At 30.7% G+C, this 144179-nt stretch overlaps 1 protein-coding gene across 1 annotated transcript; it reads left to right on the top strand.

Annotated features, from left to right (window-relative positions):
- Nucleotides 1-48320: 48320 nt before the first annotated feature.
- flz (transmembrane serine protease filzig) lies at nucleotides 48321-107149 on the top strand. The gene is made up of 7 exons (XM_075361733.1): nucleotides 48321-48408; nucleotides 52593-53608; nucleotides 53756-55091; nucleotides 55337-55523; nucleotides 57762-58027; nucleotides 92641-92795; nucleotides 106979-107149. Exons 1-7 carry the CDS (start codon nucleotides 48321-48323, stop codon nucleotides 107147-107149), a joined length of 3219 nt encoding a protein of 1072 aa, XP_075217848.1.
- The last annotated feature ends 37030 nt before the right edge of the window (nucleotides 107150-144179 follow it).

Here is a 144179-nt window from a genome sequence, read left to right as displayed (position 1 = left end):
TTTCTTTTAAATTCTAATACTACGTATTCTAAATTCACATTCAAATTAACGTAGAATACAAAATGCAATTAATAAAGGAAATATTTATAGATGGATTGATAAAGTGATTTTTTTGTTTATTCCAATGGCACAATTTTGAAACAATTTTAAATAAAATAAATACTAGAATAGCATATAAATCGTTTTTATACTTGTCTAATAACGATTAAGTATTATAATCTAAGTATACATAAAATAAAATCGACTGTACTACTCTTTAAAACATTATCGTTCGTAAAAAAAAAAAAAAAATTATCTATATAACTTACACAAAATTTTCGCTCACTCAGATTTTACACACTAAATTATGTTTATAAAAGGGTTTTTAAACTCTTCGGAATATCAATATTAGTATAGTTCTATCTTTACTGATAAGTTTTTTAACTTATTTCATAATTACGGTAAAAAACTTTTCTATATTATGGCTGCATCCCGTAGCTGAAAACTGTCGTTCAATTTTGGCACACAAGCAAAAATCCGAATTAATTAAAATATTTGACCTACTTATAATGTTTTAATATTGTTTATAAAATAATTATACGTAAGATAATTAAAAAAATATATAAAACCGAAATATAAATAAAAATGTATAAGTTGTACACATATGTTTGTATATATATATATATATATATATATATATATATATATATACACATAAGAAGATCCAGTAAAGACTTAGAGAAATGAAGTTATAGTTGTCAGCATTCCAAAACCCAACCGTAATCGATATCCGTTAATCACTTTCCAGGCTTTTGGATACAGTCCTGATGATTGTCACTTTTAATTTACGATTTAGATCTCTAACGAGTTATTTATCTTTCATGACTTGTTTGATTTAATTATTCTTAATTTCCTAGTGTTTTTCCTAATATTTTTGCTTAGTTCAAGTTAAGAAACAAAATTATAGAGGCAGTAGACCTACAAAAGATATGTATCTTTTAAACAATAAATATAACTGAAATGAAAGAAAGAATCTTTTCATACCTTAACTTTCTTTTCTCGCTTTAATTTAATCTCCTCTTTTCCATATTCTATTAAAAGCATTACCTCTCCGGTTTTCAAAAATATTTTAAGAAACTTTCAGTATTTAAAAAAAATTTTTGGCTTCTATTTGACTTTATGTCGTCAGGAACGGTAAAATATACAATTTATTAAATAATGATGTGATAACTTGTGTATTGGAGGATTGATTATGTTATAATTTTGAAAAAAATAGAATCAAGGGTGAAGGAAATATTATGTTGACAATTCGGTTCAAAATGGATTTTACGAATATTTTACTAGATCGTATTTTCCTTTAAATACAATAAAAATACAGGTATCGGAAATACATCTAAAAATTATACCAGAAAGATTTTTGTTTGTTGAAAAGTAATAAAAAAAAGCCACCCCAAAAAAGAATTTTTTAAACGTTTTACTACTTGTATCCTGACTATTATGATTTTTTGTGACTAAATTAAATAATGTTTTTAAAGAGAAAGTTGTTTCAAATTTTAGTGTAGAAGCAGAAATAATTCTTAAAACTGCTTTAAAAGATAAGTTTTTGTTTAGCGGTTTAAAATATTGTTATTGTGTTTTTAACTGTTCTATGATAGATTAAAACAAAGTACATCATATACTGTGAATTAGTTTATGGTTTTTATTGATTTAATAACTCGATCTAGAATATTTAAAAAACAAGTATTTTTCTTTAGATAAGAAAACAAGAATATAAATAAGAAAACAAAAATGAGTTATTAAGGATTATGATAATTTTTAAATATATCTCTGGGGATAGTATTAAATTTTAAGCTTTATGCAAGAGCTAGAAAAGTTAAGCGAAATCGTTGCAAATATTTTAATCAATAAGAAACCTTTATAAATTTTCCATTAACTTATTAAAGTAACAACATAAATTTGTAAAGTGAACGTTTTGAACTAGCGTAGATGGATGAACCGGAATTTTTAATAATGTATAAAAGCGTAAACAAAGAACACAGAGTAAAACTATAAAGGAAGAGAAAAATGTGGCTTCAAATAAATTTACTTAAAAAAAAGTTGATTAAATAGCACTTACGTATCAGATTTCCATCGTCGGAATGGAACGGAACGTAAGGATAGCGGGAGTTTATTATCTCCCTACTAATCGCAGAGCCTGGACGATGCCCCTTGCTGCTGTGTCTTTCGTTTATCGGGCGGGTCATTATTTATTTAGTGGCGGTTATAGATTTTTGTGTTTTATTTGTGGACGGAGTTGGTATTTGCGTTAAGGTCCTTTAGACCGATGAGAAATAATTGACTGGGACTGATCGTGGGAGACTAGGCGCATATGAGTTTCGTACTCCCGGTTTGATTCCCCTTCAGTTCGTCCCCTGAAGTCCTTTCGGTGCTAGCGCCTTTCGGCCTAACAGGAATACGCCTTCCGGGGGCCCTAATGTTTGGAGGAAGCAATGCGCTCCCCTTTCCGGAGGGAGTTGCATGTGCTGGCTTTTGGGACATAATTGTAAGAATTAGGCAAAGAGGATGGTGGTTAATCGGTGAGGTGAAGTTGAAGTTTGTAGTCTTCCTTCAGTCGTGCTTTCTTCGCTGCTGGGCTCTGTCATGCCGGATTCCACTTCGTGTTGGTGGGCCGATTTTCATTCTTTTTTCTTCTATATCCTGTTTTTCCGTAAACCAGCTGTAAAATATTTACAAACCGTAAAACCTTGAATAATCCCGCGGCTCGGAAAGGGCAGCACGAGGGAAAGAGCAGGACTCCTCTCTTCCGTCGGATGGCTGCTGGGTTTTTCTTCTGCAATCTTCGCTGTCCGCCGGCGATGTTCTTCTTCTTGGATTAGGAAATGGGATGGTTGGGTGTCTAACAAATTTTAATTAAAAAATTTCGCGTTCGCGAGTGTTGGTGAGAAAGTCGATTGAATCGTTTTATTTGATCAAATGAAGATTTCTTTTTAGAAAAATATTTCCATCTTCATATCGTAATCAAAGAGGAGCTTCATTTATTTCTGCGTTTTAATTTTGTTCTGATAAATATCAGATAAAAGCCATAAAAAAAAAAGAAAAACATAAATGCACCCCACTCATAAAAAAAGCTTTTTTCAAACGGTTTTTTTTTTGTTTTTTACATTGACTTGAAATTTTTATTATTATTTTTTAATTAAATATTTTTGAGGTGAATATATGAAAATATCTAACATCCATTCGAGATTTGTGTTCGTAATAGTCTATTAAAAAAACAGTTTCGGTTTTTTTTGTTTTTTTTCCATCTGACCTCCTAAGGATCACGGCATCTAAATATCATACCGCTAAATATCTTTCTTTTACTCTTTTCTTTAACTTTACGCTCTATCTTCGACCTATTCACTGTGTTTCCTTTTCTGTTTCTCTGGAAATTTTATATTAATTCACTAATTTTCTGAAAGATTTTCGGTCAAAAATTAATTCTTTGAAAATATTTAATAATTTTAGATCGTTTTCAATTTATTTTAACAGACTTATTTTTCGCTTTCCTTTTTCAAAATAGTTAATTATTTGTTTTGTCGGTCTATTTTTATCCATTCTATATAAGTGACTGAGCCTTCTTTTTCTCATTATATAGTTTATCTTTCAAAATTTTGGTAAACTTCTCTTAATTTTCTAATTTATAAAAATTATCTTCAAGTTTTGGGCTCTGGATTTTAATTATAATTATTTTTCCAACTTTTAATTTTTTCCCGAGAAGTTTAAGGATTTTTTATTGTAATTTTTTCTCGTAAGATGGTTAAGCCAATTTAATTTTTTGTGTTTTGGCTTTTATTTCTTCTTCTTATAAAACATTTGGGGTAATTATTTACCTAAATATTTAAATTTTTGGACTCTTCTGACCGATTCTTTTTCTGAAATTTTCATCGGTAGAATTCTACTACATCCAGTAGGAAAGATATATTAAAATTAAATTTACTTCCACTTGTTCTAAAATGAATGTTTACTTTTCTGACAAGTTATTACGTGCAAAATACACACTTAAACATACGAAAGAAATTTATCCTGTAAAGTTTAGCCTATTTATTTTTGGAATGGAAAACGGGATTTATGGAAATTTTAAACATAGTTGGTTAGATATGTGAAAGTTTTTAAGGAAATATTTTAAAGCAAGATGTTGAAATTGAAACCGCTTAGACTATTTCAAACCCGATACAAGTTTTATTCCAAATTGAATAAATTAAACAAAATTTGTGGTAAATGCTGTTTAGTTTCGTAGTAGTTGTGTAATCTTTACCAAAGATATTTTATTACAAGGGATTGAGAAGCCTAGGCTAATCCGATATGTATTTGAATCATTAAGTTTATTTTGCGGCAGCAAGCAGGAATAGCTAGGAACTGATTTAACAAAGAACACGATCGGTAGCCGCCTACTCTCATATCATACAGTAAGACTCTCTACATGCCTGAATTGCTCAAAATAAATAACATTAACCCTATATCCACATATGTCTGTTCAGCTCAACCTCCTTCGCGAAATTAAGATATTTTTACTCAAATTAAGATGGAAATGTTACTAACAAACGATGTTAGGTTGACAGATCTTTTCTTTTAATAGAAAACATTACTGAATCTTCATAAAATGTAAAAAATTTCCTATTAAACAACTCATTCATTAGAAGCACTACTACTCCCTCTCTACTGTAAATTTATTTTACTCCAACAAATCTTAAGTCACATTTAAATAAAATAATTTTGTATGTAATACAGTACAAAAGAGTAAACAACGACAATCGATTGATTCCTACCAGATTGAATTTAAGTAGAAACAACCACACTATAATGTTAATCTTTTTGATATAATAATACATTATATTTCAGAATTTCTGCTACCTAAGAGAATTAATACATATGAGATTAAGTAGTTAGTAACCCAGTAAATTAATCGTGTAAATTTTTATAAAATTAAAAAGATTAAAAAAAAGTAAAATAAAAAATAGGTAAATAAAGTTAAAAACAAAAAGTAAATTAGAAAATTGAGCTGATGACTGCACTGTTGACTTACAATTTTTAAAATTCCGATTACAGTCGCGCTTAGACCTTTAGTAATTGGAAAGGCCATCCACAATTAATGGAAAAGACACACATTGACTAGCTTACGCATATGTTACAACTAAAGCTGCTTTTTTACAGGAATTATAGAGCTACAAGAACAAAATATTATACCTCAAAATTCTTGTTTTTACGAAGAAAATGTGTCTTAAACTATTTTACGGAATAATCTCCTTTAAAATCTAGTCATTTTAAAATCGAGAGACGAGATTGAAAAACTCATTGAAGAATTCTGCTTCCTGTTCATTGAACAGTTTGGTGTACATTTTTATCGATCCGTGTGGTTTTTCCACTCGAAGATAAATTTAATTTTAAAAAAGATGTAAGTCTGATAGCGCCAGATTCAGATTGTATAGAGGATAGCCCAGTATTTCTTATCGAAACTTTTTCAATTGTTCACTAGCGTTTTGAGCAAAGTGAGGACAGATGTGGAGGAGAAATATTTTTAGTGAGCGGACCATGCCAATGGTTTTGTATAGCGCTACGTATATATTTTAAGATTTTGCAACATCTTTGTTTGTTGATGGTTTCTTTATGAGGCAGATAATCGATCAAAAAATGCCTTTCCGATCCCGAAAAAAAAATTCCTGCAATGATTTTAACGTTTGATGATTTCTATTTGAATATTTTTGTTTGGTCAAAGAATATGAGTGTACAAGGAATGATTCACTAAAAAAAAAAAATAATTATAAATTCAACGTAAACTGTTATTAATTGAGCAAAATAAATAAATGGCATGTTATTAATGATTTTACGCAGCGGTAATAATAGAGAAACATTCCGGATAGTTATATCAATTAAGTCACTATGGAACGCTATATCATTAATTTACATTCAGTTATGATGTATTTTAAGATAATAAACTTCACCATTATTTATAAGTATGAAACTAAACTTGACATTGTCATTCTTTGTTCGTTGTTATTATTATTATTATCTTTTAACGTTTCAGGATGTACGATGCCTGATCGGCTCGTTGCACTACATCTTTTAATCTGCTATTGGTTAGCAACTGTAGTACCCCCTCCTGAAATTGAAGCTTTCACTGCCATCTATCGAGATAATGAACAACCACAAGGTGAGGTAAAATAATAAAATATTCAATACATTAATTACATGTGTAAGTACAGGTATATGTGTAATAATTAATTGACCTAATGAATAAAGGTCTTCGACCCGACCAAAATCCTTCTCCGGATTTTAACTCTGCCGTTACGTATAGATTAATTTTTACTATGTATTTCTTTTTGAAAGCTCGGTAAATTACTCGCATTTGATTTGCGGTAAATATCTATTAAAAATCGTTGTGTTTTATGAAAGAGTAAATCAATGGCGCTATCGTTTATTATTCTATGAATAGATTGATTTTATAATGGTATTTTGTGGATTTAAACTATAGGATTGACTGTTGATTGACAAAAATTATGTTAACGACTACAAATAATAGGAACGGGGAAAACCTAAATAATGATAATGGAAAGGGAAATTAAAAATGCATAACATTTTGAGACATGTAAAATTTTATACAATTTTTTTTTATTTACAGAGATTTTTATTGAGGATGCGTATAGTTCTTATTTTTAACTACAAAGAGGAATCTCTGAACAAAATTATACAATTTTACCTTCCAATATTTTAAAAATTTGATTTACTTTAATATAAAATGCTTTATAAAAATTAATTGATAAAATCCTTTCCAAATGTTGTCCGAAAACTTTAATTACTGTTTCTGTTTTTATTAAAATCCATTATTAGCCTATAAATCACAAGGGACATTTTTGGAATTTATTTACACCTAAAAAAAAAAATCAATATTCTAAGCCATGTGGTGATTTGAAAAATAACTATTTGATAGTCTACAAGATACATTGATAGTCTAGAAGATACCATATTTAATTAAATTTTACGCAGAAATAATTCACCTACAGAGCACAGGTATTGTATGTAATGGAATGTTTCCTAAATTAAGGGGTACAATAATTTTTCATTTTACCCTACTTATCTTATACTTTCTTATTATTGTAAATCACTTAAGATACAAGTAACATCATAATATTCAACATAGAATTAAGTATATATTTTAAAAGAATTAAATCTTTCAAATCAATCGATAAAAAAAGTTGAATTTTCTACGTCATTAATTTAACACTTAACATAAAACATAACATAATTTTCCAATACTCTTTTGTGCAGTAGTGCAATTTAAACGTTCCATATTTTTTTATTATTTATATTAAACAAATCTTTCCAGGTGTTAGTTTCAATATGATGAATTGAATATTTAAAAAAATGCTATTTTGGCTGCCAGTAAAGATGATTGTTAAGTAAAATTTCATTCATCACTTTCTCAAATAAGCCTGATATGCGTTCTTGTTATTCTTGAAAATTTGGGTGCTATTTTTAGAAATTATTAGTAAATGACAGATCGGCGACAAATATTTAGTTACGGTATTTAATGTACAGGCTATAATAAAAATATTCTCTTACATTTCAATTATCTGGTACGTGAAGGTAAGTTAATTTTATACGAACTGGAATCATCGAATTATTCGCATTAAGTAAAATTTAATAAATTGTAAAATTAATAAAGTTAAATGGAGATAAATGGAAACTCAGGAAAAACAACGTAGTGTTCAAGAAAACAGAAAAAATATCAGATGTACGAGTAACTTATGTTTCTAGGGAAAAATAATGAGAATGAATCCAGAAATATTGATAAAATGGTTTTTTATTATTTCTGCAAAAACAGACAACGCCAAAATGAATAACAGAAAGGTTAAACAAAACCTGGAAGAAATGAAAAAAAGTCGAAGAAATACTGGATAAGGAAACTTTAAAAAAACCATCAACAAAATTGTAATACTTTCCTGGCATTGATTTATTCTTATAAAATAGGAAAATAATGATAATGGAAATAAACAAAGAAAGTTTTAAGAAATAAAAAAAAAATCATATTTTTCAACTTTCATCAACTCCAGCACACTCCCAATATTGCCTCCAAAGTATTTTTTGGGGGTCAATTGCACCATTATGCCTAGGAAGACATAAAAAATTCTAGAAACATAAAAAAAACTAGAAAGACATAAAAAAAAAACGTAGAAATAAATAAAAAAATTGCTTTTTTCGATTTTTGGGGAAGGGTAATTTTGAGTTAAATTAAAAAAAAATATATAAGAAAGGATACACGCACATATATTGAGCTTAATATGAAGTGGGGTTATGTTACAAAACTTTGAGAAGATTGAACCCCAAAAAACTATCTATCCCCAAGAAATATTGACCCCAAAATTTTACCAAAAAACTGCCCCATTGTATGAGTATTTTTATAAAATTTCATCAAAATTGGTTTGCCCAGTGAAAAGTTATTAAGCCTCAAAAAGGCCAAAACACGTACATACGTACGTAAGCACATGTGAACGTTGTCCCCCATATTTATTTTATATTTTGGGGTCCCTGGGTCATAAAATGTCGAGAAATGCAAAAATCCTATACCCCATTTTTTGACTGATAACCATACTTTCCTTCTTGCAGCATAGATCTAGAACTATGATGTCAGGAAAATAAGAAAATTAACACATTATGTGAGGCATTCCAGGAGAAACCCGGAAGAAATCAGGATCTGTTGGAGCCAAGGAAGACGGAAGAAAAAGACTGAGATAATGACCAGTTTCTGGAAGAAAATGAAACAACAAACGGAGATGTGAAAAGTTTTTTCTTGTGGTCAACAGTTGACCAATTTCGAAAATAAATTACAATATTTTCAATAGATATAGAGAATGATTTAATTTTTAATCTCTTTTAGCAGTTAATTTTCTCTTATAAATCCGCGTACAATCATATAAAAAAAAATAATAAATAAATAAAAAAAATAACTTTCATATAAATATATAAATTTTCTTGATTTCTTAAATTACATTCCAATTTCATTAATTTTATAATTAACAGTTTTAATTTAAATTTATTAATTTAATAAAAAAAAATCAATAAAAAAAAATATACAAAAATAAAAAGATTAATACAATATTAACGTGCTGAAAATAGGGTTTGGTGTTAAATTTAAGCTGGGTTGAAAGTCTAAAAATGTTAGTTAACTTAACGGAAAAGTAAAATCAGGTATAGGAAGACAAGCGGATTACTCTGCGGTAATACTTGCAAGCTTTTCTGTAATCCGTATATCAATATTGTTCCTTACCGGAAATAAGCACATTAATACGCGTAGTTTATTCTTCGCAGACAGCGATTTAAGGCGTTGCAGACTACCTTATTTATTTATATTCCGACTAAATGCTATTAATTTTTCAGTTAAAATATTTCTTCTTAAGAAATTTCCTTATTTATATTTAAATTTTATCTCTCTCTTATACGTATATCGGAATATGTGTATATATATACACACACACACAGAAGAGAGAGAGAGAGAGAGTGAGTGAGAGAGAGAATATATATATATATAGAGCTAAATAAGTCTGAAAAAAATTAGCAATTTTTTTAAAAAGATTTAATGAGTTCGTTCATAATTTATTACTAAAATACGGTACTTTGTTTTTATTCATTTTTTCACTATTGATCTGTTTTTATTATAAACTTCACTAAATGAAAAATCATTTCCGACCTTAAATGTAAAAGGATCCAAACAATTACAAAGTATAAACAATCTCTTGCCCTCTTTTTTCTTTTGTCCTGCTTTATTAGCATAAAATACAAAATAAAAGAATTGCAAAGTAATTAAAAAAAACGTTCGCGCTATAAAAAGCAAGTCAGATCGTTAAAATATCAAATTGTCATCTTTAAGCAAACGGTTTGATACTGTTAATTAAAAATCAAATACCAAATAGCGTCATCGTTTTTTCCATACATTCCCATTTTTATATTTTTTAAAGAAATTTTTAGTTATTATTAAACCACAAACAAAACTTAAAATTAATTAATTTTGACTAATAAATTACCTATAAAACACAAATAGGCTATTATTTTAGATAGATTTTTTTTGTATCCCTGGAGGAATATTCTGAATCATGCTTTTTTCTAAACGGAATAATATTCTTGACCGAGTTTTTTCTTATAGAAGGACAGATTATATATATATATTTTTTTTTTGTTTAAAATTATTAAATCGTTTTATTAATGTGAAGTAAATCCTTCCTTTAATTAATTAAATATTATCTCTATTCACAATTGACAATAGATATAAAATTCTTGTGAAAACAGACGCACATCAGATTTTAACGATATTTTCTTTTTATTAGTCATTGATTTAGGAATAGTTAGGACTAGTTACATACGGTTAATAAGGATGAGAGAAATTCAGAAGAGGTAACTGAATGAGTCAATAAAAACAGTATGCTCGTCACCAGATTAATGAACTAAGTACTTTAAAACAGAAGAATTGATGAGGCTTCTGCCACAATTAATGTATTGTTTGAATTATCGAGATTTTTGGATTTTAATACGGTAAGTACTTGTATATTGCGATTTAGAAGTTCCACATACACAGGATTGACGAAGATAAAATATTTTGGGTTTATAGTTTTTTATAGTGTTTGCAAATTTTAGAAAAAAAATTGATCTTACGGACAAAAATGTTGCCGGATGTACTGTTGTAATGTTCATTACGCATGTTTAAGCGTAGTGAAAGATAAGGAGGAGGAGATCATTTGTTAGTCATGCATTTTAGAGTGTTGGTCTCCCTTCCTGATAGTAGGCACGCATTCATGTACTCACACGCACGCGTATTATAGCCAGCAGCCGACATGTTTCGTATGTATGGTGCATTACTACTTTAATTAACTGTGTCACAGAGGCATTCACAGAATATAAAGGGGTATATTTTGGAAATGAGATTAGATTAAGTTTGGCAACACCGCCTCACACACACAATAAAAATATATAAAACCATATATATATATATATATATATATATATATATATATAGAGAGAGAGAGAGAGAGAGAGAGAGAGAAAGAGTGTGTTAGTAATACCTAATAAGCTTTGCGCACACACTATAGACAACAGAATCAAACCAAACAAAAAGAGTTGTAGTGTAATTGCAAATCAGACTTTCGCGATGTCTCTTCTATGCTATGCACGTCGCTCCAGCAAACGGGCATACCTATCTTATTATTACTGTTATTATTAATTTTTCTTTAAAATGAATTGTTTAAAAATATACATCTTTTTTCAACGGTTAAAACATTTGTTACTACATAAAACTTTCTTCTATTTTTAAATGAATTTGCAAGATGGAATTATGTGCGAGGTTACGCCTACAATTTTTTTAATGTAGATATAGTTAATCTCTGTATATGATAAAAATAAGTCATTTTTAATTTTTATATATTGCTCAAATATTTTTCATACCGGTATTCATGATTTTATTATTTCTTATTTTAAACTAAACGTGTCAGCTTAAAGTCTTGTTTTTTTAGCCTCCTTAGTAACTCAAAGCTCTTCGTTTATGAAATGTAGTAAAGCATTTTTTTGTTACCTGTACACGCAAATAAAGATATATTTCATGAAAACGTTTCCACTGATTCTTTGAGATCAGTATATGACTTTTTGATATTTTACGAATAAAACCGGAATTCGATTCATTGGATCGTGTGAATAACCTAAAAATCTGTATTTTTAAACAATCGTTAGATAGATTCTATTATTACCAAAACGTATAAAAAATTATAAGTATTATATGAATAAAATACAGCTATTTGACGTCATTAGAGTTTTTTTTATTATTAAACTGGATGCAACTATAAATTGCATAATATGTTCATTGATAAAATCAGCTTGTTTGTCATTTTCTTTGGCTACGTTTCCAATGTATGATGTAAATAAATATTGTTTCCAGTAAATAATTATTAAGTTTAATCTTACATTACACATAATAAAATGTTATGAAATTTTTTCACGAATAACCGATTAATCAATTAGAAAATACGTTTTTCATCATAGCTTTAATAGTAGCTAGTAATTAGGAAATAAAACATCAATTTTTTATATTTCTCACTAAACCTTCAGATATCAGTCTAAAACAACTTTACATTCCCGTCTAGATAAGGCTATGACAGAGCTATGCTCTAGAAGGGAAAGTATTGCAATCGGTCTAATTTGGGCATATGCGGTTTTCACCCGATTTTGACGTTTTCACACCTAAGGAACCCAAAAACCGGATGGAAATTTTCCGGATGTTAATGTTCATATGTACATGTGTGTTTTCGGTATTGCTCTCTAAATCCCTTTATATCTCCAGAACTATTGGACCGATTTGGACCAAACTTGGTCAGATTACGTCTATGTATTGATGCCATTAAACTTAAAAGGTCAAGGGGGTGAGGCTGTAGAGCAAGGTCACCCTCAGTATCTCGAGATTTCGCCTAATTAAGATCATATTTTTCTTAGGAACATTTGTTAACAATTAAAAAATAACAATATTTTCAAAAAAGGTTTTTGCATTAACGCATCCCCACCCAAAAATATGTTCAAAACTAATGGCTAAGTTACCATACTGACTCTGTACTACCTGTCACCACAAGGAATGCTAGTGTAGCAGTCTGCCAACTTGGAATTTCCCTTTTTCAGTTGGAAAATTCCCTTTTCCTTCTTCCTCTTAGACCGGGAAATTTGAAATTTCGCAGGGTTGCCAACAAAATTATATTTTACACTTTAAATATTAATTATTTTATTTTATTTAATAATTATCTCAAAGGTGGTAGCACTGACGTTCAGCTGTTGTAGTCGTCTGCTATGTTATGATGTCAAAGTGAACGGTAGAATTAAATAAATGAAAAATATTTATTTATTTCGCCCGGTTGACTCGGTACCTAGTGCGTTAAGCCTCACGGCTACACCAGTCTGCCGACCGTACAAACGAAATTTGTTCTATGTAAGTTGTGAAATTACATTAGTTTAGTTAGTGCCGACCGTCACCACTAGTACCGCCACACCCCGGCGAATTAAATACGGTTTGCGCGCGCGCTTTAGTTAGAATCATTGAATTATTTATACGAAAAAAAATTATGTCTAAATAAAATGATAAATATTTTAAATTAAGTTGTGTGTGTAAGCCGTGCATCAGAAACAACTTTGTTGTCAGCTTTTTTTTTTCATTAAAAAGATTTCTGATAAAACTTATTTGCTGTTAAAAATACACTGTATAACTAGTTTTTACAAAATACATATTTATTTTTTTTTGTTGTAAAAATGTGTTTGTAAATAATACAGATTCATATAGATATGAACATTAAAAAAAATCCTTTATGAATTTAAATGATAATAAAATAAATTCTTTTTTATTTTTGTGCTAGATCATTATAGAATGCATTTTATTTTTTCTAAATCACATTAGAACCTAATTAAAATAAAATGAATAAATGAACTTCCCACAATATTTAAAACATTGAATCGCGTCACGGCTGATCTGTTTGTAGCCTAAAGTAATCACAACGAGAGAGACGCCACGCTTTCACGCTCAGCCGATTATGAACATTCATGAACCTGTGACGACCTTCTCCATTATAATAGAATTCTATTTCTTCTCTTCTGCCTTCAAGAGAAAGGATCATCCAGTAGGTCAGAGAAAAAGATAGTTAAAAGTAGATTCTCCCTGCAATTTTAATGGACAGAGGAGAAAGGTTGGTCGCACAATGAGTTCACTAGGATACTGTGACTCATAAACAAACGAGAGTAGAATGTTAACTTATCACTTTTTTCCTTTAATCGTTCATTAAATCTTTTTATGTCAAAAAAACATCTAAAACTAAAACTATTTTATTTTTTTAAAATCAAATAATAGCTGATTTACATTATTTAAAAAAAAGTAATCCACCTGCTTCTTATCCAATTATTCATATTGGTACTTAAACGTAAACGAGCGGGGTACTTATGCCCTTCCCCCGTACACCCCGTTACGAGATCTGATTGATTTCTTCACGAATTTTATTTGCCTTTGATTCAAACTTAAAAAATCTGCATTCGCAACCGAATCCCATACCGAACAAAATTATTGCGGTATTGCGGATAAGTTATGTTAATAATATACTAGGCGAATTGTATCATTGCTGATGAGATTGAAACTTAATAACTCTCTTCATAATTACTGTAAAAAGAAATCAAAGTTGGTTTGTAATTTTATTTCACAATAATTTTTCTTTTTACAATCAAGAAGTTCGTTAGAACTTCGCCAGTAAGAGTCCGCAGAACTGGACGCCACAGTGAAGGCAACTAACTACGTTTACAGTTCTAAACATCAACTACCCAAAAGTGAAAAGAAAATGGGGAAAAAATTAGAAAATAAGCACGAGAAAAATATATTTCAGTTCAATTAAATTTGTAATAAAGAATAATTGCAAAAAATACCTAAAATTTTGTTAGACAATGTTTTTTTCTTCCATTTGATGACTCGAATATGTCACCTTTTTCCTAAAAAAAGGTGGGTTTACGAATCGCGTCGCTAGGTAGCAGTACTTGATAGTACTATGTAGCCTACAAAAACTTGATAATATACTTGAAATAATAAAATTTTAAAGAAAATATGCTACAGCTCGTTTTAATATAAATGCTCTAATGTAAATGAAAGTACTAAAGATGAAACGATTTTTTTAATTCTCCTCACTTCATTAAAATAAATAAAAGTATTAGTTTACAAGAGATTATAGCTGCTAATAGAACACGAAGTAGGAAAGTGTTGCAGATGTGGCAACAAAGATTTGTTAGATATAACAGAAATAAATTCGATTCGTAAAATTTTTATTCTACAATTAGAACTAATTGATGAAGAAATAAAAAAATTTAATTTAATAATTAAAGTGTGTTCACGGATACGATAAAAATCGAGGTTACACTTACAAAGTAATAAGTGCAATATTATGTCACGGATCTACGATTAGTAAAGATCATTATTCTAGTTTTATTAAAAAAGGAAAAATATGGCATGAAGTGAATGATATGACCTATCAAAAAAAAAAAAAAAAAAAAAAAATGGGTGAGAAATTAAAAAACAAATATATATATATTTGTTTGTTTCAATCAATGAACGACAATCAATTTTAATAATAAATCCATAAGATAACAATCAGTAATTCATAAAAAAAAAAATAAAAGAATAATCTAACAAAACGCAGTGATACCCAAAAAAATTACAATCAATTGTAAACTGTACGGAGAGTTTCGCAGATGACATTTCTTAAAGTTAGTTATTTTTACACGGATTTGAATACTACATCGTGGATTCTTTGGTGGTAGGGTTTCAATTAACCACACATCTCAGGAATGGTCGAACTGAGACTGTACAAGACTACACTTCATTTACACTCATACATATCATCCTCATTCATCCTCTGAAGTAATACCTGAACGGCAATTCCCGGAGGCTAAACAGGAAAAGAAAGATGTCATTTCTTCCGTTAAAAAAATAAAAATTTCTGTTACATAAATAAAACTGCAAGTAAAGTTTGTATTTAAAAAGTTACGGTGTATACGAAGACATGTTAGGGTGTATAAGATGTTAGGAAACATCCAATATAATATCGTAATAAACTTTGCCGATATTTTTGAAATTTAATTAATTTAAAGTAAACTTGTACGATAAATTGCCCGTAAAAATTATCCCATTTTAACCAATTTTTTTTTTACTGAGGCGTAAATTTTTATTAAAACTGTCAATCTCAACTTTCTGTTAGTGAAGAATATACCATCATATAGTACGCTATAAGAAAACAGCTGTTCAGATATGGCCAATTCTATACTATTTCTTAATAATCGAAAAGGTTTCTTTCCATTTAAATGGAAATTCACTTTCTTTCACAACCCTTTTTCAATTCCGATGCAATCCTGTTGTTGCAAAAACACCTTCCTTTCATGAACCGAAATAACTTAAAAAAAAGGGCCGAATATTGAACTTAATTTACGATTTGAGCAATTTTTTAAAAAAGATTTCAAAAGATGTACAAACTCTACAAACAGATAAATAAAAATTTAACTCTATTTTATTCCAGTTTTTAATAAAGTTGTGGAATACTGGATTGCATTACCGGGAAAAGAGGAAAACTTGGACATGTTTCAAGTGTAACTCACCACAACTCCTACAGCCTTTCTTCAAATTTTAATCGTCAAGAATAACGCAGAAAATGACACGGTTTAACATTACTTAAGATCAATTTTTTTCTATTAAGTTATTGATAAGGTAAAACGCTTCAAAGCAAGGCTTACTTTTCGTGAAAACTACTGTTGATAATTTATCATTTCTTAAAATTGTTCTTTAAAAAATTAAAAATGGTTTTTAAAAGTAACCTAAAATAAAATTAAAAGTAACATAAAATATCATTTTATGATAAAATGTTTAATTGAGTTTAATGTGTTTAAAATGACAACGGAAGCAAAATATGTTCCTCTTTCTCGTACGCCAAAGTATTGCACTGAATTACATGAAAAGAGTTCTGTTGTTTGGTTTGATTAGTGGTTCTATTTTAACTTATTCTTTTCTTTAGGAACATATGGATTTTTTTCATAGCGAATTTGTAAATGAACTACATGGATAAATAAGAATTTTTAATAAGTAAAAATCAGTCAGTATGATTCTTATTTACGGGCATGAGGGATAACTATCTGACAGGTGATTTATGCGATTGTATCGTTCAAAAACAGTAGTTCGATTTAGCTTGTTTTATTGGAATTTTGCACATTCCTTATTTTTCGTATAAAACATTTATAGAAATAATATCAAATGATTATGATTTGGAAACTGCATGATACCATTTTTTTATCCAACTATCAGTCATAATATTAATATTATATTTAATGGAACCTTACGGCTTAATCAGATTTAATGTGTTTATTAACTGTGAACCGCATGAGTTAAATAGAATTATAATGTTTAACGTATGGTGTACACCAAGAAGCTTTACAACACCACACCAGTTCCAACTTAGTTAAATACCACTTGACACCAAACCAAGCACGCATATATAATAATAATAATAATAATTGAACCTTTCCTACTCTCTCGGCACATAAACTACTGACCCCATTTTGATTCTTGTTTTTTTCTTTGGAGTGTTTTATTATATACACAGCATTATGGTATACAATTATTACTTTCTCTGGGAGCTCCATCATTCCTTTATGAAAATTACTTTTCGATCATTTTCTCGATGAGAATATATTTTTACCTTTAATTATTAAAATCTTAAATCAAATGAATAAAATGTTTGATAAATTTTGCCCAAAACATGTTTAACATGAACATGCTTATGATATGTTAACCCAAAATATTATTATTATATCTTAAAGAAAGTTTAACCTGAACCCTTACCCTTCCTTCATGATTTTATGTTTCTTTTGTACGTTTTATTCAGAAACAATTTCGGAAATTTTTCAAAAATTGTTATTAATACTTACATTAAGATTCGATTAATACCGAAACAGTTTATCCACAGGAAATATATTTATTTAATAATAATTCAAACCCCTTATATAGTGTATGTTGTTCAATTTTTCATTTTGCTTTACATTTTCTGGTTGCATTCTTTCTTGTAATTATGACGTATATAATAAAGCAACTGAGGTACAAGAAATCACTTGTAACTCTTGTACCTAAGATGCTTAGGTACAACAGTTAAACAGAGAGTCTGCTTTCTCTTGAGTGTAGTGGTGTTTAATATATAGTGAAGATGTAACTTGTAGCGCTGAATACAGCCTTTATTTTGGTGGGCTTGCCGTGCTGATTTACCAAACTGCATACGGCTTACTGAAGAAGGTAAAGGAAAATCCTTCTTTTTTTGTTTTAAGGTGGGTATGTCATTTTCGGTTATGATTTTTGAGTAATATCGGATGGTACACGGCCGTTATAATTACATCATTTAACAAACAGTATGCGTATAGCCCAATAAATTTGGAAAGTAACAATTTACTAATTTTACAGCTTTAATAACAAGCGATACTGTATAATCGTGGCTACGCTGAAGATGTCTAATTAGCTACGTTTAAATATAAAAATTCAATCAGAAATCGTTCAGGAAAGTTCACTTCATCGTTATCATTGTTTTACAGAATACAGAATCGTGAAAGTTATGTAGATATTTCAACCGATATGATTTTTTAAGCGACAATATTTTACGCTTTCAAGAGATTCTAACAATATTCTGTATAAATGATGTGTGGATTCTCCATGATAAAACTCCTCGCTTCAAAGCGAATAAAACGAAAAACACTTTGTATTAAAATTGAATTCACTTTATTCAATATGGGATAAAAAAATTTTATTTATTAAATTAGTTTATTAAATCTAATTTTAAGTTTTATTATACATTTTTTTGTAGTTTTTTAGATCACTGGAGCATTATTGTTTTCTATTCTTTACTTATAAATTCTTATTGTATTCAAATGACTTCAAATGTTCAGGCGGGATCGATCGTACGAATTTTTTCATAACTTTGTAATTCACAGAGGTCAATAGTGAAAATATTTATTTGATATTTATAATTTCAGCACGTGACTCACAGGACCTGTATCAATTTCCCGTCTCTTATACTACTAATAAAAAATCTGATATTCTTAACGTAGACCTGTTTAGAAATATATCCGATCAGTCGATCAATTTTTTCAGCGATCTCTATTAAGTTATAAGTTAATTTCTCAAACAAGGTTATTGCTGATATATTTAATAAATTATAAAAAATTATTAAAAAATGAAAAATCCACATTACCAGAAAAATTAAGTGTGACTCAAGATTTTTCGGTTTATTTTATAACTATCATCAGGAGTTAAAAATATTATTAAGTTAAAAAATTTAAAAAATGTCAAAAATTAAAATATTTACACAGTTATGACTGTATGCATTCTAACAGTATATTGAAAGAATATAAAGATACTCTGGTGGATTGAAATGTAATTGAAAGGGAAAATCATGTTATCAGAAATCATACTTTACTCGATTAAATTATTATTTCTTTATATCTATATTTACGGCGAGTTTAAACAATTTATCTTTTTTTTTTAATGTTTGCTCTTAATTAGATTTTTATTATTACTGTAAATGTGATATTTTTCTAAATTGGATGTATAGTAATTGTAAGAAATGTCTAAGATTTTCATAAAAGTATTAGGATTGTATGTATCGCCATTAAATGCACTCTTACATAGAGCCATACATTACCTCAAACATGATAAAGGTTCTTTAAACAAAAAAATAGATATAATTAAAAACATTGGTATTACTAATGGTTATAATATTAAAATTATAAATAAATTAAGTAATAATAAAATTAATATGTCTAACAATATAAAATTATTACCAGATAGAAAGGAGAAAATAAACATAAAAAATGAATACACTCCCTTTAGTCGAAAAATGTACAAAAAATATATCATAACACCTGCATATACTACAAATAATAAATTAATTAAATACATTAATAATAATTGTAACAAAATATCACATAATAATGATGCCAAGTTTGATAAACAAGGGGTATATAGTCTGGGATGTGAGGCTTGTGATAAGATATATGTCGTAATGGCCAATCGTAAATTCTCTAAACGTGCAAAAGAATACATGGACAGTATTAAAAACAATAAATCAGAAAATTCCAACTTTGCTAATGGTCATACATACATTCCTAATCATTTTATGAAAATCTTAGACATTTCTTACAATTGTTATAATACATCCAATTTAGAAAAATATCAATTTACAGTAATAGAAAATCTAATTAAGAGCAAACATTTTTTAAAGATAATAAATTGTTTAAAAACGCCCTAAAGATAGATATAAAGAAATAATTTAATCAAATAAAATATCATTTCTGATAATATGGTTTTCCTTTTAATTACATTTCTATCCACCAGGTATATATTTTCAGTATACTGTTAGAATGCATACAGTTATGACTGTATAAGTATTTTTAATTTTGACATTATTTTAATTTTTTAAATTATTAATAATATTTAACTCCTGATGGTTTTGAAATAAACCGAAAGATCTTGAGTCACACATAATTTGCTGGTAAGATGGATTTTTCATTATTTAATAATTTAAAAAAAAATTATAATTTAATTTAAACCGGATGATTTCTTTAAATAAAAATGTTTTATTTTCGTACTTTTCTTTCATTAAACGGTATTTATATCAAATTTAATGGTTAAATTCAACGAACAAAAAAGAAGACGCTACGGTTAGTTCAACCGCTTTTATACGTAGTATGTGGATTAAATATTAAAAGCGAGTGTAAGTTTATTGTAATGGTTTAGAAAGCGCTGTCACAGTTTAAGGATCCCATTAATAAATCTATTGTTGTATATTAGTGACAGTGACTATCATTATTTTTCAATATCTCTCAACATCAGACTTAAAACGAGATTATTTCTCTTAGCGTAAATAAAAATGTTGTTAGTCTAATAAAGAAAGTATGAAAGTAAGAGAAGCGTTACAAAGTATTATAAAAAAAAGCGACTCGTTAAATACAATAATCGTGAAGGATTGTTCGTTCATTTCGGTACAGTGTATTATACGGTATATCTAGGTTCAACGAAGAAACACAGTATGTTGCTTGTTTCTTTATAACCGGTAGCGCGTCGCCTGTGGCCATGCGGCCGTCCATGCCGTGATGACGGTCAAGGTCACACCGTTACTGACCTACATTCCAGCTCCGCGTGACGTCATCCGTCTTCAATTGTAAAAATTAGCCTGTATGTTTTCGAGACAGGTCACTGATGAGAGAGAACAGCGGCGGGATATACGCATTTTCTAAAAACAAATAGCATCATCAGGTGATTAATATTAGCGTGTATCATTTAATTATTTTAGAGATTATATGACCTTTTCATTTATTTGAAAATATTTTTCAGTAAATCCTCTGAATTAATTTATTCACAACGAAATATGTATCGTTAATATAATACACAATCAAGCAAATAACCATTTGTAAGGTATTAATAAAACTCATTTCATATAATTTTTTTATATGAAATAGTTGTGTAGTAGACATCATACGTTAGTTTATACCGTTTTTAAAAGAAGAAAAATTCATTAAAAAATTGTATTATTACTAGAACTATTAGGTCAAAATCCCTTACATTCCCACAACGGTTCCGTTATATGCCCATAATGCTTAAACATTTTTCTATAGACTTTTATTGTTAAGGAACAATTGCAAAAGATTTTAAATGACTAAAAGAAACAGTTTTGGTTAGTTTTTGTTTTTGTACATTATAAAAATTTACCAAAAACACATAAATACAATACTGGAATATTTAGGTGGTCAATAACCAGCAATATCCTGAAGGATTTTCTCAAATGGGTTTGCTCCTGCTGGAAGTCGTTTACGCCACATAAATTCACACAGATAACTATCCAGCATCTGTGAATGATTATCAAAATGGCGCCTAAAACTTGATTTAGCCACACCCCACATCCTATCGGCTTACTTACTGGTGTGTACGCCTGTTACCGGATCAATAAAAGTTTGACTAACCTAACCTAACATAACCTAACCGAAATAGCTTAAAATGTTTACTCTAAAGTCGATTATTAGAACAGTAACTAAAAAACATTGTTTAACAAACTAAAGTATCTAGTCTATAGAAAAATGTTTAAGCGTTGACGGCATAACGGATTTTGATCCGAGCTATTATATACGAGGCTCGGCTAATAAATTTTGCACATATATGAGTAGCATGGGAATTAAAAGAGACATCGGAATGAAATAAAAAAATAATAGTATAATACCTTAGTTACAAAATGCAGTAATTATTTTTCAATATAATCCCCTGTTTACACTGATACACTTTTCCCAACGTGTGACAAGTTTTTGCCTTCTGTCACTCAAAAATTCTAGCGGTCTTTCTCATCAGATTCAAGTGGCCACAGTTTCCTTCACCTTATCTTTGGTTGTGTAATGATTACCTTTGAGATCCTTCTTGAGATGAGAGTAGAAGTGGAAGTCGCACGGAGCCAAATCCGGTGAGTATGGCGGATGCGGAATAGATTCAAACTTCAGCTTGCGGAGAATCGCTGTAGTGATGTGCGATGTGTGAGACTGCGCATTGTCGTAATGCAAGATTATGGGCATAGTGGTCTTTCGAACGCGACATACTTGTCATCTGAGTGCCTTGACGTCTCAATATACGGTTCGGAGTTCACAGTCGTCCCATGTTCTAGATACTCAGTCACATAAACGTGTTTGGCGTCCCAAAACACTGTCAAAAGTAGTTTCTTCGCCGAGGCTTGAGTTTTGAATTTGTTGGGTTTTGGCGATTCGTAATGTCTGTATTCCATGCTTTCCCTTTTTCTTCCGGGTCGTAATGATGTGCCCAACTCTCATCTCCGGTCAAAATATTGAAAACGAAGTCGTTTCCTTCGGCATGATAGCGCTGTAAAAGTTCTTCGCAACATTCGACATGACGCTGCTTGTGTTCGTCCGTCAGTTTGCGTGGTACCCATTGTGCATAGATTTGACGGTAACTCAATTGCTCTATAATATGGCCTACTCGTTCTTTACATATGCCTAACTGAATAGCGATGCGTTGCTGGGTGATTCACCGGTCACTTTGAAGTAAATCGTCCACTTCCTTTCGATGTTTCTCGTCAGTCACAGAAACTGGACGTCTGCTGCGAGGTGCGTCCTCAATTGTCGCTTTACCAGCTTCACATTCGCGAAATTTCAACGCCCACCTATTCACAGTACTCCTGTCAACAGTTTCACTACCGTAAACCGCTATTAAACGATGAAAAATATTCGTAGGATTCACATTTTCTACTGTTAAAAATTCGATCACTGCGCGCTGTTTTAACCGTGTTGACATGCTGACCGTACTCGACTCAATTTTAACTGCTACTGGAAACAAACCGGTGAACAGATTTCAACTCAATATCGCAGGTTTATGTAGAGGGATTTTAGCTATTATGAGCTACCAAGCCAAACTCGATAATACCTTTTGTCTCCATGTAGCACGCTAGTGTACAACATTTATCAGCCGAGCCTCGTTTAATGGAATACATGTGACATCGTTTGATATATTCAATAACTAATGCTTTTCAACGGTGTTTATATGTCAATATCTAATTAAGAAAAAACATTAATTCACCGATCTATCGGATCTAGTTTCTTACAAGTCGTTTTCGATCATTGCCACTTTATGCTCGTTTCATATTATTTATTTAAAAATTCAAAAGTTTTGTAACAACAAACTGAACCAAGGTTTTTGGACGTGACGTTTTTGATAATTTAAGAATGTTTTCGTCGTCTTTGCAGCCGTCAAAAGACGACTGAAAAGTTTGAAGCATGTTTAAAAAATGTTTTTTTATAAAATGAGGTTAAAAAAGTTCAAAATTTTTAAAACAATTTTCCGTCATAAAGAAAATCATACACCTTTATATGTTTCGTAAGAAGTTATTGTGAAATGTCAGGTAAATTCTGCGTCTTTCTCAGAATCCAAACATTATCATTTTGTGCATTCAAAATATACTCTGGAATCGATATTATGACTGCTTCATTGCATGTGTAATAATTTCTGGTAATTTCTCATTATCAAGTAATTTAAATTACTATTTATTACATACCATTATCTAATCAATATTTTGGTTGAGTTTGAAAATGAGCCAAATTAGCTTAGAAATTCCCAAATTTCAGCACGTCCTAGTTTTCGATACGATTTTATAATCATTATAAATATTTTTTGAAATTTAAATTTTTTCCATAGTTAGAATGAATCCAATATTACAATCTAATGATGATCTGCAAATTATAAAAAAAAAAAAAAAATACACATTTACCAACGGTTAAACTCCTTACTTTTACATTTTTAATTTATTCCTGACAATCTGATCATGTATATTTTAGATAAAGTTAATGAGAGACACGCCTATATAGTATACATTAAATATTATGTGCGATTGAGGTTGAGGATAGATATCTCAGAAATTGACTATTATACATTTAAAAAATGGATAAAGTATACATAAAAATGTAGTGTTTTCAGCAGTGGCGGCTCGTAGCTAAAATTAGTGGAAATGCTGCTCCAGAAAATTTTTTTCAGCGTCTTTTCAAGGCTATGGTTAACGTTTTCTGTAAAATAAAAGAACCGAAAAAATGAATCAATAGAATACCTGGAAGCAGGATAATAATTTAATTCTATACTTTATCACATTCAAGAATATGGTACACGATTTTTAAGCACATTGTGCTTACAAAACGTATTCGGTTTAACCGAATAAATAATAAAATATCAATAGAGATAATCTTTTTTTAGTGTTATTAGGTAACTTAATAAAATGTCCGCTTAAAAACAGTATAGTTCAATGATGCTTAATTTAAATTTATATACACACAGAAACAGATACATTACTACTTTCTACTAATTGCCTTCTCTTTCGCCTTTCCAGCGTGTTTTTGGACAGATTTGGCAATCAAAGAGGCCCTTGCGTTCCGCTATCTTCTGATCACTACTGAAAAAACAACTAAACTACTTTCATATTCCTTCCACCGACTAAACTAGAAAATGGAACGAACAAGGAACGTTCCATACACACGCGTAGTAAAAAAAAAAACTACCATCCACCAGCATGCCAGGGTCGGCACTGCGGAAGCGACAATGCTATCTCTCTCTTCCGCAGCCTCGCTTACAGCTTTCTATATGCGCATGCGCGAAACAGCCAAACACCACGCTGCTGGAACTGTGAAGCGCACAGTTCCATGCAAAGACTTTTGTATATTTTTCATAAACCGGGGGATGGCTACTGATATTAAGCTTAAGGATTATATACTGTACAAGTATAAAGAAAGAATTAAAGAAAAGAGGACTCGTTACATTAAATTTTATCAATAATATCAAGTGGAAATAGGGGTGCTGCAGTTCTACAGTACCTATACGCGAGCCGCCACTGGTTTTCAGTATTATTTTTAAATAAAATTTTTCGTTCAGTACTTTTAAATATTTTTGAGGCACTTTTTTTTAGAAGATTTATATACGTGAATCCGAACACGAGCCTGTTTTAAGAGAAGTGAATTTTAAGATCTTAATTCAGTGACTTATAAACTGCAAAATCTATAAACAGATTGTTTAAAACATTAAAAAAATCCATCGTGGTGTTTTAGATGAATCAAGAATAAAAAAAAATAAATTCTTTTCAGATACAGTTTGTTACTCAAAAGTAATCCGGCAAAATTGAGCCTCTTCCATGCCACGTCCATCATACAATTATAAAATAATCTCCTCATGAAAAATTAAAACCTGACCAACAACTCTTTAGTTGTAAACCTGAATAACAACTCATCTCTGCGAGTTGTAGTTGCAGAGACATTACGACCAAATAAAAAAAAAAAAAAAATGGGGACATACTGAAGTTAGAGATTTTTAGATTTGAAAAAGCCATTTAAAACGTTAATTAAAAAAAAAATAAATACAATCTGCTAATGATTTTGGGAGCTATAATCATCCAAATTAAGGCCTTCGAATTCAGAGATCTAAAAATAGTAAGTATTTCACGTTTACCTAAAACACCTTTCACAAAATGTTATTAAAGACAATAAACAAAAGCAAAACACAATAGGCTAAATTTTTATGTATACTTCATAAAAACTTTAAATTTTTAAGACAAAATTTGGAATATGTAAAATAAATAATTGAGGATGAAGGATGTGTTGCAGTTATATTGAGGTTAAAAAATTAGTGCAGAACAAAAAGCAATGGAGAGTAAGATCAAATCAGTCGACCGACTAATATTTGGAAAAAATCTTTTCTTAAAATTTTATCCCGAGTAGATTAAAAGCACTCCATTCTTAATCTATTTGAGGGTTCCTTACACGATTGGTAAATAATACTGAACAATAATACCAATAGTATGTGTGGTATACTGAAATTTTACGCGATATTTATTGAAGAATGTAAGCATTTATCGATTTCAATTAAAAATTTGAACTTTATATTGCAACGTTTCAGGGATATAATACTGCACCGCACTGGAAGAACTTACGAAAAATTAATAAATGCGATAATATTAATCGGTTATAAGTAATAGAATGTGTACAATAAGGTTATTAAAAGTACTGTAAGAAATAATACTTTATTTAATTCTGCTAAATATTTTTAAACCATTGATCATAATATAAATAATAATATTTTTTTTCATTTTTACTTAATTATATCAAATTTCTCTTAAAGAGGATTCTGCTTAATAATACTCTCAAGTATTGAAGATTTTATTTTAATAAATTTTGTCGATTAATAATAATTTCAATAAATTATAAAATTATTTTTATAAAAGCAATATTTTAACTTTATGATACAGAGCGTTTCATAATTTTCTTGGGAGTTACAAAAATTCAGTAAAAAAACGTATCTCACCTACCTAAATGAAAGTTGTACGAGGTGATGCAGGGACTCAAACAGTTTTTGTTAAAATCTATAAATGTTCAATATAGATCCGCTGGTGACACGGCACACATCAACACGAAAGTCTAGCCTTGCCAAACTCGTTCTAACATGTCATTTTCGATAGAGTTGATTGCATTGATTATGCGATCCTTTAGCTCAGGGATATCGTGCGGCATTGGTGGGATAAACACCGTATCTTTCACGTAACCCCAGAGAAAGAAATCACATGGCGTGAGGTCTGGTGATCTTGGTGACCACAGCATAATGTGTTGGTCTTCTTCAGACGCACGTCTTATCCAGCGCCGAGGTAATGTTGTGTTAAGGTACTGTCGAACCTCGTTATGAAAATGGGCAGGACAACCATCTTGCTGGAAAATGAAGTCGTTGAGTAGTTGAGGCATAAGCCATAATTGTAACATATCCAGGTATATCATGCCGGTTACTGTCGTTTCCATAAAAACGAACGAAGGCCCATACACTGCCTCACAAGAGATCGCACAAAAAACGTTTACTTTCGGAGAATCCCGAATGTGTTCCACATAAGCGTGTGGGTTTTCAGTTCTCCAAACTCGCACGTTTTGACGGTTTACTTTGCCGCTAATATGGAAAGTAGCTTCATCGCTGAAAATTATCTTGTTTAGAAAACCTTCATCTAACAACATCTTTTCCTGTAACTGTAAACAAAAATCGAGCCTACGTGTTTTATCTTCATCAGAAAGACGCGGATTAATTGAAGATGGTACCTTTTGCATAATAAACGTTTACGGAGAACTCTCCACACTGTTGTTTTCGGAATTCCTAATTCTCTGCCTGCAGCCGCAGTCGATTTTGACGGGCTGCGAATGAAACTTGCACGCACACGTTCGACATTGACTTCTGAGGTTGATGGACGACCAGTTGATTTTCTCTTGCACAAGCTACCGGCTTCACTGAATTGTTTATACCATGCACGAATTGAATTGTCACTTGGTGGCTCCTTATGAAATTTCAACCGAAACGCACGTTGCACAGAAATTACTGACTTTGACAAGTGAAATTCTAACACACAAAACGACTTCTCGCTTCCCGTGGCAGGCATTTTCTCTACTGTCGACGCCTAGCAAGCAAATGGTTTACTAACTGCCTAGTATATATGAAAAAACTATTTGAAGTACTCTTTCGTACAGTACTTGTTTTATTCTTATGAGTGAAATAGTTTTTTGTTAATGAATTTTCGAAACTCCGAAGAACATTATGAAACCACCTGTATTCTCATTTCAGTGCCATTATTATTAACAAGAATTATAATATAACAGTTATTGAAAGCTTTACTTCCAGAATCACGTAAATAAGGCTGATTTATAAAGCAATAATACAATCAATTATTATTAGATATGAAGTTATATTGGTGTTATTGATATAAAGTTCTTTGAAAACTACCGATTTATATCGTATTGAACCAACGTCATATTTATACTCGTACGGGTACAATTTAAGTTGTTTAATGTATTCCATATTAATCCTTGGGGTTGTTTCTGACATTTTAATTTCGTACTTGTGGTACGATATGATTTTGCATCAAACTTCTCTAACGAAAATGAAACCACAGTTCAAAAACTGTGTCTAACACCACTAAATTAACAAAATTTACCATATTTCAAACTTTTGAAGTATGACTAAATATCACTTTTGTATATATATATATATATGTAAGTGATTTACTATTTATATAGAATAAGATATAAAATTTCTTTGTAATTCATAAATACCCTTAAAATGACAGTCTAAGCTTATGTTATTTATCTTTTAATTTTTTCCTTGTTTTGACAATCAATGCTAAAAATTGCAATTAATTCCCTTTTTATCCCGTTTATCCCAATTGAGTAGAGAAACTTTTTACCATAAAAAGGGTTACATTAATTATACTATTTTACTCAATTTTTTCCCGCTTTGTTGCGTTTTAGATACACTGAAAATAATCATGCTGTATTTTTTTAAATTCATATATTTTTACATTAAATCTATTTTTAGATAGGAGAATCGTTTTTTCCTGACATAATACACAATTAAACAAATTAATCTTACAAAAGCGCGCGCGAAAACTCACACACACACACACACACACACACACACACACACACACACACACACACATACACACATATATATATATATATATATATATATATATATATATATATATCGCAGATTATTATTGAAAATTATCACAGTAATTTTCAACCTTTAATATGAGTGTATATTCCAGCTTGCTAAATTATCGATCTATTATCCCCTCCGGATATTATTATATTCTGTATGCAGTAGTATACTTTGAATCAAAATACATCTATCAGCCATTAATTTTAATGATTGTTTAAAACCTTTCCCGAGGGTATAAATTTCTACTGGTGCCGATAATTTATTATAAATTCTTATTGATGCATAATATGGAGAAATTTTTTTTAAAACGTCTCTCGGATATTGTGCATATTGCACTCACAATTTAAAAAAAGTATATTTGTTTGGTCTTCACACTGGAAAAATATAAATTCACAAATAAAGTGGGAGGAAAGAGGATAAAATCTAAGGTTTATAAAAAATTCGCCCACATGCATCCCAACTTGATGCATCTATCATAACGCTTAATATTTTTGTCTGAAATCGGAGTACTCTGGTGTTGTTGATTGAGTTTTCTGCGAGAATTATTTTGTACAATATATGCGAATGCACGTGTAGGAAATACATCTCTTAAAATATTTTAAATTCAATCGTATTCGAAAACGTTAACATCACACAGTTTGTTTAATTTAATTTATCTAAAGTGTAATTATTTGATTTTTCCCAGGTGCACCTATTTCCCATTTTAGTATCTCAAAATCTAATTATTGAAAATAATTTTACCGATTTAAAATCACTGTACAAACATGCAAAATATTATTATACAAGCAGTTACTTAAATGAAAAGAATAAAGGCGTTACGATTAAGGATGAATATCAGCTGCATTATATTAAAGTGAAGGAAACAGGAGATCATTTCATTCAGCTTACTGAGAAGACTGAGGAGTGAAAATTTACTACTTCTTTTTCGGTTTTCAAGAATAATAATATATATTTTTCTTGAAAACAGTCATATCTCATTTTAGGGAGTGACTTGTTACATTACAGTTCGCTTACAAGTATAAATTTACGGTATCTAACGTACAATTGATAAATTTTATGCGATCAATGTTTTTAAAGCTAGAGTCGTTAATCTTTTTTAACAGAAACCATTGTTTTATTATTTTTTTAAAAACTGCCAAAATTATGAAAAAGAATATAGTACTACTGTAATATAATCTGATATCTATGTATAAATGTTTTCCTTAGCGTGACCAACTTGCATGTCATTAGCTTCAATACAGGCCTGTAATTGCAAAAACAAATTTTTTCACGATATTGCACACAGTTCATGAGGAAGAGCAGTAAATTCCTCAGCAATCACATCCTTCAGGTCCTGCATGGCGTTGATGTTACGGGAATAAATTTTGCCCTATAAATAACCACGGGGTGATAGGAAATAAATAGGAAAACGTCTGGTGGGGTGAGGTCAGGAGAGCGGGCCGGCCATTCGATTGGCCAGCGACGTCTGATCCAACGTCCAGGGAATGCTTCGTCCAACTAATTCCATACTGTAGTGCTATAAAGAGGGGAGGTCCATCTTGCTGCCACCACAACTGATAAAAAACGTCTCTCTATTGGAGTAAAGGATAAACAGTGCCTAGTGAGCTTCAGATAATTCGTAACACTATGTAATACCTCCCCAGACCATGATGCCGGGACTTTTATCTTCGTACTCGACTACCGCATTTGGATTCAACGTACGCCAGTAAACACAATTGTCTGTTTACACTACCGGACATTGGTTTGTTTGGCAACCAAGACAGCCACTGCCACTGTTACTGTGCGTGCGACGCGATGCGCCGATAGGCTGCACCTGACTCCGATTACTTGACTATAAAGATATAAAAAAATTAAAATTGGAAAAAAAGGGTCAACTCCTTGTGGTGTTTGTCGAGTAACTCTAAGCACTGTGCGAAATATCTTTTTACATTTACTAAAAACCGGTATCTCTTATCTCTTACGTAGCTATAACTACTATTTTTAAGATGGTGGCCGACTACTCTGAAACCCGTATACCTCAGATTACTCAAAGTTTCCAGTCCTGTGATGATCAAATTGTTGCTCTGAAGAAATTACAATTAATAGTTTTTATAAATTGAAAATGCTTCAATTGTTATTTATCAGTATTATTCTCTCAAGCGTGAGGTCAGTGAACACATTGGGGATCCAGGGATCGGAGTTCCCTGGCTAGACGTGAAGGGAACCTTTCACGAACCCTTCGCTCTCCCTGACCGGCTAGTAAACAACAATAATAATAATAAGCGTGTTTTATGTAATCAAATATTGTATAAAACATTTAAAAAAAATCAGTTTAGAACTTGTAAAAACAGGTCGTGTTTATATTAAAAAAAGCTCGAAATGTATAATGAAAATCATTTATTGAAAAGAAAGAAATTATTTAAGAGAATAATGTCCCTTGTATCTCAGTTACGGTGTTGTCTTGTTTCTTGTTTAGATAATCCTTACATAGACATCTCAGGTGTATCGCAACGTATTTAGATAGCACCTTGCATGTTTGAATGGTGTTCCCAAACGAGATTCAGGATTAACCTAAAGTAATTTTTTTCTTTTAAATAGAAAATTTTAAAAATAATTCAATTTTTTATTATCTTAATATTACAATATAATCTTGTATTCATCACATTCGTGTCTATAAACTGAAATACGTGTTGTAAAATTATAAAACCAATCAGTTTTAAATGCAAATTGAAAAATTTCACTATAATTATATATATATATATATATATATATATATATATATATATATATATATATATATATATTTGCAAACAATTTTAGAAAAATATTTATTTTATTAAAATCATGATATTATTTTTCAGAATTGGTATGCACAGTTTTGGTAAAATTTTAGTAAGTTTATTTTTTGTCACGTACATAATAATTTTACGAATTTTAGCTTTTTCTAAAAAAAACAATGCCGAGGGTAATGTTTTTAAAACACTTTTCTAATGCGTTCAATCTAGGAAGAAGTGTTGTCTAGATGATACCAAAGAGATTTTTCAACTACTCGGTATCAACTTTTATAGAAGTATTGATCGTCAGAAGCTAGTCAACAAGTTTTGCTCAAGTTTTATTTTTAAAATTGCCGATCCTGTGGAATTTACAAAATTCTTACCCGTCCTATAATGAATGCGGCTAATTTATAAAGTTAAAGATAGATAAATAAAAGTATATTTTTAATCTTTAAACATTGTTCAAGTAATTATAATCGATGAAAAAAATTGAATTTATTTTATATTTGAAAAAACAAACACTGTGTTGTTGATGTATACTATACATAAACATCAGAATTAAGTAAAAACATAGCGTTTCCCGCTATTAACTTCTTTATAACACTTGCTATGTAATTATTAAGATTATGATGGGGTACTCCGCTTCTGTATCCCGGGTATGGATTTTTTTATACGGGAGCTCCCTACTCTACTACTTCAGGCCAAGTTAAGTCCTCTCATCGATCGTCGCTCCCCGCGCTTTTCCCCACCTAATTCAGTATACTCTGAGCTAAGTTCGCATACACAGACCGTATATATCGTCCTAATAACACCACTACTACTTTAATTATATTAAACTGAATAGTAAAGCAAGAAGGCATCCTTACTTTGTTCAAAGAGAAAATTTAGTTTCTCTTCTCTACACAAGTACACACACAAACACATTAAACATCTCTTACGTAAGAAATTTTATCTGAGTACTACGGGTCATTTGTTTTACCTATATTAGTGTTCTAAAAAGAGTGGGTCGATGAAAAATGTTAAAATACAAAAAAAAAAAAATGTTGATAATGTACAGTCAATCTGTAAAAATTGAACGATTATCCTTAATTGAATTCCTTAAAAATGGTATCAAAAAGTAAAAAAAACTCAATTAATCGGTTTAAGTGACCGGAATCACATCTTAAATTAAAGAAAAATTAATTTTATCGAAGTTTAAATAAGAAAAATTTTATGAAAACAAAAAATTTTAAATATGAATTTTTTCGTATCTAATTATAACAAGGGCGATCAGTTAAAGAAAGAAACAGGTAGCTGTTTAAGATTAAAAAAAAGGAAGAAAAGTAAAATGAAATCCGGTTACTATTTGATGTATATGCACTCGTAAAATGACAGAAATTAAAAGGGAAAAATTTGAAGTGGCGTAACTACCCGATGAAAGAAAATAAAGATATTAAGTTGATGTGGCGTGCTTCTGATGAAAATTAGAAATTAGTTATAAAAATATTGAACGGTATGAATTCATTGTAAGGAGAGAAATTGTTTCAAAATAAAAAATTTCTTTTGGTACGCCGGAAGGCGGAGGTAGATTTTACCGGTGCTAAGTAGGGGATAAAAAGATTTCCTCCACCTTAAAGTTAAGAAAAACTTCAAATTTACTCAATACGACAACGGCTGCATGTGAAAAAAGTTTCATATGTTTACCATACGACAAGCCCCATCTTCTTACAATTCTAACAACATTTTGCCGTAAAGGCTGGTCATTTCAAAAATTGTTTCAGAAAAACGTCTTAGGTAATATTTAGAGAACCAATGACCACTTTAAACCGATTCGGTACTGTGCCTATTAAGGGAGTTATGTTTTTTCTTCAAAAACCCATTTTTTCACCTCCTTGGACAATGGTTGGTAATATTAAAAAAAATTTACTTGTATAGGTTTTAGGCCTTATCCAAAAAATAGTAGGAACTTTAAACGAATTCGACATTTTACTTAATAAGAAAGTTATAGCGATATTTTGTTTTTTTTTCGAAAAAAGCTCCCCCATTTCCACCCCCATGGTCCGATTTTGGCCGTTAACGAACTCGGCCGAGATTTTGGGACGAGTTATTTTTAAGAAAGAATTTGAAAGTGATTGGCACAACATTACGGCAGTTTAAATATATATATATATGTATATATTGTTACAACATATATGTCTAATTTAATATCGGCGGACGACAACGGTAGCAGCTCAGATTTCATTTGAAGCATAGTATTCGTACGCGCTGGTACAAGCGTCAGTCATAACGACTGTGTGCCAATTATTAAGTCATTAATTTGGTTATAAAGTGTGACAAGATAAAAATTAACCCTTCAATTGACTACTGGTGCTACAGATGATCAATGTATTGGAATAAATAAAATAAATAAGCTACGTTGCAGGAAAGATGTATAAGATAAAATGTTAGGAGAAAACAGAAAGGAATGTTGATCAGTGTCAAACCAGGGAAATAACTGATTTCCGCCTTCCTAAAAAGTCATAGATTCGTCTGGAATATTTATCTTTTTTTTAGTTATTTTATTTAAGATATTTTGCAATTTTTTATTCTAAATTATTTTTTTTTCCTACTTTTCAGTAATTTCAGTTTCTAATTCTGGCTACCCATGAACAGAAAACCTGTCAGAAAAATATGTTTAGAAAAAGACATGGGTATTTTTTTCCCTTTTATGAATTTAGGTGGTAAAATTTTTTAGTATTTTCTTTAACCGTATGTTTCTACACCAAAACATAGTAGTATTCCAAATTTTAAAATTACTCTGTATGAAAAGGAGAGTCATTTTTGTTCTTTTTATAGAGTTGGGGTAAAACATAATCACCACAAAAATTCTATATAAACAGATATTTTTCATAAGCTATAAAAGTACTGATTTGAAATTTTCAGGTTTACAAGCACGTACCGTATTTCAAATGCCCACAAGATGGTGTATTTTTTTTGTGCAGTCATAGAAATAATTATTCAGAATTGTTTTTCCTCAAAATATTTCCAGAGCAGAAAAAAATTAATTTTATGTAGAGAAAAAACTCTTTTATTACAATACGTGAAAAAAAATTTCAAACAAATAACAAATGGTAAATTTTTATATAGGTTGAGAAAAGATCCAACACGTTAACATGGTAAAATAAGGTCGTAGTAATTTCCTTAAGCCGGTATGCATAAACAAGCATTAAATGGCCCGGTTTTAGGCGATTGAACTTCACCCGCAGATCGGCCGGAATTTTTAATAACAGAAAAAGAAAACGAGTTTTCTGGAACATCCGCAGATAGAGGTGTCCCACCAAACTAAAATACTAAATACCAAAGAAGCGGGGTAATTCTCAAGGTACTCCCCGACCACACTCGCAGATGAGATGTGTGTCTAGCCAATACTTGTTCTATTGGGGAGGAATATATATTGAATAATTGTAAAGGATAGATGGTGAGAAAGAAACATCTACCCAAAGGGGGACCACAGGACGAGACTAACTACTTTACCAAAAGGAGTGCTTCAAGAAGTTCTTCCAAATACCATTCACCTATCATACTCGCATTTCCTCGTAAAAAATTGAGGTATTTTTATCGAAGATGGATACACTACTTTATCGATTAACGTTTTTAAGTTGACCGGCACAAATATATTCAACGAAAAATCAAGCAATACTATTTTTCTCAAGATACTAAAGTCACCTTAGAATAAGCTCAGGTTTCCTTAAAGAAAATCTTTCACATTTTTAGAATTCTGTGGGCTAGGTGGATATATCCATCAGAACTATAAACTGTGGTGCCAGATCACTAATGTAAGTTATCCCGTAAATATTATAACTACGCAATTTATAACCTTTGCCGCATCATAATAGAAACAATTTATTTATTATTATGTGTTCCCATTATGCATTACATTGAATAAAAAAAATTGCAAAATATTATGAAAAAATCTAATATTTTATTTATGGCTACTAAATAAAAGATACAAATACTAATTACGAGACAAATATATCCAGGTTCATTAACTATTATACATTTGTAAAAATGCGTAATCTATGTTATACGAAACAGTTAACAATAAAAAATATCTATCTTTAAAAAAAAGTTAAAACAAATTGTTATAATTAAAATGGAGTTAATTAAGAGAAAATAACCGAGATTAAAACCATTTCAAAGGATCCTAACATATAAGATCTAAGTTACAACAGAAACTTCCAAATATAATAAAATAAAATAACTACGTAAATCATATTTCGTTAAAACAACCTACAATTAAAATATAAAGTACGCATCTACAAGATCCGACTTTATTTAACATCTGAAAACAACAAAATAAAGGTTAAAATACAAACTGAGAAACCCTACACATTATAAAATAAACATAGCTACAAATTAACACAGATAAATACTAAATGGTTTAAAATTATGATATTCAAAAACACGTGGGTATAACCAGCTTTATAACAGAAAAATTTCCACTACTGGAAGGCTTTATTTATAATGTCTTTATTAAATTGAAACGGGGGCGTTTTCTGAACAGAGAAAATGCTAGTTATAGTCTTTTTTCACAGTGTTAACAAAGTATAATGTGTTATTTAAATGCGGCTGATTATAAACAATTGCAGCTGACGAAAAATATTTACTATGAAAATTATTTTCAACTTTATAAGCTTCAATTTTTTTTCTTTAGAATCTATTTTGTTTAAAACACATCTATAATTAGTTAATAAAAAAAAAAAAACAGTTTTATTCTAAACACAGTTCTAGCTTTAGATCTCCCGTGTAAAAATTAAATTAGATGGAGCCGATTGTAGAAGCTACTAGTTATTACATTAACAGAAATATTTTTTTTTTAGTTGTTAATATGATATTCAAAAAGTCCTCGTTTATTTAGTGCAGGTTTTTTTTTTAGGGTTCGTAGACTATCTACGTCCCTTGTTCATGTAGTGCGTACCTGTAGCTTGTTACATTTCTGGATCGCTAGGGCAGGATGTATTAATTAGAACACAAAAGAATACTGGCCAGAGGAACTCTTAGTACAAATTGGGTGCATCATGAAGTTCTTCTGGAAATTTCATAACCTGTTCTGATCGTGGAAATAATGTAAAAAGTTCATACAAATATATCTTTTAAAATGCTTCGTTTGCGACAAGTTTAGGTTAAAAATTTGATCTGTTTATTACCCATTTAACAAAGTTATTGTACGTCAAATATAAAAAAAACAGGATTTTTTACCCCAATTTATTGGATTTCACTTCAGATTTTTTAAAAACTACTGCAGATACGGTTCTGGGACCTATTTTATTCGATTTTTCAGGTCAATAACCAATAAGAAATCACTAATTATGTTCCTTAATTAACGTCCTAAAAATTTCAGTACGACCACATTTCACCGGGGTAGCTGAAATCCGAGCGAAATATTTCACTTGGCGTAACTAGTAAACGAAGCGTTTTAGGACATATGTTTATATGAACTTTTTCCATTTTCCACGAGTAAAATAGGTTATGAAAGTTCCGGGAGAACTTCGTGATAAACTATGTATAATCAGTGCGGCTTGGCGTCGAACTGCCTACCTCCCTCACAGGAAGGAAGCACTTCGCATCACTATGACATATTTTCTGATGTCACTATGACATAATTTTCCTGAAACATACCTTAAATATTGTTTTACGTACATTCAGTATACTAAGTTAATGAAATTCTTAAGTATTGAAAGTTAAAACTTATTTAATGAAAAACGATTTATACGATTTCAATATACGATTTAACAGTTTGTACTATTTCAATATATTTACAACCGAATACAATTTTTGTTTTGTTTATTTTAAGCCCGTACGAATTATGGTAAAAACTTTCAGAAGAAAACGGTTCAGATTACTGGGATAACATTTAGAATCGGGTGGTGGTCCATAACACGGGTTTTTAAGTTGTTTGAAGTAAAAAAAAAGAAAAAAATACGTTTCGTTGATGCAGAATGCAATTCATTTTATTTTTTTAATATCAAAATAAAACTAATTTAATCCCTGTAAATCTGGATGCATGCAGTTTTTTATCTAAGAATATTCGTATATGCGTAATAGGTATCGATGCAGAAATATCTTTGAAATATCTAAAAAGCGTTCCGAAATATCCGAACAAGTTTTGTTTTTTTGAAAACACTTATTTTAAAAAAGTTCAAATGTTGTTAATAAAATTATAAAGAACGATTCTTACATGTGGATACTATAGCCATCGTTAAAAATGTTTCCTATATAAGTTTGAAAATACTTTGGCCTTTAATTTTTGTCTATTTATTATATGATTTATTCTATATTTAAGCACACACTAAATAAATGATAATACATAAAATGTCCGAGGAAAAGATGTGGTCAATCATATGATTAATTTAAGTTAAAGAACTTAATCAAGATTTCAACTAGGTTTAAAATAAATTCATCCTTTATTTTTTTATTTATTTTTCCATTCCAGTGACTGGTTTGATGTTAATCTGTACTTCTTTCTGTTCTGTGCTAATTTTTTAGCCTCAACATATTTACTACGTTCTTTCAATCTTTGCTTGTCTATAAAAATGACCTTCCACGATCCCCTTTTACCAAATTAACTCAATCACGATTTTTTATTGCACGGGCCACCAACTTAGTTCGTCTTTTTATAAAATTCTGCCAAAAATTCCTGAAGAAGCCAAAGAAGATGAAGAAGATCGCAGATGGACAGCGACCAACGAGGAAGAAAAGACCAGCAGTCGCCCGACGGAAGAGAGAAGAGGCCTGCACTTTCCCCTGTGTCGCCCTTTTCAAGGCCACGGAACAATTCAAGGTTTACGGTTTGTAAATTTTTTATAGCCGGTTTACGGAAAGGCAGGCTAAAGAAGAAAAGAAGAAAGAAAAATGAAGATCGGCCCGCTACCACGGACCGAGATCCGAATCCACCAAATCCAGCCGAGATGCGGTAATGAAGGCAGCCCGAGTGAAGAAAGTTCCCAAATTTATCTTCCCGACCACTCATCATCCTTTCCTAATTCTTGCAATTATGTCCCAGCTAGCACATGCGACTTCCTCCGGAAAGGGGAGCGCAATGCATCCTCCAAACACTAGGCGCATTCCGAAAGGCGCATTCCTGCTAGGCCGGAAAGCGTTAGCACCGAAAGGAGATCAAGGGACGGACTGAAGTGAAATCACGCCGGGAGAACGAAGCGCATTCACGGCTAGTTTCTCACGGTCAGCCCCGGTCAACAAATTCTCCCCAGTCTAAAGGATCTGAACGCAGCTAATAATTCAATCCGTAAATAAAACGAAATAATTGTAACCGCCACTAAATAAATAATTACCCGCCCGATAAATGAACGATACTGCAGCAAGGGAGAATTGTCCAGGTTCTGCGATTAGTAGGGAGATACAAATTCTCTCACTATCCTTGCTTTCCGTTCCATAAAGTCCTTTTTTCTTTTATTCGTTAAGACGAACTTATCCTTTAACACCACATTTTAAAGAATAAATATATATATTCTAATTATATTATTTTCCTCTGTATTTTTCCTGTTTTCCATGTTTCATTACCATCTGTCGCTACGCTTTACATTATTTTAGAATATTTAGTACGGAAATTTAAAAAAAAAAAAAATTCTCCAAGATTTTCTTTTCGATTCTTAGATATCTGTGTTGATATTTGTCGTCTTTTTAGCACGTTAGCTCCTTTGTTTGTGTCAGCAGTCTGATTTTTATGTCTACTTCATGCTTCGTCCGTATTTTATAATTTTACAGTCTAAATACAAGATTCTTCTTCATCTTCTTCTATGTATATTGTGATCCCTTATTTTAATATTTATTTTCTCATTATCCTCCTTTCTATACATTTCATTACCTTTATTTTAATTTAATTATTTTTTTGGACCAAATTCCTTTCCCTAATAATAAATTCTTTTAGCTCACTTTTGATTTCGTTGATTATCGGTTTAACTTCTTTTTTTATTCTTTTGTGGACAATGTATCCTCCTCTAAATGTTTCTTCCAATTCCGGAATTTCTTCTTCTACGTACAAGTTGAAAAGCAAGTGGTGACACACCATATTTTTATCTTGCTCCTTTCTTTACCAGAGCCTGTCCTCTTTCTACCTCCAGTTTAAATGCTACCCGATTCTTATATAAAGATTTTATAAAGGCTTCTTTTATAAATTTAAGAAAAATCTTCATTAACTTAAAAATATTTTTAAATTATATTTTCTAGCATTTGAATAATAGATTAACAGAAATTCAACGAACATCGTAAATCACTCGCTTTTTGCTTTTTCTGGTGTTGTTTTTTTGAATACGAAAATTTCTAATGAATTTATAAATATATAAATTTCCATTGCTTAAATAGGAAAAGTTAAGCAAATAGAAAGATATTTCAATATTCAAATAATACAGAAAACAGCATCAACCTGAACTAAATATCAAAATAATACTAATTTGTAAATGTTATATTTTGCTTCAAAACTAATTCAGTCCCAGTTATTTATGAGATTTTGTAGCAGTAACCATTTAGATAAAAATAATCTAACAGCTTTCACAAATCATAAAATAATATGTTATAAATTATTATTTAATAATATGAATAAAATATAACATATTTCAAACTCAATTAAGAGATTCCGTAGTGTACGTAACTTAAGATTTTATACGTAAAACGTCAGGGGAAAAAATAGATAGGTCCCATACTGCGCATTAATGCTAACTGTAGCAGCTTTATGGAATTTAATGTTTTTATGAAAACACATGATATTGCTACATAAATTCTCTAGTCGCTTTTAACATTAGTTCACCAATAAATCTCACTCGCGATAGTCTACGGTGACCTACATAAAGCGGCAAAGGCCTAACGCTTACTTCATTTTTGTAATTTTTTTATACAGGCTAAATGTGAATTACCTTTCATCAATTCGATTTCACAAAAGCCATTATTTTCTTAAATTTACATGAAAAAAATAAAAATGAACAAATTATGAAAATGAACTTAATTCATATTATTGACTCATACATTTTCCTGTCCGCGTTCAACTACGGAATGTTGTCGGAAATCTTGATACTTTTTTTTTATAAAATGTTTTATGTATTTATTATAACGTGCAGAGTACTTTTATTCATCTTTCACAGAATTAAAAATGTAATATAGGTAGAACGAATTTACTTCCAAAAGGTATTTGCGATTTCTTTTTAAGTTATAAATAATTAACCGATTTTTTCCGACGATTTAGAGGCATACACATATTGCGTTGCTTTCTGTAATAGTAATGATATTTTATTTTACGACCGATTTCTAATGTATACAGAATGAAGCTATCAGTTATAGAACCGAACACCACCTGTATCGAGTGTCCGAAAAAGAACTCCGGTTTCAAGAACGAATATAGTCATTTTTAGCCTTCAATAATATTTTGTGCATTATCTTGAAGCAACAACAATTACATTTTAGTTTACACATTCTCCGTCAGATAGTAGCTGCGTTAGACTGTTGTGCAAGTCAAGCTGTTATGGCCGGGCTTCTTTACCATTGCATCGCCACAAGATAAAGGACTGTGGGTGAATTGGTTCGTAGAAACAAAATCAGCGACTATCCTATAAAGAAATAATACGAGAATTATTGTAGAAATTATCCCAGTGACAAACACATACGTAACAGTGTGAACAGTTTCTGGAAATCGCAAGCGTTTTGAAAGAACACTCCTCAAGTAGACCTAAAACAAGTGCCGAAAACAGAAAGAATTCGACTGTCTTTCTTATGTTCAATTCGTAGTGTTAGTCGTCGAATAAAAATTCCTAAAAGCACTGCCTGTGATATGTTCGCAAACGACCGAAACTTTATATTTGTGAACTGCAGCTACTCCATGAAATCAGACCTAACAATAACGACAAAAGAGTTCAACTTGTAACAAACAAGTTAGATTTCATTTCTACTGAAGAAAATATCTTGCAATGCATTTTATTTTCTGATGAAGCAACATTTCATTTAAATGGGCTCATGAATCGCGATAATTATTGAGTATGAGGCACAGAAAATCCACACGAGTCGGTGCGCAACTGTTCGAAAGTGAATGTCTTATGTGGTACCATGCACGATCGAATTTTTGGGCAAATTTTCTACGAGTAGACTATTACGGGCATAATGTACTCGGACATGTTAAAGAAATTTGTATTTCTGCAGACGGAAAATGTGGAGTACTTAATTTTCCAACAGGATTGAACTCCTCCACATCGTGCAGAAGTTATGCTGACTGCGCTCAACGACAGGTTCCCACAAGGCTGGATAGGGAGATAAGCTCCCATCACTTAGCCAAAGCGAAGTCCCGATTTGTCGCCGTGTTGGATTTCTTCTTCTGGGCCCTATGTAAAAACATTGTGTACCGATAAACAATCCAGTCACTTGACTATCCGCTTCAAAGAATAACAGCAGGTGTAAATGTGATTCTTGCAGGCATGCTGTCTAGACTATGGAATGAGGTGGATTATCGGCTTAACGTCTGCAGGGCTGTACGGTGATCATATTGAGTTATGTTAGTAGATAAAAAAAAGCCTTAGTCTTTGTAATTTCATGTAATAATACATTTACATTTGTAATTCAAAATGTACTAAATTAAATTTAATCTAAATCCACGAAGTTTTTTTGGACATCCGGTATTTCGATGGGCTTGGAATATCTTTATTCAACAGTACATTTGTCTTAGTAAAGAAAGCAGACTTTATATTTTAGTGAAAGGTTTACCGATTTTTAACGATTTACACTAAAAACACATATTTTTCTTCAAACGATGTTATTTCAGTGATGAAATCATTATTAGTCGATTAAGAACAAAAAGTAATTTTATGTAATAAAATAAACTGTAGCATCATTTTTAGCCGTTAATGATGACAATAAGTCCTATCAAAATTAAGCCGATTCAATTGCCGATCCGATATGATTCAAATGAACAATAAATTACTGATATTATGCATTATCAACTTCTCTCATTATCTAAAATAACACAGCCAATCAAGTCATGACATTACATGTTTAAACGTAACACAAAACAAATCATTGATATACGGTCGCCTACACACAGATCCACAGATGAGATGAATGTGTATATTTAGGATAACAGATATAAGCATTCAAAATTAGAGCTTCTAATTTTAGGGCTCTCTAATTCTCAGAAAACATTCACACTGTTCGTGTAAAGGTAGAATTTTGTTTGAATCTCATTATGGTATTTAATTATACGATGAGAGGAAGCGGGTATTTATATTCTACAGAAGGAAGGAAATATCTTGTTCTTGATGAACGCTGATCTAAGAAAAATTCTTAGATCATTGAAAGCAAAGATTCCTTTTATAATAAAAAACAATAAAAATTGAAGTTACGAAGATGCGCCTTTTTCTCTTTTTTGTATTTGAAAATATGTTAAAAAGACTTTTAGGTAGCGGGTTATTTTTATTATCACTTTTTTCACGACTGCCCAAAAAGGAGTGTAATGTATTTTGGGTGTATGTGTGTATGTTTGTTCCACCGTAGCAGTTCAACGGCCGAACGACTGAGATGTATGACTCGGCGTTGGAATGTTACCGGGAGTGTCGTAGGATATAAATAAATTTGTCAGTAGGTTGAAGGCTAACTTTTGCATGCATCAGGTACACTCTCAATCTAACAGATCACGGTTATTCGGAAATTTTGTTATATCTTCGCAACCAATCTTCCGATTTTGAAAATTCAAACCCGATATTTGATAGTATAACACAAAATCACTGTGGAACCGAACCAGAACAAAAATTAACATACTCAGAAAAGTCGAGTGGCCTGCGCTATACCAAGACCAGTTTGTGCTTGGCGAGCTCCTACAAATGGTCTTTGTAGAGTTTGATGACAGTATGATAAGATGTAATACTGTTAGCACCGTATTGAGGATCGAGCCCACTGTTGTTGAATTTGATGCTTTAGGGGGACAGGGAAAAGTAGAACGGCGTATGCTGCCACTAATATTGTGGTGGGCTGTGACGGTGCATAAACTACGAGGGATTACCTTAGATAGAACTGTCGTAGATCTGAGAACTCACATCTTTGGTAAGGATCAGGCTTACCGAGTCGCGTGAGATAATTAGAGAGTTTAGTCATTAGTTGTTTGGATCCCAGAAAATCACTGTATGATCCGCACAATAAACGTTCAGATTGATATTCGTCAATTAAATTGAAATGTTCAAAGGTTCCTCATTTGGCTCAATACGTTAAATACGTTATAGCCATAAGTTTTCGAATCATGAATTTTTGTCGATGATCAAAAACTATTAAATAATAAAAACAATTATACAAATTAAAAAAACCACTGCCAAAAAAAAAAAAAAATAGAATTAAAAACACCACAATAAATCGAACTAAAAAAAAAAGAAAACAAGGTATGGGAATAAAGGTCTAAGCATCGTTATGAATTACTTAATAAAATAAAATAATGGGTGACCAATCAACTTTCAGAGAGTTTTAATTTGTTTAAATATATTTTTCCTGTAGTAGAAATAGCAGGCATTTAAGGTTGTATGATTAAATTTTTGACCAGGTCTTACATCGATAAGAGAATTTTGTCCTTCAACGAAAATATTTAAATTCAGGAGGGCTCTTTAATATAGAATAATTACTATTCAGAACTCTTTAATATAAGAAAATTACTATTCAGTGGCGTAGTGCAGGCCACACGATTTCTCTGAGTATTTCAGTTAATTATTGTTCTGATTTGGTTCCATCTGATTTTGTCAAATCGAGTGGCCTGCGCTACGTCACTGAGTAGTAATTGCCCTTTAATTTAAGAGCTGTGAACAGTAATTATTCTATATTAAAGAGCCCCACAACTGTATTTAAGTATTTTTGTTGAAGGACAAAATTTTCTTATCGGTATAAGACCTGGTAAGAACTTAATCATTAGACAGCCTTGAGTGTCTGATATTTCTACAAAAAAAAAAAATATATTTAAACAAATTTAAATTGTCTGAAAGTTGAATGGTCACCCATTATTTTATTTAATTAAATACTGCAAAACGATGTTTAGTCATTTATTTCTACACCTTGTTTTCTTTTTTGTAATTCAATTTATTGTTTTTTTTTTTAGCTCAATTTATTTATTAAATTTTTTTTATCTTTTGAGAGTTGTTTTTTAATTTTTATAATTGTTTTTATTATTTCGTGAAACATTAGTAGAAATATTTGTATAAACTATTTCAACACATTATTTGTTCTTATTTTTTAATTAATTTTTGTTTTGCTTATTTATTTAATTATTCTAAGTTTCATTCTTTTTATATATATATATGTACTAGTCGGTTGGAGCTCCACTCTCTGGACCTCCGAGTCCCAGGAGAACTCCAGAGCCGTCTGGGACCTACCCCACGGCCGCAGAGCTTGCTTCGTTCACCATTCCCGTATAGCCAGAGGGCTCCGCCCCCTGATCCCCACAGCATTCGTTACCCTAATGTTTGAGAATAATACTGATGAATAATAATTAAAGTTGTCAGGCTTTACAGAGACCTGAAAAAAGACTAAATTACAAAATTCAGAATAGTAACTAACGTGTACACGGCTTTGACGACGAAAGATTTATAACTTACTTGTTATGGTAACAGTAATATAATAATGAAGTAAAAGGATTAAGCTTTTGTTTTCTTTAATGAATATCTTTAATTCATAACATCACCTCCAAGAGGTATAGGGCCTCGGTCTATGGCTTAAAACCTTCCCTAGGATAACACGAATTCAGAAACTTTGAAAGCGATCGGTTGCTTGGTTTTTGCGTGATGCGAGTACAAACAGACAAACATTCGGTTTTGTATATAAAATAATGTAATTATAAATTAATCGAAATTTATATCTACTGTCAGAGTTTTTTTTTTAACAGTAATTAAGCATTTCTCTTTTTGTGATTCTATTTCAGTATCCGCTTAACATAGCCCATTCTTTAGACACAAACAAACAAACAAACAAAAAAACACACACACACACACACACATTCACATAATCAGAATAAATATAAATATAAATAAATTATCATAGATTTTGATAATGTGTATTGTTATTATTATTAAAAACAAGCTCAGTCGAGAGCCAACTGATTCATTTCGACCTAAATCTACCGCTCACAGAAAGTGGTTCATGGAGGTCCACTTAATGAAAATTTAACCTCTTCAAGAAAACAGTTAAATCCTAATTTTATAAAATGTCCTAACAAATCTTCATCAGGATATTCTAGTTGATATTCTGTTTACATTTTTTTAATTCCTTTTTTATTTTTAACACCAGTATCCGTAGGCAAGAAGAGTGCCATAAAGGCACGAGTATATCGAATCACTAAAAATGAAAGTTTCTTGAACTATCAATTTAAAAAACTAAAAAAGAAGTGATTTCAATAATTTAAAACCTCGTTTTAATATTATTAGGGAGTTAATAAACGACCAGCAAAAGTGTAAAAGGTTTTTTGGTCTACATATGCAGCTTTTTCCCTTGAATGACGAAAAAAATTCTTGATTATAATTATGAAATTTCTCTAATATATCAAAAATTTCATCTGATAGGAGAATTTATTTTACAAGAATACGCTATTATTAATAAATCTTTGAAAACTGTCTATGTAGGAAAAAAATATATATAAAATGTTAGTAGTTCACAAAAAAATAACTAGTTAAAAATGCTATCAAAATTATATTGACTCTTCTAGATAATTTTTATTTATAAAAACGAAATATACAAAAAAATAAGATTATTTTTGGATATTTTTATGAAAAATCTTATGAAAAATATAGAAGCTAATATTGTAGTTAAAACTAAACATATTAAACATTTATTACAATATTAAAACCTGGTTTTCAGAACTTAAAATTTTAAATTCTGTAAATTACTGGTGTTAATAAAATCGTTAGAAAAGGGCTACTTCATCAAATTAAACGTAGTAGTTCGAAAACTACTAAGATCTTATTACGCATTTATATTTGTACTAAACAAAATTTGATTAAAACAAGCAAGTTTTTAATTAAATCGTAAATTTTACGAGAACAAACATTTAAATTTTGGTGAATTCAAAATTACGACTTTTGTACTGAACGTGATTTTGGCAGTACAGAGTAAATTATTTTCCATACTTGAATAATCCGATGTATTAAATATTTTATAACATTAAAATAGAGTTTGATAAATGACAAAAATACTGCTTTGATTTACAATATATTGATATCAATAAAATATATTGAATATATTTAATAAGTAATTAAAAATCTATTAATTTATTTTTAGAGCCCAATAATAAACATTTTTTAGATGTACATTTATTATATTTTGAACATGAGTCCGACAAAAAGATTAAAATGTTGATAAACAAAGGACAAAACTTTTAACAGCCACGTTTCACGTTTTCGATGAGTATTGAAGCTTAATAAATCGAATAATAATAATAATAAGAAGAAGAATAATAGTAAACAAAATCGAGGGTTTTCTAATTAATCAGTTTATGTTAGTTTCTGTCATTTAAGTCATAACTTAAATTCACAAAAAAAAAGTTCGAAAATCAGATGTCTTGCAATCATTTTATATTTATATTTGTTTTTTTTAAGCACTTTCAACCGATATTTTCTTATTTTCCTCACCCATTGTGGAAATTTCGGCCTAATTGTTACAGACTGTCGGCTATTATTTCAATTTTTTTTAAACAATACCAATTTGAGCCAGGAATGGGTGTTTGGATATTTTAAAAAATTACATTATTACGTTTATTTTGAATTGTCGAAAAAAATTATAGTAATTAAAAGTAACCGTTTTGAAATGGGAACTAAGTTGTATTTGAAAAAAAATAATTGTTATAATTACTTCTGCAGACAAAAAGAAACTGCTGTTACGATCACATGTATAATAGACTATACAGTTGCATTTTATGGATTGCTGATAATAAGACAATACGTCGGCTAACATTTTTTACGTGACATTAAGCATATACCACATGCACTGACACGAGATATCTAATTTAATTTTTATTTACTAATATCAATTCATGAAAAATTTAAGAATGACTGTATTTCATTATTAAACACATTTTCCTATTCTGATTATCAAAACAAACATACGACTTTTTTAATTTTTTAAAATAATCGGATTCCTGGCTAAATAATTATTACTTAAAAAAACCAATTGAAAAAAAATTATTTGAAAGTTACTATATACAGACTATTAATGCACAATAATCAGATTTTTATTTACAAACATCACTTCATCTGTGATCTAATAATTGATATTTTTCATTACTAAACGCAATTTTTTATTCAGGTTATTAATAAAGAGGTGTCCGTTTTTTTTTGAATATTGAAAAAATCACTTGAAGAATAATAAAGTAACTGGAAAATCGTTGGTCTACTATAAACGATAAAATTGAGTGTCCTGTTAAGCAATTAATAGGACATAATGCCCGTCTTTTTTTCCTGTTTAGCCTCCAGTAATTACCGTTCAGATATTACTTCAGAGGATGAATGAGGATGATATGTATGAGTGTAAATGAAGTGTAGTCTTGTACATCCTCAGTTCGACCATTCCTGAGATGTGTGGTTAACTGAAACTCAACCACCAAACAACTTCGATATCCACGATCTGGTATTCAAATCCGTATAAAAATAACTGACTTTACTAGGACTTAAACGCTGAAAATCTCGACTTCCAAGTTGATTTGGGAAGACGCGTTCACCACTAGACCAACCCTGGACAAATCCTACCCCACATCTGCGTAGGGCGGGCAACGACATAGTACTTCGGTACTTCCACTTGTGTCGGCCAACGGGGCAACGGTCTTGCTCAGGAGCTCCCTTCTGGAGTACGGGATTGGCAGTTCCGAGCGGATTACGGTTGTGTTTCTTCTTTTCGCTGCTTTCAGCGGGGGCGGGAGGTATGACCGTGATCTGTTTTGTCGTTGCTGGGCGGAGTGCGGATGGGGAGTGCTCATATCTTTTCCCGGTTGTGGAGCAGTTTTTAGGATGGGCTGCTGTGAGCTTGCTCTGCTAATGTTTTGCGCCGTCCAGTGTGAGTCAGTCACTTTGGCCCTTGGAAGGGATTGTCCCATTGGTAAGGGTATCGGAGCCTTTACTGCTATGTGCGACCCCTGGAATGTCGGTATCGTGGATCATGTAGTACGTGACCCCCCAAGGTTCGGGTTAAATTTGTGAGAGGTATTTGACTGGGGGAACCCAGGCAAGATCAATGATCTGGGGCACGCCCAACCGTCTTTCCGCCCGCACCTTGCGACTGACTGGGGGAACATAGGATTTGGAACTTTCAACTTCCACAAATTCCGTGGCAGAGGGTCTACGTAAAAACCCTTGTCCTGGAGACCCTTTGTCTTCGCAAGCGTAGAGGAATTTGTAGTATCGAATTTAGCGATAAAGAACAATGCATAGATTTTTGAAAAGAAGGATCGAATCAAGTTTCGTCCTAAGACGAAATTCCCAAGTATTTGGTTATTAAGAAGAAAAAAGGAGATTTTACATAAGACCGTGCTTTCATGATTGTTCGTGGGATCACGTAAGTTGCTGGAAGATCTGTTAAAGAAACTAGGAAGACGGCTATGAAGCCGTTTGTAGATATTGTACACGACCTACAGGCATCACAGCTTTTGAAAGCCACGAATATTGGTTTATTTGATATTGAAGTTGTTCCACATGGCAAGCTTAATACGTCCAAAGGTGTTGTAGTAACCAGAGATTTGCTAAATTGCACTTAAGAAGAAATCGTTGTGGAGCTTCATGCACAAGGAGTTGTTGCATGTCGACGATTGAACACGCGACGCAGCGGAGAAATTTTATCCTCCGTGCCCCATGTTCTGATGTTTAATAGATCTAAGCGCCCGGAAAAAATAAAGGCTGTATTTCATAGTTTGTGTGTTCATCTTTTACCCTTACCCCACTGTGGTGTTTTGGATGCCAGAGGTTCAGACCTGCAGCTGCGCGATGTACAAGGAAACAAGTGTGTGCTTGCGGGGACACATTACATCCGGATGACCTCTGTAGAGATTCACCAGTTTGTGTGGACTGTAACGGACATCACTCAGCGAGATCAAAGAATTATCCAAAATACAGGGAAGAATTGGTAATACAGGAGCTAAACATCATTAAAAAATTAATTACTTTGAGGCCGTGAAAATCGTCCACAGCAAATCGCCAAAGGTCACCTCCTCTGCACAGGTTGCTGCCGCCCCTGTTGCCATCTTAACCAGATGATCAAGAATCGTCATAGTAGAGAAAGTAGCCCAAGTCGTCATAGACGAAAACTGACGCTATTGAACGAAAGAGTTCATCTCCACCAAGGAATGAGCCTTCGACAAGTTTCAAGGCGAAGGAGAGTGAAGGGATAATGGACAAGAAGCCTATAACTAAGGTAAGGTGTTTTTTTGAGGACTTCTAATAAATCTTGACAATGCTATTTCTGAATGATCTGTTATGACAAGACTAGTCTACTGACTATGTCGTTAGTGCTGTTAACAGGGAGGAAAAAGGAATTTTTTTCTTTTTGATGTGGAAGGGGCTAATGACCACAGATGTCGATGCCCCTAAAACTTAAAAAAAAAGTAGGACATAGTATTTTAATTTGATTTTGTGCGTTTCACTCGGTTCTAAGTAGGTGTAAGTTTAAAAAGTAGTCATAAAAGGCAGGTGTATTTTTCTTTGGTTTTTAATTATATTTTTATACGTTTTCCCTCTCTTGATCTGATTTATTTCTCCACTGATAATTTACAATAGTTACAGTAAATTAAACATAAAATGACTGCTTTTCAGCTGTAATAAACTATTTACTTGAAAAACTATTGAAGTTCCTGTAACCTAGTATATTATTTTTTCAGTTATTTTCATTTACGTTTATTTCCTCACTTACGTTTGTTTCTTTTCTTCAGTTTCTTTTCATAATTTTTTAATATTATGATTTACTTTTGTGGAGAAATCAAAGCTGGCTCAAAAAAATCTCTTCAAAAATTGACCGTAGAATAACAATTTCCACCAATTCGATTAGTTGAAATTTTGTTCTAAAAAAAGAAATGTCATTTTATTCATAATAAAATGTATGAAATTTATAGAACAAAAACTTATTTTTTAAAAAGAAAATGACTGCTAAATTGTTAACAACTGATACGAATACAGAATGAAGGAGAAGCGAAGGCGAAAATTACATTAAAAACGTCTAATAATATGCTTCAATGGAGATAAATAAATCATAATGTGGAAGTATAATTTTACATCCATATGTATGGTGATACCAGGCCTTAAAAAAGGTTTTGGTGTTCAGTTTGAGAATTGTTAGCCAAGAATATAAATATAATTCACTTTTAAAGGTTTTTAAAATGAGCTACACTCGAACCTCATTAACATTTAAAAATCTTTATCTATAAGCTGATGAATGTTTTTAAAATTTTCAGAAAGAGTTAAAAAAACTTCATCGATTGGTATGACGATTAACGCATAATTTACGTTGCGTGACATTTGATAAAAAAAAAAAAAAATGAATAACTCAAAGCTATTTCTATTTTTTAATAATTGAATAACAAAATAATAACTTTCATCCTTAATTTCAATCCACTTTTTTGAAGTGGCTAAAAATAAATTGTCTATGAAAAATCTTATTTTGGAAAATAATTAAAAATAATGTATTACTCGATCATTTTTTTTAATATTCTAAAAAACAATCTATTAAAATTGTGAACTTCATTCAGTATCATCTTAAAATTTTATTTAAAAAAAAATTGGGCATAAACAATTAAACGCCCAGTTCTTAAAATTTGGTACGTAATTTATCATAAATTCCTAATTATAATATTAATTTTAATAGAGATGTCATAAAAACTAACGAAAGATTTTATGCAATCTGAATAAATTTTGTAACTGAAAGACCCAGATTCAAGATCTTTTTACAAGATTTGACACCTCACGTCACCTCCTCTATTTACTCTTGTACATTCACGAAAAATTAATAAAGATCTGGGATTGTTTTCAGTTGGATAAGGACGTTCTTTGTAAGCTCCATGGAACAGAAAAAAAAGGTTTTAAATAATGTGAAAAATTTAGAAATTAGAAAGACCGTAAAAAGGTCTATCAAACACTTCCAAAAAAAAAAAATCGCTCACATTTTCCACGTAATGTAAACGTTTATTAATTTAACCAACAGTAATCACAATTACCACTTTCCCAATCTCCATGGTTGTTATCAATAATTACCGACGTGGTTAATAATGTCAATTACAGATACTGTAAACAATACATGTAAATACGAAAACAACATTCAATCTGTTCAATGCGATGCATTTGACAGATTACCTATTCGATTATGAGATGTTAATTAACATTGACGTCATAATGAAATCCTGTACCGAAAATCCATATTCTCTCTCAATGCATTTTCTGTTAAACTCGCTCGAAATTCAAAGCGTTTCTTGTATCGATTTGTAAGCTACTTTTGCTATTAACCTTCTAATTAGCTCTCTTCCTCATAGAATATTTCTGTATTATCGTACGGCGCTCGGAGAGGATTTGTCTATAATCTGATTAAAATTTCTCTACCACCGTATAAAAATTCATTTAGGTTACGGAGTGCCCTATTTTAATTATAATACTTGATAATTCTACAGAACACTTTTATTGATCGGGTTTATTATTATAAACCTTTAATAATAAATTTAATATACGCAGTTGCAATTATTTTTAATATGATCGTACGTTTCCAAATTTTTCTCATTTGATTTTACTAAAATATTAATTAATTAGAAAAATAATAATAACATTAATAAATTATTATACATAAGTATATAATTTAAATGAAATAAAAATAGATATGTTATTAAACATATTCGTTTTCGAGGTACCTTCATCTTCACTTAGAAGTGATTATACATATCTGAGATTCTTTCTAAATTAAAAGGTTAGTTCATCAATCAATGGTAACAAGTTTTACTATTTGATTTGCATCCTTATTTTTAAAAAAATATAGGTAATAATTGGTAGCCTAATTTTTCGGTCTTTAATGTGTCGCATAAAAAATAACTACCAGATTGTGCTCCAGCTAGTTTCGTTCTAATTTGATTTCACTGTCGCAATTAAATACGAATAAACGATATTTAATTGCTTAATTAAAAGTGAGTAAAATCAGAAAGCTATTTTTTTTGTCGGATATAAAAAAATGAGTATAACTTTTAATAATTAAACTTTTAAGTTTAACTGTAAAAAGATGTAAATAATTTTCTTAAATTATTCTTTACTTTGTTTCAGAGAGGAGATTTGGTGGGTACAGAATCGTACCAAAATCCTGTAAAGACATGACATCAAACGGAAAATCCAAGGGTGTCTGCATGTTCAACTATGAATGTAGCCAGCGCGAGGGTACAGTCGTAGGTTCTTGCATGGACGGATTTCTTTTCGGCGCTTGTTGTCGACTTCCGCCTGGTTCTGCCTTTACACCCGTGGACCATCTTATTTCTTCACCTTCTACTCATTCGACCACATCTATGAGCGTACCTATAGAGACCGCTAGCAATTCGGTTCGACCTATGACGTACAAACCTGCACCTGATACTATTCTAGTACACAAAAACGGAACGGTCGTCCAAGATACAAACAGTCCTGAAGAATTTGAAATGCTTTCGTCGAAACCGGAGTTGAGTACTTTCAGTTACGTATCGGGACTAGATCATCAAAAAGATGAAACTACGGATATAAAATGGACGACGTGGACTACGGGTACTGAATCGTCTAAGAAACCTTCGGATACTGATCTCAACTCGATTAAAGATGACGGATTAGCTCACACGACATTAAGGTACTCACCTAAACCCGGAATGTACAGTACAAACAAGGCGCAAGATGAATACTGGACTCAAAGTAACTTCCATTCGACGGTTCAAACGAGCTACTACTCTTTCAATAAAGAACCGATAAAACACAGGCCGGATAAAGTTACTACTTCACCTATGCCTCCTGTTTTCTCCACAGATAATAATGAAGATAATATGGTAAAAGTTCCGACGTTAACGGTAGAAGATTTAAGCGAACAAGATGTTGAAGATGCCACCAATGCGGCATCGATAAATCACATTCTAAATATTTTAAACGACACTACTCCCATAAAAACCAATTCATCACCGTCGTTATCGACATGGGTAGCCGTAAGCGGGAAGCCGGAAAAATCGTCTACTTCAGTTTATTATTCCTCGACTAATCAGTATATAACAAATCCTTCCACCGAAAAATATCACTATTCTACCGACCAAACGCATTCTTCTCTCGGTGTAAGTTCAACGTTGTACCAAGAAAAACCTGTAAGTTCAACCACTATGATCTATAATAATCCATCTACGTCCGTTTACAAGAAACCTTCTCCTAGCAATTCAGTTTATTACACCTCTTCGACTTCATCCGATTCTTACCCTTACCAGCATCATAAGCCGTCTACCCTTTCTTCTCATTTCAACTCCTCCCATTATTACACTCAAACTCCTCCAACAACGAATTATTACTACTATGATTCCACCAAACCGGTAAGGCCTACTCAAGCCAGTACGACGACACAGAATATAGCAGGCCCCTCGTTTCAAGTTACACCGCAAGTAAATATTACACCGAAACCGCAGTCCGGAGTCACTAGTCAAGAACCGGCTCCGACCGTAATAGTTTTAGGACCTTTACATCCGGTTTCTACCAAAAAACCTGTAACTACCACGACCTCCACTACTTATCGTCCGCCGACAACGGAAGCGCCGCAGAAACACGGAACTATCGTTACTATTAAACCGCAACAAACCACTATAATTACCCTAAAACCAGGTAATCGACCGCAAAAACCGTCTGTAGATCCACATAAACCGCAGTATACACAAATAATAATTCCTAATAAACCGTCTAATTCGCAGCCGGACGTAATTATAACGACATCTTCAGGACAATACAAGCCACCTGTAAATCAAGTTCACTACGAACCGGTAAGACCGCCTATTTCGGAAGCAGGTACTTATATAACAGCGAAGCCTCAGCTTCCAGTAGCCCAGAAACCTCCCTACGGTACGATAAAACCTTTATTTCAAAGTCCAGAGGTCGACATAATACCGGAAAGTAACAATTCGACAGAGCTTTTCGCATTTCCACCCGTACGCGATCCGAATGTTAATCTGACCGCTACCCAACAAGAAATAGACCAAACTACTTTAATCGATGAAAATTCGACACCTCATTTTACAGTGGATGAAAACTTAGATAATAAAGTCCACGGTTTCGTAGAGAAAATAGTCCAGTCTTTAGAGGGAAATTTTGTAGATTTAGAAAACGTTCTTCTAGACGGTGGAACGCAGACAAGACCGAACGTTACTGTAAATCAAGTTCCCGTGAAACGGCCGACGACGACCGTCAAACCGCAGCAAAGTAGTACAACAAAAAGACCGATTAAACGACCGTCATCTCCATCGCCTAGTTCTCCAAGACCTACTACTGCAAAACCTACAAAACTGTCTACATCGGCGTTGATAACAAGACCGCCACCCACATCTACTACCGCATCTACGACAACAAGGAGGCCTCCAACATCGACTACAGTGGTTCTTTTCCAACCGATACCGTCGGCCACAGTCAGTACAACTACAACAACGAAAAAACCAAAGATAACAAAAAGACCGACATCGACGACACAAGCAATAGAACCGGACGTATCGCCGACAGAATCCTCGACTGCTGATACGACTACTGAGGAAATAAAACCGACAGAAATAGACTACAGAAAAGGTAATTTTATTTTACAGACTCGTTTCGTTACTTTTATCGTAGATCTAATTTTCAATTAGAAACTGAAAAATAGTACAAAGTAATTATAATTAACTATTAATTCGTTCTAAATTTACACAGTTCAATGAATCCTTTAATATACTTAAGACTTGCATAATCTTTTTGAAATATTAGACTTTATAAGACGGATTTTAATAATAATTAAATTTTTTTGGTTGTTTTTTGTTTTACCTGAATGTAAACAGAATGCGGTGTTCGACCGTTAATGAAGAACGGAAGGATTGTTGGAGGTAAAGGAGCGACTTTTGGTGAATGGCCATGGCAGGTACTGGTTAGAGAAGCTACATGGTTGGGACTTTTCACCAAGAATAAATGTGGAGGGGTGTTGATCACAAACAGATATGTAATAACAGCAGCTCATTGTCAACCAGGGTACGTATAATAACAAAAATTTACTAAAGAGGGATTTTTTTTTCATAACTTATAGTTATTAAAATCGACAAATAAATAAATTTTATGGAGCAGCCTAAACTTTATTTTTGTAATTTTTAAAGTTAATCTAAAAAAATACTTCTTGTAGCAGTCATGATTTTATGAATATTGAAGAATCTTTTTCAGTTAATTAGTTCAAGCAGTAATTAATACGACGCTGGCCTGATTTTATATTTTTATCAGAATATTTAATTTCTTGAAGTCGATTAAAAGAAGTATTCTGTGAAATAATATTCTTCTAGGTTGTATGTTTCGACTTGGGAGACAAGATCAGTGACTTTACAACTTTTGTACAGGAAGTCTTCTCGAATATATCGTAACTATTTTTACTGCATGTTGTTGTGCGTTCTTGTTTTAAAATGCCAAAAAATTAAAAAAGAATTTAAATTTAAAAAGTTTAAAATTTAAAATGCCGAAAACATTTATTATAATGTACGGTAAACATGAAATAGATATCTACGGTAGTCGATTTCTGTATCGGTAGTAAAACTATGACGTAAATTCTTTACTTTAAAAAAAAAATGACAAAGTTTATGATTATAATACAAGGAATAAAAGAAATATTTTTATTTAAAAAAAGAAAAGATAATTTACAAAATTATTTCTTACATGGGAATTCAATTACGAACAAAAACTTAAAGATAATGTAAAACTGGAAATACATACAATAAATTAAAAGTTGTGAAAATTAAATATTGAATTTTATTTAGATAATAAAGACCTTTCCATATAAACTTTTGATTCATTGATTTGTATATTATTCTGGAAGTCCCAAGGTATGTTGTGCTATTCTGTTGAATCAGTGCCCGCACTCAGATTCAACAAATCCCTTTTGTTTGAGAGGTCTGCAGCATGTTACATCCCTAGACCACCAGGCAGAATGTGATCTTAATTAAACCCGATATCAGAATAGTGACCGGGAGACAGTTTCGAGTAGCCGATAGGGCTGAAATACCCCATCGTATAATTTGTTCTGCTTGACCTGGAACTGTCAACCTTCCCGTAGCACTGTAAGGCAGGTGCTAACCCTCAGCGCCAGCTCGAAACATTTCTAGAACCTGGATGATAATAATATTATTTGTAATTATATAACTGGGTAGACGTAAAAATAAATAAATTAAAAATTACACGCAATACATAATTTATTTATGATAAGAGTAGGGTTCAAAAGCGGACATTCCAAAATCAAATAACTGAAATCAGGTCGGTAAAGTTTTTTACAAGTTTTACAGTTCATATGCGTGGCATACCTTTCTTCTGAATTTAATTATTGTTTTATTATTAATATTTTAAATGATAAAAGTAACTTTCGATAACAATATAACCACTTTTTCCTTGTTAGCGATATTTCCTTACAAAAAAAATTTTAAATTTACTTTCAACGATTGGCTGTCACATTTCAGTATGATCACATTTTTTCATCATACACTGCAATATAAATAATGCATTCTAGTACAGAAAAATAGACCAATGAAAGAATCTAAGAAGAGAATAATTAGGGGTCACTGAATTATTTGTTTGACATGTACAATTTTATTCACTTACTAAGATTCTAGAATCATGAGGAATAGAGTGGTCTATAAAAAGGCGGTATAAAGAATTTTTTTAAAAATATCTCCAAAACTATTGATTTTAGCAGAAAAAAATGGACACGAGCGTTTTTAAATTTCAAAAAATTCCCTACGATTAGGTGTTTCGTTTTATTTCGTAGGTAAAAGGAAAACCTACTTATGACACTAAACATTTTTAGACCTCTTTCGAGAAAGAATACTTTTTATGCTCGTCTTTTGTAGTAAATTGAAAACTTAAAGACCTAATTTAAATAAAATCTTAATTACCAAACTATAGACGAAATATGTAAGAAATCGAAATTTTTTTAAAAATAATTAGGCTTTGGTGAATTAAAAATTAATTCACCAAAGCGTTTTTAAAAAGAAGTTTAAAGTTATAGTTTTTAAAAAAAAAGTATTATATATCACCAATGTTTTCAGCTCTTTTATTATGCTTCTAACTCAAAAAAAAAACCCAAAAATTCAATAATGTGTAACTTTATTCAACTTGTAATAATATTATTGTAGTATAAAATAAATTTTATGTATATGTATAACAAGTTTTTATTTACTTCTATAAGTAAGCAAATAAAAGAACACTTTTAATTATAATATCTCTACGTTACAGCTTTTTAGCATCACTAGTGGCAGTATTCGGTGAATACGATATCAGCGGCGAACTAGAATCAAAGAGATCGGTGAGCAAAAATGTAAGACGAGTAATCGTTCACCGGCAATACGATGCAGCAACATTTGAAAACGATATAGCATTACTAGAATTGGATGCGCCGATACAGTTTGATACACATATAGTACCGATATGTATGCCACGTGATGATGAAGATTTCACTGGTAGGATGGCGACTGTTACCGGTTGGGGACGACTAAAATACGGTCAGTACATACAGTAATAATATAATGATGTCAAGAGATATAATATTATAATACCGTAAAAAGTGTAAAACATATGGACCACCATATTAAACTTAAACCATTATAAAAGAAAAAAAATTACTAAATAAAATCGAAATGTATGTCGCTAATTCTGTATCAATGAAATACTAAAGATAACTTATGTGTTACACTTATAAGTAAGTCTATAATTTTGTTAAAAAATAAAAATAAATTTTATATTCTGTCATACTTTCCTAACAAAATCAAGTAATTTCCATTCGGTTGAATTATACGTTTTACGTTCAGCATGACCTATAATAAAAATAAATTACTGTCTTAATAACATAAACAAATAAAAAATTAATTTATTTGTATTTTCTACACAAAAAATCTATATACTGAACAACTTTTAAATTCTAATAATAATAAATTACCTTTAATAAAACTCGACCTCTAAAAATTAACCGACCGTACAAGAACACGATTTTCTCAGGTTTCTTGAACCAAAGACGAAGTCTACAAAGAGAACTGTTCATGACCGAGTACGAACAGACATTGTTCATTACTTCTTTGGAATGTTATCTAAGAAAAGGGTTTGTACAAAATAAACTTTGAGTGCTATCTATAGATTACCAACAGGTTTTACCAGCCGACCCTTACAACAGCAGCGTTCTTTGACTGGTACGATGTAAAACCCGTACCGCATCAATCAGTACACGCTTCATCGTACGTTATCTGCAGACTATCTAAACATTTAGCTACTATATATTTGTAAACGTTTTATTACACCGATTGTTACTTAAGTCTTTTTTAATTTTAATCGATACAATAATTATACTTAAATCTATTTTTCATTTATTTTAATTCAATTGAATCAAATAATATGGTGTCACTCGATTTGAGTAAACGTCTTAATAAAATTTATAAACAATTTTTCGGCAGGAAAGGAAGTGAAAAGAACGTAAAATAATTGAATATTTTAAATTTCAATTATAGTCAATATAGCTTTGCCTATGAGATCTTAGTTTAATAACTCGGTTCATAAAAACAGTAAAAAATTTTTCGGGAGATCTTATTTTATACTCCAATTATTTTTCTGTTAACTTTTCCGTAAGAAATAATAGGTCGGTATTAGTTTTAAGGAGAGGGAACCACAATGTAGTCTTATAATCTACGTGATTATATGATGTTTTAGTAATTTTTCACATGATAGTATTTTGTGTTTTTTTAATTTTAAAGAAATTTAAAAATAAAATACCGTTATATCCCCGTTAAAATTAAAGATTAATTTTATTTTTTATCTGAAATGGACATGGGAAATTTATTGATTTTTAAAAATAACTATTCCGATATAACGTAAGAAATATATTTTAAAATAGTCAATTTGTGGAAAGCTGTTGATCGAATTAAGTTCAAACCTTTATTAATAGACAGTTAAGATATGTTTTTAGAATTCTTTTACGCGATTCTCACAAGTGTAAATTCGTATAAGGGTTATATCTAATGAAATATAACGCGAATAGGATGGAAAATTAATATTTAAAAAGAATTAGAAGTAATGATCTATTTGATTTTATTAACCTATTTTAAAAGCATAAATTATTTATTGGTAGTTGTAAAACAATAATTTATCTCTTATTGCACCTTAATAATCTTATTTTGCCATACAAATTTTTATAACAGCCGTAATTTTAAACCTTATTATTCTACATATAAAGATTAAACATAAATTATGTAATTAAAAAAGTAGGTAAAAAATATTGCTGATCTTTCCTGCATTTGTGTAGAGCTTAAAATTAAATCCTTCCCCACTGTAAAAATACAATTATGATCTTTTATTTGCACGACTGCCCAAAAAGGAGTGTAATGTACTTATAGTGTATGTATGTTTCTTTATTCGTAGCAACTTAACGGCTGAACCGATTATGATATATGACTCCGCGTTGGAATCTTTACGTTACCGGGAGTGTCATAGGCTATATAAATACATACATATATATATATTTCATACCTATTTAATTTCCTAACTACGAAAATTAATAAAATAATGGGAGACCAATCAACTTTCAGATAGTTTTAATTTGTTTAAATATATTTTTCCTGTCGTAGAAATAGCAGGAATTTAAAGTTGTCTAATGATTAAGATCTCACTATGACTTACATCGATAAGAAAATTTTTCTCGTTAACGAAAATATTTAAATGCAGTCGGGGGCCTCTTTAATATAGAATAATTTCTATTCAGAGCTCTTTATTATAAGAGAATTACTATTCAGTGGCGTAGAGCAGGTCACACTATTTCTCTTGAATATCTCAGCTTAATTTTTGTTCTGGTTTGGTTACATCATAATTTTGTATTATACTAACAAATATCCTATTTGAATTTTGAAAATCGGAAGATCGGTTGCGAAGATATAACATTGTGAATAACCCTGATCTGTTAGGTCGAGAGTATACATGATGCACGCAAAAGTTAGCCTTTAACAAACACTCCGTTTGAATTTTTAATATCGGACAGATCATCTCAGATATTATAACAGCACCCCACTGCACCACCCAAAACAGCGCCCCAGGGCCACTCCGTTTGTTACCAGTTAATGGTGATGATTGGTTTAGCCTCGCACGAGGTGCTCGCATTATCTCGCCACAGTAATCCCCACAGGAAGCCCATTATTATTAAATAGACATTTTTATTAAACGGAGATTTAAAAAATTTTTTTAATATTATTCTATTTTATTTAAAGTAAATTTAATTCTATGTTTTCTTAATATTATTCAATCGATTGATTTGAATCATTCAGTTTAAACCCAACTAACACATAGATAGGGGCTCCCAGTTTACAGTTCATTAATTCAATTTATTAAAGTTTGGCTTCAACCAGCAAATTTACACTACTACTACTACGGTTATACACATACACAAATATATATATATATATATTTACATATTTATATTGCCAGTGACACTCCCGGTAACGTAAGGAATCCAACACGGGGCCATACATCTAAATCGGTTCGGCCGTTGAGTTGTTAAGGTGAAACAAATATAAATATACATAGATATATGCCCTAAATATATTACATTTCTTTTCAGGCTGTCGTGTAAAAATAAGTTACAGAATAATTTTTTAATCGGGAAAATTTATATTAAGATCTTTGGTAACATATTCTGTTTTAAGTTATTCAAGCTTTGATTAAAAAACACCCATCTTTTCATACAGCATGACCAAAAAATTTTTTTAAACTTATCAATAATATTTGTGATAAAATATGAAGATTATTTCCACCCGTGATAACCGTTTATTTAGAAAATTAAATTACTTAATAAACATCAAGTGGGTTGGTTGAAAAATTAACCCTGAAAGATTTATAGATACAATTTTTCGAAGCGGAAGGATTTTAACATATTTTCTTCAAATTTGTTGAATGGTATTAATTTAAATTGCATTATTTTTGGTATATGAAAAACAAGCTGGAGTAAAATCCTCGATAAAAAAATAAAAATATCCTCGATAAAATTGGTTAAATAAATTTAACCAATTTTTAAAACTTAATAATACCAGTCCTCTAACACACAGCTACGCGCGCGCACACACACATTTTAGTAATTCTGATTTCACAATCCTCAAAACGTTGAGAAATACTGAAATCGTTTTCAGTTTTCTATCATACAAGTTTTCTATAAATACTTTCCTTTTATCTATTTATCATTATTTTATTTTTTTTGACGAATTCGTTTAATAGCCAGTAAGTCACCAGACATCTGAAGTATAATCCAGCGAGTTCGTCTAGAGGTGAACTCGTCATCGCAGATCAGCTGATTTCGAAGTCGAGAGTTCAAAACCTAGTAAGGGCAGTTATTTTTATACAGATTTGAATACTTGAATACTAGATCGTGGATACCGGTGTTCTTTGGTGGTTGGGTTTAACCTAAGTACTGAAGACGTGTAAGAAAAAATAATTCACAAAACGTCAAGAAACAACAGTTAACCAAATAACTGTTAAAATTATTATTATAAAATTATTTTTTGAAATTTAAAATTAGCAAGGAAAATAATTGGTAGATTAAAAAAATAATTGCAACAGACTATCCCATTAAATCCCTTTCTAAACTGGAAGGAATTTTCTTTTTTTTAAATAAAATCCACAAAAAAACAATTAGCGATAAAATATTTAGCGGGTTAAAAAAAAAATTAGTTAATATATAATATATATAATATAATAGGTATATATAACAATATGAAAAGTACATTAAGAAATTAAAATAAAATTTAAAAATCATAAAACCGATTTTAAAACGTAGTTAAAAGTTAGAAAATATTTTTCAATTTATTCATTAAATTTCTATTGTTTGAAGTCTCGCCAGATCAAAAATAACCAACTACTAAAAAAAAAATAACTGAATGATCCTAAATTTGCAGCCTGTAGAGAAAATTGAAAAAAAAAAATTTTTAGTCGACTTTATTTATATTTTTAAAATGTTATCCTGTTTCACATTTTTTAGTTTCTTTTTAAACTTAAAAATATGGATAACACACTAGAAACTTTTCTGTATTAAATAAAGCCGTTTACACGAAAGATAAAGGCGAAAAACTGCATATTGTTAAAAATAGAGAAAAAACGCAGAAAAAAACATAATTATTTTATTGTGATCGGCATATCACAATAAATTTTATGTATATTATCACGTTAAGAATGATTAGACGTATGCTACTGGACGGATAAAAAGAGAGAACTACCCAGAATTTGCCTGGATGGATCAAGGGTAACCTTGAGCAAACCAATATCGTAAAATAAATAATTAATTTAAAAAAAAGTGATTCAAAAACCGTTAATGCAAAAAATTTGAACTAATATTTACGTTTACGTTCAATGAAAATACCGAAAATTTAGGTTTTTGTAAAATTAGTATTACTTAAAAATTCATTGACAGAGTAACAGTAATTCTGTAAAAGAAAACCTTTTCATTTTATTTAAAATATATTTGTGGAAAATCGTTGGTGAGAAATTTATTAAAAGTGGAAGAAGGGACTTTCAATTGGAAACCGAAGTATTTTGTTGAGTTACATGAACACAGTTTTGTTGTACGGTTTGATAGAGGTAGATATTGTTATTTTTCACGAGTAAGTGACTATTATTTTAACAAAGGTTGTACATTTGTAAATATAAAAACATGGATATCCTAATATTTTAATTTACTAAATATCGATCGATAAGATTCATATTTATGAGTGACAATGAATGAAGAATGAGCATGAGTTACATTCCCTCGAATTTGGAAATACGTAATACTTTTTATTCTAAATTTTCCAAATATTTTTTTTTTATTTTCGTCCAAAACTATTTTGAATATAAGGATAGGATTAAGGCATATATTGTGATGCTACAACAAATACAATACTAAACAATGATGATGACAACATGAAAAGTATCTTCAAATCGTCTACAATATTTTTTTCAATTAAAATATCTTTCACTTGTTGGAAAAACTTAAAATCGTACCATTTTCCTCAAAAACATAAAAATCGTTTCGTTTGGTGAAGAGGAAGGTTTGAACATAAATTATAAAATAGTAATAAAACAAATAGATAGGTAGAACAAAATATGATTTGGATTAATTTATTTTTGTCGCTTATACACGCATCTAAAAATGAATTAAGTATTAATTTCGGTGGTATATGGGAACCCGTTTATTAAATGCCGGTATCTCATCCTTAATTAATAATTATATTTTGAGTAAAATCTTTGAAATTTAATAGGAAAGAAATAAGAATAAAGACCAACGGCCAAAGACGTTTTTATTAACCGGTTACAATTAATAATTTAAGTTTAAAAATCTGGTTTTTTGATTTGCTTGCTGTTAAAAATTTATATTAAAAAAGTAACCTTTCTTAAGATAGTTTACTACTTTCAAAGATTAAAAAAAAGTGTACAGAGGTTATGGAAGAAATTAATAGCGAAAATATAATTTTGGTAGGGTTAACGTTTTATAATGTACAATACTTTAAGATAAACCTTTTTAAGTTTCTAATTTTAACTTAGCGTAAAATTTTATCTTTCAGATTATAATTTTTGTAGTTACTTAACTTTTGCTAAACAGAAACAACAGTAACAGGAATGTTGGTCGGAAATAATTGTTGCGGTGTACTAAACCAGATGTATATTAAAGAAGAAAGTAATTAAAAAAGTTTCTATCTTAATAAAAGTTAAAGCAATAACAAAAGCTTTTTTTCCTTAATTAGATAAGGTTACGATGCAAGAATAGCTGTTGATATTTTATAGTCGTGTTTACTTACGGAGGTTATGTGGCTATTATCAACCAGATAACCGATTATAGTCTGCATAAATAAGAAACATTCTCTTTTACAAAATGTACTCTAAAAAAACTCTGCTAGATTTTTAGATTTTTATGTTATAAAAGGATTGAAAACTGTTATCTTGAATTTAAAAACAACCCCAGTGGTGCTATATTACTATTCGCTATAATAAAAACATTTTTTCAGTATAACAAACAATTATTTGGCAAAAATTCATCATTTGTGTTACCTTCATAAAAAAAATTATAGGAAGGAAATACAAAATTCAATTTTTTCCCTTGTGATTTTAAAATCTTGAGAAGTTTTAATTTTTATTTTTCCTACAGTGTAAGGAACCGAGACTGAAAAAATAACTAAAATATGGAAAAACGTCTAATATAGATTACAATATTTGAATCCAATTTTTGTTCGGATATCATTAATAAACGTACGGGTAAAACGTAGTTGTTTTAAAATGTTTAAACTATTCGAAAATAAAAATAGTTTATTGTAAAGAGTTTTACATTTTAGAAAAGAAAAAGAAAAAATACAGTGTGCATTTTACACAACAGAATGGGATATATTAATTTTATTCTCAGTCTTTGTTATAGCTATGACCCTTGTAAAATATTTGAGTTACAGAAAACAGAAGTGAGAATTTTTTCTTACATTATACGGAGAAATACAATCTTATAAATGGGTTTTTGATTTCAATAACTGGAAAAAAGTTAAGGTTGTTTTGTTTAATTTACCTAATTCGGAAAAAGAATTACTCCAAAAACAGTTTACAGAATATCTGAACCTAGATGACAGTCATCATCAGTAGACATAATAACGGAAAAAGTTTTATATAAAAATGTAAATAAACAAAAATCTAAGAAATAATTATAAAAATTATTAATTGACAAGTTAACAGTGCTTGCGAATCACTATAAAACAAATATTTTGCTCGATATTAAAATGAGAATAGAAAACAAAAGTAATAAAATGTAAATAACTTATCGTTCTAGGAAATCTTAAAAAGAGGTGTGAATTTAGTTTAAAAACATACAAATAATCTAACACTACACTCTCCAATCTAGACTCCCCACCACAATTTTGCGCACACTTACTTTATTGGTTGGTTAGATAAAACCTATTTTAAGAAAGATAAAGGACAGCATGAGTTTTAAATCAATCAAATAAATATTACACCCATGAATAACATTTTAAGGGCGCGGATAACTATTTAATATCATTATTATTACTGAAAACGTTCACCAAAGGATTTTTAACAAGTATAAAATTCAAACAGGTTCTTAGATATTGGTCCAGTATCGATATTCACCAATGAAGTTTCTGCTACTATTGATGAATTAAGTTTTCCAACTGTTTAATTACGCACATTAAAATTTTCATTTCTAAAAAAATAATTTTGTGACTAGTTTCCAAGCAATGCTGAGCAAAAGACGATTACCTTGCCTTTCTATGTAAACAATGAGCTAAAGACTAAAGTATAAACTTTTATTTTAGTTTCTCCTGCGTAACCTAAACTGCAATAATTATTTTTATAAATTAATCTAAACCTATAATTAAATTATTAAGTTTTTTAACAAATTAATTATTTATGAAATTAAAGACATAATCAAACAATGGACTTTTCTATAGACTATCTAGAGGAACATATTCTATTTGAACATATCTATTGATAGGAAGAAAATATTAGATAAGATGAATATTAGTTAGGAAAATATTATTTACCAGATTTTAGCATATTAAAATTGTACGATAGTGTCTATCAGTAATGCTGTAATAATAATAATAATAATAATAATGCCCTGAGGTAGGTAATCCCCACGTCCGGAACACGACATCTATGTTCCACGTCCAGGGCGGTAACAGCTGTACTTATGTGCAATACTTATAACTGGCTAACGGGGCTCCGAATAAATTCCTCGGATTTAGTACTCTTTTTGACCTGTTTCCACCTTCAGGTCCTCACATGGATTGGATTTTTCGGTTACCTGCAGGATATGAAAAATTTAATGATTAGGAAGCGGACACATGCCAAACTTAGAGCTGGCAATGTGGCGGCCAGGGTCAATGTTATTGCAGGTGTAACGGAGACCCTTCCGTTGTCCACATTCCCCCTGCGATAGCAAGCATGTAGCAATGGTGCCCATGTATGTCGGTGCATGGGAGCTCTGAAAGCTTCGGTGAGTAGGAGCCTGGAGTCAGTGCAGAGACTGCGTATCCGCTCTCTGCCAGGACATATGCCGGTTCCACCGGAGTACCGGATCGGACCTCCAAGGTTAGTAGCCCTGGAGTGGGGGTGTACCCCGGCGACTAGCCTTGCTACAGAAGAGATAAACGTTCATGAATATTGAACAAACAAACGTGGCAGAGGGTGCACGTAAACACCCTCGTTTAGAAACCTCCGATTCGCCACAAGCGAAGAGGAAAAAGAGCAAGGAGTCAGATAAAATTAAGAGAGATGCTGACAAAATCAGTAGGAATTGAGAAAGTCTTTGTTTGGAAACATTCCTCCCAAACCAAGATTTTTAATTATTACAAAGGAGAATGGAAACTTTCAAAAAGTTAGTCCATTTTTAATCGCAAGAGAAATAACAAATTGTGCTGGTGGTCCTGTCAAGGAAATTCGTAAAACTTTTAATTGATTGCATGTCGAAACCATCAACGACATGCAAAGCCAGAAAGTTCAGGCGTTGAAGAAGATCGGTGAATTTGCGGTTTCTGTTCAACCGCATAGCACACTTAACTCATCCAGAGGAGTTGTTGTTTGTCGCGATCTTCTTAATTGTACAGAAGAAGAAATTGTACAAGAAATGTCGAGTCAGGGAGTGACTCAAGTGTCGCAGACTAACCATGCGAAGAAATGGTGAAGTTGTTCCTTCGGCCTCGCATGTTTTAACATTTAATAGGCCGAACCTTCCTGAAAAGGTACGAGCTGGCATCCATCGGCTTGATGTACGAGCATTTATTCCGCAGCCGATGAGATGTTTTAAGTGTCAACGATTCGGACACACAGCAGCTAGATGTGAAGCGCAGGAAATATGTATATGTGGAGAGAAAACACATGAGGGTGACCCATGTAAAGACCCTCCAATCTGCGTTAACTGTAAAGGGCATCACAACTGTCGTTCAAGGAACTGCCCTACATATAAATTAGAAACAGCCATTCAGGAAGTTAAAACGCTTCAGAAGGTCAGTTATCCTGAAGCGAAGAAAATTGTTAATCAGCGTACACCACGACCATCGACTTCTTATGCAGAAGCAGCGGCTGCCTCTTCCACATTTAAAATTAATGTGAGCAGTTGCTTAACACGATGGCACCAAGTCTTGCGACAATGATTGAAAGAATCATTGATTCAAAGATTGAGTCGACTCATCAGAGAAAACAAAGTAAAGATGAGACGGCTCATCCCCGAACTGACGCCGTTGACATGAAAGACGCACCAGCGCCGTTTAAAAAACCAGCTAAATTTGCGATTGTAAAGCCACCAACTAACGTAAAAATTAAAAATCTTGACTTATCTGACAAAGAGAAACAGATCACTCCGTCGTGTAGTCACAAACCAAAAGAAATTGTGACAAGGAAATGCGAGTCTACCGAAATGGAGGTGCAAGTTATTATTGAAAAAGCACCAGATAAAGATGATATAAAAATTGCAACAATGGAGCCTCCAAAAGCTCAAAGAACAGCTTTAGCGAGAGCATCTATTTCAGCTGGACCCAGCACTGCAGTAGAGATAGAATCCAGTTCAGTCCAGCAGAATCCAGTTCATTATCCGCGGAAAGTGCATCGCTTGCTAGTTTAGATTCAATAGCAACAATGCTTACTGCACCAACGATGTTTTTGTCTCCTGACGTCAGCCGCAGAACGTCACTGGCATCGGAAAGAGAGGAAGACGATGCCATCTCTGAGGCCTCAGATACGCTGTCATCAGAGGTTGAGGCCGTTAGAAGAATGGAGAAACGGTGCAAGAAAGGATGGCCGAAAGGAAAGCCTAGGAAGTAATATTCTGGATTCGAAGTTATAGAAGAATGTACATTTTTGAACATTTTTGATTCATAAGAATGTGAATCATTGAACCTTTTTTTTATTTTTTTTTTGAAGTGTGATGGGGCTAATGACCAAAGTAGTCGATGCCCCTAAAAACCTCAACAAAAAAAATAAATAAATAAAAATAATAATAATAAACATTTACTAAAGGCTATACTTATGCATTTAAAGTTGATTTTGTACAAAAGTGACAATATCTATAAAAAGAATGGTTATTGAAATTAATAAAAATAATTAATATAATTCATTACACACATACGGGCGAGCGCGCGCGTCAATTAAATAGATATGCTAATTAAATTATTTTGTTTGTACTATTTTAAATTGAAGGTATAAACGAACTTATCAAACATAAATAGATAATCACTTTTTTAAAATTATATTAATGGAGGAGCATTCATTGGTAAATTGTTTTGAAAATACATTAGCGTTTTTAATTAATAAAAACATAATTAAATTTAAAAAAGATACTTACAAAGTGAAAAAAACAACTTTTACAAGTTTATTTCTTTTAATATAAAACACATCATTGATTAAAAAAAGTTACACAAAATTGTAATAAAAAAAAAAAAAAAATGTTACTTTAATTTATGTTAAGTTATTTTGAGTAAGGTAATAACATTTCAGAGAAAACCGATTGGGAAATAAAATAAGATTATTTTCAATATTTTATTTTATTATGAAGCGAATTATTAATCTTCAAACTCATCGGTAAAATATAGCGCTCAAAGTATTACTATGACACATGTAGTACATTAATATGTTTCTATGTTTAGTACTTCCTACTTTTCTTAGCTTCATTGTTTTATCTCTAGTTGATGCGCTTCGGATGCGTGTCAAATCGTATTGTACTCCAATTCCAACTTAGAGTACAATAAGTTTTGATAATGGAGTGATTCCGAAACGCATATACTAGAGATAAAAGAATGAAGCTAAGAAAGATAGGAAGTACTAAACATAGAAATTATCTTAGCAAAAATGATAATAGTAAATATTATCATAAGAACATTATCATGTTATAAATCAATGGAAAAATATTAACCAATAAAAATGTATTATATGTAAAAAACGATTACATTAGTGACTACAATGAACACCCAATACACTCGCATCATTAGCATAATATCGTCATACTAACACACATATTATGCTAGGCTTATGTAATAAAATAGTAGTACATACAACTGTTATATTTTGATTTAAGTGCTAACAAATACGATATATATTTAGAATTATTCACACATTACCCACACAACTAATAAACTTACCAGAGTTGGTCGCTAAGAGAGTAGGAAGGGTACGCCAAATACATAATATTTATTTTCACTGACTCTCTCAAAGCAGCGTATGGGTCTCATACAAGCACCTGAATTATTGAAAATAACAACTCCTCCGGAAAGACGATTTTGCACTGTTGTATCCGGTTGGTGGTAAAAATATTTTGTTACAACCAATGCCTATGAGAAAGCTAGGTTCCCTCCCGTCAAAATCATGCGTTCAACTCTGAAAAACAGGGGAGCAATGAGAGTCGATTAATACTACAGATTACGCTCATCTGAGAATACGATAAACATTTTTAACAATAAAAAAAGTAAATAAACTACAAATATCATACATGATCACGCATATTCGCGCAGGTATATTATCGAAATATAAAATCATAGAAAAATAAGTAATACAAAATTTAATACTTATGTGTACCATGTAATACCGAATGTATTATGTATATCAAATTGTTGAAATAACATTTTTCAGAATTATTTTTTAAAAACGAAAGAAAGAAAAGTTGACAACTATTGGAAAGACAATGATTATAATATATAAAGCAAGCATTTATTGAAAATATATAAAAAATATGTTGGAGATAAAAAAATTTAGTACAGTATAGAAACAATAACGTGAATTATTGAATAAAACAAAATTGGGAAAGTGTTTCTATTCATGTATGAAACGTAAACATCGATAACAAAAATAAGCTGCTTTAATAATATATTTAGCTTTAAAAATTCATGAGGAAAATTTAAAGCAAAATAAAAAGTTGCTGACAAATAAAATTACTTAACAATAATAATTTTACGTTCTATCTCAATAATTTATATATTTTTTTAAAATAATTAAGTTAGAACTTTATAACTTCTTCAAAAATACGACTAAAAAATGAAATAATCTCATACATATCTATTAATTTTACGATTAAAATATTAGGTAAAAAATAAATTCCAAACCAGTTATTACGAGGAGATAAAATAATTAAAAATTAAATTAATTAAAAAAGCTTTCCAGTGAAATATTAATTTTGTTAACGTTTATAACTCTTACCACAGCTGGATTAATCCTTAAAACAGTAATACAATATTCAAAGTTATCTTATCGTAGTTAACATAACTTTTATTATTACAAGCTGGAAGTCGGATTTCTGAAACTGTTTTCAAAGCCAAAAACTTCTAGCGGATTGTAGATTTATACAAGTAAAATGTTTACCCTCGAACATTATACTACTAAAGTCCGATGATTAATGTTATTAGTTATACAATAATAATAGTACCGGTATTAATTTCTAATAAATACGGGATCCAGTCATAAAAAAATATACATTTACTCCATTATGTGTAATAGTAGAAGTCTAGAAAGACACAATATACATTTGACTACTTTTTCAGTCAGATTCCATCGGTTTAATATCCATAACAATTTATTCAGAATTTTATTATACAGGTTTTCAATTTGAAATACGCGATAAAAGGTGTGGTTAATTGAGACCTGTATGAGACCAATATTCTATTGGTCTCATACAGGACTCATTTAAAATCTACGGGTCTTAATAGAAAAAAAAAATATATATATAGATTATATATTTCAAAAGTCCAATGAAACTGGGAAACATATTTGTGAAATATAAGGTCTATCTTTGCAGAAATCGTTCTGATAGTAGATTAGATTCTGTGTATTATTAAAAACGTAGAGCTAACCTAGAAGAATCAGAAAATTAGGAGTGTATAAAAAACCTTTTGGACTGAGTTGCATTGGTTTAGACCAGGTCGCTCTTAAATATAAATCTACATCAGTGGTTAATTTTAAATGATAAATTACTAAAGCTTTGTGAATTTTAAGATATTTTGCAATTGGTGTTCTTAAAATATCAAGAATATTTGTTTTTATTTTAACAGGTTTTTTTTTATTTAACCCTCTTCTTTATATTTTATGAAATTATTTGAAAATGTATCAAACGTAGATAAGCAAGTCAAATATTTCTTCTTTTAGGTAGATTTAATAAGAAAGCTACCTATTGTAATGGGTACCATGATTCGACTTCCGGAAAATTTCGACATATCTTCGCGTTTCACATCCCCCAGACCCCAAAACCACCGTCAGTTAAAAAGTTTATATATATATATATATATATATATTTCACTTTCTTGTGGACACTATAACTGCCGTAATTTTGCGCCAATCACTTTCAAATTGATACATAAAATATAACGATCCAAAATCTCGGTCGAGTTAGTTAACAGCAAAAATCGGAGCGTGGGGGTGGAAATGGGGGAGTTTCCTAAAAAAACAAAAAAAAAAAAGAAGCAAAATATCGCTATAACTTTCTTATTAAGTAAAATATCGAATTCGTTTGAAGTTCCTACTACTCTTTGAATAAGGGCCTAAAACCTATCTAAGAGTTTTTTGATTTCACCAACCACTGGCCCAGGGGGTGGAAAAAATAGGGTTTCGAAGACAAAAACATACCTCCATTAATAGGCATAGTTTCAAATCGGTTTAAAGTGGTCCTTAGTCATCTAAACATTACCTAAGACGTTTGGGTGAAACAATCTTTGATAAGACTAACCCTTACGGGAAAAGATGACCAAAATGTTGTTGGAATTGTAAGAAGAAGGGGCTTGTCGTATGCTAAATATGTGATACTTTTTTCACATGCAGCTACTGTCAAATTAAGTAATTTTGAAGTTTTTCTTAACTTTAAGGTGAAAATCTTTTTTATTCCCTACTTAGCACCGGTAAAATCTACCTCCGCCTTCCGGCGTGCCGAAAAGTATTTTTTTTATTTATGTTACTGTATAATGCTTTAATAGTTTACTAAGTCAAAAATACAAATTGAGTAACGAACTCGTAACCATTAGAAGAATGCACCACTCAAATATTTTCAAAACGCATATATATATATAATTAAGATAAAACTGATGAGTAGTTAAATACTATAACATACATCGGAATAGAAAGTAGATCCGATATAAAAATTATCAAAAATAAATCTATGAATAATCAAGACTTAACGGAGAAGATGACTGGTCGAGGCTTCTTCGATATATTATGATATAATTTCTTTAGAAATTTTTATCGTAATTAATTGTATATAAGGGGTATGATTTTAGGGCTAATTCGAATTTGGGTTGTGAGTAATTTATGCCGTTTTTTAAAGTTAACATTCGTTTATATTTGGTAATTTTTGTTTTATAAATGTAAGCAGAATTACATTTTTTTTTTGTTTTTCATATTTTTTTAAACAAAAATATTTGATTATTATTATTATTACTATGAGTATATCACTACCATTTTTACTTTCCCGGATATAGAACTATTGCTGCTGCAGTGACATAGCTATAAAGAAAAAGCATAGCGATCGGCCAAAAGTTTGGGTATCGGGGTTTTTGCAAATGTCGAAGTTTCAAAACCTTCTTAATTAAAAAAAAAAAAATATATAAAAAAAAATAAGAAAGATGTAAAAATTTTCGGAAAATGTATGTACATTAGAGTGTTGCCGGTAATTTGATTAATCTTCGGACTAGTTCAACATAAATTCTTCGAAAATGGCTCAAAAAACCTCTACATACATTACATACATACATTGATCGCATTTGGACAAAATTAAAAAAAAGAGATAAAATACTATTTTTAGTAAACTATAATTTTTTTTAGCATTTTGAATAACACTGCATCGAATTGGCTCATACTGAAGTAAATAACTACTATAAACAAACTTTTAGGTCTAAAAAACACAAGTGGCCGAACGGGATCTGTACTTAAAATATCAATTTTTATTTTTAGATTTCTATTTCAAAATTAAAAAACCAAGTTTTTCTAGTTTTAATGCAATGAGATGGAAACCTTTTTAAAAAGGATCCATGGGACCCAAATTAAGAATTTAAAACTTTTTTTAATTTCTGATTTCTGTTTTTCAAGTTGTGGCTCTTATCAAAAATATGAGTGAGCTGTCGAGAAAGGGTATCAGATCGGACCCAAATATCCTTATTGAGCTTTTTTTATCTTTTTCGTAATATTGTACTGTAAATATAACATAATTAAGGCATATTTAAAAATCCTGTGGCGTATTTCAAATAAAAATCTGTCAAATGCGAAGCTGAGAAAGATATGCAATCTTTTACCGGCTTCATTATTTTATTTATATTGTTTTTTTTCTTATACTAGTTCCTCATTGTCTACTTTTGATGATTGTTTAATAATCAAAATGGTCACTAGCTTTAAAATTAATATTTTTTTGTAAAAGATTTTTGAGCATTTCATATTTTCGAATTTATTTATTCTTTGTACACGAAAAAGGAAAAAATGTACGAGTATATACTACGTATGAAAATACGTTTATTTGTCAATATTATAAAGCGAGAATAATTGTCGCCAGAAGTAATGGTTAATTTTTATAATAATTATCTATCTAAAACTACAGTTTAAATCCTTTTAAATCTTGACTCAATAAAACTAGCACTGTTTACTTTTATTATTTTTAACTGATTAATATTCGCCTAAAATATGTTAATATACAAAGGAATGTGTTTGGGTTAAGTAGGTACAGAATATTTATTACATGTATAATTAAAATTTGATAATTTTATTTTTTATCACTAAATTACAAACGCAATATGTAAACAAAAAAGCAACAAATCAATATTACGAAATAATTATAAATATCTAATATTTATTAAATACTAAAAAATACATTGAGAGGATGTATTGAGAATTGAGAGGAGAGTGGAAGAAGTGTTAGGAGAAGACCAATTTGGTTTCAGGAAAAGTATAGGGACAAGGGAAGCAATTTTAGGCCTCAGATTAATAGTAGAAGGAAGATTAAAGAAAAACAAACCAACATACTTGGCGTTTATAGACCTAGAAAAGGCTTTCGATAACGTAGATTGGAATAAAATGTTCAGCATTTTAAAAAAATTAGGGTTCAAACACAGAGATAGAAGAACAATTGCTAACATGTACAGGAACCAAACAGCAACAATAACAATTGAAGAACATAAGAAAGAAGCCCTAATAAGAAAGGGAGTCCGACAAGGATGTTCCCTATCTCCGTTACTTTTTAATCTTTACATGGAACTAGCAGTTAATGATATTAAAGAACAATTTAGATTCGGAGTAACAGTACAAGGTGAAAAGATAAAGATGCTACGATTTGCTGATGATATAGTAATTCTAGCCGAGAGTAAAAAGGATTTAGAAGAAACAATGAATGGCATAGATGAAGTCCTACGCAAGAACTGTCGCATGAAAATAAACAAGAACAAAACAAAAGTAATGAAATGTAGTAGAAATAACAAAGATGGACCCCTGAATGTGAAAATAGGAGGAGAAAAGATTATGGAGGTAGAAGAATTTTGTTATTTGGGAAGTAAAATTACTAAAGATGGACGAAGCAGGAGCGATATAAAATGCCGAATAGCACAAGCTAAACGAGCCTTCAGTAAGAAATATAATTTGTTTACATCAAAAATGAATTTAAATGTCAGGAAAAGATTTTTGAAAGTGTATGTTTGGAGTGTCGCTTTATATGGAAGTGAAACTTGGACAATCGGAGTATCTGAGAAGAAAAGATTAGAAGCTTTTGAAATGTGGTGCTATAGGAGAATGTTAAAAATCAGATGGGTGGATAAAGTGACAAATGAAGAGGTATTGCGGCAAATAGATGAAGAAAGAAGCATTTGGAAGAATATAGTTAAAAGAAGAGACAGACTTATAGGCCACATACTAAGGCATCCTGGAATAGTCGCTTTAATATTGGAAGGACAGGTAGAAGGGAAAAATTGTGTAGGCAGGCCACGTTTGGAGTATGTAAAACAAATTGTTGGGGATGTAGGATGTAGAGGGTATACTGAAATGAAACGACTAGCACTAGATAGGGAATCTTGGAGAGCTGCATCAAACCAGTCAAATGACTGAAGACAAAAAAAAAAAAAAAAAAAAAATACATATTCAATAAAAATTTACTGCAAACCAGTCCAAGGCAGAATGCTAGCTTTTTAAGAAAATTAAACTACTGAAACTTTTAACTCAGGTCGGCCATTATAACTTAAAGTACTCCTTTATATACGTATAGTTCAGTAAGAAAAATATTTATCTTATAAAAGACTGAGATAGCATGAACTTTCAATCAATAAAGCAACTGCCCCACCAATAAACAAATTTTAAGGGAGCGGATAACGATTTAATGTTTTTATGACAAAACATTTCACAAAAGAGCTTTTTATGTATTTAAAAATTAAAAAAGCCTCATTAGATATTGTTCCCCTAACGTTGTTCAACAATGCAATTTTTCTTTTGATGTAGTATACGTTAAATTTTTTTTTCATCCTAATTCCTCAAAATCTATTGGTGATGATTGTTTAACAACAATATGGACTTTAGTTTAAGATTTTAATTAAATTTCTTTGTAATTGGTTTATGTGTTTCTTATATTTCCCACTTTTTTTAACAATTATTTATCGTAAAGTTATACATAATTTGATTATATTTAGTATACTTTTTTTTTAAAACGGTCAAATAAATTGCTTGGTGAGAATCAACAATTAATATTTCAGATTTGAACAACTTTTTCGGGACTAGGTAGAACATTACACATAAATAAGCAGTAAATACATAAATATAAATATATATTTACAGAGTGTATGAGAAATTTAGGGTAAACCCCTTATTTTTATGTTTGCGTACAATAGCTTCGTTAAATGGGTAATAATTACATAAAAATTTTAAACAAATCTTGTAGAAAATCTAATTATGAACAAAATGGCGTAAGATAAGTTGAATAAAATAAAGAAAAGTTACAAAAAATAGAATTTTATTTTTAAAACAGCACACTAGACCAAAGTGTATTATACGTATCGGTTTATAATAAATGTTCATAAATGAGCTCGCCATTTTCAACACATTTCTTAGCACGCTTCCGTATTCCTTTTGTTGCTTCGATTCCTTTTTGTTGCATGTTTCCTTTTGTTTTTAGTACGGATGGGGATGCGGCTGAACAACTTTAGGAAAGCCCTGAAGAACCTGATACACTCTGTCTATAGAATATCAACTCAACACGGCCACCATTGTTATCTCAGAAACTATAGGTTTTATGAGAACATTTAAATGGAAAACCTTCCCGAGATTTCTCCTAAATTAAAGATACATTATTACTATTTTCAAAATATTCGCCTTTTTCTAATCTGGAGGCCAACTTTATTATTTAAAATGGAAACTTCATGTTTTTATTGAATTTTTGGATAGAAAATACTATTTTAAGACATTTTTTATTTTTGGGTTTTTTATTTTTTGAGTTTTTTTTTCATTTTTTCTCTAATCCCAGTCGTTATGGATGTACAATTTTTTCAAAAATGCAAAACTGATAATTATTACTTTTCAAAAAAATAGAATTTCAGAAGAAATAGAATGTAAATTTACAATTGTCAGCCCGCAGCTCCGTAAGGGCTGTATTTAGAGTTCTTTATTTTTTTTCTATTTTATCTGCATTACAGTTTTTAATTTTTTTATTTTTTTGGCTTCATTCATATTAAATAATACATTTTTTAATTTAGTTATTTACTCGTATGTATGTAAAACCAATTTCGTTTATCTTTTTGTTCAATTATTTATTTTTATTTTTTTAGTCTTTAAAAGGTGAATCTGAAAGCAGAATTTTTCTTAGAATTATATCAATTAAACGGTTTTTCTAAAACATTCCCTTTATTAATATGACTTTTTTTTAAGTCACATAATTAATTGCTTGTTGGTTTTCAATTTCATGAGTAAATAAAGGTTAGTAAATCTGTTGTTGTAATACATATTTTATGATGATAGCAATAATAATAATAATAATAATAATAATAATAATAATAATAATAATAATAATAATAATAATAATAATAATAATAATAATAATAATAATAATAATAATAATAATGATAATAATGAGGTTTCCATCTGAAATAATGAAGTTGGCCGGCATATAGAGTATTTCACGAGGAATCTGCAATAATTTACAGGCGTATTCCTCACGCTAACGAAGCGTTAGCGAGTTACGGCTAGCGAAAGACTTCGCCCAGATCTCAGCTCTCCCAAAGAAATGAGGTCATACTGAAAATTTTGGACGTTAATTAAGAGGCGATATTAATGACTTCTACGGGTTTTGACCTGAAAAATTCAATAACATAGGTTCCACAACTGTATCTCCTTTAGTTTTTTAGATATCCGACTTAAAACCCAAAATTAGGGCTGCAAAAAACAACTTTTTAATGTTTAGCTTAAAATAACTTTCTTAAATAAGTAATAAATGCATAAACGTTTTCTACAAAACTTGTAGAGAATTTAATTTTTTAAAAGTAATCAACATCTATGAACACTGAACACAATGTTTTTAAATTCGTTTTTATTGAAAACCAAACACAACTAAACGCAACTAGTTGGCACAACTGTAGTTGTGGTTTGAAAACAATTAATAGTTTTTAAAGCAATTGTGTACCACTAGGAGTGCTGATCTATCTACGTAGGAGCCGCCTACTGCATGTTCCATTGGAAAAATTATTGGTTTTGTTTTTACACATTGTTGTACTAATGTTTAGTTTTGAATTGCGGTAAATGATTTTATAATTGTCAGCCCTAACTACATAACGGCTGCATTTAGGGTGAAATATCCAAGAATAAGAATGTCTTAAAATAATATTTTCTACCCAAAAATCCAATAAAAACATGAAGTTTCCATTTGAAATAATAAAGTTGGCCACCATATTGGGGGAAGATTTCAAAATGGAAATTCTATACTTTTAATGTAAGAAAAATCTAGAGAAGGTTCCCCGTTTAAAGTTTCTCATAAAACACATAGTTACTGAGATCCCAATTTTGTCCATCTTGAGTTGATCGCTTGTATATACTTTTATATATGTAAATAAGAGGATCGCTGAACAGTAATACTCTATGCTCTGTTTATTATAATATGAACAAAAAATTCTGATAATAATAATAATATTATTATTGTACATTAAACTTGCTCTAATAAATATTACTATTCTTAAATAACAAAAAATGGAAAAAAAATTATTACCCGAAATAATCTATGGCATACATATCTTTTTTTAAATAGCACAATTTTTATAAAAAAGAAATGAAAAACAAATCTCTGACACTCATTAAGGCAAATAATTTTTACATGTCTCTTTTTTACTTATCTAGTATAATTACATATAAAATAGATAATATAAAAATAAAAGTAAAACTGTATGTAGGAACAAAGATGTTTTATATAGATAACATCTTACTTTTATTGTTCTATCAGAAACGCTTCTTTGTAATTTAATAAATAGAATCGTTTTCAGCCTTTTTTTTAAAGATATGTATATACGCGTATCTATTAAATATTATATAGGGAATCTATAGCAAATAACACTGCAACTCATAGGAAGTAAATTATCCTTTGTTTCATAAAAATAACATTTACCGTATGATATACAGGCAGTATAAATATGCATACAATTTCATTATGAAATTCAATGGAATTTATTTTAATAAAAAAGGCTATAGAGTACTAACGGATATGGTGAAAAGTATATTAATAATTTATAAATAAGTAACAGAAAAACATATAAAAATGAAGATTATAAAAAAACAAAAAAAAAACAAGACAAGAATAAATTATAATCTACAACATAAATCACCTACAAATATATGAACATTAAAATTAGATAACTTATATAATAATAAAAAAAAAAAAAAAAAAAAAAAAAAATAGAAAACATAAATTCACTATAAACCTAACAATTACACACTGAAATATGTTTAAAATAAAGGGAGAAATATGAGTGTTATTAAAAATCTGTTATTTAAAAATTGAAATACAAAATTGCACAAAAATGTATTTAGAAAAAAACGAATAATTTAACAAAAATCGATTTGTAGAACATTTTAACTCTAAAAAAAAAAAATCATCAATTCTTGCTTAATATCTAACAGAAATAAACATCACATTTCAGGCATTGATAATAATACAATACAATATTGTTATATTACAGAGTATACCTGTTATAATGTTGGATATAACAACTGTTAAATGACTGGAAAAGAATTAAATTTCATGTGAGATTGAGAAAAAATTTAGTAAGCTAATGAACTAAAAAACTGTTTAAGATGATAGTTTTGAATATATATATATATATATATATAGAAGGCTCAATAAATAGCATGCCTTACATTAGAAGGTCTACTTTATAATTTAATATGAAAATTTTACCTTCTTTTTCACAATTTCAGCAGAATTCACTTATTATCATCACATTAAAAAATTATTACGTGATTAAATTAAAAAACGCGTTTTGATGTAATATTCTCTTCAGTTTAATATATTTTAAAGTAAATTAAAAAAAAAAAAAAAAAATCAAAAAAATCAACAATTTCACAATCTTTCAGTTATACATCAATGTGAAATGATTTTTAAAGGATTTTCGCATAAAAATAAGCATTATGAAGCATTAATGAACAAATTAACTCTGAGTAAGGACTTGAACGGCATATACTTGCGGATTATTTCTTGTTTACGTTGGAAATAAATACAAAAAATTTAAAAAAAAAATTAAGACTATAAAATAACAAAAGAACTAGCGAAATAAATTTAATGATAACTGAATAGCAATAATAATAATAATAATAATAATAATTTTTTTTTTTTTTTTTTTGAGGAGGGAGGTGGAAATGCATTTACGCACGGAGTGTCGGGCTCCCGCTGATGGTATTATCCAATCACCATCAGCGGACTACCGACTAAAACCACCCCCCTTTCTACCAGGGCTCGACCCGGAACCGTTTATCACATTACTTCCGGTCGAGTCCTCCTATACTAGCCTGTTAGGTGCTACCTAATTTTCAGGACTGTCCAGGTCAACCTTTTTGGCCCTGAGTATGTTGCCGACGAATCGGGCTACGCTTTCCCAGCTGCCCAGGTCACGGAGCATCATCGCAACCACGTTGTGGGGACTCAGTGCTCCGTGATCCGCCTCTAATGTCCCTCGATCTGCCGCCCACCGAGCACATTTGAAAAAGGTGTGCTCAGCGTCGTCCCGTACACCGGGACAATACAGGCAGTCGGGGGACGGCGCTTTCCCTATGACATGGAGGTAAGCGCGGAAGTACCCGTGACCCCTTAAAAATTGGGTCATGTAGTACTTCTCCATGCCGTCGCTCCGTCCACGGTCTGACCAGAGGAATAAGCCTTGCGGTCCATCGTCCTCTGGTCTCGTGGTCCCAGGTCTCTTGCCATGCGAGGAATGTGCGAGTGCGTTCCTCGTTGGCAATGGTCACCCGGTCTCCGCCTGCCCGCCGCCTCCCGTAGATCGCCTGGCGCTCCTTTGCTAAAGTAGCAATGGGTATGACGCCGGCGACCACAAGTACTGCAGGCTCGGAGACCGTCCGATACGCGGAAGCGACTCGCAAGGCTGCGGTGCGTTGCACCTGCGCGAGCCGCTTCCGGTTTCTCGCAACTCTTAATGCCTGGGCCCACTCTTCCGACCCGTATAGCAGGATGGAATGTACCGTGGACATCAGCAATCGCCGTCTGCTGGCCTTCGGTCCGCCGACATTCGCCATAAGCCGGCTGAGAGCAGTTACGGCTCTCGCAGCTTTGTCGGCGGCTGTACGAAGCTGCTCAGCAAAGCTGAGTTTCCGGTCAATCATCATACCAAGGTACTTTGCGGCCGGCTTGGTCTCGACAACCTCTACCCCGACCCGCAGGGAAAGAAGGGTGTCGATACGTTTCTTCGTGAGAACTACGATCTCCGTTTTGCTGAGAGCTAGAGACAATCCATGATCATCCAGCCAGGCACCGACTCTGTGCATGGCCCGACTGAGCCTCAGTTGGGCGCGCTCCACGTCGCGGTCTGCGACAAGTAGCGCAACGTCGTCAGCGTACCCAACCAAGGCAGATTCTTCAGGCATCTCCAGCCTCAGTAAGCCATCGTAGACGGCGTTCCAAAGGTCGGGGCCGAGAATCGACCCCTGCGCCGCCCCTGACGTGATCGTAGTCCTACGCCAGCCTGCTGCGGTCTCCTAAATGAGACCGCGGTTCCTCAGGTATGCGTCTACCATTCTCAGAAGGTATTGAGGCACATAGAACGTATGCTCCAGGGCTCGAATCAGGGCCCGAATCTCGATGGAGCTCCAGGGCTCCATCGTACGGAGTTGAACGCGTTTTTTACGCCCAACGTAACGAGAAGGACCACACGTCGCGAAAAATGATTGTGGTCCTCTGCTCGCCGCACTGCCTCAACAACCTCCTGAATTGCGTCTAGGGTCGACCGACCCTGCCGGAAACCGTACTGGTTAGGTGACAGGCCACCTGCCTGATTCATCGCCGTAACCAGTCTTTTCCATAACAGCTTCTCCAATACCTTCCCAGCTGTGTCAAGCATACACAATGGGCGGTAGGAGGACGGCGACTCTGGGTTTTCTTTTCCTTTGGGAATTAGCACAAGACGCGCGGTCTTCCACCTGGCGCTAAAAGACCTAGCCTTCAGACATGCATTATACATGTCTAGTAGAAGACGGGGCCTGCAGCGCCCCACTAGTTTGAGTACCTCGGCCGGTATACCGTCGGGACCAGGGGCTTTTTTACATTTCAGCGACCGTAGGACTCCTCCCAATTCCTCCATCGAGAAGAGCGGGAAGTCGCCCACGTCGCTGAAGTCCCACTCGGCACGGACCGAGTGCGCCGGGAACAACGTCTTAACGACGTGTTCCGCTTTAGCTTCGTCTAGTGGAGGTGGTGACCGCGAGACCCCCAATCGCCGAGTTCCTATCTTGTAACCTAGCCCCCAAGGGTCTGCATCCACGGTCTCCGTCAGTTCTCTCCAGCAGCGTGCCTTGCTCACGTTGATGGCTCGACGGAGCCGCTTCTTTGCCGTCTTATACTCGGCTGACCTGGCGTTCGCGTCTATGCGATTCCTCGCACGTTGCGCCACTCGTCTTAGTCGAAGACACTCCCGGCGCAACCCCGCAATCTCCGGTGTCCACCAGTACACGGGTCGCTTCTGGTGCCTCGGCCCCCCGTGTGGCATGGAGGCGTCGCATGCAGAAGCGATCAGCCGCATAGTCGCAGCAACTACGGCTTCAGCGCCAGCGTCCCCCCCGTTGGCGAAGTTTTCAGGGGCTACCACCCCTGAGGCGATTTTTGAGGAGAATTTATTCTCGTCGATTTTGTTGATGTTATATCTTTTCGCCTGCCGTTGGGGCCCCGGGCGCTCTCGTGTACCATCTAGGACTCTAAATGAGATGTATTGGTGGTCGCTACCGGTATAATCCTCGAGGACTCTCCAGTCCTGGACGAGCGAGACCAACTCTTCGGAGGCGAGGGAAATATCAGGAATGGTTTCCAAATATCCTGGGCGGCGGAACGTCGTCGTGTTCCCTGTATTGAGAATCACGAGTCCAGTACGTGCCGCCATGTCCAGAATGTCATAATAATAATAATTATAATTATAATAATAATAATAATAATAATAATAATAATAATAATAATAATAATAATAATAATAATAATAATAATAATAATAATAATAATAATAACAATAATAATAAATTGTTATATTTATTAGTGATAATAAAATAAAATAATAATTCTTAAAATACAATACATGATCAGCTGTAATACATGATACGCTTGCAACCTTTGTACTTATAACCATATGACCGTTAAACCATATGACCGGCAATTAAGAAGTCTAGTTCACATTTTTTACCGATGCAACTTCAACTTGGTTGCGTTGAAGGTGATTATGCACATATATTAACTAGGTAATATTTATTGTTTACCTTTATATTATTTTTAATATAAGATTGAAAAAGGAGTTTTAATATCAAAATGTATTTATAATAATTTTTTATTCCAATTGCTAATTTTTTAATTAAAAAAGATTTTTCAACCTTCAAATTTTCCCTAACAAATTTTTACTATATTTTTGCGCTATTTTTATTAACAGAATTTATATAACGTTTTATTTTTTACTGATAAGTTGTTTAGAAATACTGGACAAATTGTTTGTTATGCGTGGTAATGCTGCTGAAATCTGTTTTTTAAATGAATCGTCTGTTCTATGAATACGTAACAACGATCAAACTAGTTCATATTGTATATTCCAGAAATACTATGTGGTAAATGGATCAATAGGTATGTTTTATTTTAAAATCTATTAATCCAGCTGTTTTTTTAAATATTTATTGTTTTGTATGAATATGAATATGAAATAGGAATCTCTTCTAGGTCTGTAGTTTTTAATTTGTAGTTTTTTTTGGCTTATTTCTTATTAAATACTCCATCTTTTAATGTAGTTATCTTTATGTATATATAAAATCAATATCGTTTATTTTTTTGTTACATTATTTCTGTTTAGTTTTACATCTTTTAATCTTTGAAACGGAAATCTGAAAGCAGAATTTTTGTTAGGAATTATATCCATTAAGTTTTCCTAAAACATCCCCTTTATTTATATGACGTTTGTCATATATAATTAAGTCATACATAATTAGTTGCTTATTGATTTTCAATTTCATGAGTAAATAAAAGTTAATAAATATATTGTTACAATATGTATTTTGTACCATAATAATAATAATGCCCTGGAAAAAATCCAACCCCACGTCTACGCACACATTCGGGGCGGGAAACGACATGGTACTTCGGTACTTCACTTATGTCGGCCAACGGGGTAATTGTTTTGCTCAGGAGCTCCCCTGTGGAGTACAGGATTGGCGGTACCAAGCTGTCCGAGCTGGTTGCAGTTGTGCTTATCGGTTTCGCTGTTTGCAACGGCGTCGAGGGACATGACCGTGGTCTGTATTTGCCGACGCTGGGCGGAGTGAGGACAGGAAATGCTCATCCCTCTTCTCGGTAGTTTAACCGGGTTGAGGGTGAGCTTACTCTCTGCCTAAGTCTTACGCCAACCCACCGGGTTGGTCTAGTGGTTAACGCGTCTTCCCAAATCAGCTGATTTGGAAGTCGAGAGTTACAGCGTTCAAGTCCTAGTAAAGCCAGATATTTTTACATAGATTTGAATACTAGATCGTGGATACCGGTGTTCTTTGGTGGTTGGGTTTCAATTAACCACACATCTCAGGTACGGTCGAACTGAGAATGTACAAGACTACACTTCATTTACACTCATACATATCATCCTCATTCATCCTCTGAAGAATTATCTAAACGGTAGTTACCGGAGGCTAAACAGGAAAAAGAAAGAAAGTCTTACGCCACTCAGAGTGAGTCAGTCATCTAGGCCCTTGGCAGGTATTGTCCGATAGGTAAGGGTATCGGGGCCCTACGTGAGAGTCCTGGAATGTTTGTATAGCGGGTCAGGCAGTACCTGACTCTCCAGCACGGGTTAAATTTGTGAGAGGTGGCTAACTGGGAACCCAGGCAGGACCAGTGTGCTCCGAGAGCACACTACAGCATCAGAGAGTACCAGCATGCTCCGATTCATACGCCAGTAAACATGTCTTTTGACATGTTGACTAGCGTTTCTTTTTTTTATTGAATTTTCAATTTTCACACTTTCTGTGGTAGGGGGTCTACATAAAAACCTTCATCAAGGAGAACCTTTGTCTTCGCAAGCGAAGCGAAGAAAATGGGTTGAGTCTGCGAATGAAGAAATGTCGGATCGACATTTCGATCCGACATTTCTTCATTCGCAATGAAGCAATGCCAAAATAGCAAAAAGCAATGCAGCGATACAAAAATATTTAGTTATCAAAAGGAAAGAAAGGGATTTTTGCAAGATTACCCCTTTCGCGATAGCTCGTGGAATTTGCAGGAGGACCGGTAAGGGAGGTTAAGAAGACTGCTGCAGGATTGTTCGTTGAGACAGTCGACGATTTACAATCGTCATGGTTGCTGAAGGCTAAGAAAATTGGACTGTTAGACATTGAGGTTACACCGCACGGTACTCTAAATACCGCGAAGGGAGTTGTTATGTTTAGGGACTTGCTGAAGCGCACAGAGGAGGAAATCGTCAAGGAGTTGATTGAACAAGGAGTTGTATCGTGTCGACGATTGAACATACGATGCAACGGAGAAGTTGTAACCTCTACGCCGCATGTTTTGACGTTCACAATCTTCAGAGGTTTATTGACCGATCATTAATAAATTTTATAGATTCTTTCAATACATTCGTTTAGATGTTACAAGGACTCTTCAGAGAAATCGCGGTGAAAACCGGACAGATTAATCACACTAGTTCATTCGGTCTATTCGTCTTTCTTTAAGTATTATTATCGTAAAACTAATTACTTTAAAACGAATCGTAAACTTGAGCGCGTACAAAAACAACAGACATACATTATTAATTTTAATAAATGACAAACAGTGAAAATTGGATAAGTTGACAGATTAAGAAATTATCACATTAAAATGAAATAAGAGAATAGAGAAGTGTGTGATCAGTACTGATTGGAACACAGCTGAGGGAAGTAAAATTAAAGCCCCTATTGATTGTGTTACGCTTAGTTTAAGAAAGAAAGTATATTTTTCTCTCTGTTCAGAGCTGTCTTTCCTTACAAGTAACGTTTCAAAGATATAATTATTCGATTTTTTCGAAAATGCTAAAGAATTTCACTACGGCCTGGGTTAAATTGTTTTTTCTTAACTAAATAAAAACTAATGAACGCAAATTCCTTGTTTTGGGAACTGGTCGAGGCCAGATGTAGGGTTATTAAACGTAAAAATAAAAGTTAATTGTATAAACTTCAATTAACGGTCTGAATAAAAGAAATAATCTCTATATTTATCCTGACAGCGAGATGATTTCTCGGTGAATAAATATATTTTGTAACGTACGCACAGAAATATATGATTTTTTTTTTGTTTAATTTCAAGCATTAATATATAATATTTAGATATTAACAGGTGTTTAAAAAATGACTCATTAGAATGAGGATTCACGAAATTATGCAGGAGTAAGTTTTTACATCACTCTATGTGTCAAATGGAAACACTGTACAACATTAGCTAGCTATACGTAACAGTTGAAATAACTGTCATGCAGTAGTGTGATTTCAGTATATATTCCTTTACATAACGTCAGCTACGCCTATTTTCAAACTTGAACATATCTTTCTAGCACAGGCGTATTTCGTATATAAACCTTTCAAACGTGTCCCAGTTGAAATTTCCCAAATAGATAAATAAATAACATCTTGTTTAATACATAAATAATAGGAAACGTTCCGGATTAAAAGAGCTCATGCCGACCGTCACTATTTTCACTATTTTCGGACTATCTTCACATTTTTATTTAATTGAAAATTAACACTAAAAGTGAGATTTTACACACTGAATAAATATTGCGAAAAGTGTCTGTAAATATCAAAAAACGGGTAAGAAACGATATACATGGTAGAGAAAATCATTTTTTAAAGTCTATTATGAAATTAAATTTATCTATTACCTAAATAAATTTATAATCTGAGTCTTATGTTACGAATAAATATTTAAAATGTAAATTTTATATTTGACTTTTTTTTAAACAAGTTTTATATAGAGACCGTATCTGAAACGTCTAAATGCAATCTGTAGACGAATAACAAATTAGAAATTCTATTTGAAATCTATGTTTTTATTACTATTATTATTATTCAATAGAAAACCTTTCTCTATTTGCATTCTGGACTGTAGGCGGTAATGGAAATCGCTTATTTTACACGCAGTAATAAGCGAAGAAAACGTGTTTGACTTTCATTTAGTTATTTACAAAGCTTTTCTTGTTTATTCCCTTTGCTAATCGAATTTTCATTGAAGTAACCTGATATTCTGCCCTTGAGGTATTCAGATATTGAGATAGTAATATTATACCTCAATTTTTGAATTAAAACAACCTGATGATTTCATTAAAAAAAACAATATAAAAACGATAATCTCGAATTACTAACAGACTTTACTAATAAACTCTCAGCGATACATCTCAATACCTTAAGATAAATATTAAGACCTTATCTAAAACGGATTTAAATACTTTGGCTAATGGAAAAGAATTAGTTTACAAGAGACTATAGCTGTTAATAAAACACAAAAAAAAAAAAAAAAAACACGAACAGTAGGAAAATGTTTCAGATGTGGTAACAAAGATTTGTTACAAAAAAACAGAAATAAAGTCTATTGGTAAAATTTTTATTCTGCAATTAGAACTATTTGAACTAATTGATGGATAAATAAAAAAAAAAATCATTTAATAATAGTATAAAAAGTGTGTCCACGAATACGATAAAAATCGAGGGTTACACTTACAAAGTAATAAGTGCAATATTACATCACGAATCGAAGATTCGTGAAGGTCATAAAATGTGGTATGAAGTGAATGATATGACTATCAACAAAAAAAACTGGCCTAAAAAATTCAAAAAATGTTTATTTGTTTGTACTAGAAAGGCAATAAATTTTCACAATAAATCTATAAGATAACAATCAGTAATTCTTAAAAAAATAAAAGAATAATCTAACAAAACGCAGTAATATTCGAAAAAATAAAATGAAACTGTAAACCGTAAGGTGTCTCGCAGATATTATTTCTTCCACTCAAAAAACAAAAATTTCTGTAATATAAATAAAACTGTTTTTACAAAAATGATACTGTTAACAAAAAAGGTAAGACATTACATTTCTATTATCAAACTCTGTTATTAATTTAGAATTTTGTTTAAAAAAAATACACGCTAAATATATGTAATAGTAGATATACAATAATAGACAATAAACCATGTTTAAGCGTTCCATATAATAAGCAAAAAATAGAAAAATTTGTTACAAAACTCTTACCAGCCCGATTTTATTTATATGTAATACCTATCACATTTACAGAAATAATACAATTCTTATGATTATTCGTTGTTTAATAAATGAAATCGGGCCGGTAAGAGTTTTGTAACAAATCTTTCTATTTTTTGCTTATTGTATGGAACGCTTAAACATTGTTTATTATCTATTATTGTATATCTATTGTCTATTACATATATTAACATGTATTTTTTTTTATACAATTTCTAAATTAATAAATTTTGATAATAGAAATGTAGCATCTTACCTTTTTGTGACATCAGTACCATTTTGTTAAAAACAGATTTATTTATATTACAGAAATGTTTGTTTTTTGAGCGGAAGAAATGATATCTGCGAGACTTTTACCGTACGATTTACAATTTCATTGTAATTTTTTTGGATTAGAATAGACCAAAAGAAGAATTCTGAAGAAAATCCTAGGAGTAAAAAAGTAACAGTGAATCGGAATTCAAATTAAGACCTAATAGAAAACTGTACTTGAAAGTTGAAAAACTAACACATGTTATGATGAAAAGAAGATTAAAATTCTATAGATATATTTACATAGAATGGGTGATAACAGAATAACTTAAACGTATCGGACTTGCTAAGAAATTACAGATCCAAGCCTGCATGGTTTCGAGAAATTGTAAAAAGACATGAAACACATTAGAATCAATACAGCACAATAAATGAGAGGGCACTTTATAGACGGGTAGTTCAAAAAGCAAGTTTTCAGAAAAGAAAAAATCAAACAGTAGAAGTGAACATAAAAAGAGAAGGAACGAACGACACACGAAGGATGAAAGAAGTGTGGGCACAAAGGGAAGCTAACCAAAGTGTATTTATCGTACCCTCTAAAAGGTTATTCGGAGAAAAAATGCGACTTAAAATCCTCTTATATGAAAAAAAAGACAATATTTAAATTTTACTTTATGAAGTCAATGCTAAAATAAAACCGACATACTTATCTTTAATTTTTAAAAAGTTATAAATGAGAGAACGCTGAAAAAGTATATACTTTTTTTTCTTTGATTCGTTTTACAGGTTGTTTTTGAACTGTTTCTTTTAATAAAAAAAATTCTTGGGATTTATTTTTATTTTAAAAACGAGTAGATCTACAAATTGTACTTATATTATAAGCATTTAAAAGAAAAATCAAAAGACGCTAAAACTGCGTCTTGATAAAAATAATAGATTAGAAAACTAAATAGACTACTACCGAGCTAAGTCTGTGGAATGAGGAAATATTTATTATCATTTACTTAAGTTAATATACTTAATTCAAATAATGATCGAGTTTTTTTAAAATCTTCTTTAAGCAGAATATTTAAATGTAGATACTTAAAACAAATATTTTTATAATTTTCTTAAAGTTTTACGTAAAACTTTTTTGAATACAAAATTGATTTCAGGCTACAAATTAATATTCAGTATTAATTCAATGCTGAATAATGATGATGAAAATGATATTTAAATATTTTCTCTTCAATAAATAATTTTTTTATTCTGAGCAGTACATAACACATTATTCTATTCCATGGTTTAAAAAAAGAACTGCCCCAGCATTTGCTTGGATTAATTAAGCAGTTTGCTTAGATCTTATAATAGATTACAAAACCTTTTGTTTAAAATATGCTTCACTTACGTTGTGTGGAAGAAACTTATGGGAACAACAGAGAAACTTACTTGGAAAAAATAAGCAAACAAAAATTATTTAATTTGGAGTATACATTAAAAAGTAATGTTTGAGAATATACATAAGAAAAGATATAGAGGTCAAATTGAAAACTTCCTCTTTTTTTGATATCGGTTAAACAATGTAACAACAACAAGAAGAACATTTTTTTCTTAATTACCAATAATATTGCATAAATACATTGCGTGAAAGTGTTTCATCCTTACAAGGTACAATACTAACTATCAAATTAACTTCGATTACCAGAGGTTGAATATATATGGTAAGTATGTCATGAGTGAGTACCAATTAACCTATGTAATCATTGGGTTATGAATTCACTTGAAAATGAAAGGAAAGCAACATTACTGTACTTTCTAGCCGTTTGCATGTAAGTTAAAATTTAACTCTACCATCAATGATAAAATTTTAAATTATTTTTACTGTTAAGATATTGCTAATTTTCTTATTCATTTGTTTACATAAAGAAAAGAAGTAGAATTTTGTTTGTAAATTGATCTGATAAATCAGTAAAAATTTTTACCTGAGCTAATCTACCACAAAATATTAAAAACAAAATCATTAAAACATCTAAAGTGATAATATTTTTAAATTATATTACTCCTATTTTTAGGGTGTATTAGTTCCTAGTAATGAAAATTGTTTCCTCTGGTAAAACTTCAGTTATAATTTTTTTTAATTTTATATTTATAGATTGTAATCATTTGGAAAAAAATACAATTTTAGAGATGGGAAGTTTTGTTAAAAAAATTATTTTATTTTTTATTTCAAGTAATATTTTTCAACAAGGAATAACATGTGCAAAAATTTTTTTTTTTTAAGTTCAACACTAAGATTCTTAGAAATAAAGTATGTTCAATATATATCACCCCAACCTATCATTTGAATTAAAAAATAATTTAAAACAAATTAATCGGCCTAATGTTAACAGACTAGATTTTATAACACAATATATCTCATTCATGATAGATAACTAATAAATCTTATTAAAAAGTTTTGAAATTCTTTAATATAATTAAAATGTTCAATTAATGCCTTACATTTACATGTTTGAAAGGGTAAGACTTTACTTGATCAGCAACTCAAAAAAAGTTTGAGTTTTATGCAATCTATATGTAGGAAACAGTGTCCATAAATCAAATTAATACCCAATAAAAAGCAGTTGATTTTTGGAAGGTCTAATAGCATGGTATTATATGAAATGGTTTAATGCGCATACCTATTCAAAGAAGAAGAGATGAAGGACTTTGAAAGAAGGGGACAATCGACCCACAGAAGCATCGCTTCTGATTTGTTTAAAATTTAAACCCCCCTTACATGTCCAATATTATTCTATAATATAGAGTACTATAATTTTATTGGCATTGTAAAATTTATTATATTATCTGTCACAAAAAACTTGTTTTTCAAACTGTTACTAGTTCTCTTGATTGTGCAATTTTAATGTTTCATATTTTTTATATAAGATTACATTAAATAAATAAGTATACTTGAGAACAGAGCTCTATTAATAATTGCAATTCTTTTTTTTTTTATTATTAATCTTCTGATTATTGGTTCCAATATAGATAAGAATCAATGCAGTCTATCAGTTTTAGTTTTGATAAGAATTTATTCTCTGCATTCAACTATACATTTTAGCAATATATTACAGTGTATGCATAATTTCATAATTTTTATTAACAGTCTTATAGAAATATGATTGAGAACGATTTATTTAAACTGGTGGGAATCTTGATGATGTGTTAGAAAAGAGTACAGTCACTCCACTGCAAAATAACTGTTAAAGTAGTAGGTCTGTACTATGCTGCATGCTTATTAATGAAATGACTACTCTTTTCTAACAGAATATCAGACTCAACAGTTTTAATGAAAATTCTTCTTTCTTTCATAAATCTTATTACATTTAGTTGTTAATTAAAATTATGAAACTATTTAGATACTGTAGTAATGTTAAAATATTTCAGAAAAAAAATTTATCTGTACTGAAATCTTAAACAACTTTTTTTAAATAGCCATAAATTGGAACCGATCATCAGAAAACCTTTTAGGTTTTATTTTATAATGAACATTTTTTTTTATGGTTCTAAGTTGCATTTATTTTTTCAACTCAATGTTTAAACTATGTATTAATATCTTTTCTGCATCATTATGATAAACAGTTATCCAAAAACAGGATTGAGTATTATATATAAAAGATTGCTGCCAAGGAAAAATTACCTCTATTGCACCCCTTTCAAGTTAAGCCCTTGTTCATTTTAATTATTGAAAATAATTAACAAATTCCCTTTTTATAAATAGAAACTTGAGTAAAAACAAAGGACTGCAAGATAACTTAGAGTAGAAATCTTGAGAATTTTCTGTGAAATTGTGTAATTTAATTTTTTTATTTACATAATTTAATTTTCAGTGAGAATTTTTTCTTAAGTGAAGTTTAGTTGTTTCTGTACTGTGTGTATGTATACATAATGTCTGGTCTGTATAATCATATTTAGGTGGAGGAGTGCCAAGTGTATTGCAAGAAGTACACGTACCAGTAATGGAGAATACAGTCTGTCAAGAAATGTTCCAAACAGCAGGCCACACTAAAAGCATTCTAAACAGTTTTGTTTGTGCTGGGTATGCTAATGGCCAAAGAGATTCTTGTGAGGTATGTTAATTTTAATTCATTAATTAAAAATTATAACAAATAAAACTTTTATTACTCTGTGGATTACATCAATTATAAAATATTATTTTATTATAATTGTGATTTTTTATAACAATATATTATAAAATAGTTATGAATTTCCTTGAATTTAAATGAGATAGAATTGCATTCATTACCCGTAAAACGAAAAGAATTATGGTGTTTCTAAAGTTTAAGTGTTACAATGAATGAAACGCATAATTAATTCAATAATCTCTTCATGAAACTTTTTCTAATAAACATCTACAACCATCATCGTGAAGTAATAAATTTAAAAAAATATATATTTATATATACTATAAACTAAGTTTAGCATAACATTGTCAGTTTTGTCAATTTTCCTAAGTACATGTACATACAACTTACATTAAATGAAAGTTTCACCTACTGAGTAGAGAAGATAAATTTAATACATTGTTTCTGGAGAAAGAAGAAAATTAATGAATTTTTTTAAATTCTCAATATTTTTTATGGTCATAAATCGTTTGAAATGCAAGCAGCATTAGACAGAGCTTCTTTCTCTGATAGTAATGATGTTAATTATACAGACAGTCATTTTTGTGAACAGAGAAGTGAAGAGCGTAATCTGAATATCACCTGCATTTTGATAATGTGCTCCGGTATATTTATTCAACTTGGCAAAGAAGAAAATTGGATATAACCTTTTCTTCTTTCTGGTTTTTAATGCACACCCCACTCAGTACTAGGTATTGGATGGATGAAGCGATTGAACTAAAATATCAAACCTTCTTTTAATATCTAAACCTACTATAAATAATTTAACTAATACCTAAACCTTTGATTACCTTATTTACCGAGTAATTACAACTTACTTTTGTTGCTGAAGGTAAAAAGGATTGCTTAAACGATATACTGTAAAACCAATTTTAAATAATTTAAAACTTCTTAAGTCTTTTTATAAAAAATCATCACTGGTACTAGTGATATATAGCAATTTCTCCATGAACTTTGACTTATATTCAAAAAATGTTGTTCATTAGACTTCCACGAACATACTTGTTCTATTTTTTCACCATACATTATTTGAAACTATAAACAACTGAAATGACAAACTAAACCCAATTTTATAAATAAACATTTTTAAAAATTTCAAAAAATTGTATTTCTAAATTTTGTTTAAGTATTTCATTTAAAAAGTTTATGGGTTTTATTAAACAGTTTTCATCCCCAAAAACTATGAAACAGATAAAAACACAACAAAAAAAGCATATCCAGATTTATTTTATTTATACAAATTTCTTTAAAATAAAAATTAAAAAATTAATTCACTCATCTTTTTCCCCAGTAAACCTGAAATCAGATGCTTATTTTTCAAGATTGATTAGCGTCTTACTGTCAAATGACATATAACAATTTATTATGGCAACTAACATACATATTTAATGAAAGTCTTCAAACAAAATAATTCTCTTCACTTTAATTTTCTAGTTTCAATGTTTTATTCTTTCTAATATTGATGATTACTTTAAGTCTCAGAAGAGATAAATGGTTGAATAATTTTTTATTCTTTGATCGATGATAAAATAATTTTTATATGAAATTTACATATTATTATAGGATGGGTATTTAAATATGACTGGGATATAACTTCCTATTTGTTGTCAAATGCAAGCATACATCTAAATTAATAACATCTAAAAGTATCAATGTATATTTAAAAGGACATAATTACATCTAGGTAAAAGAATATTATAGAATTTCTCAGAAATGTTTTGTCACTGATTTCAATATTCCATTACTTTGGTACACTGTGTTTTGTAAAATTATAACAAAATGAGATTAAATAATAACTTTAGATTAATGAGATTATGAACAGAAATGTTTTCTTTAAACTTATATAACAAATTTAAAAAAAATATTTTACAGAGAAAAGTTATTTATAAAATATTAATCTATCAGATTTTTAATAAAAATGTTTTCCTGAAAATTCTATTTTTGGACAAAAACAAATAATTGTTTTGGTTTTTACATAAATGAAAAACATACTGCATGTTTTTCTTTCTTAACAATCTAGACCCAACATTTTTAACTTCAGTAATCTACAGGAACCAGTATATTCAACAGATTTTGACTTTCGACATTTTACCTTTACTTAATTTCCAGGAGATATTCCAGGTCTGTGGAACCATCAGGTTATAAAGGATTTCAGTTTATCATCTCATCCAATAGTTAATCTGATTTTTAACAATTTCTAACAAAATTAAACTCTTGGGGTTAACACAGGTTAAACTCTTGTAAATAAGTAAATGTATGTGTGTATGTAAGTTGTAGGCAACTTTATGTGAGATACACCACTCTTAAAACTAGCACATTTACTCTCAAGATAACAAGCACCTCATGCCAGACTTACTAAGAAGGTGAGGAATTCAATTGTTTCCTTTTGCTTTGTTCTCTAGGTCAAACATACACTTGCACATTAGAATCCCAAGCCTACCAAAACACAAATTTCAGTCCTACAAGTCACATTTTCACTCTGTTCACTACAGGGAATGGCTGTGTGTGTACATTATTACTCTCAAAGAAAGCAACTCTGACTAGCGCTTTTGTGACTCCATTGTTTTACATGAATTGCAACCATAAGAAAGACTGGGAAAGATAATGTAAAGCAAGAATTATATATATATATATATAAGGGTGTATATTATATAAGAATTTTTAATTTGTTAAATAATGTAAATATATTTCTTGAAAAGAAACTGTTTTGGTCCAAATTGATTCTTAATTTAAATAGCAGAAAGAGACTCATTTATTTTATTAATATTCATTCATTTTATTCAAATTGACACGTAATTATACATTATACTGATCATTCCAGGATTGATTACTTCTCCACAAATAAAAATGAGAACTGCCCCAGCATTTGTCAGTGTAGGTCAATGAAAACTGAAGTAAAATATTGACTTTTGGGTAAAATCCAAGAGAAAAGATTACTTAGTGAAAAATAAAAGAAACGAAAGTCCTTTATGATAGATATAACAGTAAAGCAAATATCTAAAGATATATAAGTAGTACATATATAACATCAGTACAAAGAAATAATTTTTGATTATAGCAGTAATGGAAGTTTTTGGTGCATGTATTATTTCTGAACAGATTAAACAAAATTATTAATATAATAATAATCTTGTTGCTTACATTAGGTGAAAAATCAAAATTGGAAAATTTATGATAATTGATGTGAAATGTGTAACTCATGAGGCAAAAAAAAACTTCACTTTGTTATATCATAGACTATTTTAAAAGGGCTAAAATTAAAATTATTAAAACTTTATAATTATAAATATATCAACTTACTTCAATATCTTTTTTTTTCCTAAACAAAGAATCCAATTTAACTTCGTCAATAATCAATTTAATTTAAAAAAAATTAATTTTGCTTACTTCTTTCAAAGTATTGACATCAAAAAGAAAACCTCCATCAGTTGTTTCCACACATTTTTCCATCATTCTATAACCTAAAAAAATAACAAGATAAAACTAAAATTTTTAAATCTAATACTAAAAATTCAATTTTTTGTCAGTATTAAATTATTCAGTTAAAACATTTACATAAAAACAACATTTTTAAATAGTTTACCTTATTTTTTTAAAATGAAAAATAAACATATCCTACACAGCCTTTAAAATATATATTTGGATATGTTTGCAAAAAAATTATTTCTTGCAAAATTCCTACACAAATGCTTACAATCACATTAATAAACAAACCATTTTTTTTAGCCATTGATAATTTAACCTGTAGTTTGATGTTATTTTCCATTCCTTTTGGCTGTGTAACAATCTCAACATGATTCCTCACCCTTCAACCTTAGTTATTTGTTTTAATATACCAATCTTTGTTTTGAAGCAATTTTTATTCTCAACACATCCATTTTACATTGCATTAACTAAATATATTAATATATCACCCATCAACTCATTACCATCTCTTTGCAAGATTCTGCCAAAATTTCTTTCTTCTCTATTATTTTAAGGCCTCTTCATTTACCAATTTATGAACCCACCTTACTTTTAAAATTCTCTTGCAACCATATTTCAAAAACTCTTTTCCTTTCTGTACATTTTCTTTTTTCTTTGTGTGGAGTAAAATGTGGTTTTACTCCACACAAATACTTTTCAAAATACCTTTCTAATTCCTAAATTTATTCTTAATATCAGCAGACTTCTTTTCAAAATGAAAGTTGGTCTTGCTTGATTTAATATCCATTTTATTATGTTCAGTCTTTAGAAATTACCTAACTAATAAAATTCTGGTATTTAATCCTATTTATTTTCTTTTTTGTCACAATGGATAATTATAAAAGTTGAAGTGAACTAACTAAAATTCAAAGATCCTGAAAATAAAAGTTATTAAAAAAATATATACTATTACAACGTTTTCTTACAAAAGGCTTACTGTTAATGAGACATGAATGAAAAAAAAGTGAAACCAAAATATTTATTGAAAAAATGAAAAATTTATTGAATATTAGATATATACAAACAACTGATTGATATTTTACTTTTGAAGGTGATTTTGGTCTTTCTATAATTGCAGTAGTAATTTCATCATTAAAGACAAAAAATATATAATCCAGACTATAAAATAAAATACACACTATAATTTGTACCTTCATTAAAAATCTATTAATTGAACGAAATAAGAAAAATTACTGCTATAATTTAGTTTATCAACTTGTTAACGCAAAGAAAATCTTTGGTAATTACTTATATTTATATTTATTTTCATACGACATAAAAAATATTTTTATATGTAATAAGAATTAAGATCATAAAGTGGTTCTGAACCAACTGGAAAATTCCCAATTACTTCTGAATAATACATTAAATAAAATTGTACATATTTAATGTTAAAACTATTAAATATTCAAAATTATTGAATTTAATTTTGAATACTATTGTTACAGTAATGATAATTTCTAAATAGTAATAGGAAGAGCGAGTTAAATGAATAAAGTATGTGTATCAAGAATTTTAGGAGCAACTTTTTCAATCAGTATTTTATAATATGGTAATAATTTACTCATTTTTGACATAGACAAAGTCGTATCTAGATCAGAGTAAATGAACAAAATGATATTGTTCATGTTAATATAAGAAGTAAATGTGTTCATAATTTATGTATATGTGTATAAAGTGATTTACTATCCTCTAAACTATTCATTACAGTGTTAAGCAAGCAATTAGTAAGTTTAGTTGGAAAAACACAGACATTAATGCAAACCAAATCTGAATGACTGGATGAAGCAAGTCCTATATTAACTGAACCTTTTGTCATTTCACCTGGTTGATTGCGTGTTTATGAACAGTTACAGTAGAGCCAAACATGTTTTGCAATTTTTATGAGATTTATATGATTAATCCTTGAACTACAGAGAATTATAATCAGCAATTCTGTTTTGCACTTTATTCTAATCTTCACTTAATTCAGTTTTGATGTAGAGCTCAATTTTTATTATTTACTGTCACAGCATAAGAGAAGTCTACGATTCTTATTAAATAATTAATAATTTACTGATGAATTTGTCTTATACGAAACCCTTTAAGGAATTAAAGAATTGGACCTGGTTTCAAATGAAATGGAGTAAAAATGTATAAAACAAAACTTATAGGAAGGACAAATAAAAAGTGATAAAAATACTAAAATCTAAAATGGAAGGATAGAATTACATTCTAGGTATGGAAATATAATGTGAAAAAAATTATTATGAGTTGAATAAGGAAAGAAAGTAGGTTATTGCAATTCAGTTAGTGTATGATATGTAGTTCTTAAAATGTGTGCCTTTGAACATTCAAATTACAAAGAAAGTGAGGTAAAGATAAAAAAACGTAGTTTCTCCAGGAGTAAGAATAGATTATAGGAGAATAAATATCTTCCATATAAAAGAGGATCATTTTGAAGGTTTTTTTTATAAGATAGCATCAAACAAATGAGAATAGTCAAGACACATTACAAGAATAAAAGATACATCAAGATTGTTCAGGCCACCCTTCAAAAATTGTATGATATAAAAATGAGGAAGAATACACAGTAGATAAAAGTGACAACATAATATTACAAACAGAAAAATGGATTAGGATAGAAAACTGAAAATATATGAATTAATCTAAATAAATACTAGAAATAAAAAATTACTGTAATTTCAAATATATCAAATTTACTGATTGTTGATGTCAATTTTATTTCTGAGGAGTGCTTTTCGCTTCATTATTTCATTAATATGTCACAAAGTGTTTTTATTGCACAAAGAAGAGGTCAATGATTACCTTTCTGTACAAAAGGTTGATGATAGATTTCATAGGTAAATCCTGATGATAAGTAATAGTTCTGATAAAAACAGTCAGTGATCCTATTTTTTCAAAGTATACTTATGTGTGTGTGCGCGCGCACACACACAAATAGCTGTTATCAAAATTATTAAATTAATAAAAGATTTTATTTTTTAAAAAAATACTAAACGTTAGCTTTTTTTATGTCTAGCAGAAATAAGTTTTAAATTAAAAAAATATTTCTTTTTAATTTTAGCACAATCAGCTTTTAAAATGAATAACAAAAAATACATTCGTATGACGTGTTCATTACTAGTCCATGAATAATTTGATAAAACATTATTTAAATTACAGGTTTAATCAGTAAAATTAGGATGTTCTGATTATTATATTATGATTATTTTGCAAAGTTATTATTTAAATACAGAATTAAATACCGTATTTATTCGAGTTATTTTTCATCGGCCATCCATTTACATGTACAGTTGTTTTAATGTAGCTTTGAACGGTTTAGCAGACATCTAGTTGCAATACCCAGTATCTAGTTGTAGATTTTAGTAGAATCTGGTTGCAATAGAGATGTCAATCCGCCTGGAATTATTACTTGGTCTCTCATACCCTTTTTTAAAATGTCTTTCACTTTATCAGTCGTATGCCCCCGATAACTACCCATTACTACCATACCGGTATTTTTTTTATTAAGTAAACCTCCTGATCGCTTTTGTCACACACACCTGATCGAATCTAAAATTAAGGTTTCGTCCATCCAACCTGATTCCTGTGCTTTGACAGTAACTCCATTTACCTGTACGGCAGGAAGAGTTTTTCTTTAAAAACAATGTACGGAGGTAATTTTGATCCATCAGAAGTAATGCTAAGCATAACACTACACCTTTGTTTTTCATTACCACCAGTGCGAATCGTAACACTTTTTTGATCAGCGTTTCCTACTTGAGAAGGCAAATAGCCTTTATCTTTTCTAAGATTTATTATGTGAAAATGTAATATATTTTGTTCATAAGCGCCTGGAAGTCGTTGAGAAATGGTCGTCTTTCGCCTTATTGACAAATCATTTCGTGCAAAAAATCGTGTTACCCATCCACGGCTTGCTTTAAAATCGACTTTATTCAATGATTTAGCGATTTCACAAGCATATGATTGACACATTTCTGTCGTGATAGCATAACCGCATTTCCTTTTTTCCATAACAAAGTCATACAATTTTTTTTCTACGTCTGTGTATTTTGGTTTTATGCCACGAAAAGTTCTTTTATTACCAGTGCCTTTCATCAGAAGTTGTTTGTTCTTAGGCCAGTCTCGAATGCAGCTTTCATCAACGTAAAATTTTTTTCCTGCCGCCCGATTTCCAATTTTTCAGCCTCTTCTATAACGCGCAGTTTTTCATTTACTGTAAAAGATCGTAGACGCTGTCCTTTTGTACTCATTTTAATACCGTAATTAAAATAAATCACCGTATTAAACTTTACAAGATAAACTAAACAGATAAAATGCACATAACCGTCCACATATACAAACAGTACAATGACTACGGCGAATAGACAAGACGATGATGGGTAACTGATCTGTAACTGTAGTGTCATTAGAACCGGATGCAACCTATACAGAATGAATCAGTTTTATGAAAATACCGTAACTTTGTTCCTATCGATAATATGAACAGGATGTTAATAATTAAGGATGTATTCTGTATAAGCGGCATCCGGTATTGATAAACGAAAGCGTAATGTAAAATATATTTGTGTGATTGATATATATTTATTGATTGGCACTTCTGAGAAAAGGTTTACTTTACATAAATTATCCTGGCTAAAGGCTATGTTTTAAGTAATTCCCGCACCCTTATATTTATATTATTCATGTTCTTAAACCTTTATTTATTTATTTTCAATTTTTAATATTTTTTTTTTCTAATGTCTTTTAAATATACTTTAAAACTATGATGGTGCTAGTATTGAAAACGAATTATTTTTAACATATTTAAAATGATTTTTTTGAATTTATAACACATGCTGCTAATAATTCCACAAGTGTGGCTTACATAATAATGAAACCACTAAGTTTTTTATTTTAACTATGAAGTTTGAATATTTTATGAAAAGGAATTGGTGAATATCTCAATAATTTTTTTATTTTAATTAATTTCAGAGAGGCCTAGAATCTAAGATATGTTTAAATTATTTACTTATTCCTGATTTTTAAAAAGAATACAATTGAAAAAAGAACAGGTTGAATATTTCAATTTTTCTTAATTTAAGGGATTATAGGGGTAAGACATCCATTATTTTTTTTACAGAATACTATAAACAATAAAAAATATTTGGTCTCAACAGTTCAAACAGTTCAGTATTTGATGTGGAGTGTATACACACATAGATATTTAGTTTTATTTATTTTAGGAGATAATAATAAAATAAAAACTACTTGAAAAACAGTTAATCAAATTAACTTGAAATATGTCAGATTATAATTAAAAAAGTTAACATTTTTTAAAACTAAACAAGAAAATCAAAGTCGATTTAATCAGCAGATTTAATAAATATGGAGAGAACATAAACAGACATGAGATTATCTTTTGTTAATCAGGTGACACACTTTGTTCCTTTAAAATTATAAAAATAAATTATATTACAAAATAAATACATACAAATTAATACATGGAAAGGTAATAAATTGTAAATAAAAAAGACTACAGCTGTTTTTGTTCTTTATATGTAATGTTTTTTTTTTGTAATGGAGAAAGTTGTAAGTTGTACTTCTCAGTTCAAGAGTTCAGATGCGTACAACAATAAACTGGTTTAAAGTAGTACAACGAGTTATTCAGTGATTTTAGCTAAAATATCTTTTTAATTAATGAATAATTGACAACATTTATCTACAGATTCTCATTAGTATTTTTATATCTGAAAAAAAATAAATTTGTATATATCAACAACACTGTCCACTGCATCTATTAGTGGTATACTTTTTCTGATATTCAGCATTATATGTTAACCTAGATACATATGAGGCTTTAATGTATCCAGATTAGTGTTTTATGTATATTCATCCAATTTTTTAGCACGTGCTTCATCTGTCAGTTGTAATTCAAACAGACAAACTAGTTTAAAGATGAAATCATGTGTATACTCATTGAATATTTAAACATCTATTTGTGTTGCCAGATGAATGTATGCCACCTAAATATAAATGAAATGATTTCATTGCACTCTGATTCTCACCATCTTTTACATATTAACATACCATGAAAGGTAGTAACAAAAGAAAAAGTAATAATAAAAATAAAATATTTAACTGCTGACCGACCAATTAATTTTTTTATATATTAAAATGGTTTAATTTTTGGAAAAAAATAAGAAAATATCTGATTTGATCTCCTAATCAACCTGCTTAAAAAAACCTATTTAACCATTTTATGACTTTCTTTCCTTGAACAGGAACTAAATTACAATGTATTTTATTTTGAATACAAGACCTGGCTTTACCCAGTTTGCACTTCAGCCATTAATTTACTTTTTATGCAGCCCCTGGATATGAAACAAAATCCTTTGATAGTTTCATTGAAACAAATTGGAAAATCACCCCACTGATCCTCAATAAAGAAACAGCTGTCCTACCAACTACTAGAAGGTGTAAGCATGATGCCACACATCGTTTCAGAGCAGTGGCCGATTCCGTTCCCATGTACAAGGAAGAAGAAATAAAATATAAAAAGATTGGATAGTTCACTGTATTACTCATCACCCAAAGATGAGTACCAAAATCCACCAAAAGTACAAATTTTTTTCATTTAGTTTTTTCTTATGTATAGTTTTTTTTAGCCAATTGAATTTATAGGCTTATCACATTTCATTATATAAAATTAGGAAATATAAGATAATTACAAAATAAAATTTCTGAATATATTTCTTTTATTTTATTAACTGTTCTTTGTCTCCAAAGTGAAAAATTCACTTTAATAAGAAAAATAAATTGTATGAATACACAGATTTGGAAGAGCTAATTCTTCTATCTTTTTTTATATATAGAGAAAATTTAAGGTGAAAACATTTAAAACATAAAAATGGAATAAAACAATTTTCTAAATTCTGACTAAGGATTCCCATTTTGGCAACAGAAAAAAATATGTTTTCAAAGATGCACCAGGTAATTCAATTACTCTAACAATAAATTTGAATATAAACATAATTTTCAGAGATTTCTTTCTGCATTGTTCAGCGGAAAGTTCCTTCTAGAATTGTTGCAGTTAAGGAACTATATAATCACACATCTGAAAAGATCTCCTCCTTTCATTCAAATGATATAGTGATTTGTATAATAATTTCTTCTATATTAGGGATATTATGAAATTAATTACCAGAAAAAAATGCTTACATACTTGTTAAAAAGTTAATTTAGTTATCTATAATCTGTTTTATGTGAAGGAAAAAAGAATATACTATTAAATTTTAATTGGCCATAAAAAAATTTAATTTCTAGTACGATAATCTTTAAGATAATGGATTTGCATCGTCTTAGTGAACTCATAACATCTAAGACATTTCAAGTGTAGTAATTTGACAAACAATACAACTTTTACATGTAAATAAAACTATTTTAAACATATAATTCTGATAAAAACGTAAATCGTTGTGCGCGCGCATGTATGCACACAAAGAACTTAATAAGAAATACTCTCTTTATTTCTGTATTTTAAATGTTGACAATACTGAAAAACATTTTTTTTTCAAAACTCAAAATTTAATAAAACAGATAATTTATTAAATAATTATGTGTCTTTATTCAGTGAAGTAGTGTAGTATTTATTTAAAACTTATTTACAAAGCAATTAAAAGATTAAAATTTTAAATTTTAACAAAATCAATAGCTTTAAAAATAAAATTCATACAATGAAACTAAAATAATTTTTGTTTTTATATTATTCCATATGATGGTTGGTGATGATATTAATCAAAAATTTAAATTTTTGTTGTGACAAACTGAACCAAATTGTTTAATAACTTTTTTAAATACTTCAAAACACTCATCTTTACAACTATCCTCATTGACTGGTGCTGCTGTTTAAATATGGATACCAGCTGCTGTTTCAAAATTCTTTTTTAATTCTAATAAAAAACCATCAACCCTAACAATGGCTGTTGGGTAAAAATATCAGATGTTAACATGGTAACAGCAGCACCAGTCACTGAGGATGATTGTAAAACAAATGAAAATATTTCAAAGTAAGTTTTTAAAAATGTTTTATTCCATAATTTGATTCAAGTCGTCATTACAAAAGTTAAAATTAAAATTACTAAGTTTTTTGTAAAATAATTACATAATATTCTCTAATATCAAGGAAATCAACTAGACAAGAAAAATAAAAAATTGCAATATAATTAATAACAAAGTGGTAGATATTTATAATACAAAGTATCCATTTTTCTTTCTCATAAAATGAGCGAATGGAAAAATTCTATTTATACCATAATTTTTTTCTCAAATTAGAAAAAGTCAGATTAAACTCTAAAAAAAACTGATATAAAAATAATAGATTTCCTACAAACATCATATACAGGTGAACCTGGGTAAAACAGTAAACTACCTGTGAGCTAGTCTGTGACTGGATTTAATTATTCCCTTCCTATACCATCCCCATCAAACCTGCTTCTTTTGATAAGTACTAATGGAATTAGTATCATGGCTCTATCTCTATGATGTCAATGGCATCTTTATTCAGGTTCTGTGGCATAGTGACTCAATTTGTAAATTCAGAGTCTATATTTCTTATTCCATTGCACAAAACACTGAACCTGAAGTCTGAGGTACTTATCAGGTAAAGTAAACTCTTCTTACAATCTTACTTTTACATAAATTTTCTCTAAAGTCATATAAAAGTTAGTTAAGACAAATAAACAAAACAGTAATGATGATGCAATAGTAAAACATATCACAATTAGGTAATAAACCCATATTTATTAAAAACTTAAAAAGAAGTGCATTTATTAAAATGTTACTTCCAAAGATATGAAAAAAGTAACTTGTGTTATAAATTAATAATGTAATCTTTGTTTATTAAATGATAATACATGTTCATATTTCATCTTTATGTAAAGAGAAACACTAAATGTTTCTCTTACCTTAATAAGTGTCAGTAAACAGATTGTTCAGAATACCCTGCTGTGCAGAATTAGAGCAACATGAAATTAGTTATAAATTCTGCTTTGGAATGATTAGGGAATGGATCTACCTACAAAATATATGGATCAGACTCAGTTTTATACTGCTTGATTAAAATGTGTAATTGTATGAGCAACTCATAAAACTTTCTATTTTACCACTGAAACTAATACATATAACTGATGAACTGAGATTCATTTGTTATTTTCAAACAGTTAGCGTTTTTAATTTCAGTTTTCAGAATGTAGGCTAAATTTTTATATGGCACATTTAAATTCTGACTATTCTATTTCTCTGTTGAATCTTAATACTAGGCCTGCTGAGTGTCAGTAAAATTTCAATATAAAGTCCTGAATAAAGTATGAATAACAAATGAATTTGTTATTCATATTGGAATTTAAATTTAAGTATGTGCATGCCAGATTATAACTGTAGGCTTAAAAGTAAAATCAATATAACAAAATGTATACAGATCATTTTTATTCTATATGAACAAGTATAAAAGCAAATGTTAACTATTTTGTGGGACAATGTGCCTTGTTCTAAAAGTTCATAAAAATGTGGTTTAATAAAACAAATCAGTTACAGAGGAAAATGAGATTGTACAAGATTATAAAGGGGAAAGTCAGTTTATTTTAGTTAATGATATAAAGAGTGCAATGAAATACAAAAAGCTCTTGGTGACAGAATTTAATTCTTATCTTTTTTTATGTGCACTTATTTAGCTTATGATTTTAATTTTTTACTTGAAAAAAGTTAATAAAATTAACTTGAAATATGTCAGATTATAATAAAAAAAGTTAACATTTTTTTAAACTAAACAAAAAAATCAAAGTCGATTAAATCAGCAGATTTAATAAATATGGAGAGAACATAAACAGATATGAGATTATCTTTTGTTAATCAGCTTTGCAGACAGCCTCAGTCATACCATAACAGTTGTTATTTGTGAACAGGTTGTATTTTATTTTATATTTCATTGAAGTTTGTGTTTGTTTTGTTTCTTTTTTTTGGAATCTTATTGAATTTTATGTAGGCTGAATGAAGTTCGCTTATTATTATTATTATTATAATTATGAAAAGAAGTATTCTAAATCACAAGAAAAATAGAAGATTTAGTAAAAAAAAAAAAAATTGTTATTAACTGGTCCATTATTCTGATTGTAGATTCTATTCTTATTCACACTCCTCATGACTACTTTACTTTTTATCTTCTCTGTCCTTTAATTTTTTGGTTTTCATTTCATTTTCATGTTTTTAATCTTCTAAGTACATATATTGCAGCAAATTGGATTTTCTCCAGAAATTAAAAACCCATCCAAGAGCCGATTTAAGTTTCTTTAAGGAAAACCCTAACCCATCCTCAGAACCCATCCTGGCATATGGAAGTACCCATTGTAAAGAGTTCACTCAAGTTTCTATGGAAAGGGATGCATTATCCATTTTGTATACCAATCGATTCTGGACATATTCCCTAATATCTGAACTATAATTCTATTAACTAGGATAGATATTACTAAAATTAGTAACAGTTGTCATCAAAAAGGTAGGACTAAAGGATTCCTTAATGGAGGAAGTAACCAGTTGAGTATTTCTTAAGAGTACAAATTTTGTAAAATGAAAAACCTAAAAATCAAAACCGCTGAGTATTAATAAAATTCTTTTTATTATTTCAGGGTGATTCAGGTGGTCCATTAATGGTGGAAAGAGAAGACGGTCACTGGGTTTTAGCTGGAACAGTCTCTCACGGTATAAAGTGTGCTGCACCGTACCTTCCAGGTGTTTATATGCGTACAACATATTACAAACCTTGGTTACAAACAATCACTGGCGTTAGAAATTTGTAGCCTAATACTTGCCTTAAGTGATAATTCAGGAAAAATTTCATGAGATGGCAAATAAATCAGTTAACATTGTTGATAAAAGTGTGTTAATGAAAAAGTGACAGACAATCTTTTTCATAAAATAATGCTTGTACATGTTGTCTATCTCAATCTCTAATGTGATTTATTATTTTAAGGTAAAACATTATGTCTGTTATTAATAATATCCAGCGAATTATGTTATATAGATGATATGAGAGTAACCAGTTCATGAAAATACTAATAAATGAATGATATTAAAGATCTGGAGAAAAATTACAATCATTCTGAGGAGGAAAATATTAAAATTACAAAATTGCCACTGACTAATGTTACTAGCAATTGTTTTGGACTGGAACCCAATTGGTACATCACCTTACTATTATTTTACAATGCTGAAAAGCTAATAAAAAGCAACACTCATTGTAAAATTTTATAATTAAAAAAATGGAGATAAAAGGGTTTATTTGTTTATCAATTTAATTATTTTAATTAACTTTTAATTTAATTATTTTAATTTAATTAACAGCTAAATTATTAATTTGCACACTTAATAAATTGTGAAAGAATATATAACCTTAAAATAATATGGTATTGTTTTAAGACTGATATTTTACAGCACTGCTTTATAGTTATGTAAATAGAATATAATTCACAATATTCTAAGACTATTATGTTAAATGTATGTTGATATTCCATTAACGGCGGAAAGAGAAGATGGTCACTGGGTTTTAGCTGGAACAGTCTCTCACGGTATAAAGTGTGGTGCATCATACCTTCCAGGTGTTTATATGCGTACCATCCCATATGTGAAAGCAAACTCATTGTATGATATGGTAATAAACTTTTACCTTTAGCCTTTTTTAACAGCAGGGTCATGCTTGCAACAATCGTAAAATTAGCTGCTGATCTTCTGCATGCCCATAAATGGAATGGAAGTAATGATTTTGGAATTTATATAGATAAATATATATGTAAATAAAATAAGATGAAAATTTATGCAAAAGTAGCTGACAAAAATATTTTATGGTATTAAATGTTATTTATTCAGTAAAATACTATTTATTTGGGTAATTTGCCATCAAAATACACTTATAAATAAAAATCTTCAAATCTGTTAATATTTTCTTCTTTTTATTATTTTTGTGTTTAACCTCCGCAAACACCTTTAGGTATTGCTTCAGAGGATGATATGAATAATTTGTAGCATGTGTGAAAATGCCATGCCAGATCGGAATTCGAATCTGGGACCTCCGGATGAAAAACCGAGATGCTACCACTCGCGCCATGGAGGCTGCAAATCTGTTAATATTGTCCATAGTATTGTTTACAGTTGCCAAGACAATTAAGTATTTTAAGAAGTAAGCATGAGATATGTTGTTGCAGATTAATTAATTACCTAAAATATATAATACCAATTATATTTTAATATTCTTCCTCCTTAAATTAAGAACAGTATATCAATAAATTTTAATTTTATTTAATTATGTAACAGGTTATAAAATTAGGCTGATTTTGTCTTAAAATAATCTCACTCTAATTTTATTAATTCTATACATAAATGTAATAAAAGTATTAATTTTAAAAAGAAAAAAAAAAAAATTGTCTTTAGTCAATACAAATTTGTATTTATTTTTTATTGAATAAAAAGAGCGTATTAAACATTTGTTATTACTTCATTATTCTGATTAAATCTGAATAAATATATTTATATGTAATATATGTTTTATTTATCATATTATATTTTTATATCACAAAACTTTAAAATCTATAAAACACTTTACTGTAACATCATATCATCTTTCATTATTTTAAAAATAAACATAAAAGTTCATTATTATTTATTCTTTTATTAAAAATAACTATTTTTCAACATTTAAGAAACGTATAAATAATTTAACATTTCAAATTACAAGATATGTATTTCGTAATGTAGAAAAACTCTTTTTTCTTTATTTTCCTTATTATATGATAATGAATGTAAGGAAGAGATGAAAATTTATGGTAAAAATTGTGAAGATTAAAAAATAATTCACTGGATTAAAAAAGGTCTTGTGAAAGAACAGGTAATGACAAAAATTTTTGATTATATAATGAATAAATAAAAACAAAATAAACAACCATTCAGTCTGTGATAGGATGATAAATTACGACTTATTTATAAATAAATTAAAGAAAAAATCAATAAAGTGTCACTGAGAAAGAAACTAGTATTATTACATCACATCATAAGTTAACATAAAGAGTAAGCCAGTGATAAATTAAAGCTTCATAACTTATTATTTTTTTTATACATTTCTCCAAAAACTTCTCACCATATTAATATAATTGTAAGATATTATTTATTGTTATTATTATGTTATAGTTTTAATTAATTTATTTATTTAATCATGTGTGATTGAAGTTCATAAAATATTATGTGTATTAAAGTGAATTAAGCAATTTAATTTTTTTAAAATAATAATTAAAATAAGACTGTCAACAGCTTTTTTTATTTAACAATAAGAAATAAAATTAGCTCTAATAAAAATTATCTTCCATTATCTGAAGAGAATAATTTATCTATTTATATAATTAAAAAAAGCAGATTAAAAAACAAAAAAAATATGTATTTATTCCTCTTTGATAAATGTAAATAAATGTATTTTTAAATATAATTTTTTATGATATTTTTTTATTTACCCTAAGTAAGAATACAAACTTGCATGTTAACACACACACACACACACACACACACACACACACACACACACACACACACACACACACACACACACACACACACACACACACACACACACACACACACACACACACACACACACATACACACACACACACACACACACACACACACACACATCCACTTAACTTGAACTGAAGATCTAACCTTTTGTATATGAACATAAAAAACCGGTAAACTTACATCATTTCACAGCTAACTGCATAATGCATAACATTCATATAATATGTGCTGATCACAGACAATCTATAACTGAAAGATAAAAATATCTTCAGTCAATGAAAGATAAATATTAATTAACTTCTCTAAAAAAACTCCAGTTTCCATTAAAATGGAGAACCATTTTAGTAAGTAAATCAGCAATTATGCCAGCATTATGTCAGCACTATGTCAGCAATATTATCTATTATATGTCAGCATTATGTCCATAAGTGACATTTAACTTTTAGTGTTTATAGGCCAATAAAAGAAATAAGCCTAAAGGAACAATACACATATCATTATCAAGTTGAGAGAATAAGCAAGGGTCAGTAGAGTCTGGGACCATGACAGAGAACTAAGTACAGAAATGTAAAACGTTGGAACAATGGGTTAAAAAGATAGAAAGTTAGAGGATATAATAGTAAAATGAAGAGAGGACACCTCTGATTATGGTAAAGTTTAAAATGACAGTATAGGATTGGGATGAATTCAAGGAGAAAAAATTGTCTGTAGGACATTTTTTTCTCCAGAAAAAACTGTCCTGTTTCTTTTACAGCAATTATTAATAGAGTAAAAATAAATTTATTAAAATAACAGAGAGAAAAATTACAACTGTTATGGGAATATTGTAAGAAAAAAAAGATTCTTAAAAAACTGTATTGGAAGGATGAAAAGAAAATTGAACAAATGCAGTTAAACATTATAGATTCATTCTAGAAAAATGAGTTAGGAAATGAAGAGGGTAAGAGAATAAAAGGACTGAATTTAACACAAATAACAAAAATCTAACTAAGGTGGAATTCCTTTTTACAAGATGTAGAAAGGGTAAAGTAGACAATTCCATTTGGCATACAGCAGTGAATGAAGATTACTAAATAAAAAAGGGTGGAATATATCAAAATATATTAATGCAATTAAAAATTCAGTGAAGTTTTATTAAAGTATATCTCAATCAGAATGAAAAAAGAATGTAAATTGCTTAATACAAAATATTTATTGTTTCCTAAAATGTATGTTGCAATCTATTCAACTAATGAACAATAAGCAACTACCATTGCCCAACGAGATGAGGATAATATGTATGGCATGTAAACGAGGTGTAATCTTGTACACACTCAGGCCAACCATTCCTGAGACATGTGGTTAATTGAACCCCTCCACCAAAATACACCGATATCACTGTCTAGTACTCTGATCTGTATAAAAACAACTAATTTTTACTAGGATTTGAAAATCAGCTGTTAAACAACTTATTTACAATGATAAGTTAACTACTAGACCAGCCTGCTGGGCATTACATTCCACTTAATGCTTCCCAAAAATATGATGAAGATATATCCAACAAAAAATTTTTTTTAATGTTATGCTCAAAAATTGTGATAATAAAAATAAGTATGACACTATCAATAAGAAATTAAAGTATTGAAATCAACAGAGAATATGAAACAGATTTTTAACGTTATTTTACAAATCCAAAACATAAATTTACATGCATTATATTACATTGTTTTTTAAAAAAAATATATATTTTACATAGCAAAAATGTTTTGTACACAATCTAATAGCCTTCCTATATGCTTACAGTATGCATACAGCAATCTCTACGTTATCCACAGCTCAGACAAAATTCACAAAATAACAAACATCTAAAATATCCACAAAGTAATATCCTGTAGAGATCTGCTGATAAGAACATTGTATTAATTGAGGCAACAATAGACTATGGAAGTTGTTAATTAACACAGATAAAGAAAAGTCACAATAAACTAAAGTTTATAGCTGAAAATTTTCAATAGTGAAACATAATTTCAGAACTTGAAGACCACAAAACGTAGAGAAGCAACAATACAAGAAGTATTATATACTTCTATATATATATACAAGAAGTCAATAATGATAAAAATACACTTTGAACTATAATATAAAATCTTTTGTGAACAATACGCATAAACGTTTAATTTTATGAAATAAGATTCACAGTTTGTCTATTTGACAAATCTTTGTTGCCAGAATATAAGATTGAAAAACTGAACACTAAATTACTAGTGTACATAAGGAAATATTAACTACAAGTATAGTGCATAGAATGAAAATAAAAGCTTATGTTGGAGAAGGTCGAGACTGCATTACTACTGAACCTTAAAACATTTTACCCATCTAATAGGACAACAATATTAATCATTGCACTTTTATTTATGCACATTTAATTTATTACTGTTTTTTGTGTGTTATTAGTTTTAATTAATTATTACATAATTTGTATTAACAATTCAATAAATAAAGATAGCAAAAACAAGAATTTTAATTTAGGTGTATTTTTAAACTAAAAAATCTTAACTAGTGTATATTGTATCCATAATTACATTAAATTAGATGTACAATTATTATTGTACAATTCTCTTTTTCACAATAATTAAAATCTTTTATTATTTAGAATTTTCAGATTTTTTTTTTTTTGTAAGATTGTTTTCATTGCTGATACACTATTATTATTATTATTAACACTTACTACTTAGAAGTTATATTATATGTCCAGTTCCTGTGCATGTTCATCATCTTTTCTGTCTTCATCGAACAGTCACTTTTACTACCACTGTCTAGAAGTATGATAAATTTATCAATCATTTTGTTAATTAGCAGTTCTATCTTCTTAAACTCAGTTTCAGTTTTTTACAAGTTTGCAATATGGTTTTCAGTCATTCTTATTTATTTCATTAATTTTTTCCTCGGCTAATTTATTAATATCTGGCATTAGCAATGTTATTACTACCAAGTATCTTCATCTTTGGTATCTTCTACTAAATCTGATCAGACCATACCATTCTGATCAGATTTAAATAATCTGATTATCGAGTTATAAGTTGGAAGTCACAGAACCTGTGTCTTTTTAATAGTTTATCAAAATAGTACTTTATTTTTGAACTTCTATGTGATTTAATTATGTCGTAAAATTGTAGCCTTAACATTGTTTTATTAAACAGAATATTGTTCCTTTCTATCCAATTAAACATGCCACTTTGCTTATCATTTGAATTTGAAGGCTTCTCTAGAAGTGAATTGTGGTATGGTAGATTATCAATAACACTCACTGAGTTGGGGGGAAGTCAGGAATTAATTTTTCAGATGCTCACTTTATGAAAATGTTGTTAATGCTGTTGTGATAGTCACTACTTTTTAAATTTGTTTTCCAAGTTAACATTGCATTTGGAATGAACACCATTTCCCCTCCAGTGTGAATTATGTAATTATTATATTATTATAATCAATCACTTTTATTAATCGGCACTTTTACTCCTGCACCAGTGTCATCTGACCATGATTTTGTCATTGAATGGGACGTTAAAATATTCGATTCATCCAAATAAACAATTGAAGAAATTTTACACCGCTTAAACCCTAACTCTTTCAGGATAGCTGCTGGTGTAGTTCTAGAATCTTTAAATTGAATACTCTTTTGAAGTTCTTCCCGTAATTTATTTAACATTGGCAGTCCATTATGTTTTGTCTGAAACCTTTTAACCGTTTGTTTTACAATGTCTTCATCAAAACTGTCCAATCCACCAACTGTTTTTGAAATTGTTTATATTTTTTTGGTGTGCTAAATGAGCATGACTGTGGTTTAGATTTAAGAAGATCCTGCTTTTCTTTTCGGATTTTTTTAACTTGCGGTCTTGAAATCCCACAAACTGCAGCTGCAGCAGTTCTTTCTTCACATTTCTAAATACAAAATTAATGTTCATCATGTTCTAATTTTCTTAACTTTATAGCTTCTTTCTTCATAGAATCATATACATAAACTATTTCACAATATTGACTATGGAACTTTTTATTCTCTTCATAAACAACGCATACAATAAATATTTTCTTAAATTTGTTCAGGGCTTCCACCCACTATCCACTATTAATTAAAATAATTAGTAAGACGTAGAATACAAACTAGTTTTCAAAATAAACTATCAAATTTTAACATTAAGTTTTAGAACACTCACCAAACAAATACGCAATTGTCCAGAACTATAGAGACTAAATGTATAACTGCATAAAATTCCATATAGGGCAAACAGGATGGAGCTGCAAACAAAGAAATATGAGGAATCCATAAAAGCATTTCACATTTAGTAGTCAATATTCACCTTGGTAAAAAAAATCACAAAACTATTAATTACAACCATTTAAAACTTGAGATATGTTTAAAAACAAGCATTGTGACTAAGCAGGATGACAATACAAATACATAAAAACATACCACAAATATATAAAATAAAGCAAATAAAAGAACACAAATCAAATTTAGTATATTTTGTAATTGTGTTAAAAAGTAGAGTCCTCCTGACTCAAAAAACCTCCCACTGATAAATTTAGATAGAATTGCAGTCCTACAGAAACAAAAAAACTATAATAATGTTGATAAAGGTTGAACTAAAAAAGCTTCATTATTTTATAAATTTAAAAATGTCTGTTTAAAAATCTATTAAGAGATTTATTATTCTAAACAGTTGTGGATACACCACTTAATTCCTTTCATACCTCAGAAGTACATTGGTATAATATGATTAATTAATTGGTGACATAACAAGTGTGTATTACAAAAATAATTTGTTATGTATTTATCATTTACTAACAATAATATATAATAATAATCATCAACAACATATGAAGAACTAAGTGGAAAAACATCAACCAAGGTAAACATGTCTCATGGGAGTGCTCTGAGACAGGTCTATCGATATGATGGACCTGCCTTTTAAATCAATTTTTTTCCATCTTCCTTCATACTTCCTACTGATCCTTTTAGCATTACTTCAATCAACTCTATTTTCTCTTGATACGTCCTATTCTGATAAAGCTCTATTCTCATCCATTTACCTCATTACTTCATTTTTTGTACTGCTTGTTTACTTAATGTTCTCCAATCTTCTTTTATTCCAGATTTCAAACCTTCTACTATTTCTTTTTCTGGTTTCTGTTGTGCTCATATTTCATACCTGTACATTAATGCACTACAAATAAAACACTTTTTCTTAATTCAGTTTAAAAATAGTCGGTTATTCATTAATTCAGATTGAATTACTCATCAATGAGAAGTGATTCTGGAAGAAAACTTAATTAAAAACTTCCAGCCTTAATCTTAAAAATCTAATTATGGAAACTAATTTTACTTAGAAAAAAATATAATTACAGTTTTATCTTTTTGAGCGGCTTTTACTGAACTGGTTTATACTCTTTCTTTAAGTATTTTTCTAAAACCTTTCAGTTTCTTCTTTTTTTCTTTTGCTTCGTTTTATATCTCCAGATACAGTAGCTAATTAGGGATTTTCTAATTTGTGCTGGCAAACTTTTCAAGTTACCACTCCTAACTAACTCTGATGTTACAGATGAAGTTTACTGCCTCATACCATGCTTGTCATTCTTAATGGAGGCATTATATGTGAAAGTTATTGTAACTTTAATGTTGTATTAAAGATACCATAATTAAGTCTATTGTTAAACTGCAAAATATTTATTGATTTTTACAATTAGAACTATTACACTATTTGATGAAATTGTATAATTTAACCTTTTCACGATATGAATATAATTTATTTTTCTAACTATAATTCAAGAAAAAGTTAACAGTAATTAATTAATAAACAATAATATTTTTAATAGACTTAAATACACATTTATTGTGCCAAATTAAAAGTATAATTAATACGTATTTAAGTCCATTCATAAATATAAACATAACTTTGAGTTATCCATTTAAACACAATACAATTGGATTGCTGAACTAATTTAAATGCTTTCTTTTAATTAGATCTAATGTTATTTCCAAGAAGGGACTTTTTTTATCATACCTTTTATCTTAATTAGTTTCTTCAGGGGGGTTTATCTTTCTCTATTGGATTATTGGATAAGGATTAGTAAGCCTCAGCTTTACCTAATAGGTGCTCCAGCCATTAAGCTTATTGTGCAGCCACTGTACAGGAAGTTGATCGATTCTGTAGACAGCTTCCCCACCACATACTGAGGATCCACTGGTTTTTTAATTATTTTGAATACTCAGCATAGAGAACCACTTAGTAGGGTCAGACTTGAACAGTTAATGGAGAAGAAGAAGTCAAAGATTTGGAAAAGATGTGAGTGGTAAAAATATTTATTATATTTTTTTCTATTGTTGGACAAGCAGAAACCAATCTTACCTAATTAATATGTTAGTTACTATTAGTAGATAGGATTTAAGTACAACTACCATGTAGGATTTGAAGTTGTTCCGCTTCACTATGCTGCATCGGTAAAAAAACAGTTATAGTATTTTATAAATTCCAAGCAGATGGAGATTGTTCTTCCTCTACCTAAATCAAAGAACATCAGGAATCAAAGGTATGGAAAGAGTTTTTTTATACACTTTATCAAAAAAAATAATATATTACTTAACTGAAAAAAAGTTGCTGAACGGAATAATGTTGTTCCAACAACTACAAAATTTGGCAAGAAAGAAATGAGTAAACATTCTTTTTTATACTGTAATAGGGGATATTTTGAGAACCTTTTTGTCTGTTTCATACTGTGGAAAAGTCAAATTCAGTAGAAAAGTAGTCAAAAGTCTCCTTTACTTTAATTCTCCTTCAGTTTTTTGATGAAAATTTTCAAAAAAGTTAATTCCTTAATATAAAGAAGTGTTTGGGGAATAAAACAAGGTTATTCTCTATTTTTTGTATTATATTTTCATAATAAAGACCAATAGGATTTACTTACACTGGGAGTTGGGTATTAATTAGTTGTAGAAGTATATTATAGAAGTAAAAGTTGTATATGATTAGTATTCTAAAGAATTAAAATTAAAAATCATACTGAACATGTATGTCTTCAGTTTAATTTTATAGTTATTAATATTCAGTAAAGAAAATTTTAACTGCATTCATTATATATATGTGTGTGTGTGTGTGTGTGTGTGTGTGTGTGTGTGTGTGTGTGTGTGTGTGTGTGTGTTCACAGTGGGAGGATACATACCTCACTAATTCTTTTATTTCCTGTATACCTAGATATATATGACATAACTATAACTATAACTGAGCAAAGAACAGGCAGTTTAATAAAATATTATATATAATCCCTTTAGACCTGGTTTAAATATAGCACATCAATTTAAATCTAGCACTGTAACATATACCCACTGAGTTGGTGTAGTGGTGACTCATCATCGCAAATCAGATAATTTCAAAGTCAAGAGCCACTATACTCAGAACCATTCTAAGGTATTAACCTTACAGTGGTTCTGGGGACTAAACAGAAAAAAGAGACCATTGTAACTTATAGGTACTATGTATTGAACTAAAAAACTGAAACTATCAATAAGATATTCTTTTTTATTTTTTTTGTGAACTTTTAAAACTGTTGGAAAACAAATCTACATATGAGGTATTAATTTAATTTTACTTACATTTTTTTTGTTTTTTTATTTTTTTGTAAGAGATAAATTACTTTAAAGATCAATTTAAATAATGTACTGATTGTGTCGTTATTTTCACTAACTTTTGGTTCAATTACCTGGAATCGAGTCGTAATAAGAGGTGGTAATCGGATAATCATTTTATTTGAGGATGCAAAGCAGCGGCTATATTTAACAGTAGTCTATATGTATTTGTATTAAATAAGTGAATTCATACAGTTCACCAATAATTTTATAATTTCATTAAGCCATAATTTGATGTATGATGTTCATTAATTTCGTTAAGGCTAATGAATTTAGCCTTAACTACAGAACCAATTTCCATAAATTTGCTATTTAAATATCCCTAAAAGTGTTACAAAATGAAACGAGCTAGATATATATGATTATACAGAGTTTTATAGTTATTGAGTTATCAACCTTAAAGTAAGTACGATCGGCTGATGTAGCTACGAATAGATTGTGAATTTACTTTCTATTAGATTATCTCTTTTTACAATGTTTCAAATAATTTAGTAAAATCAAACAGAAAGCGGCAATTTTTTTAAAATAATTTTTTTTTCAGTAGTTCATAACAATTCTCATTTGTTTTTATTATAAACGTCATTATAATTCGATATAATTGTTGTACAATTTTTTTATTAAATTTAAATAAAGAGAGTTATGCTTAACAGTTGTTAAAATAAATTCATTAATAGAAAACGCTCAAATCCTTTAACAAAGAAGAGTGTGTAAAACTATCGATCATTATCTTTATCGATCATTAAACGATCATCATCACTATATACGAATCGTTAGTAAAGGTAAATAAAAATTAAAAAAAAAAATTACAATTAAAAAAAGAAGTAAATAATATCTTTAAAACATAACAAAAAGATTATTTATATCTCTTGTAATTAAAATGAAAAAATAATAAATATAAAAACAAGTGTTGACTACAAATTAAACCTGTATACATTTAGGCAGTCCAAGTAGAAAGCGCAAAATAGAAATACCACTTGAACTTTATACACGGACTGGCCATTATACTCTACTCTATACTCTTGTACAGTGGGACGTGATAATAATATATTTTAATAAAAACAGAAATAACATGAACTTTCAACTGTCGTAGAAATATCGGCGGGCGGGATTATTCTTGCCCGGTGGGTGCGGTCGCGCTCCGACGGGGGCATTAATGAGCTAATGTCACTGTCGGCGGGGCTTCTCTGGGTGCTGCTTTGGTGGTATGCAAGGGAGTCTTGGCGGCAATCTACGAAAGATGGTGAATGTCACGCGGGACTCCGTGATGGCGCTGTGCGGGAGTAGGCGTTTATTCTTCTCTCCCGGGCAGACCGGAACGGAGTCAGTTAGAAACTCAGTCTGAGTATTAAGCGGGGTTCTTAAGGGTACTAGGTCTAAATTTCGATGTACAAACTTTAGTGGGAAAGTTTATTGTTGTGGCTGTTAGTGCGGATCTGAGACATTCAGAAAGTGGCTCTTTAATAGTAGGATCTAGGCGCGGGGTCTTCTTTCCGCGGTTAGGTTCTAGCTTAGTTCCTGAGGGCGACGTGGTAGCTGCAGGTGTCCGTTGTCTTCATTCTGAAGGCATAAACATGTAAATCTATCTCGGGGTGAATTTTTACCGATGTAGATGTCCCTCGGGGCATCTGCATCGGTGGCATCTCTGCGGGGCCTGAACTGTAAGCTGTGGTGCGCAATCAGTTTGAGGGCGAGAAGATGTCCTCCGTTAAAGCCACTGCTGGCTAGGAACGGAGGGGGTGGTGTAGCGACCGGACACGCTACGAGGTGGGATCTTCTCCCCTCGGGGGGGAATCGAGATGTCGTAGAAATATCTCCTATTTCATTCTTAACATAAAAAGAGATGAGCCAAAATTTAGAAAAGACGATTGTTTATTGTTTTTTGATAGATAAACCTTCATATAAAGAGATTTTGAATAAATTTAACATTAAAAAGACTACTAAACATATTGATCTCCTATCATTCTACGACGGACTTCCATCATTGTTAAAATAGTAGGTTTCTCAATTATCTGACTACTGTTTATTACAGAGAGGGTTTAAAACTTTATTACGGTTTAAAGTTTTATTCTCTAATAAGTTTATTTAATTATAAAATTACTCGGTTATACATAATTGAAGAAAAATTTGTATTTAATTATTTTTAAAAATTTTATTTTTTTTACTTTCAGTTTTTCTTTAATTGTTATGGTTTCCTTCCGTTTTTCATTTAAATTTACCCTTTTTTGTTGACTATTTATTTTAACAATTTTTAGGGAGAAATGTATTATTGACAGTACTAAGCGAGGTAAACCATTTCGCATTTCGTTGCTTGTGTGTATGTGATACGGTTACAATCAAACAAATTTCCCGAATTTTGCATTAAGGTTCTTTCCTAATAGGCGGAACGATGTGTATGCAATAGAATTACATTAATTTTTCTGTTAAAAATGGCGGTTGTGACAAGGGGGAAAATGAGGATATTGAGTGGAGGGGTTCACCACTACCGCATATTGAATACGTAATTTCCCTCCACGCTTGACGTAACATATTTCCAGTCTGTCTCTCAGAGGCTACGCATTAGATCTTTGCAATTTTACATTTTACTCCATCTTTAAACCCAAAGTTTGTCTCCAAGACCATTTTTCTGCTACAACCTACTATGATCGTAGCCCTACATAAACATAATAGTACATATTTTGAACATTTATATACTTTTATACTCGTAAGTTATTTAATCAGTGAATTTGTGTTTACCAACGTGCTGAACGCACAAAACTATACGCCTCCACAAGCAAAATATGCATGGTTGATGTTAGCGGGTGCAGTTACAGTATTGAGAACAGTCGGTGACATGTGTTTAGCTGCACGAATGACGAAGCACGTGGCATACAATAACACCAATAATGAAAGCACTTCATAACGTTTTATGGACCTGCCTCGGAAAGGAACAAAACTTGAAGGAGAAATGTGCCTTTACCTTCAATAATGTTAAAGATTTAGTAACGGATAAAAGAAAACGCGAGTGTAAATACGTGCCACACCGTCGCCGAGTTGACTGAGCCGTCTTCGATTAAATCTATTCGTAAACGAGCGTATGTACTTAATATACTACAACTGACAACCTATAATCATATTAAAATGACTTGAATATGAAACCATCCCGACCAACATTTGTTAATAAATTATCAGATGATGACATGGAACAGCGTGTTGCACCCTGCCGTGGTTATTAGCACGATTTCCAAATGGTGCGATCTAGACAAGAATATTGTTTTCTGATGAATGTCCAATTTATCTCGGTTCATGAACCAGGAATGAGGTTTTATGACTACAAAAAATCCTCATTTTGAGCACGAATTGAAAAGGAATTCACCACATCTCATGATATGCGTCGGGGTGAGCCAAAGTTGCAAAGACGGTTAACTTCATGAAAAGGGTATCATGAAACGTGTCCGAGTACAGAAAAACGGAGCTTTAGATCATTTTGCTCTTCCAGAAATTTTCTGTTCGATTTCCTAAATGAACAATTTTCAGGCCGTCGGATCGGCACTTGTTCACAACCATCACCCGGCTCTTTACAATGGCTACCACAAAGCCCCGATCTTACCGCTATGTTACTCGTTGTAAGGAATAATTAAGGACTATTTATATGAATGTCGTTACGCAACAAATGAAGAATTCCATAATAGTGTGGAAGAAGCCTTCCGAACCATAACTCTAGAGATGCTTCGCAACATGTCATTGAGAACGTACAGACACAATGAGGACGTACGATAAGTTCAGCACAATGGTGCACACACATAAATCTATTGGATAAATAATTGAAATAATGAATAAATAATAGGATATTTTCACCATTGTTTCTAAACAGCTTTTGTCTCGCATGTCGAAAATCTTTTCACCAAAAAAGTTGAAATTTGGCTACATACGAGTATATTGCAGCTTTGGTATGATTTTCGGCTCCATTGAGCAAGCTAGTATCACGCTTTCCGTATTAGTATAATATATTTCAATCTTGTTCAATAAGATTACACTAAATTGTTCCAACTTATTGAAGTAGATGATTAATAAATAAATAAATATTGTTTTTGGGTATAAGCCCCCTAAAACAAGGAGGCTGAATGAAAGTCAAACTTAAAATATTAATTTAAAAAAAAAATTTAATTGTCAAGATTGAAAATCAAACTGTAACTAGTATTAAAGTAGAGGACGTTGGAACTTAAAAAAAACAATTCGATGGGGTCAGACTTAAGAATTAAAAAAAAACTTATACAGTTTTGTTATAATTTCTGATACTTTGTCGGCCTTTTCAAGTTGTACAAGTTGTAGCTGTTATTAAAAATGCTATATGCGTTAGCTATCGAGTAAGAAGAGGGTCACATGGGATCAAAGCCTTTAACTAAAAATCTTGATTTTTTTTAGCAATTATACTCTAAACATGTATAATTCTGATGATAAAAACATTCAAGCGGATAAACTGGGACCCAAAAGTTTTTACCACAAATTTTGATTTTTTCTCAATAGTACTTTTAACACTGCAAAATTTTTAAGATAAAAACGTTAGTTGATCATGAGGTTCTAATCGGACCCAAATCTTTACTGAACATTTTGATCTCTTTCGTAATTGTACTCTAAAGATTGTATAATTAAATCATTAATATTTAAAATTCCTATGCTCTATTTGAAATAAAATTCTATCAAGAGCAAAGCCGAGAATGTTACGCAATCCTTTGTTGGTTTTATTTAGTATGCAAATTTTCCATTGCTTTACTCGATATATATCACTTAAAAACACAAATGCAAGCTTTCACAAGGATAATACAGTTTTGTCCGATAGAAAACGTTTATTGAAGTTTCCTGAATAATTTAAGACTGATGCCAATTCATGGGAATGCAGTATTGTATACCAAACATTTGAATTAATAAAAGAAGTAGTCAGGAAAATGAGTTTGTACACTTGACTGAACAGCATTTCTGACAAATAACGATCGAGAAGGGGGTCAAGTCAGTTTCTGGACTCTATTTACTTACACCTTCTGACTTATCACTTCTCTATCTTTGTGTGTAATGGTTTATAAAACACTACAATATCATTTTACGGACGGAAATCAATGTAAAAAAACTCATTATTTAATAAAGTTGTTAGAATTTAGTGAAAATTAATTAGATTTAACAATTATACTATTTTTTTTTTCAAATTTTCAAAACTTATTGTTGCATTACCTTGTACTAGGTGCACCTATAGAGAACAACACGAATATTTAATCAATTCCACCACCCGTCAAGTAATTAACCTGTTATTACCTGAAAAATTATTTATATTTTACCAGAAGAATATAGTTTTCCCGTCTACATAGCGCTATAGTAGAGCTATAGCTCTAGAAGGGAAAGTATTGTAATCGATTCAATTTGAGCATATGCTGTTTTCACCGGATCTTGACGTTTTGACACCTACGGAACCAAAAAAACCGGATGGAAATTTTCCGGATGAATATTCGTATGTACGTGTGTGTTCGGGATTGGCCTCAGGTCAACCCCAACACACGATATAAGTTGAAGTACTATTATGTTGTGACGTCACAGGTGAGCGATAGAATTAAATAAATGAATACCTCGAACTCGATCGCCCGGTTGACTCGGTAGCTGGTGCGTTAAGCCTCGCGCCTAAACCAGTTTATCGACCGTACAAGCGAAATTTGTTCTATGCAAGTTGTAAAATTACATAGTTTAGTTAGTGCCGACCGTCGCCGCTAGTACTGCCACAAACGCGCGAATTAAATACAGTATGCGCGTTGGAATCATTGAATTAAATATACGAAAAAATATTCCATTTAAATAAAATGATAAATATTTTTAATTAAGTTGTTTGTGTATGTGTGTGTAAGCCGTACATCAGAAACAACTGTGTTGTCAGCTTTTATTTTATATTGGATATTCTCAGTGTTAGAAATCCTGTCCCTTCCTTGGGGCACTAATATTTTTCGTCAATTTTTTGTACGGTTAGGTGTTGCGTGTAACTGAATTATTTTTTTAGTGCCAGTTTTGGAAAAAAAGTGAACCAGGCATCGAACGATTGATTTTGAAGGGGGAAAATATTCAAAACTAATTATCAGTCTGGAATGAGATGCGATTAATTGGTTGTCATTTTCATCTTAGCCAAATTCGGAGTAGAAAAATTCAGCAGCTAGATTTAGCATTAGAGTACAAAACTGCTTAAAGTGAAGCGGGGAGATGGATGAACAGTGTATTTGGTTTACCCTCTTTGAAACCTTTTGAAGTATGAGTTTGTTTTATTTTTAATTTAGTAAGTAAAAAAGCATAAAAAGGAAAAATTAAAATGATAATTAATTGTTTGAAACATACTAATCGGAAAATGTGGTGTTTCCAGCAACGACACGCCATTTTCACAGTTAGTTTTGAAAGAACAACGAAATGCTAAGAATGGTTTCACTAACGATTTAATGGAAAGTTTTAAAAAGCCTGATCATGTTTAAATAATTTTGTAAATACTGTTTTAGAATTTCAAACTGATACTTACTCGTATATCAAATTGGAAAGTGCGAATGAACCCATTAGAATTAACCTGTTAAAATTTCGACGTCTATAACTACATCTTGAAATGACTTCTTAAGGAACAAAATAAGTAAATATCATGAAATGGGCAGCCTACGATATGCGAAATGTTTGGGGTATTTTAATAAACAAAAATTTTAAATACATGACATAAATTAAAAAATTTTATAGTATAATTACTGCGCATCATTTATATTTTTATATGTACTGAACAATTTTGCATTAATTTTTTATTACAAATATTTCCTAATCTAGGGAACACTGTTAGTGTAAAGATTTTTAAACCCACGTACTTGATGAGCAATTCAGGGCAGTTGGCTAATAGCAAACACTATTTTTCGACACAATTTTGAATTCATTATCATCTTTTTTCAAGTTTTCTAGCAGCGGTATTAAACTGAAGGTAAAACTCTGAAAATTTAAAAAAATAAATATTACAAAAACCAAATTATGTTAAAAAAATATGGCAAGGAAACGATTTTTTGATTAAAAAGAAGATTTTTGATGAGTTGGGCCAAAATGATAAACGTAAAGTATACATTTTTCACTTTGTTACAATAAAAATCACAACGGAATGGTTGTTTTTCTTGATAGGGATTTTTTTTTAGTGCTCGCAATTAAATCCTGATAATCCATCTTTTAATTTATTATCAGAGATAGTTAATCATATATTGATACAGATATAGGCATAGAAGATGTTACAGACGTAAAAGCTCATTCATAAGATAAATATAATTTATAAGAAAAAATAAAAATTATCTGTAATTAATCTTCTTGTTTTCTGCGCTGTTGATAGATAAACATTATTTACTGAAATATTGTAAGAATTAAAGGAAGATATACATGAAAAGCAATGCGCATTCCAAATTTCGCCTGTTTTCGCAGAAGTACAATTTTAAGGTTATATACATTCGTTTAGATGAGGATGGTAAATGAGCACATAACACGGATAACAAAAAATCTTTCTAAATATTTCCAAAATTTACTAAATTGTGAGAAACCAAAAGACTTTTAATTTAAAAACTAACATCATAACGCAGAAAACTTCACGCCTCCGGATTTAGATGAAATTCAAAACTTAATTAAATAACATAAGAATAATAAAGCTTCTGGGGAAAGTTCAATTATAGCAGAAATGTGAAAGAAGGCCAACATAAATGCAAAAGAATACCTAGTCAAAATTTTTACCGAAATACAGAATAACGAAAAAATTTCCGAAGATTAGAAGACTGCACTCATCCATTCACTTAAAAAAAAGGATCCAAAACAGATCCAAATAACTACAGGGGAATTTCACTTTTGAAAGTTACATAAAAAATTCTATCTAAAGCTCTTCCTAATCTTACCGAACCTCAAGTGGGTAAATATCAGGGTGGATTAAGGGAAAATAGATTTTGCGCAGAGCAAATCTTTAATCTCAAAAATATTATGCAATATTAAAAATGTCAAAATAGAACATACGTTATAACTTTTATCGATTTTCAAAAAAACATACGATTCCGTTGATAGAACATCACTTTTTTCAACATTAGCAAAATTAGGGTTAGATAACAAAACCGCAAACTTAATCAAAGCAACATTAACTACCACATACTCTAAAATAAAATTTCTGGTAGAATTATCTGATCATTTTCCCATCGAAACCGGCTTAAGACAAGGAAATGGACTTTCTCCATGATTTTAACTGCGCTCTTAAAAAAGTAGTTAGAGAATGGAACAAAAAATTAGACAAAAATAGTGGAATAAGACTGGGAACTAAAGGATCAAAGATTAGCTGTTTAGCTTTCGCTGATGATATGGCATTATTAGCGAAAAACTGAAAAGAAGCTGAACAGCTAAGTAAAGAATTTGAAAAAGAAGCTGCTAAAATGGGATTAAAAATCGCGTTTGAGAAAACGACAATTTTTACTGATGATAAAAACTGCCCGAATTTCCTTGGTATAAATAATAATAAAAAAAATATATAAAGAGGATAATTTGAAATATCTCGTAGAATGGATCAGTTGGAATTATTTAGATAAAAAAGCGTTAACAGTTAGAGCTAATAAAATGGAATTAGCTTTCCAACTAACGAAAAACACATATAACAAAGTCTTTATCATGGAACTCAAAATTTCGCCGCCATAAAATTATGATAAAGCCGGAAGCATTCTGTGCGGCAGAAACCCTAAGACTGTCTAACAAAAGTTTACTAGAAAATCTAGAAGAAATACAAAGGAAAATTATAAGAAAAAATTTTGAAGTCCTAAATTTCAAAATAATCAGGTAAAATTAATTCAAACAACAAACTTTATACTAAAATTGAAAAATCTTCATAATATATTAGCTATACTGTGTGTTCATAAACTCTAAATAAACTAAATTTTACAGTAACAAAAAATAAACTACGACAAAGGTGTTTGAAAATTTTATTTTATTGTATTTCTCTAGGATTCTAATTTCACATTTATTTTTATAAGTCGAAAACTTTATTTTTATTAAAATTTATTATTTTTATTGTAATTAGTTTTGAAGTTTATAACATTTTTTTCAATGTTTTCCCAATTCAGATGAATTCAAGTACTGAGGATTGTATTTGAATCGCATTAAAAACTTATTTATTTATCCGAGTTCTTTCAAACGTACCACTTATAAAAGAATAAAATAAAAAATTTAAATGATTAAACGAAATTTCGTTTAAAATGATTAAACGAAATAAATTGTAACGATAAAAAACTGAAAAAAAAAAAATAAAATGTTAGAAGATTCAATTCATATATTTTACGTTTTAAAATGAACAAAATTACGTTTGAAAATCATTCAGTTAATGGATCTTTTTTTAATAAGCAAAGCAAACTATTATCACGTTGTTATAAAATGAAGCTATTTATTTTTATCCACTACACAAAATGACAATGAGATTATTGCGAGAAAGCAAAGTTTATTTCATATTTTCACGATACAGAATGTATTACGAAGTTCTCCCGGAACTTTTGTGACCTATTCTACTCGTGAAAACAATGGAAAAAGTTAATTCAATTGTATATCACAAAATGTTTCGGTTGCAAGTTAAAGCTAGTGAAGGATTTCGCTCGGATTTCAGCTATCCCGGTGAAATGAGATCGTACTGAAATTTTTAGGACGTTAATTAAGGGGCATAATTAGTGATTTCTTATGGTTTTTGACCTGGAAATTCGAATAAATAGGTCCCAGAACGGTTTCTGCAGTAGATGTTGAGAAATCTGGGGTGAAAACCAATAAATCGAGGTAAAACCCCTGTTCTTTATGTTTGACTTACAATAACTTTGTTAAACGGACAGGAAACAGATAAAACTTAAAAAAGTTTGTAGAGAATTTAATTCTATACAAAACTGTATAAGGTAAGTTGAATAAAACATAGAAAAGTTTGATAAACTTGAATCTTATTTAGAAACATTACAGTACTACGTTTGTCAGAAAAGTACTTAAATGTAAACAAAAACTAAATCCTTTTTTGGTGATGTGAAAATTTTTTAAAAAACCATTTACTGTTAAAAAGTTAAAAAAAAGGAAATTAAACACCAATTGTAAATTAAAATAAATTAATAAAAATTACTCAGATAATACATTTTTTAATAATAATGACAAATACATTAAATTATTTGAAAAATTATTATTTCAAAGTCGGCGATAAAATAACAACAGCTGAGTAACTTAAGGACGGCCCTAAAGAACTAAAAAGAGCAAAATATGGAGAACAGAAGCGTGCCAGGAAATGTGTTGAAAATGGCGGGCTCATTTTTGAACATTTATTATTCACTGGTACGTAATGCACTTTAGTCTTGTGTACTGTTTCTAAATAAAATTCCAGTTTTTCTAACTTTTCTTTGTTTTATTCAACTTATCTTATACTATTTTGTTCTTAATTAAATTCTTTACAAATTTTAATTAAAAGTTTTGCATGTCTATTACCCATTTAATAAATTTATTGTACGTCAAACATAAAAAAACTGGGATTTTTACCCCAATTTATTGGTTTTCACCCCAGATTTCTCAAAAAGTACTGCAGATACAGTTCTGAGACCTATTTTATTCGTTTTTCAGGTCAAAAACTATCATAAATCACTAATTTTTCTTCTTGTTTAATGTCCTAAAAATTTCAATACAACCTCATTTCACCAGGGTAGCTGAAATCTGAGCGAAATCTTTCACTAGTTTTAGCTCGCAAACGAAGCGTTTTAGGAGATATGTTTATATAAACTTTTTCCATTATCTTCACGAGTAGAATAGGTTACGAAAGTCCTGGAAGAACCTCGTGATACAATCAGTATAGTAGATAAATTTATACATTAAAATTTTGTTAACTACAAGAAAAAAATTATAATCAAACGAAATTACGTAAAAAAATATCCTTAAAAAGTAAAGCATTTTTTTATAATTTAAAAACGAGCTGAGTAAACCTAACCTTTTTTATATCGTATTAGCTAAACCAATGGATATTTCACTATTTTTCAAAACGCTGTAATTTCTTGTTTTTCTTTTCTTCATGACTCATATTTATTTGAAAATAATATAGATTTTAAATTGTAAAACAAGGTTTATTGGTTACTGTTATAGTAGAAATATATGAAGGGATGAAAGTAAGAAATATGTTGACGTGTGTTACGTATAAGTAAAACATTATAGTCTATACTTGTATATTTCGTCAAGTACTAATGGATTAATTTTTGTATTCTATTTCTCTATCTTAACTTTTTGAAAAAAACATATGTTAACGAAGTTAAAACTTTTTTATTCGCAATTTTAAGAAAAAAAAAAGAATAAAAAGCCAGGAAAAACAGATACAATTCTGACGAAATCAGTCCGTAGTCAACAGGAGAAAGAGGCAACAATACTACGACCATAGGTTATGATCGCCGGCTCCTACATGGTTAAATACAGGAAGAAAAACAGCTCGTTATACATTTTTATCAAATTTTGCTTTAAACTTCTAATGCAGTATAAATACTGTGATACCGTTAAATATTTGAACATAGAATAAACATACATTGTTAACATAATTTTTTTTAACATTCGATCGTTGAAATGCAGTGAAGAATACATTCGATGTACTAACACAAACACCAGTCTTTTTTTCAGTAGAACTGCAACTCATTAATCTTTTAAAAATGATTCTGAATAGTGGAATATGTTTTCATTACATATAATCTGTACAATTTTTAACCGACTTGGCATAAAATGGATGCTTTCAATTCGAGCCATATTATTTTTTTCTCCTATTACGTATGCTCAATCATTACTCACCACAAAATTTAAAGATTTCAGTGATTATTTCTTGTTTATTTCGTTGAAAAAGTAGATTTCTGGTGATTCCATAGTTACTTAGTTACTCATAAAAAAACATTGTCACACGACCTTAAGACGATTTTAATTCATTTTGTTTTTTGTTTCTTAGCAATCATTATTTTGTAATGGAATCGTTAGCATAATGAAATATATTGTTTTTTCAGAAGTCTATATATTCAAAGTATTTTAAAAAAAAATCATAAGAAAGTAAAGTGGGAAATTTGAGGTAAAACAAAATAATAAAGGTTGTTGCATTCCGAGCAGCCCGTACTGACGCTGACAGTTAATTAACACTAGTTTTCTACGCTAGTTTATTGATTTGTCTTGTGTTTCTTTTGATCGGTTTTTCTTTATATTGGCAGAGTTTTTATTTCTGTAGGCCGATTCATGTTTAAAATTAAAAAAAATTATATAAATTAAAAAAAATGAAAGAGAATAAACTTAAAGGTAAAATGTAAAAGATAATAACATTCAATGATTTAATCTAGTATTAAACTTGTTTCTGGTAAAAACTAGAAGAACACTTTGAATTTTCATTAAAACTTTTACAGTGGTTTTGAAAACTAACTCTTTATCCAAACAGAATAAAAAAAATGAGATGAACAAATACCAACATTTTATAATTGGATTAATAATCTACGCGATAAAGAATTTATATAATATATTATGCGATTTAAAGTTAATCAAATTTATTAAAAATAAACTCAATTTAAAATTACCCGGAAATTTACTTAAAAATTTTATCTGCTGCTATTAACTCATTTTTTTTAGAACTAATTGTTGTAATTTTTTAATGAGGTGGACCGCACAAACTTAAGTATTGTTTTTTAAAACTTCAAAGTTAAATAATACAGCAATTAATTTTTGATCATTCAGGCACCTGTTCTACTGACCTAGTACTGATATGAAAACAGAGATAAAGAAGCAAAAAATATCTAAAATTAATGAAAGGAATAACCTTTCCTACTTATTATATCTTCAGTTGAAGGTGTAAATTGTAGTCACAAATAATAAGTAATATATACGTAACATTAAAGTCGAACAATTTTCATGTGCGTGAAAAAAATAAAAAATATTACCAACGTGTTTTACAAATTACCCAAATTTGGGGAAATTACTTTCAAAAAATGTAACGATATTTCTGAAATTTCCCGGTATTGGCATATAACTTAAAATTTTAACCGTTTTTCAAGTGATGAAATTGAAAATTATTACAATTTTAGTTATTTTATTATGAAAAGGAAAAAGTTACATGACTATAAATTAAGCCAAAGATAATTTATCAAAATTAGCACTAATTTAACTCTAATGATTAGTCTACAGATGACAAAACGTTCACTTCATCGAGTATTCTCGACGAATTTGCTCCAGACCATGTCTTATCGGTGCTAGGAGCACATCATCTTGTTTTTTGCCTTTCAGTTTAGGGTTCTGAGATCCACATCCACATATTATCTAGCAGCGCTGGATATTATTTCCTCTAAACTCTACTAGTTAACTGTCATTCGCTTTATCTGATAGCTACTTTTCATAATAACGTAATGTTTTGTTTAATTATTTTAATTTCTTAATAATTATTTTTGTTATTATCAAATTAATAGTCTTTAGTATGTATTCTTTATTATTTTGTTAGTTTTTTCTTTATAATGTCGGTAAGGTAGAATGAAGACTGGAACAAAGTCGGAAAATTCAAAAACTACGGTTTCAGGCTGTGTAAGAGGTAAAGCGTCATGTTTATTTTTCGACATTTCTTCTAGCATATTAACAAGAAATAATACGAAAGATTAGAAAATGAATTTCTTGCTGTCAAAAATCTTAACGATATCTTTAAAATAAGGAAAGGCGGTATTGTTTTTATTATTACAGTTTCCCTTTTTTTTTTTAATTTTACTGGCGATTCCATATAATAAACATTTAAACCCTTTCCTTAAGAATCTGGATCATAAAAATCTGAGCACTGAATAAACTAATACTAGCTCCAATAAGGTTTCCGTTCAAAATCCACTTTTTAGCTCAAATCGTTTATTATTTTTGTTTCTACCCCTATAGGCCTCTGACAATAGTTCGCAAATAACCACCCAACAAATTCCCTGACGTGTTCTATTTAAGGTGCAAACAAAATTTGAAACTGAAAAGAGAAAAAAAAAGTAATATAAAGTATCAATACTTAAAACGTTAAAGACAGCATGCTTATTATAGTTGACAGAAGTTTACCTGACAACAACATGCTCTTGCAAAATCAGTAACAAGTCAGAGAGCAAACTTTGACAATTCATATTAAATAGGCATTATGCTAAGATATCCTAAGGTTTAAAGAAATGGAGTTAAAAGAAAAAGAGTTAAAAAAACATAAATAAAACTTTCGTTATTAACACAAGCTACCTAAATACATTTCATAATTGTCAGTGAAACCGTTCCTGAGATATAAAGCTATTATTTTTAGGATTCATGAGTTCTGGAGGGGGGACTTATCGACTAGACAATTTACCTACATTCAGTCATTTACATGCAACATTGTCAAAACTTATTCCTGCTCGGAACCACAGCTTCCTTTATTTTCGACAACTATTACTTTCATGTATATTGAACGTTCGGACAGATTTCTCTTGACTGAGGAGCTTTTCTTTGTATTCTTGGCATATTTACATATCTACTCATAGAAGACATACGAGTATTTACGTATATTAAGAACATAAACATTTCTAACATGAAAATAATTTTTAACTTGTTATTCTGAAATATAAGACTTTCCTGGAATATGACACATAAATTCCAATGTACACACACACACACACACACACACACACACACACATATATATATATATATATATATATATATATATATATATTTGCAACTGAAGTTCTAGAATTATTAGTCACAGATCTCAAACATGCAGAAACAACTAATTCTGGAGGTCATTTTTTTACCGATAGCAAAATATACTTTTCCCTTAATAAACATAACAGAAAAAATGTTATTGATGAATATATCGTTAACTTAAGCATTATATTTTATAATTACTACTTTGCAAGTATTTTCCTCAAAAACTTCATAAATACTAACAAATTTTAATGGAATTCTGTCCATTAGCTTTTTAATTTTATATCTAATTTCGCTGGCCTTCTCTTGCTTTGGTAAAAGATTTTTGAAGAATCTGTTATCGGATTCATATCGAAAAGAAATTGAAAGAATAATTCGCTAAGACTCCTACAGGTTAGAATATTTTGTTGTTGAAGAGCTTTGGAATATTATTTTTATGTACAAGTTGTACATAAAATAATATAATTTATCATATTATAAGCAGAAGTTTAATAGAAATTAGATAAGTCACGTAATGACAAATAAAAATATTTAGGAAAAAAAAATTTCCCCAAACTATACACAATAAATTATTAATCTTAAAAAACCAGGCATCGAAGAACTAATTTAAAAAATGTATATATTTTGAGAGAATTAGAAGACCCAGCTTTCGCCAATAGACACATCAGTTATTGCAATTCTTTTCCGGGATGTTGAAGGTTGTACTTACGGTCTAGTCAGTTTACGCTATCAAATCATTTACATCCAACATTTTCAATAATTACTTGCACGGCTTGATGTTCGATTAAGGTTATTTATTTAATATTGAGCATTTGGATGGATTTTTCACTTATCTTTCTTTGTGGTATCACTACATGCGTAAAACTTTCTGCTTTAACACGAAAACATTTCTAATTTATGTTGGTCTAATTTTTTTAAAATAAATAACAAAGATTATTTATTACGTGGTAATTCCGGTTGAATACGAATAAGATATACAACCAGCTATTTAGACGATATGCGAAGTATAAAAAATATTGCATCTTGCGTAAATAAATCTGGCAACGCTGGGAGAATTTATCATTTTCAACATTCTGTGTTCAACGGTTCTACACAGTACAGTAGGACTATTGTGTGTCCACCGGCCAAGAAACGGAATCCCTGAGTCGGTCCAAAGCCAGCCCATCGAGGATGCATTGACTTTATCATCAATGTTCCAAAATCCTCAGCGTTTAGCAGGATCAGATCTAAAACCAAAGAATCGATATGATGAAGAAAGGATCAAGGAAAAGAGATGGGTGGTGAAAAGGACAGTATACCCGTCGATATATTCAATTGTATTACCCAGGAACTACTTATTATCGAAAAGTATGAAATCGTTTGTAGTTCCAAAGCCTAAAAAATCAAGTCAGAAATTTAAAGTGTTTTGTTTACGAGCTGACCTGAAAAATTACTTTTTCAGATTTTAAATATTATTTTGTTTGAATGAGTAGGCAGACGGCATCTTTATGTTCTACACAGACGGATTTATTTCCGAAAGTTTCGTGTACATTAATTTGAAAGTTATTTATTTCTTGTTCTATATTACTATTTTTAAGTAATAAACCGCTAATTAGACATCTTAATTTTTTTTTTTTAATTAAGTGAAAATTTTAAAAATATTTCGGCTACAATTATGAATTTTATTAAATATTAAGTTTTAAATAATTTTACTATAATATTACTGAAACTACGAATAACGTAATCTTCCTGAAGTGCAATTACAGAGTTAACGTGTCAGTTCCCTTATTCAATATAGTAGTTAAAATGATAACGGAGAAGTTAGATTTACCTCATCTCTTAGTTGACGTAAGCAAAGGTTAAGTAATGAGCTCGTTCCCGAAGGTGTTAACTTGTATATCAGTGAGCTAGATATTAACTGTTATCTGGTAACGTAGCAATAATAAGTTATATTATGGTTTATATAATAAACATGTTAATGATGTTATAAGTTACAGTAAACTAGTTAATGATGATATGATTTTATAATTTAAAGATTTCAATGTATAAAATACATAATATTAAAGAAAATAACTTAAACTTACGTTCGGATAATTTATTTGTAAGATAATTATTGTCAGGCACCGAGCACGTGCGTGCGCACATTATATAAAAAACATAATCATCGATAAGTAATGCAAGAAAATAGTTGTACACAATTCTCAACGCTCCAAAATTTGTTGGATGATAACGGCAATCCAACAAAAAACAAAAATAAATTATTACTGTTATTTTGTTTGAGTCGTCAATAAAACTTGTTAGAAGTTAATCTCTCCTTTTTTCTGTTCTGCAGTAATCTTATAAACTCAGCATAATTATGACAATCTACATCTTACATTCTAAATTATCTCTTATTTATTCCAGCCTTTGTCTTCACAATTTTTACCCTCTATTTATCTTTTTGATATCGAATCAATTAAATCTTGATGATTTAAAATAAATGGTCAACCGACTTCGTTCGTCATTTTATAAGATATAACCACGAATTTTTTTTCTCTCTTTTGTCTTAAGAACTGATCATTTCATAATTTATCAACCCTCCAATAAGACGATATTGTTCTCCTTTCTGCTTTCTCGTTGTAATGATCAGCGAATAAGTAAAAGAATTTTTTTAAATGTACGTGTAAGTGATACGCAAGAAGAAAGCGGCGGACACCATCCATGGTCACAGGTGACAACGCTGTGCGCGGACGTGACATAAATTGTAGGACAGAAGATGAATATTGAAAAAAGTTGCAGATTTTATGTTATTTAATTACGGTTCTCCATAAGAAACTTATGTAGAATAATTTTTTTTCAACAAAGTTTGAAAAACGGGATCTAAAACCATTTACAAGAATACATAAATAAAAGCTCTTGGACATCTGTAAAAATTACTTGCATTTAGTGACGAAGACGACGACTTATTAGATAAATTCATTACTGGAGACGAAATATGGATCCGATATTACGACCCAGAAAGTAAACGTATGCGACAGAACATTTACAGTCGCCTAACTAGAGAATATTCGAAATCCAACCATTAGCAGGGAAAATAATGCTTATAATTTTTGGGACTCTAGACTCAACAGTGAAGCATTATCAGGAAGGCTCAGCAATAAACAGTCCTTGTTATACTGAGACCCTATTCACAATAACCTGCAATTCGCTGAGGACTATTATTGAAAGGTGTTGTTCCATCACTGTGCTTTTTTTAAACTCCGGGACCATTATTAGGTATTAGTTCAGAGGATGAGATAAATGGTAATTTTTATAGCGTGTAAAAATGCCATGCCTGACCGAAATTCGAACCCGGGACCTCCGGATGAAACGCGCCACAGAGGTCGGCTGAATCACAGTGCTTGTCCGCAAACTGCTACTCACATTGTTAAAATGCTCGAGAAAGTACTGTTCTGGTTAATCAGAAATTACTCTATCTTAACTGATGAAAATGCGGCATTATTTGTGCTGTGCTGCCAGATCAGAAAAGAAAATTTTAATCTAATCGTAAGACTGAATTATTTCAACGAGTCGCCTTAACAAATAGTTCTGACACATCTAAATATATTTTATGACCGATAAATAGTTTTATTTACAATTTTTTGTTTATTTACAGATTAAACTATAATCAGTCTGTTGCCAGATTGGTTATGCGTCACAATAATCAATATTAAAGTAAACATTAGCTGTTGTACCCACCTCAGATACTCCCTGTAAAACCGTATTGGTTTGGTCTTTACATTTAAATATTAATTTTTTTTAAAACTGTCTAAATGTGGTTTTTCATTTCTAATCATTCTACATATAGTAAAGCTACTGATATTTTTAAATTAGTGTAACATTGATAGGAAAAATAGTTATAAAGAAACATAAAATTAAAGAGAAATATTTTAAAATATTTTGTATTATAAAAAATAAAACTGATTTAATTTTGTAAGAGAAAATATTCATCTCATGCCTAAAATAATTACCGATTAAATACTTTGTGTATGAATTTCTATTTTAAAATTATTATTTTAGTTTATCGATTCTGTATTAAAATAAAATAAATTTATTGTAATTATAAATTTGTGTTTAAAGCTACATATTCAAAATGAATATCGGGGTTTTAAAGCTATGTATTATTTTTCACGTTTCAAGTACATTAATTAATTATACAGGAAATGAAAGAGCAACTCAAACAGTTTTAGAGTCTATATTGTTAACAGCTTTAAAGTATACAGATTATGGTTTACGCGCTAGCTTTGCGAAAGAAATGAAGCACCGCAGCGATGAAGACTTTCTTTATCGTGTCGTATTCAGTGACGAATCAACATTTCATGTTAATGGAAAAGTAAAAACTCATAATGTGCGTATCTGGGGATCAGAAAATCCTCTCAAAATACTGCAGTATGAACGAGACACCCCAAAACTGAATAATTTTTTTTTTGCTGTATCCGTTGCGGATACGGATACCGCTCTTACCGGCCGTTCTTTTTCGTGGAAGCAAGTGTGTCTGGAATGAACTATTTTGATATGCTACAACTGTGGGTCTTTCTTCAACTGTAATACGAACCGCAGAACTTTATTTCGCAACAAGATGGCGCGCCTCCTCACTGGTAAAACGCTGTATGTGATCGGTTGAATGAAATTCCTCCCGATCGCTGGATCATTTGTCGGGGACAAGACGACAGGCTTGTTTGCCGTGGCCTCCATGTACTCCCGATCTCACCCCGTGCGATTTATTCTTTGGGGGTTTATAAAGGATCAAGTATATGTCCCGCCGTTACCGGGTGACCTAACCGACTTGAGACACTGGATTGAAGCGGTTGTCGCATCAATTACTTCAGACTTGCTGATTAAAGTATGAGATGAACTCTCCTATCGGCTGGATGTGTACCGTGTGATGAGTGCTGCTCACATTGAACTCGAGATTAAGGTCGACCCGAAGCGAAAGCGTAGGCCCCGGGTCATTGTCTACGACATTGACCGGCGGCTATCCGATGAGGAGGTTCTGTCTCTCGTGAGGGAGCAGAACACCGAAATGGATGAGATAGAGTTCAGGAAAGAGTGTAGGCTACTCTTCAAGACTGACAAGCGTAATGCCCAGCGGTATCACGGTGTTTTTCAACTTGGCGTTGGTCTCTTTACGAAGTTTGTGTCTGAGGGTAGGTTGTACGTTGTTCTCACGTCCTGTAGGGTTAAAGAGTACGTGGATGTACAAAGGTGCTTCAAGTGCTGTCGTTTTGGTCACAGAGCCAAATTCTGTAAGTCTGCGCGCATTGCGGCGAGGAAGCTCACAAGCGCGATGACTGTCCGCAGAAAGCCGAGGCTCCGTCGTGCGTCAACTGTAAAAGGTTGCGCAAAGAGTGCTAGAATTCGGTCAACAGTAAGGACTGTGGCTTTTACTTACGTACGGTAGAATTGTATTTCAATTCTTTGGATAGTTAGTATCCTTCGTTGAATCTTGGTGTTTGTACGCAGAGTTAGGAAATTTGTTCTTGTGAGTCTCCGGGTTGTTTTCTACAACGCCCATCGCAAGCTGGGTGATCTGCCAAGTCATTTTGTTTTCTGTTCTGAAAAATCATGATCCATCTCCTCTCTGATGCGGAGGGCTGTAGGTTTACTTCTTGCGACGCCAAATCGCTTCTTTGGCAACATAAAGTTTCGATCGCGGGCTTCTAGTCTGATAAGACTCTGTTAGCAGAGTCGCTTTCGCATCGGACAAGAATGGATCTCTCTTGCCGTACTTATTGATGGTGTGGACCTGGCAGAGTTTAGTTTTTCCTTGCGGTTTCTGCAGCTGTTGTTACTTGACTAGTCTGCTGCTCCTCTAACCTGCGTTGGCGTTTAGGCTCCTCTAACCTTGTCCTGTTTAGGATCTTGGGTGGCTAGGGCTCCGCCCAGGCAGTTGAACTGGCCAGAGGTAGGCGTGCTAGGCACCGGCGTCTGTTAGATTTTTAGTTTCAATGGAGGTCGTGCCCGGGGAGTTTACTCCCTGGGCGTAATTTACTAACTTTAGCATGGCGATTGGTCGAATTGGAGTGCACACTTATTAATGGGGTAATAAGTTAAATGTTGGTTTCGATCAACCTAGAACTAATCCGAGCGGTCCTCAAATATGGAGCTGAAGTGGGAGACTAGATGTTATACTCAGCTCCCGACGGACCAGATCTGAGGTCCTCTGGGACTTAGTTTATGCTGGCTGCACTCCAATCGCTTAATTAACGATATGTCGTTGCGGTGATTTAGACTGAATTTGCTGTTTGATATGCTGTCGTGGCATACATGTTGCATAAGTACGTACTGGGTGCTTATAGTTTAGGGCTTTAAAGTGGTAATAGGCGCGGGGTCTTCGATCTTCCGCGTGTAGGCTTCTAGCTTAGTTCCTGAGGGCTACGTGGTATTATTAGGTGTCTGATGTCTTCTTTGAAGGCAAAATTTACTGGGGCGAAATTACTGATGTAGATGTCTTTCAGGGCATCTGTATCGGTGGCATCTCACGAGGCCGGACTGAGCACTGTGGAACGTGATCAGTTTGAGGGCAAGAAGATCACCTCCGATTAAGCCACAACTGGCAATGAACGGAGGGGGTGGCTTAGCGACCAGACACGTTACGAGGCGGGATCTTCTCCCCTCGGGGGATGCTCACATTGAACCTTATACTGGTCGATACACGCATGGTATTTCCAAATGTTAGGGAGCTGCGAGCAATTAGGTGGGTTTCACCCAATCGGTACACAACTCAATTCCTTTCAAGACATGGTGCATTCAAGAATAGTTTGGCTAGATTTGGTTTGGCTGATTCGGGCTCGTGCCCGGACTGTAGGGTCGATGAAACTTCGGGCCATATTCTTTATGTTTGTCTCCGGTATAAGGCTGGACGTACCAGCGTTGTTAGGGAGCTCGAGAGAGTGAATTCCTTTCTTCATATGCGAGTCAACTGGAAGACTCGCAGAGATTGGACTATTGTGACTGGCTTCCTTCGTTTTGTCTCCCTGAGCATAACGGCTGAAGGGGTATAGTAGAGTAGCACCCCGGGTGGCTAGGGACCGCCTGGGCAGTTGATTGGCCGGAGGTAGGCGTATTGGCATCGAGCCACGGTTAGTAAAATTAATTGTGATTATTGTTAATATTAGCTGCCGGCGGAACGACGACTGCACTGCTGAGAGTATGGGTAACCATACAGCCGTGAGGAGTAGCGTCGTTTTAACGAGGGCAGTTTTTGAATGAGCAAGCATCACTGTCGGCGGGATGGCGACTGCACTGCCGACGGCATGAATTCCCATGCAGCCGTGAGGTGTATCGGCATTTCGACGATGGTAGTAAGTGAAAGTAAATGTCACGCGGGACTCTGCGATGGAGCTGAGTGAGAGTTGGAGGTCTGTCCGCCTCTTCCTGGTAGACCAGACCGGAGTCCAAAATGAAACCAAGTCAGGGGTATGAACTGAACTTGAGTTCACTAAGGGAACTAGGAATAAATTTCGTTGTTGCGAAAAACATTTCTGATGGTATGTTATTATTCATTTGCCTCGAATTTATGAGAAATTTACACACTAATTGACTCTATAAAATGTAGAACTAGGCGCGGGGTTCGTGCTTCCGTGAACTCGGTTAGCTAGTTCAGAGGGCAACGATGTAGGACATTCAAGATGTCCGGATGAGGCCTGCAGCGAAGGCAAAAGCTGAGTTTATGAAACACTGATGTAAATGTCTACCGAGGCATTTAAATCAGTGGCATCCCAACGAGGCCTGGCTTATTACTAAAGACGACTCCCGTTAAAGGCCATAAGAGTTAGTAACGAGGGGGGAGGGGTTGTGGCGACCGGAAGCGTCACAAGGTGGGTGTCTTCCCCTTCGGGGTTGGGATGCTCACATTAAACGCTTATAGGAAAAAGTTCTTGAGTTGCTCTTTTGTTTCACGGATAATTTATTAATGTAAGTAAAACTTAATAAATATTTCATAACTTTAAAAGCCCGAATACGTCAACATAGCCTTCATTTCTTGTAGTATGATAGCAGATATCTCTAACCCTTTTTTAAGGGATAAAAATTTACTAATTATTAATAAATTATTTTTTAGAAATTACTTCCTAGCTATAGAATATAGCAATCGATTAAATTCATTGAAAAATGCATCATTTACTACTGTTTATTTTTTCTATCAATTTATTCGCAAATATCTCTGATTCTTCAGATAAATTTATCATTTAAAAAAGAACCGGTCTGAAAAAGTAGAGATTTCTGCGAAAGTGCTTTACGGAATCAAAATTAAAAAAAAATAATGTAAGAGATATGCTTTTGATTAATTTTAATTAAATAAGAATAGTTTTTAATATGTGCTTAAACGCGTATAAATATAGAACTATTAGTAAACTTAACGGTGACAAAAACTTTTCGATGCGACTTATTTCTTCTTTTATGCTACAATATAATAGTCTATAGAGATCAATAATTTAATGAGCGAATTCAACAAAGAAATGGTTTAAGATTGTCTTGGTGAAAGATCATTAATGGTAATCTGTTTTATTTTTCTCATAAAACTATGTTATAATTATTTGTATTAACCGTATAATTGTATTTTTGTTGCAATAGATGTCATTTTCAAATTTTTACATCTTTATTAATGTATTTTTAGTCGCAAGGATTTGCTTAATAAAAAATACATATAGTTTGTTTTAATTTTATTCTGACAAGAAGATAAAATAACATTTCTATACGTAAGAGACGTAGACTACAAGAGTTTTCTTATCCTAGTTTATTGTGTTTTATAATAGCATCACAGTACTTCAATTTCCTTCAGCAGATACAGAAGTAAGAAGATAAAAAAAACAAATATCATATTATGGGTCTGCAATACATGTGGGATGGATATATGGTGGATCAAGAAAGGTTGTTAAATCATATTAGAGACACATAAGAAGATAACATTAAAAAAATAAACAAAATGAAACGTACAAAAAACACACATCAAACCTTTCTTAATGCTACAGAATAAAAATAAAGATGAAAATAATAACGGACGTAAAACCGAAATAAAGTGACCTGACTTCAAAATATAAAATGTATTAAATATTAATTTTGATTCGATCAAATAAAATAAGTAAAACCACAGCTAATGGAACACGAACATTTAGAATAATAAGACACGATTATGTTTTTTAAAAAAATGATGTGAGCCCAACATGACTTCTTTGTACGCCTATTAAATTATACGAATTTTTTAAAACGAAAAGTACATAAAATTTTATTTCATTAATAACTCCTGATATTTTTTTATTATTGAATTATTATTTATCGTAAACTTTTTTTTACAATCAGAGGTTAATAATTAATAAATCAATATATTTAAATTAAAAAAATGAGTTAAAAAGTTAAAAAAAGTCTTATTTTAACCGATGTGCCTTCTTCGCCTTTTAAGATCCAAATGTTTCATTATTTAAAATTTCATTTGGCTATAACTCTGGAACCAATGAAAATAAGTACCCTTATGATAGATATATCGTTGAAAAGCTCTCAATTAGGGTTTATTATTGCAGTTAAAAAAAAGTTCAAAATAAAAATGTTTTTGGACTTTGAGGTTTTTTGGACACTTTTGGTTCAGTCGATTGCAATCAAAAAGGGAGGTGCACAATTAGATGTTACCAAAGTCCTAAATAAAAAATTTCAAAATTCTACGGCTAATCGTTCTTCAGTTATGCGAGATACATACGTACAGACGTCACGCCGAAACTAGTCAAAATGGATTCAGGGATGGTCAAAATGGATACTTCCGTTGAAATCTGAAAACCGAAATTTTTCGCGATCACATTACTTCCTTTACTTCGTACCAGGAAGTAAAAACGTGAAAAGGTTAAAATTATTAAAAACAGTTAAAAAGAAAGATTTCGATGAAATTTTAATAGATACTGTTAAATTTTATACGTACTAATTTTTCAGCATCGTAAGTAATTTCCTCGAATCACTGAAAAAAAAAAAAAAACGTTAAAAGTTTTCATACAATTGGTGATCATTTAAAAATAATAATCCGAAAATACTTCCTCTTAATATAATACTGAGCTCTTACTACGAAAAAAAAATTCAATCTAAAAGAATTGTTATACGTATGGATACAGTCGCACAAAGTACTCTCTGTAGAATACCAAAGGGTATTTCCAGATCACCTGATAAAACTTTTCTTTTTTAATCGATTTCATGAAAGTTCGTTTTTTTGTTTTAAGACACTAAGACACTAAACACAGTTTAAGTATCACTACTTAAACTGATCATGAAACTAAACGTTTTTAATTGCAACCTTTTTACATATTTCTATTATCATTTTTGTTAATACTATAAATCTTAACTTATTACCTAATTCTCCACTTTTTTAAATTTAAAAGATTAAAAAATAAAATATACATGTATTCAAACAGGCCCAGGCCTGTCATTTTTAAAGGGTTCATTAGTACTAATATAAAATGGCCTTAAAGAAATGTAATTTGGAACGAGTAAGTCGTTTAATAACCCAGAAGTCTCCGTGATATCAGCAGGAACTTTGGTTAGCTGGTACCAGTTGGTAGCTGCGTTCCTTATTTGTGAAGTTACAGTGTCCATACAGTTGTGTTACGATCTACGATTTATAGCGTAGAATATATTCTCAACATAAGATTTTTTGTTATTCTCATAACAAAGATGGACCACTGAATGTGAAAATAGGATCAGAAAAGATTATGGAGGTAGAAGAATTTTGTTATTTGGGAAGTAGAATTACTAAAGATGGACGAAGCAGGAGCGATATAAAATGCCGAATAGCACAAGCGAAACGAGCCTTCAGTCAGAAATATAATTTGTTTACATCAAAAATTAATTTAAATGTCAGGAAAAGATTTTTGAAAGTGTATGTTTGGAGTGTCGCTTTATATGGAAGTGAAACGATCGGAGTATCTGAGAAGAAAAGATTAGAAGCTTTTGAAATGTGGTGCTATAGGAGAATGTTAAAAATCAGATGGGTGGATAAAGTGACAAATGAAGAGGTATTGCGGCAAATAGATGAAGAAAGAAGCATTTGGAAAAATATAGTTAAAAGAAGACACAGATTTATAGGCCACATACTAGGCATCCAGGCATCCTGGAATAGTCGCTTTAATATTGGAAGGACAGGTAGAAGGAAAAAATTGTGTAGGCAGGCCACGTTTGGAATATGTAAAACAAATTGTTAGGGATGTAGGATGCGGAGGGTATACTGAAATGAAACGACTAGCACTAGATAGGGAATCTTGGAGAGCTGCATCAAACCAGTCAAATGACTGAAGATAAAAAAAAAAAAATAAAAAAATATTTTCAACAGGGATTCGCTGATCGTGATCTAGATCCCGGTATTTAAAAACGGATAGCGTTAAAATATAGATCATACGGCTTGATGTTGATCTATATAGATTCAACTGGATAAAACAAGCGCGTGTAGCAGAGAGTAATTAGACATAAATAATATACCCAATGGGGTAGTCTAGGGGTGAACGCGTCTTCGCAAATCAGCTGATTTCGAAGTTGAGAGTTCCAACGTTTAAAACCAAGTAAAGGCAGTTAGTTTTATACGGATTTGAATTCTAGATCGTCGATACCGGTGTTCTTTGGTGGTTGGATTTCAATTAACTACACATCTCAGAAATGGTCGACCTGAAACTGTACAAGACTACACATCACTTCATTCAGACATACTATCCTCATTTATCCTCTGAAGTAATACCTGTCGGTGAACCCCGGAGGCTAAACAGGAAAAAAAGACATATATAATAAATTAGAAGATTCGGGTTTGAGGGGATGATTATTTAAACGAAAGACATTGGTTTGTACAGGTCTTAGAAAAAGTGTAAGTCAAGTAGCAAACCTAATATACAGAGTGGCGCAAAAGTCACTTGACACTTGTGTATAAAAGTACTGAATTTATTTTATTTTATTTATTACAGACAATACAAACAATT

This window comes from Lycorma delicatula, chromosome 4, assembly GCF_047948215.1.
Source record: "Lycorma delicatula isolate Av1 chromosome 4, ASM4794821v1, whole genome shotgun sequence".
NCBI classification, from domain to species: domain Eukaryota; kingdom Metazoa; phylum Arthropoda; class Insecta; order Hemiptera; family Fulgoridae; genus Lycorma; species Lycorma delicatula.
This window is presented reverse-complemented; position numbering and strand designations above follow the sequence as displayed.

Excerpts from the sequence above, each read along its gene's own strand:
- flz (XM_075361733.1), top strand. The coding sequence starts at position 48,321 with ATGGGCTGCTGTGAGCTTGCTCTGCTAATGTTTTGCGCCGTCCAGTGT. Across the intron at positions 55,092-55,336 it reads AGAAATAGACTACAGAAAAG|AATGCGGTGTTCGACCGTTA; the intron begins GTAATTTTATTT and ends GAATGTAAACAG. Across the intron at positions 55,524-57,761 it reads GCAGCTCATTGTCAACCAGG|CTTTTTAGCATCACTAGTGG; the intron begins GTACGTATAATA and ends TCTACGTTACAG.